General features: G+C 37.1%; 1 protein-coding gene across 2 annotated transcripts; it reads left to right on the top strand.

Moving 5' to 3' along the window:
* The first annotated feature begins 46,775 nt into the window (after positions 1-46,775).
* On the top strand, positions 46,776-130,384 carry LOC137250313 (heat shock protein beta-1). Of its 2 annotated transcripts, XM_067782892.1 has the most exons (5): positions 46,776-47,182; positions 84,727-84,765; positions 100,621-100,696; positions 115,172-115,267; positions 129,641-130,384. In XM_067782892.1, exons 1-5 carry the CDS (start codon positions 47,004-47,006, stop codon positions 129,833-129,835), a joined length of 585 nt encoding a protein of 194 aa, XP_067638993.1. In that variant the 5' UTR covers positions 46,776-47,003; the 3' UTR covers positions 129,836-130,384. The 2 variants fall into 2 exon arrangements, with proteins under 2 accessions (XP_067638993.1, XP_067638994.1); XM_067782893.1 differs by lacking the exon at positions 84,727-84,765 and having other exon boundaries at positions 46,781-47,182.
* The last annotated feature ends 9,556 nt before the right edge of the window (positions 130,385-139,940 follow it).

The following is a 139,940-nucleotide window of genomic DNA, read 5'->3' as shown; positions in this document are numbered from 1 at the left end:
GTTCTTTTTACAAAAAAGGCATTTTGATTGGGAATCTGTAATTTTTACAGATTTTCTTCCGTTGAAATAACTACAGACAAACTGGTTTTATTGGCAAAAACCCCGTTGAATTAATCATAATACATAATACAACGTAAGTTGAAGAACAACAAACCTGATTTGTAGATTTTACTAGCTGCATTTCTTACGGTGTAGGCCGATAAAACAACAAACATAATTTTTATTTTTAAGACAATTATTTATCAAATTTCTTTTGCAGAGAATGGCGTATAGTCGTAATGGCAAGAACTTCTCAAGATTTTGTTGAATGCAAATCACATGCACATTAGGGTGTGTCAAAAATTACGATATTGTTTTAATTATTTTTACGAGGTCAACGAGGATAACATGGCAACTATTGTTCTTTACATTATTTTGTCCTGCAAAGTATGAAACCATTTTTGTTTTGATAAAATGAATACACATATTCAGCACTAAATTCTGAACATAAAAAAAAAACAAAAAATGTATCGAGCCAAATTTTCATCGTAGTGGATATAGAGGTTTATATCTGCAGACAAGAACAAAAAATCATGAAAATAATCCTTTGTGAGCCTGTCACATTGTTGTTTGTGATGGTTCGAAAAATTTGTACCTATAGAACTTTTGTGTCAGCCGTCAGACAATCTACAAAATCGCTATGCCACTTTATTTTCTATATCCAATAGCTTATTTACAAAATGCAAGAAACATGAAATCTAAACATTTTCAGCTTTAAAGATCTGTAAAAATTTCACACTGTTCAGAATTTAGTGCTGAATATGATCCGTGTATTTATTTTTTCAAAAATACTATACAGCACAAAATAATATTTAAAACATTAGTTCGCGTGTTATGTATATGGCAAAAATTCTAGTGCCGTGGGGATCTCTTAAATTAAAATTAAGATCTTCGCCTCTGACGCAAATTTTGCTTGAACATACATATTATCTGATATTTTCGGATGAGAGCGAAAAAAATGAGAGCAAAAAATGAAGAGATTTACAAGGTATAATGAAACAACTGTCGCGTTGTCCATCCTGGTGTCACGTTGTTTAAATTTTTCCCAAATTATATTATAAAATTAATTATAATTTAAAAATTGCTTCAAATAAATGTTTTCATACATTTACAAGCAATGAGAGCAATCCCCGCTTAATTCAACAACAAAAAGCATAACTAACATGCAAAGAATGAAATATGCAAGGAAGTCAATTGGGATAAGTTTACAAGAACTAAGGCACGACGTGGCTGAATTCGTTTGTAACACTTCAACCATCGCAAGAGTGAGGGTTCGCATCCCACTTTCGAGAGAAAAGGCTTTGAAGAGATTTACTAGGTATAATCGAAACAGCTCTCGCCTGATCCGTCCTGATGGCACGTTGTTTAAATTTTTCCCAAATTAGTAGAATGGCCAGAGCGATTCTTTTGCATACGGTTCAAGCAGCTCACTACTTTCGGTCGCTTGCGGCCAAGTATCCTGTGGGTAGCCACTAAACATCCGTTTAGTGATGAGCTAATATTAGAAGGCGACAACCTGGATAGGCCACTCTGACATAATCGGTTTAAGGGCTAGCCAGGGGATCTTTCATCAGCAGCGTCTGTTCACCACGAGGTGCGGCTGCAAGCGGGCGTTTGCTTGGATCAAGCGGCTCGCTATATAAACGTGCAAGTAATATTTTCACCCCGCTGAGCGGGTTGTGCGCTGGGCTTGGAACTCGCCACGTCAAACCACACTCCAATGAAAAGAAACAACAAGTCTTGTTGGACGGCCATAAGCGTTTAAACGGTTAAGCGCCAATTAAGTAAGTGTTAGAAAAAACAAACAATTTCGTAATTTTTTGGCACACCCTAGTTGACATCGAACTATATAGTGCTCATTGTGAAGCCATCGTCAATTAGTTAATTGGATTAGTATAAATGCTTGACTTCAGAACTGGTAAGTCCATTATCGACCCTGCCAAATCTCGGAGACGTCTCGTGAAAGGATAATTGTGACGCATGGTCCTCGTTTTTTCGATTTCAAAGAAGTTGTTGATAGCACAAAATGCGGGTCCGTACATTTAACAATGTCTGGATTCCGTTTCCTTGCAAAACTAACATAAGACTGAGACTACGAATTTGTCAGATAAAACCATACATCGAATTCATTTGTCCAAGGGATGCTCTTGTAAAACTTGTCTTTAACTTTTATCATACTCGTCCTGATATATGACGCAAAATCAACGAAGTTTTCAGAATCAGAAGGATGACCCTTAAGCTAAAGACACTGAGCGGCGCGACACGTAGGGGCAGCGGCGCTTAATTTTTTGCCTATTTGATCGACATTGCCGCACTGTACTACGCGCCAAAATATTCTTTGCAGGTATTCATATGGCACAATTGACACTTAGCGAAAGCAGCACTGCGCGGTGCGGTCATTAGCGGCAATGTTGATCAAATAAACAACAAAGTAAAGCACCGCTGCCGCTCAGTGTGCACTTGGCTTAAAAGTTCTTTGAAAGACTTACCTATATTTCTTCTCGTGATGCCAACGGCAAGCACTAACGGAGCTTTACGAGCTTCTGATCTGAACGGGCAGGTGTCAACATCGTTCAGCTGTATGTGAATGGAAAAAACACTCTGATCAAGACATCCAGTATACAATACAATCCGATGATACCATAGGAATGGAACGCACTGACTTGCGAAAGACGTAAAGTTCATGATGGACTTATCAAGGTTTATATACACATCGGCAGCAAAAGGGGTTGCCCAGTATAGTATGTTGAGGCACCCAGTATGAACTTCATTAAATGCCCCGATAAAATAACAATTAAAAATATAAAACTAGACGCGATATAATTCTGAGGACACAGCTTCTCTTTCAATTTTATTAATATTTTTTAATTTCTCCTGTAATTCGGCGGGACCTTCTTGCTTTAGGCCGATTCCGAACGGAGCCTTACATGGTAGAAATACGCGCGGAGTGTTTGCCAAATCAGAGACGGTGGACGAACCCGTTTAAAAAAAACTTTCCAATGTATTTTTCGGTTACTTTTGCTGGGACTTTAACGTGGTACCTTCGCTATATTTAGCGGCCGCATGGTTTAAGGGGAATCCTAAAGTTCTCACTTTGCCAGTTAGCCGGGATGTACAATTATGCCCCGAAACAAAGAATTATGATGTTTTCTTTTCTACACGAAAGTGTCGCCTTCACTCCAACCCTTCAAAATGTTGTTACTTGCCCTTGACATTGCAGAAAACAGCCCGGTCAATCAGCTGATGAATCACACGAATCTGAAGCGAATGCTATATATGTACGTAAGTGTCGCATCATGCCTCACTCAAACGCAATTTGCGATCACAGTTGACAGCGAAAAACCACACGAACTGAATTTTTTTTTAAATGGTTACAATTTGTGTTCTTTTCAAGTAATGCAGGTTGGCACTGAATATTTTAAGTGGCTACAACTTCACAGGGCGAAGTGAGAATCTTAAAAATGTTTTCCCCTGAAAGTGGCGACATTTTCGTGTAGAAAAGAAATCACCATTAGTCATAAGTAACTCACGGCAATCGACGTTGTGTTCAGGCTATTGCAAATATTCCTCGACCATAGTATTATTTGGTTCAGAACATTAACTGCCAACTGGACGTGAAAAAAAAAATAACATAAGGCCTTTTAAAAGTTTCAACAACGACTTTTGTCAACCATGGTTCATCCGTCCATTGACGAGATGAGTTCCACATTGCGCTTCTTATCTTGTATACATATGTCATTCCTATCAATATTTCGAGGTTGGTATGAACACAGAACACGCTTGACCCAGAGCACTGAGTCACCATATCCTGGTAACAAAAGTGTTAAGTAAAAATTTAGCATGGATTGCGCGTCCGCGAAATTCTATCCCATGTTTACTATCTTCAGAACAATCAATTTTTTCAATTTCGAGGAAATCTTTTATTCACAGTTCTTCAAAACCTTTTATTTTTTAAATAAAACCATGGGTCCTTTTTTTGCTAGTTTTGCAAATTAATATTTGTTGGTATTGGCAATGTTAAGTTCAAGGTATCATGTGTGTACATCGTTTAAAAAATGACCGAGTGTGTATTGCCGTCCCACCGTCTCATCATGCATCGAACTTAATAAACAAAAATCAATCCGTAAAACTTAATGAGTTAAAGACGTATTGCACAATAATTTCTTTTATTAAATTATTGTATTTTTTTATGATAGAAAAACTGAAATGAAATTATATCACTGGCTGATATTAAAGCTATTTCGACCCTGCATTGCTTCAGATATCTTTTTAAATAAGAAATAATATTTTCCTCGAGTGAGATTCGGACTCCAGGCGTTAAATTTCTAATCCCGCAGTGTTCTCGGGAATATAATTTCATATTTAAAAACACAAAGATATCTGAAGAGATCTTTGGCAAGGCCGAAATGGCTAAAATATCAGCCAGTATGTTTAATTCATTTCAGTTTTTTCATCATAATAAAAATACAATAATTTATTAACCCTCATTTGTACTGATGGGCACAGCCAGACCTTTTTGAACTTTAATTCACTATTTCTACGCCAGGAGATGCGGTTTATGTTTTAACGCTTCTTGATATCCTTCGTTATGTATAAATTGAATTTTTCAGTGTCAAAGTCATATTGAGTACTGATGGGTCTGGCCAGACCAGTAAATAGCGTAGTGTTTAAATTCGTTCGTATGCATCGGCCTACTTTATTTTCGGTTTGTGCATGGCTTGCTTTGCTCTTTTGTATTTGAAGTCCCGTTATCCAAAATATTTTTGATTTCACACTTTGCACGTGTCATTAGAATTCGGTGTTATCCGCGAAAACGTGTATTTATTTAGTAAAATATATTTTATTTATGATAATGTGCCACGTAGTGATCCCAAATTTCATGAGTTGGTTGCAAATGCTTTGGCCGAGGAAATTGAAAACGATAATGACAAGGGCGATAATGATTGTGTCTCATAAGTGGAAAATAAGGCGGAATTTGAAGCTTCAGATATTGAAGCTGAACATGAAATTGAAGTCGCAGCAGTTATATATATACTAGTTCAGATGGCGACGATGATTTGAATACTGATGCAAGTAACGATTTTTTTTGGTAAGTATGGGACCGTTTGGAGTAAGACAGTACCGCAAAGTGGTCGTATTCGCTTTCATAATGTACTACGTTCTCCCGTTTGATCGACTATCAAATCGAGTTCTCCTGTTGAAGTTTTTGATGAGTTTTATACACCAAACATATCATACATTATAATAAGTGAAACAAACAAATACGGTATGGAAAACACAAATGAATAGAACTTGAAAAATCCTACTAATTTGAAAGAATGGCAAAATCTCATAAAAGCAGAGCTGAGAGGTTTTCTTGGTATTCTTACTGCAGCAGGAGTCGGTTTTATGGAAACCGAATCAATTGCCGAATTTCAGAACAACAATGTCTTACCATCGTTTTTTGACATAATCCCGTTATATACGCTTCGATGACGGGCGCGATAGATCCTTTCGCTCAGAAAATGCACCTATACGAGATATTTGGAACCCAATTACGCACTCAAATGCGCCCAATAAAACTTTGAAGCCTTCTTTGATGATCAGTTGATCAGATGACAGTTATTGTTGACATCTATGTCCCGTTACGCTATATTTTGCACAGACGTCGCGAAATTTCATCAGTAACGCGTTGTATTTTAGTGTGAAACGTCTGTCTGGTGCCGTTTTTATTCGAAATATACCGCTTGCTATAAAATGTAGGTGTGAATAAATATTATTCCTTCGAAATTCGAAACATATCATAATGAAAAAAGTTAGTTTTTTATATTTGTAACTGCATTGGGACATATAATCCCAATAATGTGTTTGTTTGAGGTAATAATATCCCAATATTTGTTTATACCTTTAGATGTGTCTAAGGAAAAAATTGGGTGAGAAGGAAATTGCTGATTATTTTCTACAAGACGATATGGCCGATGATTTTAGTGCATCTGAGTCTAGCTATGTACCATCGCATGACGATGACTAGGATGCGGAAGTTCCTTTAGCAAACGCTAAATATGTAAACAAATCAGGTGATGAATCTTCTCCTGAATCGGAAATGACGATGACGGTCAAGATATAGGCGATCAACTTAATTCTTTAGAGAACTGTGAAGATCAGTCATTAGGTAATAAATGCAGCTGGACAAAGTTTGACGCCGGCGTCATTTTCGAACCGAAGTATATAATGCCGGTAGAAAAAGGGGCTGAAGTTCTTATTGACATTTCTCATGGTGCTTCAGAGTTTGACGTTTTCCGGAAACTCTTTGCAAAAAGTTTATATATACGTATTGCAGAGTGCACAAACCAATGTATTCAAAAATTATACAGAGAAAAATCTGCACAGCGCTCTCTTACCGATGAGTACGAAATTATGCTTTTTTAGGAGTCACTTTGGTAATGCACTACAACCACTTACCACCAATTGCTGATTATTGGAGTAAAAATGAATCGATGGGGAACCATATGTTAAAAAATAGTATTTCACGCGATCATTTCACTTTACTGATGGCCAAGATTTTTATGCTAGCTGTTGTTAATGCTCGGATAATATTTACAAAACGTCAACACCGTAAAATTCCGCTCATTCAATTTATAGTTCCATTAGCCCAGTCAATGATAGCCGGAGGAATAAAGCAAAAAAACACAACATGTCAATATGGTGGAAGACTGGCAAAGCGATCACAAACTGAACGTCTAAATATTGGCGATCATCTTCCTATTGAACAGCCTTCTCGTCGTCGATGCGTTCATTGCACCTCACAAAATAAGGAAACCAGGACCAAATACCTCTTTTCTGGATGCAACTAACGCTTTATGTTTTAAATGTTTTGCTTCTTTTCGCAAGTGACTTAAATTTGAATAAAGAGTGAAAATAATTATTTTTTTTTTAAAGTTATTTAATTTTTTGGTGATTTTGGTATTATTGGGACTTATGCGTCCCACCTATAAATGTTGTTGGGATTATATATCCCAGGATAACGGAAAGGATATCAGATTTTTCAGGTATGCCAAACATCTTATATTTTAACCATATTACAGCATTTGCCGTCGTAATGATGAAAACCCCGCCTGATTTCGAAAAAAAACTCAGGGGTGAAAGGGTTATGATTGTTAAATACATTTTAAAGTGCGCACCTAAAATTATGCAATGAAAAATATGTTGGTTGTGTTAATTAGATTAGTGCTTGGAACACCGTGTAGGAAAATTAAAACTTATCTGAGCATAACGTCAATTTTGCCTGATTGGTAGTAGAGAACAACAGAAAAGTTCGGGGAAAAACAGCCAAAATAGGTTCTAATATTCCACATTAAATACTGAGGTTCATAAACCCTTTGGTAGTTTCAAAACAAAAGAGGCGACATTTTGATTTTATGGCGCTGTATCTAACTTATAAGTGAAACAACGCGACCTAAGCGGTTCTATAAATTCGTCTTAAGCCTCTGTGCCAAATGGAATAAAAATTACAAATTTTATTTATTTATTTATTTTTTTACCACTGTATTTGCAACACATTAATGTCATTGTTAGAGTATGTATACAGGCTTTCAATGCTTAGCATAACGAGAACCGTAAGAGCCTCCTGCGATTTACAACCAGATTGACTGAATTTTTGTATGTTTGCGTGTCGGGTATTTGACGCTTGCCCCGCGACTATCAAATAAAAAGCCATCAATCAACATTTGCATTGAGAAACCGTAGCGTGAATATGTGTCATCGGACGATTACTTTTTTTTACTTGCAACTACAGCAGTTTTATTAAATAATAAAAAAATTAACAGAAATTTTATTAAATAATAAAAGCTTTACATTCCATAAAGCTGGTAAACATTGATAATTTCAATAAATTTTAATATGAATTGCTGTTCTTCCGCGCACTTGTTCATTTTGAATGTCGACACAAACTAAATACAACACTGCTGTTTCGTCAATCACACCCCGCGACTATCAAATAAGCTAGCGTCAAATGAAAAAATCAAAAATTTTTGATTTTCATCAACGTGTAGCTGACAACAAATACGTGTGTCACGAAGCCACCCGACTGCACTGACACACACAAAATTCAGTCAATCTCGTTGTAAATCGCAGGAGGCTCTAAGAACAACCCCAATGGTTGCACTGTATGCAATTCTGTACAATCCACCTGTAGACTGGTGGCGAAGAACGTTGAGTTAACAAATGCAACGTATTAAATGCCTCATGGTGGCTTAAGTGTAGACCGTACGCCCCTAGTAATGAATCTGCATCTAATACTGAACGAAAAGACTACCTAATCCCGTACGTGAGCTTCGATAGAGGTCTGGGAACTATGATAGAGGTGAAAGATTAACGCAAGGGCGTGGAATGAGCACGAGATACACTTGCACACCTATGGTTTCAAACCAATAGACCGGGTAGGATCTGCGGGGGAGGGTGTTCTGATCCGGAAACAAACAGATTTTAAAACACCTAAATCACTGTACTGTCTTTTAGACGGAAATAGTAGTAATGACCAAAATAGTAGATACTCTGGAGGAAACCAGATTAAACTGCAGCCGCGGTAACTTTTATGTTGACAGCCAAGCAGCAATTAAGGCAATAATCTCGCATAGCACAACATCTAAAAGTGTGTTAAGAGTGTAAGCAATCCCTGGAAAGAATCCGGTTTGGAAGATCCCAGCCAACCAATTTTTATCTAGGCACGTTAGAAACCTAGTGTAATTTCGAATGGAGAAAACTACACTAGTAGTCGATTCGAGAATGATGAAAAAGACGGAGGAATCAACTATCTAGACCTCACGATAAATATTGATAAAGTTGCCAAAATATTTAAAAATGACATATATAAAAAGCCAACGGCCACCGACACAATAATACATAATACCTCAAATCACCCCCAACAGCATAAAAATGCAGCATTGAGGCATTTGGTACATTTATAGTGAAAAATGTTACTTCATATTGAGAATACATAAGGTGATAAAGAGAAATATAAATTGATAATGCGAAAATATTAAATTTTAAATAAGCTGATCTGGAGTCGGTGAGCTAATGTTGCAATATCTCGTGGATACAGTATAAAGACAAGATAAATTATAGTGATGTTTAAGCACTCGCAAGCAGTTTAAAAGCGTGAGAACAATTCTGGAAAACATATGTAAGTCTCTACTTGCATATCAACTAAAACAAAATATCTGTTTGGAATGTAGGTATGTACGGTATTGCTCTCGCACATTCGCCCCTCGTAACTTTTACAAATATTTTGTGGCTCCTTGCAGTTCACGCCCAAGGGCGTCCCGTAGTCTGCGCCTTAGCGCCCCCACTACCCTCTAGCAGCCCTGGTGCTCAGCTAGCCACAACAAGTACCCGCTGCTGCTCGCGCCCTACGTCGCCACCAGCTCATATGGCCGCTCCTACTCACAACTACAATCTCCGTAGTAGAGTAGGTAGCAAGGCCGAGCATCAACCCCTGCCCCGTATTCTTCTCCCTCTCTTTCCGGCATTAGCATTCGAGTAGGTCAGGGATATAGACTCTTAGTCCCTACCACCTTTTGCACCGTTTGCCAGCACAGAATATATATATTTGCGACATCTGTCCAAAGCAGCTCCTGCCTTGGACGGTGCCACTTTCCTGGATGTTTTGGTCTCAGCGACGGCAACCCCCCACGGGTTTCATCGCGACATGCTGCAAGGCCGCAAGCGCAACTACACCGGGTACTCCAATGCTCACCCAGTGACGTCCAGTTCCAAGGCCACAACAGCACTTGCGTCCTGGCCTCCCTCAACTCAGGCATATTCATCCTTCACTTACCTCCAGCCGACATCTCCCCCGTTGCACGTCAGAATACTAGAGTTAAATTGTAATGGGTTAACTGGAAAGATCGCGGAGATCGTTGATCTAATTAAGCGGCATAACATCCGCATTGCTGCGATCCAAGAGACCAAACTCTGCAGACCTGCTCTGTGTATAACGTCCACAGAAAAGATGGCGAGATCGGAAATGGAGGCGGTCTCAGATTTCTTTCAGATCTATCCATCTTGAGCGCATGACTAGTAAACTCCGTCAACTGGCAGCCGATGGTAACATTGGAATCCGACCACCTACCCATACTCCTTTCGCTCGAGCGATCTGTCGACTTCATCACTACTGAAAAACGCACTTTCATCAATTTTAAGATAATCGTTTTGATGTCCTCCCTATCCCGACTGATGCCCGTCAAGGGGAGCGTGCTTTCCGCAAGGTCATTAAATCCGCTTCCACTCGTTTTATTCCCGCCGAAAGAATCGCGGAAATCCGGCCACATTTTCCAGCCGAGGCCGCAACTCTAGCGAGAGAACGTGACCTTATAAAACAGCACGATCCCGGCGGCCCTCAAATAAGGGATATAAACCAACGCATCAGATTGCTAGTGAATGAACACAAGCGGGCGAAGTGGGAGAAGCCTTTAAAGAATTGTAACCTCTCTGCCGGTGTAGGTAAGCTATGATCCACCGTAAAGTCCCTATCGAACCCGACCAAGTACAATGACAAAATCTTCCTCGCCTTTGGTGATAAAGTGCTGTCGGATGCGAAAAAATGCGCGAGCGTTTTGTAATGTAACTTGGTCCGGGCGAGAAGGGTGGCGGGTTGGCATGGTGGTAGCCCGGCTGAGGCTCGTCGCCGTTGAGGCGCGGTTCTTGCCACCTTCCTCGACCCACAGTCACAAAAACAAAATTAGGGGTTCATGCCTAGGTGAGGAAAATACAGAGACTAGAGGCAGTTAGCGACAAAAGAGAGAAAAAAAACGAAAGCGGGAGAAGACTGTCCGTATCAGGTGGAGTCATCCCACCCTTCTTGTTCATGAGGCATAAACAACCTTGAACTCCACTTTGACTCCGATAACCGGGTGGAGTTCCCTTTTCCTGACGTTCGTCCGTCTGTAGTGGTCTAGTCTAAATCATCGTCCGTCAGTAAGTTGCAACACCTAACTCATTCCTAGTGTGCCACAAGGGCAACAGCCACACTAACACAAAAGAAAACTTAGAGGGCCTGCATTTTTGCTGACACTGTTTCAACCAATAAATTCGAAATAACTCATTTTCTCTTCATACAGGTTTATTTTTCGCAAATTCTATGTTTACTTATGTCTAGTTGTTGTTGTTGTAGCAGTGCTTCGCCCCACCTAACAGACGCGACCGATCACAAACTGTCATCAATATCCTCTAACGGGAGTCCAAGGAAACTTGCTGTTTCAACAGGGGTGGACCATAGGGAAAGGGGTGTTAGAGGCGTTGGTTCCACATTACAATTAAAGAGATGGTTGGTGTCATGTGGGGACACATTGCAAGCGGGACATACATTTTGTATGTCGGGGTTGATTCTGGATAGGTAAGAGTTTAACCTGTTACAGTATCCAGAACGAAGTTGAGCCAGAGTGACACGCGTTTCCCTGGGGAGTATGCGTTCCTCTTCCGCAAGTTTTGGATACTTTACTTTGAGTACTGGGTTCACCGTATTTCCTCAAAATGCTTACGGAGATGACTCCTTAAGCCCCTAGGCGGTGCTGGCTCGTCAATCAGATGTCTGTTGGGATGCCCAGGTTTCTGGGTATTCAACAGGAACTGTTTGGTCAGCATCTCGTTTCTTTCCCTGATGGGGAGTATTCTCGCCTCATTATGTAGATGGTGTTCTGGGGACATAAGAAGACAGCCCGTGGCAATTCTGAGAGCAGTATTTTGGCAGGCCTGTAGCTTCTTCCAGTGGGTAATTTTTAGGCTTGGCGACCATATGGGTGACGCGTAGCACGTAATCGGCTGGCTAATTGCTTTGTATGTAGTCATGAGCGTTTCTTTATCTTTTCCCCAGGTACTGCCAGCAAGGGATTTGAGGATTTTGTTACGGCTCTGAATTCTCGGAACAATTGCGGCTGCGTGCTCACCAAAATGTAGATCCTGATCAAACGTCACACCCAAGATTTTGGGGTGTAGGACAGTCGGCAGCGTAGAGCCATCGACGTGGATGTTCAAAATGGTCGACATTTGGGACGTCCATGTTGTAAATAAGGTCGCGGAAGATTTAGTCGGTGATAATGCCAGGTTTCGCGAGGCGAAAAAACTGGAGAGATCAGGGAGGTAGCCGTTTATTTTATTGCATAGCTCATCGATCTGTGGGCCTGGGCCTGTGGCCATTACTGTGCAGTCATCGGCGTAGGAAACGATTGTGACTCCTTCCGGTGGTGAAGGTAGCTTAGATATGTAGAAATTAAACAAAAGTGGGGATAGGACACCACCCTGTGGCACCCCTTGTTTAATTCTCCTTGGCTTTGATGTTTCGTTTCTAAATAGCACCGATGCCTGCCGACCACCCAGATAATTTGCGGTCCACCTTTTAAGACATGGGGGAAGGGTAGACCCTTCCAGGTCTTGCAGTAACGAGCCATGGTTGACCGTATCAAAAGCTTTTGATAGGTCTAGCGCTACGAGTACTGTTCTATGGTGGGGGTTTTGATTTAAACCGCAATTTATCTGGGTGCTGATGGCATTTAGCGCGGAGGTAGTGCTATGGAGTTTTCTGAAGCCATGCTGATGGGAGGCTAGTTGCAAATTTGCTTGGAAATAAGGGAGCAAAATGGCTTCGAGCGTCTTTGCTACTGGCGATAGGAGAGATATCGGACGATACGACTCTCCTATGTTAGCTGGTTTACCAGGCTTTAGTAGCGGGACCACCTTGGCCATTCTCCATTTCTCGGGTATGACAAAGGTGGAAAGAGACAGGTTGAAGACCTGCGCTAAATATTTGAAACCCTCTTTCCCTAGGCTTTTAAGCATCGGCATGGCTATGCCGTCTGGGCCCACTGCTTTGGATGGTTTAGCGCGACCAATGGCGTCCTCAACCTCTTTAGCGGTGATGGTGATTGGTGACGCGCTGAATTTGTGTTTATGTGCGTGTCTGTTGGCCCTCCGTCTAACTTTGTCGACCGTAGAATGCATTATATATTGTCGGCAGAAAGCGCTCGCGCATTTTTTCGCATCCGACAGCACTTTGTCGCCAAAGGCGATGGAAACTTTGTCTTTGTGCTTAGTCGGATTCGATAGGGACTTTACGGTGGACCAAAGTTTACCCACACCGGTAGAGAGGTTACAACCTCTTAGGTGCTCCTCCCATTTCGCCCGCTTGTGTTCATCCACAAGCAATCTGATGCGTTGGTTTATATCCCTTATTTGGGGGTCGCCTGGATCAAGCTGCCTTATAAGGTCACGTTCTCTCGCAAAGTTTGCGGCCTCCGCCGGGAAGTGGGGCCGGATTTCGGGAATTCTCCCGGCGGGAATGAAACGTGCCGAGGCGGATTCAATGACCTTGCGGAAGGCACGCTCCCTTGGCGGGCATCAGTCGGGATAGGGAGGGCAGCAAAGAGGTTGTCTGTAAAGGATTTATATTCTTCCCACTTTCCTTTTTTGAAGTTTATGAAAGTGCGTTTTTCGGTGACGATGAAGTCGGCGGTACGCTCGAGCGAAACAAGTATAGGCAGGTGGTCGGATGCCAATGATACCATCGGCTGCCAGTTGACGCAGTTTACGAGTTCTGCGCTCACGATTGAGATATCTGGCGAACTGTGACAGCTTCCTACCATACGTGTGGGGGCGTCTCCGTTTATTGTGCAGAACGTCGTTTCTTCTATTTGATCCGCCAACATCTCGCCCCTACTGTCCGCCCGCAAATTTGAATGCCATAGATCATGATGGGCATTGAAGTCGCCTAAAATAATGCGATTATTTCCAGTGAGTAAGGCTCTGATATTAGGGCGGTATCCACCGGGGCAACAGGTGGCCGGGGGGATGTAGATGTTGATGATTTCTAGGTTTGCATCGCCTGACCGGACAGATAGGCCTTGACGTTCTAAGACGTTGTCCCTGCGGTCGATGCCAGGATCAAATATGTGATATTGCACAGAGTGGTGTATTATAAACGCGAGGCCACCTCCATTTCCGCTCTCGCGATCTTTTCTGTGGACATTATACCCAGAGCAGGTCTGCAATGCAGATCGTGCTGTGAGTTTAGTCTCTTGAATCGCAGCAATGCGGATGTTGTGCCGCTTCATGAAATTGACTATCTCCGTAATCTTCCCAGTTAGTCCATTACAGTTTAACTGCAGAATTCTGAAGTGCATGAGGGGAGACGTCGCCACTCTGGGGGTAAGTGACGGGTGACTACGCCTGGGTTGAGGAAGGCCAGGACGCAATTGCTGTTGTGGCCCTGGGACTGGGCGTCCTTGGGCAAGCATTGGGGTACCCGGATGATTTGGGTTTGCGACCTGGCAACATGGCGCGATGAAACCCGTCGAGGGGTTGCCGTCGCGGAGACCAGAACATCTAGGAAAGTGGCACCACCCAAGGCAGGAGCTGCATTGGGCGGATGTCGCAAACATATATATTCTGTGCTGGCAAACGGTGCAAACGGAGGTAGGGACTAAGAGTCTGGTTCCCTGACCTACACAATTGCTGCCGGAAAAGAGGGGGGGAGAAGACGGGGGCAGGGGCTGTTGCTCAGCATTGCTTCCGACTCTACTACGAAGATTGTAGTTATGAGTGGTAGCAGCTGTTTGAGTTGTTGGCGCCGTAAGGCGCGAGCAGCAGCGGGTACTTGTTGTGGCTTGCTGAGCAGCGGGGCTGCTGGAAGGTAATGGGGGGCGCTTAGACGTAGACTACGAGGCGCCCTTGGGCATGAACAGCAAGGAGCCACAAAAGATTTATAAAAGTTACGTGGACGTCGGGTTTTGGGATCAAGCCCAGAACAACCTGTCCGATGCAACCATCCCTTACACGAGACACACTGAACAGAGTATGACCGTCCTAAAAAGATTCTTTTCCGGCAGATGCAGCAAAACCATTTCTCAGGACCGGGGTCAGGAGACGGACGGTCTAGTGATTTGTATTAGTAATTCTAAATTCTATTGTTTCTTATCCTGGTCTACACTCAATCAAAATAACAAAAAAAAAAAAAGATACTGTATATAATATAATAAAATAAAAAAATCAAATAGATAACAAGAAAAGAAAATAACCCAGAGGGGAACACCCTTTTACTAAAATCTCTAATTCTTGCTTGCATTAAGCGTGATTGTTAAGGTGATCAATAAAATATGTGCATACGATTATATGGTAGGCAAAGAAATAAAAAAAATAAGAGAGATTACAACAATGTTATATAGAGATTACCATTCATTATATATAACCATTCACTTACTCATCTCCTCACGCTCATCTGCAGTCCAGGTATCAAGGCTGTAGCAGCGGGAGCTGAAAGGAAATAGAAATAAAGAGCAAAAAAACCCTATTCCATGTACTTATGTACTATTATGTACTATTACCTCATGGAATCTTTAGTTCCGGTTTCTAAAATTGAAAATACGCATGTACATTTTTACGCGATCGTGATAATTAATGAAAAACGTTTAAAAAAATAAAAAGTGCAACTAATCGCGGGCTAAGTGCGAAGTACACTTTTGGAAAGTATATTAGTTTATAAAAAAAAAGAGTGGTTTACATATGAAGTGATTTACAAAAAAAAAAAAAGGAATTTATAAAAGAAAAAAAAAGAACAATAAGGCATCACATGTGTCATGTGGTTTGACAAAGTGCGTGGAGGAAGATCCTCCTTTTACAAAAGAAGGAAAAAAGGAAATCCAAAGCAAAAAAAAGCAAAAGGATTCCTATGTTTTTAGTCAAGGAATCGAAGTGAAGAAAATTAAGAAAAAAAATATAAAAATTATCAAGATATAGTGCGACACGAAAAGATTCTGGTGTGGGGTGTGAGAAAAAAAATCTGGAAAAAACCCAGCTCGCAAAAAAGTTCAAAAAAAAAAAAAAAAAAAAATTAGGCAAATACTTAGTAAGTACCAAAAATATTGAAATATATAAGCAAATAAAATTATATGTAGGTATGTGCGAAAAAAAATAAATGTGTGTGAAGTGGTTAATACATAGGTGTGTGTGTTTTTGGGTAAGTTAAATATGTATGAAAGATGTGTATGCATAAAAAACTGAGAGAATCAACAAAATATAGAAAGGTATTTCATATATACGGATTACAGGGAAATTTAAAAAATAAGAAAAGAAACTTATAATCTAAAAAAATATTATTTTTAAACCAAAATGAAAACTATAAAAAATATATTCTCGGTCCCCTTCGTGGTAATGTGATGTTGTCGTTGTTGCGGCGAATTTGGAAAAAGTGCTGAGTGTACTCTCTACCTTTTGGGCTCTTCTCACCACAGCCCTGCTGATGCAGCAATCCACACCAGCGACCGACTAAATATAACTCACCGCTAATTGTTGTTTGTGATATGATGTGATACAACGTGATGTGATGTGATCTGATGTGATGTGATATGTTGCGTGCTCTTGTTCGGAGTGGTGTGATGTGATGTGCAGCCCTCTCTTTGTGTGTGTTTAAGTTGTGTGTTTGGAAAATAATTTTTCACCTGTTAATAGCGTTGGTTGTGTTTGTGCTTACCGTGTATTGATGGTTGGATGTTGCTTTTACTATTTCCGTGTTTGTATGGTTTTGTATCAACAATTGCGTAGAAATATGTGGTCGTGGTGTTTTTAAGTGTTGCGTTGTTATTGTTGGTGTGGTTGTTGGTAGTCGCTGGTGGGGTTGTGATCAGCAGGCGTGGTTGCTTCCGGGTGTATGATATCTTGTGGTGTTGACACTTATTTGTATTTGGGTGTTTGGTTGTGTATGCTGGAGGATGATATTTGGTGCTGCTGAGGTTGGTTGGTCTTTTGATCGCGTGTATAGGTGTTGGTTTCGGTGGATTGGTATGGTATATTTGTGTTGAGGCGGTTATGTGTGCATGTGGTTGATATCTTATGTTGTGGAAGCGTCTGTGTGTTTAGGTTAATGGTTGCAAATGTGTGTGGTTGCGATTTTCTTACTTTTTGGTTTGTGCGAAAGGGTAAAGTGTTTCATGTGGTACTACGTGGCTTTGGTGTTCGGTGTTGTTTGTTTTAGATTTTGGAGATTGCGAATCGGTGTGATTTGATGTTGGTGGTTTGTGTGCCTCGCACCGTTGCTACATGCGAATCTTTTTGTGGTGATTGGGATCCTAAGAAAGGGAAACCAAACAATAAACGATATATAAGCAGGGCATCACAATGTCGTGGAAAGTATTTAAAGCCCGTTTTCTCCAGTAAACTTTAAGGTTTATCTGTCCGAAACCAATTCAATTTTGTTTGAAAAACATTTTTATTTACGGGCGGACAAACTTCAAAGTTCACTTGAGAAAATGGCACTAAGTTCGATATCACTTTTGGGCTAGTCACTAAGGGGTGGATGTATTTAACTTACCGTTGGTGGATTTGTGGTGTCTAGCACCGACGGTGGTGGTTTGTTTCCTTTGCGGACTCCTTCAACAGAAACTATGGGTGAAAAGAGGAGGATTAGCGAAATTAAGCGGGTGTTAAAAGAATATGGGCATGGGACTACAAGAGGGTCTTTAGTTATATGGAAATGTTGGTACTTACCGTTGCTGGTGGTGCTGGATCTGTTGGTGGCAGGAATACTATTTCTGTTTGGATGTTGTTCTCACTTAACCGCACTCACTTTACTGCACTCGCGTTGTGGATTCGACACCGTATTCAATACTTTTTGATAGAAAAGAACGGGATGGTGGGCCTTTTATAGACAACTTTTTCCTGTTGCCACTACCGTTTTCGGTTTTTTTGTCATTCCACTAGCACAAAATCACTCAAAGTTTCTGGAAGGCTTCCAACATGTTAGCTACAACGCTTTGCTTTATATTCACACACATACACACATAATACGCAGTTGGTTTGCAGACAATTGGCATTATTATTTGCAGAGACAGTGGTGCGCGTGCGTGTAGGCGCACAGGGGCGTAGGTTGTTAAAAGGCTGTCGTTACAGTTTTTTGCCGACAATATGTAATGTATTCTACGGTTGATTAAGCCAGACGGCGGGCCAACGGACGCGCACACAAGCTTAAATACAGCGCTTCTCCAAATACCACCATCGTTCACGCTAAACTATGTAAAGTAGTAGACCCAGACGATATAGCCATGCCGATGCTTAAAAAACTAGGCAAAGAGGGACTTCATTATCTAGAGCATGTCTTCAACCAATCCCTGTGCACCATCGTCATCCCCGAAAACTGTAAAACGGCCAGGGTGGTTCTGCTATTAAAGCCTGATACGGTCAACTAAGGCACGTTACTGCAAGACCTGGAAGGGTCCTCCCTTAATTCCCAAAAGGTGGACCGCAAACTGTCTGTGTGATTGGCAATCATCTTTGCAATTCAGGAACATAACATCTAAACGCAGAAGAATTAAATAAGGGATACCACAGGGTGGTGTCCTATCCACACTTCTGTTTAACTTCTACATATCGAAGCTACCGCCACCACCAGAAGGAGACACTACCGTTTCCTACGCCGATAACTGCACAATAATGGCCACAGGCCCAGGCCCCCACATCGATGGGCTTTGTAATAAAATCATCTCTCCAGTTTCTTCGCCTCGCGAAACCTGACATTGTCACCGACCAAATCATCGGCGACCTTATTTACAACATGGAGGCGCCAAATGTCGACCATATTGAACATCGACGTCGATGGCATTACGCTAATGAGCGAAATCGGATGATAACCACGCCAACTTTTTTTATATATATCATTTTGGAAAACACCTGATTATTTAGTAAAGAATACAGTTAGAAAGTTGAAATTTTATACATGGACTGATATTGAGACTCTTGATAAAAATTTTGAGACTCTTGTAAAAATCAATTTTACAAATATTATTAATCATGAATCAAAAACCGTAAAACCTATCATAACAAAATTCGGCAGAGAGGTTCCCTTTACTATAAGGAATGTTTTGAAGAGAAATTAACGAACTGGGTTAAGGACCACGCCCACTTTTATATAAAAGATTAAAGGGTCGTGTATGGTATTTCTTAGCCCAAGTGCAATTATTACAAGAAATAGGAAAAAATTCACTTTTTGAAAATGAGCAATTAATAATAAGCAATTTTCAGGAGCCATAACTCGAAGAAAAATTCATGAATCGTAAAAAGAATGGGGCACATATTTTCCTTATAGCAGGAAATATTTCAAGAAAAATGGACGAGATCGGTTAAGGACTATGCTCACATTTATATATAAGACTTTTAAAGGGTTGTAGACGAATATAATAAACCTTTGCGAAACAGAGCTTAATAACAATGGTATTTCTTTTTCGAAATGGAATTATAACAACTTCTAAACATTTTTAAAATGGGCGTGGCATTGCCCTTTTTTTGACCAAGCAGTTTTCTATGTTCCGGGAGCCATAATTCGAAGAAAAACTAACATATCGTAATAAAATTGGGAATACATACATTCTTTACAGAAGAAAATATATATAGTAAAAATGGACGGGATCGGTTACGGACTGCGTCCAATTTTATATAAAAGATGTTTAAAAGGTCGTAGATAAGAATAATGAGGTATACCTTCGCGAATAAATAGTTACACCCGAACTTAGACTCCCTAATTTTTTTGGGGAATATTTTGTGTTTAAAATGTGCCTCGTAGATAAGAATAATGAGGTATACCTTAGCGAATAAATAGTTACACCCGAACTTAGACTCACTAATTTTTTTTGGGAATATTTTGTGTTTAAAATGTGCCTCAATAGGATTTGAAAAGTAAATTATTGAAACTCACGCTGAGTTATGTTCTGTTACACCCGAACTTAGACGACCTTACTTCTTTAAATTATAACCACTTCCGTCGATTTCGCCATCCACAGCAGTCATTTTTAAGCTGCGAACGCACGCAATACAGGTCTACTTAAGTAAAAACAAGTACAAATAATAACTAAATATTTGTATTTTGTCATAATGAACTTACATTTTCTCATTAACATTTCTTTTTCTCAAAATGAAGTTCCCTTTCCCATTACCAATTTATATTTATATAATATGAAGTTACATTTCCCATTATCAATTTAAATATTATCATTATAAAATTACATTTTTCATTATCAATTTTTATTTTCTCAATATAAACTTGCATTCCCTCATTATAAACTTGAAAAGGTGTAGAAAATGAAAAAAAAAAATTAATTATTTTGGTGCGAAATGAGTTTCTGGAAGCGTAGCTGGGTATGGAATTTCTTTTCTAATTTCGAGAATGCTAAAAAAGCAAAATATGTCATATGAAACACACATTATTTTGAACAATACTGTGCGTATTTTTGAAATTCGTCTTTTATTTGTCAATTTGTTAATAAAGTGTAGTATAAATTCTATTTCGCATAAATACATACTAACATACATTAAGCATGACATAGATCGGAAAGTTTCTGAAAGCCTTTCGTTGATTAAGCAGTAAGTTAAATAAGATTTTGAGTTTATATTTTGTTTTTGTTTTATTTATAAATTGTGTTTTTGCAAAATATGTATATGGGACAACTTTTATAAACAAAACAATACAAATATGCTAAATGAGATGCGGTCATGTGGCCGTTTTTAAAATGTGACGAAGTGACCGACCTCGCCAAGGTCTCTGCTATGTGGGTTTATTCGCTTAGACGTACGTTTAGGTGCTAATTATACTGGAGGTACAAACGCACACAAGTGAATCCTACACCTGTCGTTTGAAAAAACGTTTTCGAAATGTTTTCATTTTACTTTTTAATTTTTTATTTTTCATTTTGTTAAGCTTTTAATGAGTATTTCTGTATATACTAAAATATGCATTCCGAAAAATGTGAGTTCATATGTATATACATGCATATATATTTTTGCACACTGTTACTGTATCAATATGTGACCTGGCATCATGAAACGATCCTATTGTGCGAAAATACCGTTCTTCACTTTTTGAGTGATTCCTATAGGAAATTTAACGCTCTTTCCAATGGAGTAACCCACAGTTTTCTAACTCACAAATCGCATTTAAAGCCAAATCGGACCACAAATACGATTTTTTGAAATATTTCGATCCATGCGCCACCTATCGGAGTTTTTTTTCTTATTATTGCAATGTCATCGGGTTCTGAACTATATTCCAAGTTTCAAGCTTGTAGCTTTTCGGGAAGTTAATTAATCTTTAATTACAAAATTCGTTCACAACGGCCAGCCGCTACACAGAGTCAAGATAAACAATATCTTTAACCGCGTTTTTCTCGAAAACTTGTTTTCGCACAATAGGGTCGTTTCATGATTCCAGGTCACATTGAATTTTTCACAGCATTTGTGCCAAACATATCTAAAAGCCCCGTCACATAAGCAGTTTTTCACATATGTAGATGCACGAATTTTTTTGGGAAACGGTAGATTGAGCGACAGCGGCGCCATCTGACATGAAAAAGTAGCCAACTTGCAAATTTTGTTGCAAGCAAAGCATAAGAAGTATTTGACACTAGCTATGGCTAAGGGTGCTGGCACACTTTGCAAGTAAAATTATTTTTCCCACTCGTTAATTAAAAAATTAATTAAAAACTGCAATATAACAAATGAATACGACACAAAATATTGTAACGAATTTACTTGCAAATCCTCTTATTTGCAATCTTCTTCTAACGTTCGAATCACTAAACTGTTGAATAAATTGAATAATGGAAAAATGGCCTTTATTAAAGTACTTCACAATAACACTTATACTTTGCAACTAGCTTGCTTAACAACCAAACTGATTGATAGCTCAAATGAAACTCTACTTTCAAAATAATACTGCTATGGCTCGCTAGATAGCGCCTTAATCGAAACTGCTTGATAGCTCAACTCAAACTGAATTCCAGCGCCTCTACATTTGCTGCCTTTTATACTCTCTGATATCAACGTTCGCATCTTCTAGGCGCTTCCAGAATCTACTAGTTGCCATCAGCTCTCAAACTACAATTGCACGATTTTATAGCTTCTGTCATTGCATACTTTCAGGAGTATCTCAGATATATGCATGTGTTTGTGCATTGATTCTCCGCTGCTCGTATACGTACATGGTACATATGTGTAGACGCAATTATTGTTTCGTTTATGTAGATACATAATGATTGATCTATGGATGTGCGTGATATCACTGTTTAGCATCGGCTTAGAGATAGTAGCACCCCTTAGTTTTGCTAATATTCGTAACAATATGTTAGCAAGTATTTTTGTTGTTTAATGAGAATGTTTATAATAGTGCTTCGCAAATTTTTGTATGTAAATAGGAAAGGCGAAATAAACTTCAATTGCCAAGTCTGAAGTTCCTTCATATTTATAAACGCAACTGGTTGATTGTGGCGATGTTACTGGAAAGCATAAGCTTGTGTTAAACGCATTAGTGATGGGCGATACAGCGATTTTGAACAATCTGTGAAAATAGTGATGGCGCTTTTTGAATCGCGGCTATTTTTACAGCTATAGCGATTGCTTTAATATATTTTTAACAAGCGAATATATACAGAATATATGAACCAAAATTTTCCAAAAAAGAAAAAAAATATGTACCTTTTATTGCAAAAAACTAAAATTTTGGGTTACGTCTGTTTACAATAAAACGTGTGATATAGATTTCTATAATTTTATTTGTACATCAAAAACATAAATTTTATGAAACTGCTAATGGCTGCCTACAAGTATTAAGTTAGGAATTACACAGGCGACCAATATTAAACCAAGTCTAAAGACCCAGGTTTATTTGGTGTCACATAATGTAATTAAAAACAAAAAAAAAAAAACTCAGTCATTTAATCTCTTTTATACACTGCATGAAATATTCATATGAACGGGGACTTTTACAATTATCACCGGGCTTTGCATGCGTTTCATTTATTGATATAGATATAGACTTCCTTATACATATAAAAAAAATCAGGATCGAAAAAGATTTTCGATTGAGCCATGTTCGTCCGTTAACAGTATAACTTAAGCAAAAATGAAGATAATTGTTTATGATTATAAAAATTTGACCTAAAGCCGGTTAAACAAATACCTTGATAATTGTTTATATTATTATATTGTAACGAATTTACTTGCAAATCCTCTTATTTGCAACCCTCTGCTAAGTTCGAATCACTAAACTGTTGAATAAATAACTCCAATATGTAATAATGCAAAATGGCCTTTATTAAAGTACTTCACAATAACACTCAAACTGTGCAACGAATAGCTTGCTTAATAACCAAACTGATTGATAGCTCAAATGAAACTGACTTTCAAAATAATACTGCTCTTGCTCGCTAGATAGCGTCTTAATCGAAACTGCTTGACAGCTCAAATCAAACTGAATTCCAGCGCCACTACACTTGTTGCCTTTTATACTCTCTGATTTCAACGTTCACATCTTCTAGGCACTTCCAGAATCTACTAGTTGCCATCATCTCTCAAACTTCTCAGCTGTAACTACAATTGCACGATTTTAGCTTCTCTCATTGCATACTTTCAGGAGTATCTCAGATGTATGCATGTGTTTGTGCATTGATTCTCCGCTGCTCGTATACGTACATGGTACATATGTGTAGACGCAATTATTGTTTCGTTTGTGTAGATACATAATGATTGATCTATGGATGTGAATTCACGTCACTGATTAGCATCGGCTTAGAGATGGCAGCACTCCTTAGTGTTGCTAATATTCGTAACAATATTATTTTATCATTATTATTGTTATGATAAATCTTTTCTCAATTGAAAATGAATAGAAGAAAGAATAAGTTTTAGACAGCTGCCAAACTATTTAATGTACTTATAAATTATAAGCCAACATTGCTGTAATTCGGTAATTAGACCAGTGTTGTCAGAACTTTTTCAGAAAAAGGGCTAGTTAGACAAAAATAAAAGCTAAAAAAGGTTAAATAAAATTTTTAAGGCTAAGAAAAGTCTTCATCATCTCATGAATGAGAATATATATTAGAATGGACAATTAGTTCAGACGAAAGAACGTGAATTACGGGAGTCCCTGTCGTGAAGACTTACCTCCGGTGTAAAACACAGATCAATGTCCGTTGATCTTCGGCCCAACAAGTTGGTACCAATGCGGTGAGCTGGGGTGTTCAAGTCAACCAGCCTTGGTTTGGCCGAGGAGGACTATCCATCCTCCTCTTCCATTTTCGGGTAATGGCACCCGGTTGCACGGCAACTCCACCGCGAGTTCCGTGCTTGCCTCAGGGTCCCTCTTTCATTGATTTTGATATCTCAGTATCTGGTTAACAAGTTAACCAGATTGAGATATTTAGCGGCGCTTGGTTTTGCTTAGATGTTGCTTAAGGGCCGCACTACGTTGACAAACGAAGTGAGCTTGGCATACAATTATGCGCCGTCCTCAACACCAACACCATCACAATTTAAATCAAGGGATGTGACCAACCTTTTCCGCACACAGACCTGTGAGTGCCGAGTGCCCGCCTCAACAATGCCCCTCGACATCGCTTGAGGCCACACTACGTTGACAAACATTGTGTGCCATATCGTCTTCTATTGGCTTCCATTTTCGCTACTAATTTCGCTCCAATTTCCACTCAATTACACAACAATTATGCACCAATTTGCCTCCAAATACACTCCACTCCTTCCAAATACACTCCTACCATAATTAAGGGATGTGGCCAACCTTTTCCGCTCACAGACCTGTAAGTACCGAGTACCTGCCCCAGCAACATCTTTGCACTGCAGTCCGCCACACTACAGTGATTTGACATCGTCAAATCTTGCCACATATAGGGTGTGGCATCCACACAGCGAACGCCTTCTATTCGCTTGCGCAGTCTAAAGCAGCCTCAAAACATCTCAAAAGACGAGATGAGCACCGGCCCACTCGTACAATTATCGATTGCTTTTCGGCTGACGATAGACATGCGCTCTTTCACCATCTTTCGTCGACTTTTATACAGCATTTTGTCACAATTTAAGGGATGTGACCAACCTATCATCTGCCCCTCAGGGTCAGCTTCTCAATGAAATTGGGACCGCCGTGGCAAGCATGAGACCGAATTCCCTTGGGTCTTGGGCCCCCAAGGGAAAACAAGTCTACTCAGAGCGTGTGTCATAAGTGAACTCTGTTTGAAACCACAGCCACCGCGATGCTCCCACAAGGGGGCCATCCCAGGACAGGAGGTGAGACCTGAGTACAAAGCATCGTTTGATGCAGTGCACCAGATCACACTGGCTTCTCCTGCTCCCGCGGTAGCACTTTTTATAAAGACCTGGCCTAGGGTCCCACAGGGTGATACACCGCGTCCACCCTGCTGCCTTTCGAGTAAAACACCTTACTCATGGATTGGGTACCCATGGTATTATGGTCGCCTTTTACGACCGGTATACCTACCGTGGGCATATTCTAACCCCTAACCCACAGGGGGAGGACAATTAGTTCAATAGGATCGTTTGTTATAGCAAAGTCATGGCAGCAGTTTTTAACTTCTTTAGTCTGTACCTTACATGCAGAATAAATTTTATTTCGCTGCTTCGTTTTACGTTATTCATATTATTTAAAATTCGCTGTACTCCTGGCAAAACTAAAAATTCGAAAACAAACCTGGAAAGACTGGCAAATGGATTTTCTCAAACGCGTTTGTATGCTCTCCAACCTGTACCCAAAATTCAGCTGTGGAACCCGAAGTTATATGTTCCTGAAATCAAAATTTCAATTTCGCTCGGAAATAGTTCCGAAGTAGATGAAACACCCAATCGTATCGAATGGCAAACACCCGGAACGGAAACGATATTAGGCTGATGTTGCTTAATTAAAGCTTAACGCTTAATGGAAATTTTTCAAGCTAATGCAAAAAAAAAAAAAGCTACATCTAGCGTGAAAAAAGCTAAAATGACAACACTGAATTAAAAATTGACATTAGATATTAGCCAAGGAAAGGTATTGAAAAGATAATTTCTCTCTAGTATTTACTCTTTCTCTGTCTTTGCCTTTCCCTGCATTATTCTCTCTTTTACCCAGCTTATTTCCACCTTTGTCTAGCCTTACCTAGTTACCTCATCTCTCCGATGTCTTCTTCATTTCCATTTTCCTCTCATAATCATCTCCCTCATGTATCGTAGTGTAACGAATATTAGCAATACTAAGCAGCGGAGAAGCAACGCACAAACACATGCAGACATCTTATCTGAGATATGCAATTATAATTGTGGAAGTGTCGCTCACAAGCACACGCGCATATGAGAGCTATACACGTACATCTGTAGTTATAATTATAACAGATAACCAACTAGTAGATTCTAGAACAGAATCGCCTAGAAGATGCAACGAGGAAATCAAAGAGTATAAATGGCAACAACAGTAGATGCGCTATAATCAGTTTCGATTAAGCACGCTATCTGTCGAGCAATAGAAGTGTTATTTTGAAAGTACTTGAATAAAGGCCATTTCGCATTATTAAATATTGGAGTTATTTATTCAACAGTTTAGTGATTCGAACTTAGCAGAAGGTTGCAAATAAGAGGATTTGCAGTAAATTCGTTACAATTGGTTTCAGAAGAGGAATTGTTGAATAAATTCCGAAGATTGGGAATACAACTTGGAGATGGCAAAGTTGAGTAAATTGAGGATCCAGCAACTGAAAAAGGAGTTGGAGAAGAGTGGATTGAATACAATCGGCAATAAGATCGAGCTTCAAGCACGGCTACGAGAGGTAATGGAGTCGCAAGGAATTGATGTGGACGAGTATGTCTTTTATCCTGATGGGGACGAGACAACAACAAAAATTGAAAAGAAAAAGGAAACATCGCAGACAGTTACGAGCACAGACTTGAATATGATTTTGGCTGCAATATCTGCACAAACATCGACAGTAACATCAATGTCGTCGCAAATGTCAGAAATGTCGTCACAAATGTCATCCCAACTGGAATCGCAGGAGACACGCATCACATCGAAGATTGAAGCACAACTGGATGAACAGAAAACATACATGGCATCACAAATTGCAGAACAATTAAAAGAGCAAGAGGCACGCATAACATTACAACTCGAAGCACAGGAAGAGCGTATCTCAACGAAGCTGGAGGCACAGGAAACAAAAGTCTCATCGCAGCTGGAGGCTTTTAGTGAACGACAAGATAAAATGGACGCCGAGATGGATGCTTTGAAAGATTATATACAGGAATTGCAACTAAATCGCCCAGCAGTTTCAGCGAGTAATCCAAAGGTAAAAACACCATCCTTTGACGGTTCTGTTCCTTTCCAGGTCTTTAAGCTACAATTTGAGAAGACCGCAACAGAGAACAACTGGAATGCTGAAGATAAAGTCGCTGCACTCTTCGTAGCATTGAAAAGAGCAGCTGTCGAAATCTTACAGACTATTCCAGAGTACGAACGGAACAGTTATGACGCATTAATGGCTGCTGTAGAACGACGTTACGGAAGCGAACACAGGAAACAAATCTACCAAATAGAATTGCAAAACCGCTACCAAAAATCTAACGAGACTTTGCAGGAGTTTGCTTCAGACATTGAAAGATTGGCTCATCTTGCAAATGCGGACGCACCTGTGGAATACACTGAAAGGGTAAAGATTCAGAGTTTTATAAATGGCATACGGGACGTCGAAACAAAGCGGGATACATACACAAGCCAAAGCAAACATTTACTGAAACGGTATCCTATGCACTGACTCAGGAAACAGCGTCACTTTTGAGTGCTCATCGTGTGGAAGTGGAAAGGCCAGACTGGGTAGACACAATTTTGGAAGCATTAAAAGGAACGCAGCAGAAAAACGATGGTGGTGTCAAATGCTTTAAATGTGGAAAGCCAGGGCACATTCCACGTTATTGCAGTACCAATCCTAACAGTTCCAGCAATGTGGGTGGCCGTAAACGCAGAGCTGAAGGAGATGAGCATATCTCCAAATCCACCCAATCGTTAAACCAAAGCGAGTCAGCCGCAAGGGGCGGCAGCTGGCTCCCTCAATTGAATGCTCCATAATCTCTATCTCGCAGATTGAAAGAAGGTCAAGCAATCTTACTGTCGGAGGACATGTGGATGGAAAGGAACGTTTACTGACTGTAGATACGGGTGCATCTCATTCCATCATTCGAGCGGATTTAGTCAACAAGAAGATAAGACCATTGCATGGAGGAAGATTGCGTACAGCCACTGGAGAAGACACCACGGTTCTAGGTGAAGTAGCATGTGAAGTCACAATTGGGAACGTCACGGTAGTACACAATTTTATAGTGGCAGAGATTGTTGATGAAATCATAATTGGAGTGGACTTCTTAATCGACCAAGGCATCAATATCAATATGCAAAGCAAGACGATGCGATATAAGAACATGGATGTGCCACTTAATTTCGGCTACGAGATAGGCTACAGCAGTAAGCGAGTGCTGGTGGAAGAGAGTCAGTAAATACCACAAAAATCCGAAGCAGTCATCTGGGCAAAGGTTGATGGAGATTGTGGGACAAACAAATTGTGGGTTGTCGAGGCAGCAAACAAATCAACACCGAACATACTTGTAGGAAAAACCTTGGCTATAACAAAACAGGATGGATATATCCCGGTAAGAGTACTCAATGAGTTCAAGTCACCACTCAAACTGATCAGACGAGCTATTTTGGGAAGATGCCAAGAGGCTGAAGTAATAATCAATTGTGAGCAGCTCCAGGAAGAGGTTTCAACTAGCAATATTGATCTTTAAGATGACATCATGGCATGGACAGAGGGACTAGAGGAAGACTATCAGAGTAAGGCAAAGCAACATCTCCTTAAGTACGGGAACATATTTGACCAAGATGGCTCCAAACCAGGCCGCACAAACGTTGTGAAACATCAAACTGACACTGGAGATGCGAGGCCGATCCGTCAAGCTCCACGTGGTGTTCCACTGGCGAAGCGGGAAGTTGTGAGTCAAATCATACAAGCTAGTTAATGGAGCTCACCTGTGGTACTTGTGAAGAAGAAGGAAGAAAGGGAAAATGGGGTTTTGCGTGGACTACCGCAAGTTGAACGACGTCACGAAAAAGGATAGCTACCCATTGCCAAGAATTGACGACACTCTGGACTCGCTCTCTGGTACGAAATGGTTTTCCACACTGGACTTGAAAAGTGGCTACTGGCAAGTGGAAGTGAAGGAGGAATACAAAGAAAAAACAGCCTTTAGCGTCGGAGATGGTCTTTGGCAATTTACAGTAATGCCTTTTGGACTTTGTAATGCACCAGCTACTTTTGAGAGACTCATGGATCAGGTATTGAAAGGACTGCATTGGAAAACATGCTTGATGTACCTGGACGACATCATCGTATTGGGCAAGAACTTCGATGAACATCTTAAAAACTTGGAGGAAGTTTTCCAGAGAATAGCTGGCACTGGTTTGAAACTAAGTCCCAAAAAGTGTGCGCTGTTTAAAAAGGAAGTAAATTATTTGGGTCACAAGGTAACGACAGAAGGTATCCGTACAGCGAATGAAAAGATAGAGGCACGCACACACAGAGACCACAGAACTTGCATGAATTAAGAAATTTCCTTGGGCTGTGCACATATTACCGGCGATTTGTACCAAACTTTTCCAGCGTAGCCCATAGCCTCCATGGGCTTACAAGAAAAAATAAAGCTTTTGCATGGAAGAAGGAGCAAGAAGTGGCTTTCCAAACATTGAAAGAGAGTTTGTGCACTGCCCCAATGTTGTCATATCCGATTCCAGGAGCAACCTTTATTCTAGATACAGATGCGAATGGATATGCATTTTATCACAACTGATCTATGGACAGGAGAAGGTAGTTGCATACTACAGCCGTTCGATTGGAAAACCAGAGAGGAACTATTGCGTTACACGGAGAGAGCTGTTGGCATTGGTAGAGTGCATTAAACATTTTCACAAATACCCCTACGGCCCGCGATTCCGCGTTAGGACAGATCACGCAGCGTTGAAATGGCTTCTGCAGTTCCGTAATCCTGAAGGACAATTGGCACGGTGGATCGAGCGGCTACAAAGCTATGACTTTTCCATTGAGCATCGGAAAGGTAGTACCCATGGGAATGCCGATGCAATGTCACAAAGACACAAAGACCATGTAGTTTGGAATGCAAACACTGTTCAAAGGCCGAGGCTAAAGAAGGCATTATAGATGTCCGGCTATAACGTGTACGGATGAATGGGACAAGGAACAACTAAGAAAGTGTCAGCTAGAAGATACAGATCTGTCACATGTTATGCAAGGGCTCCAACGAAATGAAAGACCAAACAGAGAAGAGATGTCAGCAGAGAGTCCCATTGCGAAGTCATATTGGGCACAGTGGAACAGTTTAGAATTGATATCCGGTTGCTTGCATCGAGTATGGGAGATTGAGGGTGGTCAATGCAAGAAGAAGCTGATAGTTGTTCCCAGAAAGAGGATTCCTGACGTGCTCAGCGAGCTGCATAATGGTCCAAGCGGAGGTCATCTTGGAATCACGAAGACGCTCGAGAAGATTAAACAGAGATTCTATTGGGATGGTTGCCGTCAGTCGGTCACTGAGTGGATTGCGAACTGCGAGGTTTACAGCAGAGCGGAAGGACCCAAAACCCGAAGTCATGGCCAGATGAAGCAATATAAGTCAGGTGCGCCATTTGAAAGGATCGCTATGGATGTCGCAGGTCCATTCCCTACTAGCAACTGCGAAAACAAATATGTACTGGTGGTTATGGAATGGTATACCTAATCTCAAATCAAGAAGCGTAAACAGTAGCAGAAGTGTTTATAAACAATTGGGTTGCAAGGTATGGTGTACCAATGGAGTTACATTCTGACCAAGGCAGGAATTTCGAATCAGCTGTGTTCCGGGAAATGGGTAAATCATTGGGAATTCGAAAAACACGGACAACTGCATTGCATCCTCAGTCCGATGGTATGGTGGAACGATTCAATAGAACATTGGAGGAGTATTTAAGGAAAGTATTAGACACGTACCATAAGGAGTGGCATACACATATATCATTATTCTTGATTGCTTACCGATCGGCAGTGCATGAGACAAGGGGCCAAACTCCCGCAATGGTAATTTTTGGCAATGACCTTCTACTGCCAGCTGATTTGAAGTTTGGGATAGATGCCGATGCAGAAAGAAATGTCAAGAAATCCACTGGCATCTTGGAAGAAGAGCTGAGAGATACATGATCTTGTAAGGCAACGATCAAAGATTATGAGTGACAAGATGAAAGCGAGGTACGATAAAGCAATTAATTCGGAAGGGTTTCAGGAAGGATATTTGGTGCTGTTATACAGCCCACAACGAAAAAAAGGTTTGTCCCCGAAATTGCAGTGTAATTGGGAAGGCCCATACAAAGTTGTAAAACGGATCAACGATGTAGTGTACCGCATACAAACCATTGGCAAACCACGAACAAAAATGAAAGTGGTTCATTTGGAAAGGCTGGCAGCGTTTAGATCGAGAGATTTGTCTGATCGGGACGATCAGACTTAGGTGGAGGGCAGTGTCACGAATATTAACAACACTAAGGGGTACTGTCATCTCTAAGCCGATGCTAAGCAGTGCGTGAATGCACATCAATAATTCAATCATTATGTCTACACATATGTACGTACACGCAGCGGAGAAGCAACGCACAAACACATGCAGATATATTATCTGAGATATGCAATTATAATTGTGGAAGTGTCGCTCACAAACACACGCGCATATGAGAGCTATACACGTACATCTGTAGTTATAATTATAACAGATAACCAACTAGTAGATTCTAGAACAGAAGCGCATAGAAGATGCAACGAGGAAATCAAAGAGTATAAAAGGCAGCAACAGTAGACGCACTATAATCAGTTTCGATTAAGCACGCTATCTGTCGAGCAATAGAAGTGTTATTTTGAAAGTACTTGAATAAAGCCCATTTTGCATTATTAAATATTGGAGTTATTTATTCAATAGTTTAGTGATTCGAACTTAGCAGAAGGTTGCAAATAAGAGGATTTGCAGTAAATTCGTTACAGTGGGATCAATATATCAAGTAGTACCAGGAGCTAACAATTACTCGCGTATGCTGATAAGAGCGTTCTGGATTAGATAAAGGGCAAGAAAAGTGGGTCTAGGGGTAAATGAGAACAAAACGAAGTACTTGCTGTCTTCCAAGAAAGAATCGGCGTATTCCTGCCCTTGCAGCCACGTCATTGATGGATGAAGACGCTGCGGGCAAGAAGGTATTTCAAACGATACCGCAGTTTGGAAGCAGAGGATGGAGGAGACCTACACTGAGTTGAGAGAGGCAGGTGGAAGAAGACTAGAACACCTTTGGTGTTCCCAATTGGCGTCTGTTATCGCGAAACAGTGGTTGTGTGACTTGTTACAATTAATGATGATGATGATACCAAGTAGTGGATATATACTTGAAATCTTATCATAGATATGGATGGCGAATTATACATTTTCTGAAAGAGGCGTGGTCACCATCATTGATTGCTAACCACTTTATCTGTGTGAAAATACCCAATTCTGTCAAAACACTGGCCCTCTATTTCAAGAGTATTCCCCTTTTCTTTCTACTCTCTTCATCCTTTCTTTCTTCCACTCATTTAAAGAATTTATGGATGCACAAGCATTGGGTATCTGCTGGAAATAGTTGCGAAGACGGCTCTTTTCTAGTAAGGCGCGTCCACCCACATTCCTAAGACTACGTACTGTTTAACTTTTAAGACGAGATAAAAAGTATCTAGTAGCATAGGTTGATCCAAAATACATGCGCGCGCTTACTAAATTTGAAAACAATCGGTTGAGTAGTTTCGGAGTTTTCGGAATTTTCTGCCATGAAAAGCTTCTCATCTTTGCAGATGCCGGTTGGAGCATATATAACACATATAGATCTCGCCCCGCCAATTTGTAGGAAAAGTAAAAAAAAGTCGCCCAATGCATATCGGAAGAGAATATAGGAATTAAACTTCTTGGATGCATATAGCGCCAAGTATTCTTTGGAAAATACACTTCAATTAAAATAAATGTACACCTACTTAATTATTATCGTTCTCAAAGCGTAAGTAATCGAATTCTAGAAGGCACGACTGATTTCCATTAGAGGGATCAAAGAAGCGACCGTCGATTTGTAAGCATTTCCTCTTTTTGACTCATTGCATTTCCAATGTAAACAAATAACAATTAGATACCATTTATGTTGCGCTAAATTTAAAAATATGTTGATGACCATTTCCAACTGTCACTAGCGCCCAACCTACTCTATCAATTACCCAACTAACAAAACTATCAAACATTATAGCCTAAAGCCATCGTGGGCCTGTTTCATTCCAAGATGTGAGACCATTGCCCACATTCTTAACTTTCTCACTGTTCCTTGCTTGATCCCACTCCGTTAAGTTGACCAAACCGTGCCATGGGTATTGGGTTCGAAGCAATAGAAACTTGTTGTATTAGTTATTTAGATCTTTAGCGCCTGCCGTGGTATAAAATTAAAAAAAAAAAATCCGTAAATAACTCAGACTTCCTTGCGAATGAACCAAATCTCATGAATATCATACAATCGCTAGAATGACTTAAGCCCGTTTTTGGGACGATTTTTGCAATATCTAGAACAGAAAATTGTGTTAATTGGGTATACACCATACATATTTACATAGTTTAGTAATTCTTTTGCCATATGGAAATGTTGCTAAATTGTATTTGATTGGAAATGTGTGGGCTCACAAATTATTAATTTTACTTTATTTGTTAGGATCGTGAGTTTATGTTTAATAAAATTTGTTTACAAAACAAAAATAGTTACATTAAAAAGGTTAATTAATAAGACTGGATTAGACATTCTATCGCAAATCCACACATCTTATGTATGTGACAATGAAATGTTATGCCAGTTTAATAATAATCATGCTATCATCAATGGAAACCGCTAGTATTTTGAAATTCCACTATGATTCGGAGATATATTTTTAAGTATTTCGATGAGTCTGGTTGAAGATGAATCAGGTAGATATACACATGTGTACATATGTAAGTAAGCACATACGAGTATATTGTAATTGCGACGTCACAGCCCATATAATTCTAAGTACGCCCATCATCTGCCTACTCAACCAAGGAAAATACTTTAATAACAAGTAAAGGTGTATAAGTTCGGATGTAACCGAACATTATATACTCAGCGTGAGCTTCAGTTGTACATTTCATTTCATATAAATTACTTTTCTACATAACACCTGGCACCACCCGTTTAAAAAAAAAATTTCTTCCCATTTCCTCTTACAATAAAACTTGATAATTGAAACATCATTGATGCAAAACTATTTTTTGCTAAGTTATAGCTAATTATTCTAGGCTACGGCCCTTAGAAACTTGTTTTATATCTAAGTTGCCGTGGTCTTTAACCAATCCCGTCCATTTTTACTAGACATATTTTCTGCTATAAGGAACATATATGTACACAATTTTGTTACGATATGTAGATTTTTCTTCGAGTTATGGCTCGCGAAACATACAAAATTGCTTAGTCATAAAAGGGGCGGTGCCACGCCCATTTTTTTAAATTTGAAGTTTTTCCTATTTATTGTTATAAATTAACTTGGGAAATGAAATAACATTGATATAAAGCTCTTTTTTGCAAAGATATAGTTTATTTTATTCGTCCACGACCCTTTTAAAAGTCTTTTATATAAAAGTGGGCGTGGTCATTAACCGATTTCGTAAATTTTTCTTCAAAGCATTCCTTATAGTAAAGGCAGCCTCTCTGCCGAATTTTGTTACGATAGGTTTAACGATTTTTGATTTATGATTAGTAATATTTTTAAAATTGATTTTATCACAAGTGGGCGGTGCCACGCCTATTTTAAATTTTTTTTTTCAAATGTTTATCAATAGTCTCAATATTCGTCCATGCGTCAAATTTCAACCTTGTAGGTGTATTATTTACTAAATAATCAGGTTTTTTGTGTTTTCCAAAATGTTATATATATAAAAAGTGGGCGTGGTTATCATCCGATTTCGCTCATTTTCAATACTATCTATTCTGGGTCCAGATAAGCTCGTGTACCAAATTTGGTGAATATATCTCAATATTTACTCAAGTTATAGTGTTAACGGACAGACGGACGGACGGACGGATGGACATGGTTCAATCAAATTTTTTTTCGATACTTATGATTGTGATATATGGAAGTCTATATCTATCTCGACTCCTTTATACCTGTACAACCAACCGTTATCCAATCAAAGTTAATATACTCTGTGTGCAAAGCACACGAAGTTTTCTCAACCACCAAAAGGGGACCTACATATGTTATAAAACAACTCCGTCCTCTTGACAAAAACTAGAAGCTTTCTAGGACATATGCTTCTTGCTGCTTTTATATCTGATAGCTGTGGCAATCCTAACAGCTGGAGCTGTAGCCTGGTGAGGTACTGTCCAATGATAAGAGTAACTTTGTTAGTTTAATGTTGTAAGACCTGCACAGGATCTTCAGTACTTTGCAGCACCGCGTTTGGCGCACCACCTTTCCTGCTTGGTCCATCATGTGCAACTCTACCTTTCATTTAAGTAATCTCGTCCAATCTGATTGGTACGTCCACGGTGAAAGCTTCGAGGGATGCGCCCTGTATAGATAGCTCATCTGGTTTTTCATTCCCATCTATTCCTATAGGCACAGGGACTTAATACAGATGTATATTTCTCCCTTTTCCGATTCTTTTCAGGGATTGCTTACACTCAAACACACTTTTAGATGTTGCGCTATGAGAGATTATTGCCTTAATTGCTGCTTTAAGGTCAATGTAAAATTTGACCCGGCTGCTGTACAATTTCCACTGCTTTAGTCACGGCTCAGACAAATCTCTCGATCTAAACGTTGCCAACCTTTCCAAATGAACAACTTTCATTTTGTTTCGTGGTTTGCTAACAGTTTGTATGCGGTAAATGACATTGTTGATCCGTTTTACAACTTTGTATGGGGCTTCCCAGTTACACTGAAATTTTGATGGAACATCATTCCGCCGGTGAGGGTTGTATACCAGTACTAAATCTCCCTCCAGGAAACCTTCCGAATTGTTTTTCTTGCCGTACCTGTGTTTCATCTTACTACACATTATCCTGGTTCGTTGCCTCACACTCTGTTGTTTGGCCACTGGACTACTTCGAAGAGCTTGAGCTTGATGGATTGGCTTTGCCTAATCCGTATCATTTTGACGTTTCACAGCACACAGTGCGCCATGGCTTAAAATCACCCTTGTTTTCTTTCCATCAGTCTTTGCCCGGTCTACTGCCTTCGACTTTTGTGGTCTTTGTCGACTCTCCTCCACCAACACTCGCTTACTTCTGTACCCCTTCTTATATCGCTTAATCCTTCTCTGCATATCTAACCTCAAACCATGGTCAACTAAGCAGTCTACTCCCAATATGACTTAATCAGCGATCTCTGCCACAACGAATTTGTGTAGAACCGTGACCTTCCCAAACCAAACTTCACAAAGGGACTTGGTTATACTTGCCAGTGATCGTAGGCAATCTTGCTCCAGATAATGGCTTTACTCTCCTGTTGACCAATTCAGATCGGATTGGGGAATGAGATGCGCCAGTTTCTATAGTCAGTAAACGCTCCCCACCATCCACATATCCTCCAACAGCAAGACTGCTCAACTTTCTTCCGATTTGAGATACAGATATACAAAATGATTTTCGTCCCATACGTATTTTACCTGCCTGTCAATGATTTTTGAAAGCCCACCTTCGGAACAAATCACCCTACATGTCCAAAAGAAGAAACTACTTTCCCCTATCAATCGGGATTTAGAGCTCACCACAGTTTCTCAACTGCGTTGTTGAAAATTTTAGATGGTATACGGTTGTACCTTCGATAAAAATGAGCTAACTTGCTATGCCTCTTTGTCTTCTCAAAAGCTCTTGACTCTGTTAATCAAATTTTAGTACGCAGTAAACTAAGAAAATATTTTGAATTTGGTGAAAATGCAGTAAAAGTTATGAGCAGCTATCTGGCCGGCAGATATCAGCCAGTGGACACGGACTATGATTTATTGCAGCCTAAACCATTGACCATGGGAGTTCCACAGGGCTCTATCTTTGGACCTCTATTATTCAGCTTGTATATTGACGACATTTTTCAACAGCGCAACCATGTTAGCTTGCATGCCTATGCTGACGATGTGCAAATGTACCTACATGGCTGATAATTTTAGTAGGATCAATGACTTATGCTCTAATCTAATGCTGACTTACTGCGTATTTCCCGCTGGGCTACTAAAAATGGCCTTTGCCTCAATGCAAATAAATCTTATGTTTGCCGATCTCTAGAAAGCAGATCGAAATTGGTAACCTCCCAGCCATACATATCGATAACAATTCGATAAAAATAATTAACAAGGTAAAAATCTTTGCTTTATTGTAAATTTTAGTCTTACCAGCACAGATCATATTAATTTTATGGTAGAGAGGTTATATTGTACACTACGCAACTTAAGGCAATCAATCGTCAAAGTTTACCCCAGCCGATATACGTAAAAACTGGCCATTCAGCTAGTGTTATTCAGAGTTAATATACAATAAACCAGACTCTTGTTCTGGCCTTAAAATTTATATAGCCTTCAATCATATAACACGCTACGTAACTTTGACCATGTTTCTGCTTGGAAGTCTTTACTTCTGGGCTGTGATATCCATAATTACTTGAGTACTCAGCTGAGCAGAGCTCACGGAGTATATTCATTTTCTTCGCATAACTGTACACCGTAACGGCATAAACTAATCGAGATAGATATAGACTTCGATATATCAAAATATCTGGGCGAAAAATGAAATTCATGTAGCCATATCCGTCGGTCCGTCCGTTTGTCCGTGAACACGATAACTTGAGTAAATTTTGAGGTATCTTAATGAAATTTGGTATGTAGATTCTTTGGCACTCATCTCAGATCGCTATTTAAAATGAACGGAATTAATTAATTACTTGTTTTCTTGTAAAACTAATTGCCACAAAAACACCATCTTACTTATACGAAAAACTTATATTTCCTAGATCTAGCCGTAATTTCAACTTTGTTCCATCAAATCGGCTGTTTTTTGTCAATACCATACGCACTTGGAACTGCATTCCAGCTATTGTAAGAAACTGTATCATTCCCTTCTGGTCGTTTCGTCTGAGTCAAGGCGAATCTATACCAGGTGGTGGCAAAGCGAATTCAGTCGCAGTCAAAAGAAAATTTTCATAGATTTCGATTAACTGACATTTTGTTGTACAAGGCTTTGTATGGAAAATTATCAAGAAGAAGCAATCAGCTGATGGGATAACACCATTTTTAATGAATTCGCCTTGGTCTGAGTGGAAGTGCAGTGTCATCCTCGTCTCAACTACAATTTTTTTCAGCCTTTTTTGGTTGACCTGAAAATTAAAATAGGCCTAAAGGTTGGCTTCTGTGCTTCCTTCTGGCGTTTTGACGGAGTTGGGAGATGCAATGCTTCCCTGACCTGGAGTTAGGGCGGGTTTTTGCACTTCTAACAGGAATCAGTGATATTGAACGCTGTTGTGGTGCCATTTAAAAACCAATACATACAAAACATAACGGGGTAGTGAAAAAAGATTGCAACAAGCCACATATTGAAACAACATAGGTACATATACATACATATATAAAAAGGAATAAATAATTAAAAGGAATAAATGTTTGTGCTATGGGTTTTTACTTTCCTTCATGTGTTAGCTGCTTAAGCATGACTAAATGTTGCAAGTATATTACCCTTATACGTTTGTTAATGTGGCGCTTTAAGAGGCAAATTAAAAGTCCTCTTGCCAACAATTGGAATTGGAAGATTCAATTCCCAAAACGAAAAAAAAAATTTTAAATAAGAAACTGATAAACGGAAGAAATTTATAATTAATTGTAATATTGTAGTATTTATATATCTTATTGCTTATTTTAATCATGTGGTTTATTTATCTATATTTGTTGATATAATCATGTTATGTGCTTCTTCTTCTTCTTTGAAGGCTGTTAATATTAAGATTTAAATTCTATTGTTCCTGTTTACTCAAATCTTTATAAAAATATTCATGTAATAATATTTTATACTATAACGGCATCTGGCTCGCTCTAGCTCATCTCCTTCAGCTTTGTGCTTAAGACTACCACAAGGTTCGAGGCCGCAATGGCGTGCGATGTGAACTGACCTCGCGCACTTGTAGCATTTGATTACTCTGTCACTCCGCTGCTGCGATCTTTTCAGTGCCTCCAGTATTGTGTACCCACCCAGTCTGTCCTTTTCTACACGGCGCGCTTTGAATGTTGGCTTACACAAAAGCGAGGCTGCTTCCTGAACAAAGCATGTGATACCGTTTCCCCTAATGTAGGTTTTGGGTTTGCGTAAGTCGCCTGCTTCCTTTCTACATCCCGTATGCCATTTATAAAGCTTTGAATCTTTACCCCTCGGTGTATTTTACGGATGCGTCCGCATTTGCCAAATGAGCCAACGTTTTAACATCCGAAGCAAACCCCTGCAAAGTCTCCTTAGGTTTTGGGTAACGGTTTTGCAATTCTATTTGGTGTATCTGCTTCCTGTGTTCGCTACCGTATCGCCTTTCTAGAGCGCCCATCAATGTTTCGTAGTTATTTTGTTCTCCCTCTGGAATGGTGTGTAAGATCTCAGCAGCAGGTCCTTTTAACGCCACAAACAATGCAGCAACTTTATCTTAGGCATTCCAGTTGTTCGCTGCTGACGAACAGAGCCATCAAACGTTGGGGATTTTACCTTCAGAGAAGATGTTGAAGTGATTGGACGGTTCAACTGTAACTCCTGAACACGATCTTTTAAAGCATCAATCCCGGCCTCCATTTTATCTTTTAGACCAATAAACCCTTCCTGAAACTGCGTTAGTTTCTCCTCCATATGCGCTACCAGTTGTGTAGAGATCTGCGATGATATGAAATTTGAGCCAACATATACGTGCCTCTTGTGCTTCAATTTTAAATGTTATTTCTGACATCTCTAATATACGTGTCTTCTGTTATTCCAGTTCAGTTCAGATTTTATACGTGTCTCCTGCGATTCCAGTTGAGAAGTTATATTTGTGGATATTTGTGATGACATTTCTGTTATACGTGTTTCCTGGGTTACCATTTTTGTCGATATCTCTGATAAAAACGCCAATATCGCATTAGTCTCCCCGCTTGCGACTGGATTCGGACTTCCGTTCTTCTCTTCCATTTTTGTTAATATCTCGTCCCCATCAGAATGAAATACATACTTTTCCACATTAATTTCTTCCGACTCCATAACTTGTTGTCGTGTTTGAAGTTCGGATTTATTGCCGGTTGTAGTTAACCCACGGTTCTCCAAATCCTTTTTCAGTTGCTGGATCTTTAATTGATTTAACTTCGCTATGTCCAAATTGTTTTCGAAATCTGCGGGATTTATTCAACAATTCCTCTTCTGACCAATTGTAGTAAATTTTGGGAGGCACTCCACATAAACACCGTGTTGTACAGAAGAGAAGAAATTATACGAAAGGGACTGTGGCACATTTCAAATAAAGAGAAATTCGGAACATACGCATAAAAACCTATATAAAACCTAAAATTTTCTTATCTAAGGAAGAAAACAACTAGTAATAATTAAGGATGACAGCTTGGAGGATCATTCTAGTTTGAAGTCAAACTATGGTTTTGTCGCAAATCTATTCGCGCTCCTCCCACAATGTATTCGCCGGATATGGTAATAGGAACTATAATTTGTTTGCAGGTATATTTGTACTTATAGGGCTAGATAAGCGCTCACAATATGCTGTTACATCTGCCAATGTACTTGTTTCAAAGTTTCCTGTGAGTACTTCGAACGGTAATGTTTCTTGCAACAAAGCGGCAAAATATTCAAAAATAATAAAAAAAAAATCAAAAATAATCACAAAAAAAAAAAAAAAATAATGATAACAAAAAATTAATTACTTTTGATTTTTTTTTTCAATAATCGTAAAAAATCATGATTTATTTTTGATTTTTTTCTAACGGTAATCAATTAGTAATTGTTTTTTGGGAAAACAATTGAAATAATCATTGGCAATTAAAATAGGCATCTAATTAATTGCTTACTAATGCTCATTCAAATTTCACAGGTCTGCTTACTACTAAGTATAGTACACAATACATATAGATATATTCATCATATTTTGTACTGAAACCCTGAGATTTTACGAGAACATAACGATTCATACCGATTTATGACAATTTATAAATATCTGATTAATTAATTTAAATTTGGATACTACAGTTAACAAAAACAGTTTTGAATTTCCTTAACAGGTCAACTACGTTTACCGGTTACTCCCACATATAAGCTGGAGTAGTTACAGTAAACGAGTACTTTAATTTGAATTGAGTCATGCGCAGAATTTACTCCGATATGAGAATATTTTATTTGAGTGAAAAGTGTTTGTTGCAGTTGCTTTTAACGAGGGTTGCATTTGTGTAGCTAAAATTTTTTTTAACTTTCAAATAACTAGTATATTTCAAAATAAAAGGGGGGAGGGCGGGCATATTCTTCATTAGAGCCCTTGATAATCGATTATTCTAATAATCGATTTGCAAAAGCTGTTTAGTAAAAAAACCAACTATCACCAATCGAGCAGTTGTTTGCATTCGATTAGGTATTTTTGAAATTTGTAATGAGTTCTGCGATTCGTTTTTCATTGTAATCCATCTGCAGCTCAGATATTTTGAACATTGCTACTTTGGCAACTTAAGGAACTTGTCCATCGTCACGCTCGATGGAGGTCAAGGTTGCATTGGCGACTGAAAAGTAGCCATAGCAGTAGGTATTCGACTATTCCATTTTCAATACATAGTCTTTTTTGTGCAGTAACAGCGGTCATCGCATTCGCATAAAGTGAGAATAAAGCAGGGTTTGAAAATGCCGAACTAATTTTCAGTATTACAAAATTGCTTGAACTTAAATCTCGAAAATATTTCAGCAACAGAAAAAAGCAAAGAAAACTGTTTTTTTTTTTTTTACTTCAGATATTACTTGAATGGATGCGAGCTGTCGTCGTCAGCAGAAAAAAACTTGAATATTTTACTGTGCTTTGAAGCTATAAGTATTTCATGATAAACTATTTTTAAGTAAACGTTTTTCAGTTTTTTAACAGCCGAAATTCTGGTTTCGAATTACTTGCTGAAAATAAGTAAAAGTAAATTTTTTTTTTACTATTTCAGCAGAACTATTTGATTTTCAAAGAGACATACAAACAATTGTACGATGTATTGATCGTAATAGCCTTCATCTACGAGTAGGTATTTCTTGTTTTTATGTTGTTTTAACCCCCGGCACACATACCTACGCATGCTTCTAAAAAAAGACAAATACGTACGTACAAAATCTGCACCTCCACCGGTAGCTTGGTATATGTACTGGAGTCACTCGGGGTTTTTTCCGGGACCAAAGCATGGAATTTCAATGTAGCATGGCTCAATTTCTCTCGGATCGTTGAAAATTTGTCACACAATGAGTAGCTCCTTGTGGAGAGACTGTCCTTCGTTCGGTCCTAGAAACTAGCACTGCCCCATCTACCGAAGAAATACATATTTATAAAACGGGCACATATATGTCACATGCCAAACGCGATGTTTTAGGATAACCCCTAATACTTGTTGTCGACGCGATTTCTTTAAAACATGTATGACTCCTTTCTGTTCCCAACCAAGAGCGATTTACACCGCGTTTAAGCGCACCTCCGTTCCTTCCTCATCTATTAGCAGCAAAGCTGGTCTGATAGAAAAATTCTCGTTTGTTGCTAATTGTTGTAATGAAATTTTGCATGCCGCTATTTTCGAACACAAGTAAGGTTCCTACAAGAAATGGCCGTAATCGGTATATAGCCACGCAGAGTTTTTACATGTATATCAAATATATCCGTAAATTGATTTTTCGATATTTTAATACCTAATTAAGCAATTGCCTTCAAGTCGGGAGCAATATCTTCAGATATTCCTATTCAAGGAGGAAGCGCTCAAAAAAAAAAAAAAATACAATCGGCAGACAACTACGTCCACTTTCTTTATAAAAATACTAACATATACATATAAGATATAACTGTAAGTTACGAAGAGCTGCAATCTTAAGAATTAAGGGGAACATCTTCGTAATGATGACTTAAATTACGTATTTTACAAATTTGTAAAATTGGCGTGGCAACTGCTTATTGGGCCATGTACACTATTGCGCTTATTCTGACGACCATGACACAATGTCCCTTAAAAAAATTTAAAAAAATCAACATAAGGCTTGGTCAGTGATAGCATATGTAGGAAGTGCGGGTTGGAGTAGGAAACGATCGAGCACGTTCTGTGCTCGTGCCCTGCACTTGCTAGGCTAATACTCCAGCTATTAGGAGTGATACAGCTGTCAGATCTAGAAGCAGCAAGTGGCTTAAGTCCTAGGAAGCTTCTAGTATTTGCCAAGAGGACGGATTTATTTTATAACATAGGTCCTGGTTTTTGATAGGGTTTTTCAGTTTGGTCGTTAAAACAAACTTCTGGTAACACTACGGACTCAGTCAGTCTATGTGAGGCCCTCATGGACCGGCCAGTTCAACCTAACCTAACATAAGGCACGATATACCTTCGAGGAGATTTAGGCCGAGCTTCTCTTTCAATCTTCGTTGTTTAAACCCTTTAAAACCCATTCCGCCCGGCATCTGCGAGGAAGATGCATTTTCGCTGAAAAGATTTTCATAGCGGAAATACACTCTGAGTATTTGCGAGCCCTCTGCTCAGGGGCGATAAAAAAAATGCTATTACTTAAGTTGAAAATTTTTAATTAGCAACTTGTGGTTCTCTAACTGGACTCAAATGTAAGATTTTCACGAAAATAAAATGAAGTATATATAATTTAAAAAATAAATAAATATGACCCGATATCCTCCGAGGAGATTTTAGGCCGAGAAGAAGAGAAGCAATTTGCGTCGTGCTCCTTTTAATTTTTTCTACAAATTGGCGGGACGGGACCTACTTGTTTTATGCTGACCCCGAACGGCATCTGCAAGGCAGATGAGTTTTCGCTAAGAGCTTTTCATGGCAGAAATACAGTCGGAGTGCTTGCCAAACACTGTCGAGGGGCGACCCCGGTAAGAAAAATTTTCTTCTAGTTGAAAAACATTGTTTCTAAAATTTTGATGTTGCTTTGCCCGGGGCGTGAACCCAGGATCTTCGGTGTGGTAGACTGAGCGCGCTACAGTCACACCACGGCAGCCGCCTATATAATTTATTTTAGATTAATTATGCTTCATTACTGCTATCAACCAGGTGTTTATTTCTCACAATAAACAGCTGTTGGTTTTGGTGGTACCACCTTGGAGATTTTTTTCAACTCCACTTCAACTCGATATGCAATGTAGGATATCACTTGGAGAAATGTGTTCAATATTCATTTGAGAACTATACATTACTCAAAATCTCTCGAAATTAGGATAATAATTGGAAAATATTAATGACGTTGGATATCAACTCGAAAACTGTCTGGTTTAAAAATAATTAAATAATGATGCTGGATATCACTTCCGGAACTAGATATATATTTAGCTGAATACCTTGAAATAAAGTTAGTTGTGAAATTGAACTCGACATTTGCGTTTAAATAGTCGTGAGTACACTAGAAATGTGGTCATATTAATCGTTTCCGAGATGGTCGGGCTAGTACCTTAATGGTGCTTTGTTACCGGAACGCACCGGATCTATATCCGGCAAAGGACCATCAACAAGGATAGCACTCCCCAAAGCCTTCGGGGAGTGTCTTTATCGTTGACATACGGTGCAGACGGTGTGAGTAATCTTATGATCTTGTCTCACATGAATGTTGGTGGTTGGGTATTTCGAGCTTGTGAGATTGTATCTCTTAACTTCAGGCGCCTTTTAGCGCTACAACAAACGAGAATTTTGTCTGGCTATCAGACCAGCTTTGGTTTTAATAGATGAGGAAGGAACGGAGGTGCGCTTAAACGTGGCGCGAATCGCTCTTGATTGTGAACAGAAAGGAGCCATACATGTTTTAAAGAAATCGCGTCGACAACAAGTATTAGGGGTTAGCCTAAAACATCGCGTTTTGCATGTAACATATATGTGCCCGTTTTATAAATATGCATTTCTTCGGTAGATGGGGCAGTGTTAGTCTCTAGGATCGAACGAAGGACAGTCTCTCCACAAGGAGCTACTCATTATGTGACAAATTTTGAACGATCCGAGAGAAATTGAGCCATGCTACATTGAAATGCCATGCTTTTGTCCCGGAAAAGCCCCGAGTGACTCCAGTACATATACCAAGCTACCGGTGGAAGTGCAGATTTTGTACGTACGTATTTGTGTTTTTTTTCAGTAGAAGCATGCGTATATATGTGTGTTGGGGGTTAAAACAACATAAAAACAAGAAATACCTACTCGTAGATGAAGGCTATTACGATCAATACATCGTACAATTGTTTGTATGTCCCTTTGAAAATCAAATAGTTCTGCTGAAATAGTAAAAAAAATTAACTTATACTTATTTTCAGCAAGTAATTCGAAACCAGAATTTCGGCTGTTAAAAAACTGAAAAATATTTACTTAAAAATAGTTGATCATGAAATACTTATAGCTTCAAAGCACAGTAAAATATTCAAATTTTTTTTATGCTGACGACGACAGCTCGCATCCATTTAAGTAATATCTGAAGTAAAATGAAAAAAAAATTTTTTTTGTTTGCTTTGCTTTTTTCTGTTGCTGAAATATTTTTCAAATACAAATGTAAGCTGTATACAAAAATTTCAAACCGACAAAAAACTCATGGCTGGTAAAGCCAAAAATTTATAAATTTTACTATTTTTCAGTAAGCAATTCAAACCCTGGAATAAAGTATGCAAACACCTTAATGAAACCAACTGCTAAAGTGACGAATGCGAAAGATGAGTGACCATAGGCCGAAATTTATTCAATAAATGTAGTAGCGACGTTGTTGTTGCATTTGCACGTAAAATTTTTATCTGGATCTAGCTTCATTGGAATTCATCTATTTTCTTACTAACACAAACCCGGCGCAACAATCTTAGCGCTGTACCAGAATTATAAATAACAGTTATAACTTGTTTTTAAAGCCAAACTGACGAATCTGCCAGAAACTGCATTGTGTTTTTGACATTTTGTTTCTTTTTTTGTCGTACTATTGTTTAATCAATTACGTCGATGCATTCTCTTTCTATGAATTTTTGTCCTCGAAGTCGAGGCTTACAGGGAAGGTTAAGCGTAACGCGAATGAGGCCAATGTAAACACCATCAAATGACTCATTTGGATGTATGCATTTGTGGTCCGTGGAAATGTAGTATCAACTCTTTCTAGCTCATTTTCATATTTTTAGCTCGAATAGCCGTTGGCATGTTCCATTTTCATTTTAACCTAACTTAATTTTCATTTTTCTTCGTAGCTTAAGCGATAACCACGGTTATTGCGCAAAAAATGGCCATGCATTGGCATTACTACAACAACAACAACAACATTCGCACCCTTATTTCCCTTACAATAATTATCAAAACCGATTTGTTCCGAAAAATGCTTATTTTTGCATACTACGACGAATGTTCCTGGTAAAGAAACTATTTTTTCCATTAGGCCTAAAATCGTGCTTTGGATTATTTTTTATAATTTGTTTGCCATTTCAATACTTTAAAATACATCCCAACAATTTGAGCACCTTTTAAAACACTCGAACTCTCGCATCCTCTCATTTTTCGAGCATTGTATCTGAGTACATTTCTGCGCAATGCAAAGCATTGCGAACGCCAACAAATAAAAACCAGTGACTCAGTGAGATACAATTTAGTCTCAAAGTAGAAATTCAAGCAATATCTCTCTTATTGTGTGAAGTTAAAAGTCAACTTGTGTGACGGCAAAGCAATAGGAAAAAGTTTTCAAGTGAAAACATAGTAAAAAAGGAGTTTGAATAAAATCGAAAACGTAAACAAGCAAACAAAAAATTGTTTTGGCCAGTTTTAAATTTCTTCAATAAATTTGTGTTAAATAAAATCAATAAAAAATGGCTGATGCTAATAAGAGAAATATCCCCATCAAATTGGGCGATTTCAGCATTATCGATACAGAGTTCTCAAGCATTCGTGAGCGTTTCGATGCGGAAATGCGTAAAATGGAAGAGGAGATGAATAAGTTCCGGCATGAGTTGATGTCGCGCGAGTCCAATTTCTTTGAGTCCAGCAGGTGTGTACCTAAATGTTAACGAATTGATTTTGTGATTGTATAACAATAGCAATTACATTTTGTGAGGGTTGTTCTATTTCATAACTACGCAAAATAAATGTATTAAGTAAGACGAAGTGTACGGAGTTTAGGGGACTCTAAGGAAGCGTAGTAACTTCCTCTGCGTATACGCTTGATGCGTAATTAGTGCGCGAAATTTGACATCTGCACACAAGTTCCACTTATATTAAAGAGAAGACACAGGCACCAACCTATGCACATACAAATATAAAAAGAATACATACCCTGCACAGTCAAACAAACTAGCCGCAATCTATCGTACAACTATTAGTTTCAACTCTAGCTAAAATAGTAATACAACCTCGTAATAGTGTTCGCAGTTCCGACACTGCTTATTTGACGAGGATAGGCAAAAGTAAAAGTAAAGTCTTCGTATAAAAATCACGCGCTTTAAGTTTCTCATCATACTTGTCCTGATGTTTAGTATAGTTGTTCTGGAAGCCTAATATTGACTGTCAGAATTTTGTACAGCTTTAGATTTTTAAATGCTCATCCGGACTAGTTTGATTTGAGTTATAAATGTCCAGTAGCGGTGTTATGGTGTTTCACTAAATGTAGTGTACACACTTATGTATGCATGGATGTATGTGTATACAGATGCTACACTAGAAGTTGTTTAAAATGTATTTACATATTTTTCCTACTTTATGGTTATGTGTTTATTTTGTGTTGTAACTTAACACCTAATTGTTTATTGTGCTTTACCAGAGTTGTACTATTCGCGGTTGCATACCATTAAAAATTAGTGTAGCTCTTTACTTTGCTACTTTGCCATGGTTTCCGTATCGTTGTAGCTTCACGATTGTGATTTCAAAAATGTTTTAAATCTTATCGGGTTCTCAAGTTGCTCAATTCCCACAGTTCAAATGCAGAGCTTAGAAAAAAGTAGGTGGTAGGTAGTTATGGTCAAGATGATTATTGTGGTTTACAGTAGCAACTTCTATCTTGACAACGGTTTTTTTGTTGCAGAGGTAGAAGTACAGTGACACGAAATAAGTATTTGAGCAAACATTTCTTTAACAATGCAACCAAGGCGAATTCCGTACCAGGTGTTGTTATCTGAACAGCTGATTGCTTATTCTTGATTATTTTCTATACAATGCCTTTGTACAACAATATGTCAGTTAATCGAAATTAATGAATTTTTTTTTTACTTGACATTCTTCTGCACAGCGAATTGGTTGAATTCGCTTTACCATCACCTTGTATAGATCCGTCTTGAATGCAACTAAGAGAGAGGCAAAATCTAACTTATTCGAAAGTGCTTACAAAATTTAAAATTCTATGAATGAAGCTTTGGAAGGCTAATTTCTTGTCGTCCATTAACCTGTGTCGATTTGTATGGACGAAAGTTAATCGATGTTGTAAAAACGTTGGCGATAACAGTTTTTTGAAAAAGAAAAAAAAATATTTTTTGGGTTTTGGGGAGTGTTTTGGTCGTAAAATTTACCCTTTCGCTATTTTTTTTTCGCAGGCTCGAAAATAATTTTTTTGGGAATGCGCAGTGGAACTTTTTTTTCCTGAGCCCAAATCTTATCGAAAAATCGATGGCGCGATATCGGTTAATAAATCGACCCAGTCTAGCGTCCATATTTATGATTCGCACGCTTAATATGGATATGCACATGGAATCAATTAGCGGCATAAGATAGTGATCTGATCTAGTAGCTTGTTATCACCCGCTTTTTGTGAGCGCAAATATGCAACGGTCGCATTCTTTTGTAACTGAGTGTCAAAACCAAACCAGTGGCTGATTGTTCCAAATTTCAACGAAAGATACTAAGGTTTCGATACGGCGATCTGCATAATATGCGCAAGGAACCGGATTCCTTAAATATCCTATTTATTCGATCTTACAAGACCCGAAATGTCTTTAATGTATACGTTCTACCGCGGGTTGCGACGGTATGCCTGTCGTAAGAGGCGACTAAAATACCGGATTCAAGGGGTTTGTGTAGCGCAGCCCTTTCAGGTTGCCAGCGCAATACATATGTAGCTTCTCCAAACCCAATTGTCAACCTCACCTATCCGTGGCGAATCCTGTTTCATTAACAGCCGAGGCTCTGGCGACCCCGAACTCCTCATGGATCCAGGGGGTGGGAGGGCGGTATGGCCTAGAAGGTCGCATGTGGTCATAACAGATCGTTCCCGAGATGGTCGGGCTTGGTACCGGAACGTACCGGATCTGCATCCGGCAAAGGACCATCAACTCGATAACACTCCCCAAGGCCATCGGGGAGTGCCCTTATCGCTACAACAACAACAACGGAAATTTTTAATATTTGAACAATGAGATATTTTTATTATACTAGCCGTATCGCAGTACGGAGTACTGCAGAATATGTAAGCGTAGGTGTGGTGAGTATAGTTATACGCCGCCTATTTTTGTCGTTTTTCGCACGACGCCGCCGAATATCATAAATATCGGCGCGGCGGCGGCGTCCGGCGGGTTACTATATTTTCTACTGTACATGCTGTTTATTGTTCATGTCGAAAATTTGTCCGATATGGAAATAATTCTCATCTCATACTGCAGGTTAGGATATACTTATTAGAAGAGTTTGAAAAATGACTTGGACATTTGGATTGTTGATTTCGATTTTCACACTTGATCGTCACCCTTGGAGTGAAATCATCATTGCCTATCCAAACCAAGTTTAAATATCACCTACAGGTGTAGACACATACAGGGGAGGCTCTGACCAGACCAAGAAGACTCAAAGTGGTAAGGACAAATGACCGGCTGTACTACTATCCTTACGTAGTGGACAGCCGGACTAGTCGGAAAACCGAAGTTACCCGGTCAATAATAATGAAAGCATTTTGGACTGAACATATAACCATTAATATCTTTCAACTTAAAATTGGTCGACTTTCATTTTAAAATACCGTTTTGGTTCTACGAAGACTATTGAAATCTATGCCTCGAATACAAACGTCTGTAAATTAAAAAAAATTGTATCCAGGGTCCTATACAGTTTTAGAATAAAGAAATACAGCGCACATTTGTAAAATTGAAATTAATAGAGCCGCCGAGGATTTTTACCCATGAGTTACGCAATGATATCCACTTAAACAGCTTACGATTTTGAGGGCGGCGTCCTGCTCCGAATATTACTCCTTAACGTTTCAAGATGTTTGTCTGTTGATTCGAATAGTCTCTTGTGGGCTATGTAGCTCGGAAGCATGGAGCGACAAAAATATCCGCCAGAAACATTTCCTAAATATTACTTTAAATTAAATATGAAAAAAGGCTAATAAAAATGTGTAAGGCTAAAAAAAGCTAAAACTTTAAGGCAACTTTTCAAGCGTTTTCTTCATTTTGTTCATAAAAAACGTATCAGCATTAACATTAAATACTGCTAAAAAAACTATTATTAATTTGTATTGTAGTTTCATAGAAAATAATTAAAATAATTTTCAGTTGCGATCTGTGTTTTGTAAAAATTTGCAAAGCGACACATTCGACACTCTTCTACTACTTCGATGTACAATGTTACGCCCAAATATTCATAGATTAAGTCGAATGTCAATAAGCTCGCGAGCCTTACGAGTAATTCGAGATTCGAGAATCTCGCTAGCCTTGCGAGTAATTCGAGATTCGAAAATCTCGCGAGAAGGCGAGACTCGCGAGAAATCTCTTCTCGAACATGTTCTAGAAATCGTAAGCTCGAGTTAAAAATGCTTCAAAATATCTTTACGAAAATGTTATACATAGTTAATATGTACCACTTACTGTGGAATAAGCTCCTGTATTACTAATGCGATACCCTTGCATGTTTATTTTCGATTCCACATAGTTTGCGTGCTATCGGCCGCATTAATGTTAAATAAGCCCAAGGCAAATCCGACACATCACCTTGCAACTGTTTAAAATTTAGATAGCTAAATCCTTTTGCTTAAAGAACTCAATTTTCTGTGATGTTTTAAAGAAATGTAAGTATTTTTTTAAAGCTCATGCTAATTTTGCATAGTTTGCACATGCATATACTTGTGTGTGTGTTAACATAAGCAAACATTCTTTTTCTTTTCATAGAATAAACAAAACCGACCTAAATTTCATTGCAAACGCATAAATTAGTTGAAACGTGTTAGACATTCAAAATATGTGGGTATGGCCACCCACGGAAACTGAACGGTTGAATGTACAGATTATTTTTAAGTTGAGGTTATGTAAAACACATATCTGACGTCATGTTGATCATGAATCCTCAATCTACAACTATTGTTTTGTAAATATTATTATTGTTGTCGGTGTCATAGTCAACAAAACCCTCCAAGAAAGGTTTGAGGGGTGTAGCACGTGTGACAGTTCTTGTAAGGATAGCAAACCAGTACATTTTGGTTCTCTCGCATACAGATAAATGCACAGCTGACTTGCGAATGATTTGATATAGGTATCTTGTACATATGTAATAAAAGAACTCTTAACTAAAAAATTGTCGTAGAATTTCTTTAATCCATTTCTAATCCAAGAATATTTTAAACTATGAAAATGATATATTATTAAATCCCGTATTCTCGGAAAAAAGTATGACTCATATACGGTTATAGGTCAATATTAATCCTTATGTGTGCTATTTGTGTTTATTTCAATTTAGAAATAGTTTTGGTGACACATTTAAAATTTTTGTTGAGTAAGCATAGGAACAGTGCAAATCCTGTGTTTATGCAACATGCAAAAAGTTCAGTGGATCTTGGAAAAACTTTGTGTTTAAGTGTTGCTTTTATTCATATACTTTAGGGTGCCCCTTATTAGTTAAATAATCGCCCCTTCATAGATAATACCGACAAAAATATCCCATTATGGTCCCCATTAAAGACGATTATGGGGTATCGCCCACAGGTCAAAGTTAATTCTCATTGCGTATGAAGCCAAACCAATCAACCCTGCTTGGCGTGAACTGACGACGATTGGGAGCACCCAGGCAGACCAAGATTTTACGGCATTATTTGTTGCACCGGTAAATCTCATACAACTCATCCTTTTACCATCTTCGCCACACATCGTTGGCATCGAGGGCAATTAATGTTTCGGAGAATTTTTCTCTTAAATATTCCAAGAGCCATTCTATGCTATCTCGACAAAGTTCCAGTCATATTAGAGGACAGGTATGATGAGAAACTAATGGAGTGTGGTTTTTGTTCGTCAAGATAGGATTTTTACTTGCAAATCGCCTACCTATTCCAGAGAAACACTTGGGGGTGACATAAGGTCAACGGTCAAAAGGTCCAATGACGTAATGACCACTTCAAACGATCTTTTCAACTTTTCCTTTTTTACTTTTTGAACCTTTATAAAATTTCCGTTTGACCTTATGACCATTCTAGGAAAAATACCATGACCATATAGTCAAGATAATTTAAAATCAGCACAAAAGCAAAAGGCTTCTGCAAAATTGGTTAGACGTTTAGTTGAATATGTTCTTTTTATTGCAAAGGAATCGCCCGGTCAGCATTTAAACTGGTTTTGCCCTTTAATGAAATCAGAATTGGGAAAAAGGGCGCTCGACTTTTTATTCCAATTTCCAAATTTCTAGTTGAATTTTTATTTCAGAGAGGACCACATTTGAACAGTTCTTTATACGATTTTTCAATAGATTGGGACTGTAATATATGAATATGAGCGCCGTATCTGAAAATTTGAAATAAAAAAAATTTCTTGATTCGACTGAACAAAAATATGGCGAAAACAATAAGGCTTTATTGTAATTTAATAGTTACATGGAGAGCTGTGAGTCAAAATAATGGGCCTAGTGGAGAGAAAAAAACAAGTTTTCCTTCCTGACCGTCTCGGAAAAGCAGGATGATCATGCCGATCTCGTTGACATCATAGCCCTTTGAAATTTGGCGTAGTGACCATAACTTCAATTGACTTTGTGGCCATGTAGCCCCTCCAGCATTTGTTAACAAGTGTGCTTTTTCGTTTCTAGGCTGACATTGTTTTCGCTTTTAATATTGGTTTCCAATAGACTTGTATGATAAACTCCCCGCAGAGACGTAATGACAGTTTCTCCATCGAAATAAAGTATAATGATACATTCAGGGATAATCGTTTTTATATGCGTTCATATTTCGATATTGGATGTTATGAGTGAACATGTTAATATTTTTGTGGGTGGTGACAATAGTCGCTATCTTTTGCAATCGAGTTGCAAAAAAATACCTGGTAGGACACTGATGGTATGTCGAAATTACATAAGACACATTGTGTTTTTTTGCAACTCGATTACAATGCATTACGACCGTTGTTACTTAAGAAATTTGCTACTTTTCCTTGAATGCAAGTAAAACTTTATTTACAATACTCATACGCCCGCGCGATCCCATTTGACTTACGGTCCCGTTGAAATCCAATAATTCATTGAAAGTTTAATTAAGAAAAATGCAGCAAAGTGAATCAGAAAAACAAACAAAAATGTAACGAGTATGTCTAAAAATAGCTTTCGTCGTCATAATAAGCTAAAATTTATACATATCGCAAACTTGCTTGATTATTTACATATTTGCATAAATCAATATGATCGTGTGTGTGCGTAACATATTTTTTTAAATATTTACATACATACATACGTATTTCTGAGAATGAATATTAAATACGAGTCTTTCTTACATATTTACTTTTACATATCAAAAATGTTGTCTGTATTAAGTTCACTACAAAAGAAGTAAGAAAGCCTAAGTTCGGGTGAAACCGAACATTACATGCCCACTTGAAACGCTGTTGTTGTTTGCTTTGTGTGGTTAATGGTGTTATAAGGCTATTCAATAATACATATATTTTTCTATTCTGAACTCATTTTCGTTCAAGAGAAGCAAAAAGGATACGGGGACTACCACTAATGAATTTGAGCGGCTAAAAATGCAGGTCTCCTTCATATATAGGGATTTCCCTACTGTTTATTTTAAAGTAAAGATATAATAGAACGAAAACTTAAAATCACAAGTGCCATTGTACTAAAAAGCGTTATTGCCCGTTAAGGGTTGTAATAACCAAAAACACATCGCTGCAATGGTACTGTATGGCTTTCAGGCGATTTCGCTCATTTTCACAGAGCAAACAGTTGTAGATATGAAAAAAAAAATTTCTATGCCAAATTTCGTTCGGATTGGGAGATTTTTGTTTGACTCATGGCATTAAAAGTATTTTGGAAATAGTTACAAAAAATGGGCGGGAAGTGACTTAAACTATGAACATTTTTCGTTCGTTTGTTTCATTAGCCAACTGGTTAGTAAAATATTCTAAAGACATGGTTTAAATTTGTTATCCCAAAGCGGGGTTTTTCAAAGCAAAACAAGGTGGCTCAACCCGCAGCCAATACCTTGGAGCCCCCAGTGCTCGCCCCCAATGAATAAATACAAGGTGTAACAGGTGCATAGCGACCCCCCTCTCTAAAAATAATAACATAACATACAGTCCACAAAAATAACAAATAATATAATAATATAATTTGCTTCTTTTAATTTTCTGACCAGTTTTTAATTATTTCAATGTTTATAGGCTTTCCTGATCTTTCGGATTTGAAATGAAAACACTAAAAAACTTTAATTTTCCTCCATTTTTTCCCAACGTTTGGCCAAACTCCTTGGCATCATCAGGGGTTAAATCTTTAACTTGCACCGAAAAATGATAGAAAAAAATTAATTTTGACATGTTTTATCACCATAACAAAATTTTTTTTGACAAAAACTTACATAGAAAGAAATAATTTAATACATATCTATAAAATCACAAAAACAAAGTGATTATAAGCTAAAAAAGATTTATCGGTACCATCATCTTTAGGTACACTTGTCGTACTAAGTGTCATAAGCATGCCAAATAGCTTACTTACTTACTTAATTGGCGCTTAACCGTCTAAACGGTTATGGCCGTCCAACAAGGCGCGCCAGTCGCTCCTTCGCTCCGCTAACCGGCGCCAATTGGTCACACCAAGGGAGTTTAAATCGTTTTCCACCTGGTCCTTCCAACGGAGTGGGGGCCGCCCTCTACCTCTGCTTCCATAGGCGGGTTCCGATAGAAACACTTTCTTGGCCGGAGCATCATCTTTCATTCGCATAACATGGCCTAGCCAGCGCAGCCGCTGCGTTTTAATTCGCTGGACTATGTTGATGCCTGCGTATAGCTCGTACAGCTCATCATTAAATCTTCTTCGGTACTCGCCATCGCCAACGCGTAGAGGTCCGTCCATAAATCTTTCGAAGAACTTTTCTCTCGAACACTCCCAAAGCCGCTTCATCTGCTGTTGTCATGGTCCATGCTTCTGCCCCATATAGCAGGACGGGTACGATAAGTGACTTGTAGAGTATGATTTTCGTTCGCCGAGAGAGGACTTTACTTTTCAATTGCCTACCTAGTCCAAAGTCCAACTATCTTTACACGAACAAAAAGCCCCATAGAACCACTACAACAAAACAACGTAGTATACGAGATTCAATGCACGGGGAGAGACAATGAGAACTGTGACAAAATCTACGTTGGAACAACAAAAAGAGCACTAGGAACCCGATTGGCAGAGCACGACGCTGACATTAAGAAGAACAAGACCAGCACAGCTCTTGCTCAACACGTATTATCACATGGACACACAGCTGATATAAAGTACGCGAAAATAATAGACATAGAAAAGAGGGAAAGAACGAGATTCACGTTGGAAAGTCTACACATATTACAAAAAAGGGAGAGGACAATGAACAAAAAAGAGGACACAAAATTTATTGCTGCTAGCTATTTGGCATGCTTATGACACTCAGTACAAGTGTACCTAAAGATGATGGTACCGATAAATCTTTTTTTAGTTTATAATCACTTTGTTTTTGTGATTTTATAGATATGTATTAAATTATTTCTTTCTATGTAAGTTTTTGTCAAAAAAATGTTTGTTATAGTGATAAAACATGTCAAAATTAATTTTGTTCTATCATTTTTCGGTGCAAATTAAAGATTTGACCCCTGATGATGCCAAGGAGTTTGGCGAAACGTTGGGAAATAATGGAGGAAAACTAAAGTTTTTTAGTGTTTTCGTTTCAAATCGAAAAGATCAGGAAAGCCTATAAACATTCAAATAATAATATAATAATAAGAAAACTATTCGCTCGTCGAATCACCAAAGCTTAGACAACACACATTTTCTAAATTTTTTTAAGTTTTGTTCTTAGCTCAATCATACCACTACTGAGGGAGAATATCAATCAAATATAGTTAAATACCATAGAGTTATTGAAAAATTGCTAAATTAGACCTTTAGAAAAAGTGGGCATGGTCTTAAGCCGCTTTTTTTTTAAGTCTATATCATTTGGCAAGGATAGTGTCTCTGCCGAATTTCAATGTAATATCTTTAACTGCTTTTGATTTACGGCTTGTTGAACTTCCAAATTTTCTTCTTCTAAATGTGGGTGGTGCTACGCCCAAATTCCAAAATTTTTGGAATTTATGTTTTGCGTCATAAACGCAATCAACCTACCAAATTTAGCTTAGCGGTATTTCCCTTTGAATTATCTCATTTTATCCATTTTTTTTTTTAATTTTCGATATCGGAAAAGTGGGCGGGTTATCGTCCGATTTCGCTCGTTTTCAATACCTATATATTCTGGGTCCAGATAAGCCTGTATACCGAATTTGGTGAAGATATCTCAATATTTGCTCATCGCTATCGTGTTAACGGACGGACAGACGGAAGGACGGACATGGCTTAATCAAATTTTTTTTTCGATTCTGATGATTTTGATATATGGAAGTTTATACCTAACTCGATTCTTTTATACCTGTACAACCAACCGTTATCCAATCAAAGTTATAATACACTGTGTACAAGTACTGCTGGATATAACAACAAAGATTTTAAAGAAATTTGCATTAAGCGCGCTAATATCCAATTCAGTTCAAGTTTAAATGATTTTTACAGTGGGGCAGACACCGTCGAACAAATGAAATTTGTTTGCGTTTTAACGGTTGCTTTAGCACATTAATAATATAAAATTATACTTATACACATGCGTACATTTTTATGTATGTATGTACACTAGAGTGGTCTTAAAAACGTGTTTTGCACAAAAAGACCCACATATTATTCCTTTATATGTAAGTAATAAATATCCCAACTCTTAAGCAGATTCCACCAGCTTAAGTCGTGGCACATTCCCATTGAAAATGCCCTAAACCGTTTATTTTTTAATTTTCGAAAATAATGGCCATCAAAATCTTATAAAAATAGAAAAAATAAAATATTTATAACAAGAAAATGAAAAAGGAAAACAATTTTTGGAAATGTGCCTGGCACCTCCCATTTTTTAATGAATCATTTTTCAACGTTTGACGTATCAAGTCAAAACTCGGTACACATATTTCTCCCACAATGTTTTTGTTTTTTTTGAAATAAAGGATCATAGACCAATGTAAAAGGTATTATCTTTGCGAAAAATATCTTTATATAAATCGTATTTTGCTTTTAACAAGATATTTAGGAAACTGAAACATGTGACCATTCTTTATTCTACGTTTCGATAGCCATTACTGGAAGAAGAATAGAGCTATTGCGAAGAAAGTCTATCTCCTTATTTTTTATAAATATGAATATTTCTAATAAATCATCTAATAAACCTGAGAGTCAAAAAACTGAAACTAAATGAACTGTGCGACAACCCTCAGCTAAGAATATAATGTCCGGTTACATCCGAACTTGGACACCTTATTTGTACTTATTTTTTTAATCAAAACTGTATTATGGGCCTCCATTAATTTTACAAACCGGTCTGTCGAATCATTTACAACAGGTAAATTCTCAACAATATGAATTCCTATTTTAAATCCAGACTCGTTATGTCATTTAGATGGGTCAACTTTCAAAAAATTTGTGGAAGTATAAAATATTTCAAAAAACGCAAGTACTTTCTTTGGCTGACGAAATCTTCAGTGCTTTTGGGAAATATAACTTGCACTCAAGTTGACCGACACTACCCATCTTGGCCTAATCTGAAAAAAAAAATGTTAAGTAGTATCAAAATCCTCGTTAAGTGTTGCTGACAAAGCAAGAAAGCCCATTTCTCGCGTAACTATTTCCAACAACGTCCTAATATATATTGGCTAAATTAGTATACATGTTGAAAATCCCTCTATTCTATATTATAAAAATTGATTTTAGACCAATGGTCACCAAAATTAAAACTGTAGCTGTGTTAGTAAGACTAAAATCATATATTTTCGGAAATGCGCAAATAAACAATCCTCATGTTCCAATGGTCCATGAACCAGATACGGATAGAGATTTAACATTCAAATGCAACAACAATGTGAATCATATGGATCACATTGTTGTTGAATTTGCATGTTAAATCTCTATCCGTATCTGGTTCATGTACCATTGGAACACGAGGAATAGCTTCCTCCGATGTTGTGCTTGTTCAGATGTTGTTCAGAGTAGACTAAATTAAAGAGAATAAAAATATCCCGTCGCAAAAATCCTGAGACAAATAAATTATTTTGCACGGTTTGAGCCAGATTAATCCGTATACATTTGTAACCAGATAGTAGCCATCATCCCGTCGTAATGATCCGGAGCCAGATAAACAATTTTGTATATAAACGCAACAACAACGAGTTGAGGCGGATAAATCCAGATAGAAGTCTGGTTCAATTCGTGAGCCAGATAATTTGTTTATTTCTTGTCTTTAGTTTGGCAACGCTACTTTTAAAAAACCATTTTTTTCAAAAGTAGATGGTGCCGCCTGGCCTTTTATCGTATGTGTTAAATGAAACACAACAGCGACATCTACCTATCATAACTCATGTGTACGAAAATATCACAACTCCTGCTTCTCAAGCCTTCCAATGTTCCAGAGTATTCCCGTGAAAATTGAGCGTGATACGGAGTTAGAAAACTCACTGGATGATGGCTTATATGTGTGAAGTGAGCGCAAAAAATTATTTCACTAGCTGATGACCACTGCTTTAGACCGTGGATTAAAGCTTCAATTGACGAAAAATGCACCGTGGAGTGATTTATAGTTTAATATTTGAATAAATAGAAGAAATAAGTTTGGAAGTAACGAACGAGTTTCTAGGGACATGCCACCAGAAGCAGCTCCTTTATTTTTAGATACGGATATAGATCTTGAAGAGGAGAAAAACCAGTTTAAAAAAATGTATTTCATATTTCTAAAACAAAACAAAAAAGCTTTCAGAAAGGTTTTTAATTCCCACTTATTTTTCGAAAGTTGGATCAAAAAGAGAAAAAAAATGCTGTCAAATTTAACTTGATCTATATGAGTGTTTTTTTTTAAGGTAATGGATAACCATAATACAGTCTTAAAAAACATGGAAGAAGAGCAAGAAAGGTTGCCTAAGTACGGGTGTAAACGAACTTCATATACTCATCCAGAGATCTATAGTACAGATCATTTATTTTAGTTTTTGGCCCTAGGTTTCATCGAAATATGTGTGTTTATTTAATGATTTTGGGCATCTTTCAAGAGAAGTATTCCTCTTTGTACAGGAAAAGTGTAAGGGTTTCTTCACAGTGGGTCAATTCTTCTTCTTTATTGGTCGAAAGAGATTGCCACACCCATTCCAAATGTTTAAGTTACGTCGATCGGTCTTCGACTTATGGCTCCGGAAACGGTAGCCAATGCATGATCAAATAAGAGGTGGTGCCACGCTCATTTACAAACAAATTTACATTCATTTAATTGTTATAAATACGCTTTAGAAGGGAAATAACCACGCCTTAACCTGAAGTTATCTGCCCAAGAGCTTGGAACTGAATTACCTACATACAAAGTAATACAGCTTTTTCATAATTTTTTATTGTTTTTTGCATACAAAAGATGTCCAGTCTAATGTACGCATACACATTAGGGTGAGTCGATTTGTATACGAAAGTTAACCGATATCGCGCCATCGCTTTTTCGATAGGATTTGGGCTCAGGAAAAAAGTTCCACTACGCATACCCAAACAAATTATTTTCGAGCCTGCGAAATTTCATTTTTTTTGACTTTTTTTCGACTTTGATTCAAGTTTCATGACCTACTAAAAAGATTTTCATATGTATTTACAATCAAATGAAAATTTTTTTAGTCGGTCATGAAAAAAACTTTAAAAATCAAAGTCGAAAAAAGTAAAAAAAAAAATGAAATTTCGCAGGCTCGAAAATTTTTTTTTTGGGTATGCATAGTGGAACTTTTTTCCTGAGCCCAAATCCTATCGAAAAATCGATGGCGCGATATCGGTTAATAAATCGACCCAGTCTAATACACATGGGTAAATAAATAAAAATTTTAAAAATTTCCATCGTGCATTTTAAATGCAAATTTATTTGTAATTGTGTTTTACGCTTTATTTACCTACACACTTATGTGAAGACATTTATATAGACACTGTTATCCATTTTTTAGTGTTGACAATACCATTAAAGGCAAAGAGTCTTTAATGTTTACATGAAGTGTTTGGCCAAGTAATACACCTGTTCAAAATCCTTAATTCAGTAATATAAATACTTATGTATGGGTGCAATGAAATCATTTCTATTAATTATGAATAAAGAAATATTAGGATGTTCGTTATTTGCATTCTCGTTGTTTTTGGTTCCCCGCCAATAAAGTTTAAAAATATTAGGCCGTGTGCATAAAACTAGGAAACACTTTTTTAAGGCAAACATAGGACCCACCCTTCAAACGGCAACACCTTGGTCTAAGGTAAAAGTATAAATTTTTAATAAGAGTCAAAAAGTTAAAATAAAATGTTTTTTAATCTCATTTCATAGTGTAGTGACATCTTTGACTCGTGTTCGACAAGTCTTAACGATTTCCAGTCGAGGACAAGTATCTATTATGCTTGACCTTTCAGGCTTTTATATATTATATGCAGGCTTTTGATGTATTTAAGTGCCTCTTTACGGTGTTTTCCTGACATCACAAAGAGGGAGGGAGAGATGGGAGAGTGTCTGCTTTGCGATGACTTCGCAGTGAATGTGAACCGGCATTTCATCCTCCAGCTCACAAAAGCAAAGGATTTGTGATTCGGATAGATTTGACTTACTTAGATGATATCGTAGACTACAGTGTTCCGTATGGTACGAAGTGAGAGTTCGTAAGTACTCTCTGCTGAGATGAATGAGTTTGGATGATGCTCTCGTTGTTGGGAGTATAAAAATTTTGGCCTGCCATTGCATTGGGCATTTAATCCAGTGTCGTCTGAACTGCTTTGTTTCCCAGTTACTTTCTGTTTCCCTAGTTTGTGCCTTTGTGAGTTCACCATAGAATACTGCTAAAGCACTCGGCTTGGCTGGGTAGTCTGCGCGTTCCTTATATTCATGTCCTTGATGCATGGGAACCCATCCTAACAAAACCTTGTTTTGGGATCGGAATCTTACCTGTAATCCACTATCTCAGAAGTAATTGTGTAAGACTACAAGGCACGTAAGGCTGCCTAGCTGCCTGACATAATGAGGATATTTCTCGACGATAAGCCTCTTCGTAGACATTATCTACCGTAAACTTCTATTGCATCAATTTCTGCCTTAGAATAGTGAGGTAACATCGATTTCTTGAATTTCGGTCCATAGATGCCCGCTCCCGTTTTTCCGTCATTAAATTTCGATCCATCCGTGAACCAGACCTCTGAGTCAGGGTCAGTATATGTATTCCCTGATTATCAAAGAGTTCTGTCCACAATGGACACCTCAAAAATCCGTGATATTCTGAATGTAGGGGCCATTACATTTTCTTATCACTTTCATATGCCCTGTCATCTTTCTGCTCTTTACTTAGAGATATCTTGAAGTCTTAGTGCATCAAGTGTTGCCTTTTTCTGTATTTGAATAGGGAGGTACAAAGTGCATCAGCACTAGATTTTCTTATCGCACCTGTTAAGCCAATAGAAAATAGTCGTTGCTGTTTGCTCAATTATGTTATTGCAAACTAAGAAAGCACACACCAGTATTAAAAGTCTTGTATACCATCTTGGGAGATAGCCCTCATGTATTTGACCTAACAAATAGCACCACTATTCTCAACGACCTTAAACTGCAGTCTATACGTACAAGTGTCGATCATAGCAAACAAAAATTATTTTCATTAGCACTATTACTTCTTAATCATAACCTTACCATATATTTTCTTTCTTTCTCTTGCCAATAGCAATTTCTGGACATCACTGGTTTAAATTCTTTTTTTTAATGTGCGGCTAAAGTTTTTGGTAATTTTGATCTTATATTAAATAAATAGGGTTTCTCAGCTGCTGTGGTTGAAGATGGCGTTCGGATGGTTTAAAAAGGAAGAAAATCCTGGAACTTAAAGTAGTCTAAGCTAAACTGAGCTTTTTACAATAATACTGTAAGGTTGCCATTCTTAGTCAAAGCCCTGCTGAGGTAATCAAAAAAGGCTTATTATGATCATGCTGAATTATCTTAATAGGGATTTAATTTAGTAAATAACGAACACCCTAATACTTATTTGCATACATAAAACTTTGAACAAAATCATTATAAACGCTCAGACCAAATAATCATTCGAATTGCAATTTGTTCTTAATTAATTGTGTAATTCGAATTTATTTTTGGTGTTTGCATCATTTTCAATTTTCAATACTTAAGGGCGGTTAACTGCCTATACGAATTTAAACTGCAGTCGCCGACAATTATTGATAGGAATATATAGATACGCTTTTGATTTAGTCAGCCAAGCCTCAGTTTTGTCATTACTTAGGTGCACAAATATTTTGAAGACATTTTTTTTTAGATTACTACGCGGGTTATCCCATCGCGATGAGATGTATTGACCCCGCATCTGAATTCAATTAAGCTTCTTTTTTTTGTTGTGTATTGGTCATTTGTCTATTAAGCTCGTTTAGTTAAGTAAAGGAACCAAGATTTATGTTCTTAATTAGTTTTAGTAATATTCTGGAAATAAAACCGATCTCAGGGCCGTTTTCTCATATGGGCCTTAGGCAGATGACAGAGTGGAAGCGAGAAGCGTTGCTATAATATAAAGATAGAAAGGTCTGCTTCTTATGGAAAATTCTAAAAGTTGTCAGAGTATCAGAAACGCCTCAAGCTTGTAAAATATATGGAAATAAAAATCGCTTCTCGCCTAACATAGCTTACAGCGAGCACTCAGCCGTCAGTCAGCCTTATAATTCATCTTCCTAATGAACACAAATTTTGTTCACAAAAAAAAATTGTTTATCGGACTGATGAACCTTAAAAAAAACGGCCCTTAGTTTGCACTCAGCAGCCCACATTTTATTTTGACTGCTGCTGAAGGTCCCGCAAAGTAATCAATATAAAATGGCGATAAACTTAAGAGGGAATAATTTAATTAAGATACATTTAATTTTTCAATATTCAAACGATATTGACAGCTGGTTATGATATCATACTGTGGCGAATGTTGACATCACTAGGCTGTAAGTAAATAATCACGCAACAACAAAAACATGAAGCAAGCCACACTTGTGTAAATGAATACATCAGTCATCATTTACACACAAGGCAACGAAGAAATATTTCACACACACACATGTGGTCATCAGCCGAAGTTGTTACTCACACATATACACGCATATATGTAGCTCAATTACCAAGCAGGGGATACAGCAGTTCTAGAAGGCGAAACGTCTAGACTTTAGTAGAATAATGCGAATTAAGGAACTAAGAGTATAAAAGCAGCGCAAGCTGAGTAATAACTAATCAGTTTGCTTTAAACACGCTATCAGTTGCGAAGTAAAGTATAATTGCGAAGTACTACTCCCAAAGTTATCTAAATAAAGACCAGTTTGCAATACTGAATATTGGAGTGATTTATTCAACAGTTTAGCGATTCGAACGTTAGCAGAAGGTTACAAATGAGCGGAATTTCTCTAAATTCGTTACAATACAAATAAACTCATATGAATAAACCATGACGATAGTAAATAAACAAATGCTTGAATGTAGTAAACAGATAAAATGAACTCCACGGGTACACTGGCTACTTGCTACTGTGGGATCGTCAGTGCGAAATGGTTTCTGATTTGCGAACGAAAGTGTAGAAATAAAAAAGGTTGAGTTCTAAGTACTCGTGAAGTTCAATATGTAAACATACAGTGTACATATAGAAAACTAAAGTTTTTAAGTTAACTAGAGCTCGCCCAGGGGTTGAGGTTGAATCACAACAGAGGTAACTTTTGCTAAATACTTTGGGCTTTTTGAGAAGAGCTTCGAAGGCCCACCAAGGCTGCCGATGATAAGTCGATAACATGCTGATAACAAATTGGTAACACTTCGATAAGGAATCGATACCTGTTCGATAACAAAAAACTTTGAAAACCAATCGATAGATTTAATAACAAATAATAGTTCGGCGATAATGAATTATTGCGTTTTGGACGAAACGTCAGTGGACGAAACTCATTTTTTAAATCACAATAGCTCTGAAATAGTGGATCGGATTTAAGAGATACGAGATCAAAAGTACTCGTCAGACTCATAATTTATTATAACTTTAGAACAAGTTTGACAGTTGCATAAAAAAAATAAATGTAAGGCGCGATAACCTGCGAAGAGATCTAAGGCCGAGCTTCTCTTCCAATTTGCGTCGTGCTCCTCTTGATTTTCCCTACAAATTGGCCGGACGATACCTACATGTTTTATACCGACTCCGAACGGCTTGGGGGTTGTTGGGGTGTTAGTCTAAAAAAATGCTTAATCTCAAAAGCTATGGAAGGATTTCATATGTTGCAGAACTGAATATGAGGCATGCATACTTGCATGTATACATTTTTATACCTTTCATGAAAATGAAATGGTATATTAATTTCGTCACGAAACCGAAAATTGTAAGTCCTTAAAGGAAGATAGATAGACCCACCATTAAGTATACCGGAATAATCAGGTTGAAGAGCTGAGTTGATTTAGCCATGTCCGTCTGTCCGTTTGTCCGTCTGTCTGTTTGTATGCAAACTAGTCCCTCAATTTTTGAGATATCTTGATACAATATGGTGAGCGGGTGTATTTGGGTGTCCGATTAGACATTTGTCGGAACCGACCGGATCGGACCACTATAGCATATATCCTCCATACAACCGATTTTTCAGAAAAAGAAGATTTTTGTAATATCTTACCCAATTTAACAGATTGAAGCTTCAAACTTCACCATATACTTTCGTATATTCCACATATTGTTGCCTGAAAAAATTGATGAGATCGGTCTGATATATAGTATATATCCCCCACAACGGATTGTTCAGATAAGGAACTTTTCGTAATTACTGCCCTATTTTAAGAGCTAGAGGCTTCAAATTTCAACGAATGCTTACGTATATAGCGTATATTGTTGTCTGAAAAAATCATAGAGATCGGTTGTATATATAGTATATATCTCATACAACCGATTGTTCAGATAAGAAACTTTTCGCAATTTCTACCCCATTTTAACAGCTGTAAGCTTCAAATTTCACCGATTGCTTACGTATATACCATATATTGTTGTCTGAAAAAATCATAGAGATCGGTTGTATATATAGTATATATCTCATACAACAGATTGTTCAGATAAGAAACTTTTCGCAATTTCTACCCCATTTTAACAGCTATAAGCTTCAAATTTCACCGATTGCTTACGTATATAGCATATATTGTTGTCTGAAAAAATCATAGAGATCGGTTTTATATATAGTATATATCTCATACAACCGATTGTTCAGATAAGAAACTTTTCGCAATTTCTACCCCATTTTAACAGCTATAAGCTTCAAATTTCACCGATTGCTTACGTATATAGTATGTATTGTTGTGTCAAAAAATCACAGAGATCGGTGATATATATAATATATATATGATGGTATATATAGTATATATATATAGTATATATATATATATTTTGCGATTTCGGCCCCATTTTAACAGCTAGAAGCTTCAAATTTCACCAAATGCTTACGTGTATAGCATATATTGATGTCTGAAAAAATCATTGAGATCGGTGGTATACATAGTATATATCTCATACAACCGATTATTCAGATAAGAAACTTTGCGCAATTTCTGCCCCGTTTTAACAGCTAGAAGCTTCAAATTTCACAAAATGCTTACGTATATAGCATATATTGTTGTCTGAAAAAATCGTAGAGATCGGTGGTATATATATTATATACTTCATATAAACTGTCATTTTTGCCCCTTTTTTACGGCTAGAAGCTTCAAAATTCATCAAATTTCATCAAATAGTTACGTTTACGTCATATATTTTTAAAATACGTGATTCGTAGTCATAGTTTTTACATACAGACCACAAAAAACGTGAAGCTTTGCATCCTCACACAGATTACCTACCTATTTTTTATTTTATATTTATCTTAAAATCGTTTAGATATGTTCAATTTTCACCAAATGCTTACGTGTATAGCATATATTGTTGTCTGAGAAAATCATAGATACCGGTGGTATATATAGTATATATCCCATACAACCGATTGTTCAGATAAGAAACTTTGCGCAATTTCTTCCCCATTTTAACAGCTAGAAGCTTCAAATTTCACCAAATGCTTACGTATATAGCATATATTGTTGTCTGAAAAAATCATAGAGATCGGTGGTATATATATTATATACCCGATATAAACTCTAATTTTTGCCCCCCTTTTACGGCTAGAAGCTTCAAAATTCATCAAATTTCATCAAATAGTTACGTTTACGTCATATATTGTTGAAATACGTGATTCGTAGTCATAGTTTTTACACGCAGACCACAAAAAACCTGAAACTTTGCATCCTCGCACAAAGTACCTACCTGTTTTTTATTTTATATTTATCTTAAAAATCGTTAAGGTATGTAGATCTGTTCACTATATATTTCTTATCTTATACATCCGATTATTCGGAGATTACGAACGGGATAAGATTATTGTTCAGCCCCATTCATGAAAGGTATGAAGTCTTCGGCACAGCCGAAGACAGTCCCGTTCTTACTTGTTTACATTGTTTTTTATTTAAATTTGTACGGTCGAATATGGCGCTTATCAAGGAACGCCAAGGTCATATATTAGATTAAACAGATTTCGTTAACAATGCACTTTCCAGCAAGGCTTACACGAAGATGTGACATACATATGGCATATGGATATAGGCAGATATAGACAGTACATTCATAGTCTCTTTAACAAATATGTTTATAAGCATAAAAGTGCATGTTAGCGTTACTATAATATAAAAAAATAAAACCAAACAAATTCTACACACAAATAAACACCCTAGAATGGCAGACAAGGCAAGAAAGTTTGTTATGCATGTATTTGAGTTTATATTTAAACTAAAATGCGATGATGACATCATCGTCGAAAGAGTAGCAAAGAAAAAATTCAATCTATCTACATATGTACGTACTTAGAGTGGAATCGCTGAGCTGTTATTTAATATTTCAGAGTGTTAATATGAATATATAGTAGATATAAACATACATACATATTTACTTACCCATTAATTTGTACAAGGGATGTTACGGACTAATGGCTCTGGTTCCGCAATGTCGGAACTTAAGACCGAATTAGGCTACCGGTTTCGATTACTTTTAATCGAAGTTATAAGAAGGTAGACATGCAGTGAATGATCGAGAGGAAATTAATTCTACCCTGCAGAGAAACATCAAACTATTGAGAAAAAAACTCGTTAACAACTGGACTTTGCACTGAAATCAAACTGGTCCAAAAAGGCTCAACCTCTGTGAAGTAGAATTCACAGTTTTGGCTACTGCTGGAGAACGCAGAGTTGAAAACATCTGGATATTCTTATTTTGTTGTTGCTGTTTTCGGCACAGGGCTAGAACACAAGACTTCCTCAAAATGCCAGGTTGATTGATTGCTGTGCCGCCCGGACACGAAAGATCCGAGCCCAAGTAGACCCCGCCTGCCTATAGTAAGAAAACTAGTGTGTGATCCTTTGTTAATGAACTTATCAAAAATATCTATGCTTTTTGTCTTACATAAATTTTCATCTCACTTTTTACGCTCTGTTAGTAATATTAAATACATAATAAGTAAGTAAGTAATAAATTTGTACTAGTATTAACATATCAAATATGACGCTTATGAGGGTGGGCGTTTTTGAAAAAATTCTGAAACAGGGCGTTATTCAAAAGATTTCTAAGATAGAGGAGTTTCGAAACGGCAGCCGATTTTTCACTAAACCTTTTTCAGTATGGAACTTTGCGAATGTAAATTGAAAAAGGTGTAGAATCAAACCCAAAAATAGGAAAAGGAAATCCGAAAACTTTCATTAAAAACAACTTCCTTTTTGACGAAAATCGACACTGATGATGGCACAACGCCGAAACCGGGTTGTCTCGAAACCAAATTTGAGAAGCGATGACGGAAAATCGTTCCCATATACATCACTTATCCACCCTGTAGGAAAATCAACAAAACAAAATAAATCAATTTTCTTTCAATTTTTACTGAACATAAATTTTGCAAAAACTAAAATGAAACTGTATTTCAACAGATCTTTTGGTCACTCGAGAAAAAAAGTGGACTTTATGACCATTTCGGAAAAGCAACAATTTCAAATTTGACATTGTTAATATGGTCATAACTTAAATTGACTTTTTGGCCATTTGAAGTCGTCATAAGGTCAATTGACGTTATATCCGTTGAACTTATGTCACCACACCATTAAAAAAACCAGTTTCTCTTATGAAAAAAAAAACGTATCTGAATAGAGGGCCTTGGTTTTATACAAGCTGTTTGGTCCTTTGGTTTGACTGTGGCATAGTTACGTTATAAGTAAATAGTTGGCTCCAAAGCTCATTTACCATTATTTACTTTCTTTTATGGAATAGCCAAGTCAATCTGCTTAAAAAATATTAGTTACTTTGAAAGATGAACAATGAGTATAACCTCACCTTAAAGTTCTTCTCAAATTTCCGTGAGGCCGAAAGCTAGTCTAATATTTAGTTTACACCGTTCAGCCTATTAAGGATTCCACTCTACTAAACTGCTTCTCGCTCCAACATTTTGCCTCTTATTACTGATAGTTGCATTTTAAACCTGTGGACTATCATACTTTAGCTCATACATACATATGTACTTAAGTATGGATATACTGTTCGTTCTGACGCTTTGCATAAAAGCAATGTGGTGCCACTAAGTTGGTTTTGTTACTGAATAGCAAGAGCTCTATGTTTACCGGGTTTACAATAGCTCCGTTGGTTCCGACCCCGTACTATAACCTGCAAAGCAGCACTTTTGCTCTGGTGCAAATTCTATTTTAGATTCCCGTTCCGATCCAGCTCTAAGATTTAAATAATCCGATTCCAACCCTAGTTTCGTTAGCCTACTACCGTAACATCTCTAAACTTTGTAAACATGTGTTAAAAAACGATTATTTAAACATGAGTATGTTGTCTTCTAACAATGTTTAGAAGCGAAAGGGCTAAACACTATTGCCTAATATCCATACATACATATAAGCTAAAAGTTAACAATAGGAAATAACAATGAACTTGTAAATAATGAAAACAATAATATGGGCAATAATAACCAAAATTTACGAATATCAAAAAGCTATAAAAATAATTTAAAAATGTAAAAATTTTTGTTTTTTGCACAATTTTTTATAAACGGTCATTTTTAGTTCAAATGTAATAACTAAAGTTCATAAACTTTTATCAAATCAAAAAACGAATTCATATCCCACGTGTTTTTCACAAGTAGCTTAAGAGACCCGTCATATACATAGATGCGTTTAACATCGATCGAGTAGCACTGGCGCCATCTGATATGAAAAAGTAGCCATCTCCCAACTTTTGTTGCAAGCAAAGCATAAGAAGAAGAATTGGACATTTCATTTGGTTAAGGGTGCTTTCACACTTTTCACAGTTAAAAACTGCACAAAATATATTAGCAAGTACCTATTTCTCTTGTATAGTGAGAATGTTTATAACAGTGCTACGCGAAATTTTGTATGTGAATGGGCAAGGCGAAATAAACTTAAATTGACAAGTCTGAAATTCATTTATATTTAGAAACGCGACATCTTGGTTGGTTTTGGCGATTCTATTGGAATGCATAAGATTGCGTTGAACGCATTTATATGAAAAACTTCAGTGTGGCTCGGCCATGAGATATGTATCAACGTGTACAAAAATGTACATATGTATATATCCTTGCAAACATACTAATGGTATTTATTCGGTAATTATCAGATAATTTACCAGTAGTTCTTAAACAGAATAGGCGTCGGGATAGAATCACCCTACATACTTCATGTACATATGTATTCATTTAAGTACATATCAAAACTGTTGTATACCAGTAGTTTTTTTTGTTGACATTTTTCGGGTATTGTTCCAAAACAATACCTGAAAAATATTCCTGCATTTTCCGAGGTAGTTACTTGTAGCATACCTCAAGGTTTGGCTTCAAATTCCGGTAATTTACATGTATGTTTCAAATAATTAATCTGTAGCTTTTGGTGAAGGAAGATATTATTATTTTCCCTGAAGATTATTAATAAAATACCCTTTATATACCCATACACTATGCCAATAACGTATTTGTCAGGAAGTCTTTTTCCAAGTTAAATGCCTTAATTAGTTAATTATGTAGTTTTTATTTATGTCTATGTTTTCTAAGTTTACAAATGTACATTTAATTTAATTAATATAAAAACTTCTAATAACTTGTGGTCACCGTGGATAGTTTTTGAAGAAACGATAAATTATTATTACTAGTCCCATGAAATTTCAAAAAGGTTCTGTATGAAGTTGATCTAAACGCATCTTGTAAAATATATGTTTACCACTTTCCTGAAATTAAGTTCAGAAACTTTTCGCAATTTCTACCCCATTTTAACAGCTATAAGCTTCAAATTTCACTGATTGCTTACGCATATAGCATATATTGTTGTCTGAAAAAATCATAGAGATCGGTTCTATATATAGTATATATCTCATACAACCGATTGTTCAGATAAGAAACTTTTCGCAATTTCTACCCCATTTTAACAGCTAGAAGCTTCAAATTTCACCAACTGCTTACGTGTATAGCATATATTGATGTCTGAAAAAATCATTGAGATCGGTGATATACATAGTATATATCTCATACAACCGATTGTTCAGATAAGAAACTTTGCGCAATTTCTGCCCCGTTTTAACAGTTAGAAGCTTCAAATTTCACAAAATGCTTTCGTATATAGCATATATTGTTGTCTGAAAAAATCATAGAGATCGGTGGTATATATATTATATACTTCATATAAACTGTCATATTGACCCCTTTTTTACGGCTAGAAGCTTCAAGATTCATCAAATTTCATCAAATAGTTACGTTTACGTCATATATTTTTGAAATACGTGATTCGTAGCCATAGTTTTTACATGCAGACCACAAAAAACGTGAAGCTTTGCATCCTCACACAGATTACCTACCTATTTTTTATTTTATATTTATCTTAAAAATCGTTTAGATATGTTCAAATTTCACCAAATGCTTACGTGTATAGCATATATTGTTGTCTGAGAAAATCATAGAGATCGGTGGTATATATATTATATACTTCATATAAACTGTCATATTGACCCCTTTTTTACGGCTAGAAGCTTCAAGATTCATCAAATTTCATCAAATAGTTACGTTTACGTCATATATTTTTGAAATACGTGATTCGTAGCCATAGTTTTTACATGCAGACCACAAAAAACGTGAAGCTTTGCATCCTCACACAGATTACCTACCTATTTTTATACCTTTCATGAAAATGAAATGGTATATTAATTTCGTCACGAAACCGAAAATTGTAAGTCCTTAAAGGAAAATAGATAGACCCACCATTAAGTATACCGAAATAATCAGGTTGAAGAGCTGAGTTGTTTTAGCCATGTCCGTCTGTCCGTCTGTCCGTCTGTCTGTTTGTATGCAAACTAGTCCCTCAATTTTTGAGATATCTTGATAAAATTTGGTGAGCAGGTGTATTTGGGTGTCCGATTAGACATTTGTCGGAACCGACCGGATCGGACCACTATAGCATATATCCTCCATACAACCGATTTTTCAGAAAAAGAGGATTTTTGTAATATCTTACCCAATTTAACTGATTGAAGCTTCAAACTTCACCATATACTTTCGTATATTGAACATATTGTTGCCTGAAAAAATTTATGAGATCGGTCGTATATATAGTATATATCCCCCACAACCGATTGTTCAGATAAGGAACTTTTCGTAATTACTGCCCTATTTTAAGAGCTAGAGGCTTCAAATTTCAGCGAATGCTTACGTATATAGCATATATTGTTGTCTGTAAAAATCATAAAGATCGGTGGTATATATAGTATATATATGGTGGTATATATAGTATATATATATAGTATATATATATATATTTTAGCAAATTTTAGCCCCATTTTAACAGCTAGAAGCTTCAAATTTCACCGAATATTTACTTATATAGCACATATTGTTGTCTGAAAAAATCATAGAGATCGGTTGTATATATAGTATATATCTCATACCACCGATTGTTCAGATAAGAAACTTTTCGCAATTTCTACCCCATTTTAACAGCTATAAGCTTCAAATTACACCGATTGCTTACGTATATAGCATATATTGTTGTCTGAAAAAATCATAGAGATCGGTTGTATATATAGTATATATCTCATACAACCGATTGTTCAGATAAGAAACTTTTCGCAATTTCTACCCCATTTTAACAGCTATAAGCTTCAAATTTCACTGATTGCTTACGTATATAGCATATATTGTTGTCTGAAAAAATCATAGAGATCGGTTCTATATATAGTATATATCTCATACAACCGATTGTTCAGATAAGAAACTTTTCGCAATTTCTACCCCATTTTAACAGCTAGAAGCTTCAAATTTCACCAACTGCTTACGTGTATAGCATATATTGATGTCTGAAAAAATCATTGAGATCGGTGATATACATAGTATATATCTCATACAACCGATTGTTCAGATAAGAAACTTTGCGCAATTTCTGCCCCGTTTTAACAGTTAGAAGCTTCAAATTTCACAAAATGCTTTCGTATATAGCATATATTGTTGTCTGAAAAAATCATAGAGATCGGTGGTATATATATTATATACTTCATATAAACTGTCATATTGGCCCCTTTTTTACGGCTAGAAGCTTCAAGATTCATCAAATTTCATCAAATAGTTACGTTTACGTCATATATTTTTGAAATACGTGATTCGTAGCCATAGTTTTTACATGCAGACCACAAAAAACGTGAAGCTTTGCATCCTCACACAGATTACCTACCTATTTTTATACCTTTCATGAAAATGAAATGGTATATTAATTTCGTCACGAAACCGAAAATTGTAAGTCCTTAAAGGAAAATAGATAGACCCACCATTAAGTATACCGAAATAATCAGGTTGAAGAGCTGAGTTGTTTTAGCCATGTCCGTCTGTCCGTCTGTCCGTCTGTCTGTTTGTATGCAAACTAGTCCCTCAATTTTTGAGATATCTTGATAAAATTTGGTGAGCAGGTGTATTTGGGTGTCCGATTAGACATTTGTCGGAACCGACCGGATCGGACCACTGTAGCATATATCCTCCATACAACCGATTTTTCAGAAAAAGAGGATTTTTGTAATATCTTACCCAATTTAACTGATTGAAGCTTCAAACTTCACCATATACTTTCGTATATTGAACATATTGTTGCCTGAAAAAATTTATGAGATCGGTCGTATATATAGTATATATCCCCCACAACCGATTGTTCAGATAAGGAACTTTTCGTAATTACTGCCCTATTTTAAGAGCTAGAGGCTTCAAATTTCAGCGAATGCTTACGTATATAGCATATATTGTTGTCTGAAAAAATCATAAAGATCGGTGGTATATATAGTATATATATGGTGGTATATATAGTATATATATATAGTATATATTTATATATTTTAGCAAATTTTAGCCCCATTTTAACAGCTAGAAGCTTCAAATTTCACCGAATATTTACTTATATAGCACATATTGTTGTCTGAAAAAATCATAGAGATCGGTTGTATATATAGTATATATCTCATACAACCGATTGTTCAGATAAGAAACTTTTCGCAATTTCTACCCCATTTTAACAGCTATAAGCTTCAAATTCCACCGATTGCTTACGTATATAGCATATATTGTTGTCTGAAAAAATCATAGAGATCGGTTGTATATATAGTATATATCTCATACAACCGATTGTTCAGATAAGAAACTTTTCGCAATTTCTACCCCATTTTAACAGCTATAAGCTTCAAATTTCACTGATTGCTTACATATATAGCATATATTGTTGTCTGAAAAAATCATAGAGATCGGTTCTATATATAGTATATATCTCATACAACCGATTGTTCAGATAAGAAACTTTTCGCAATTTCTACCCCATTTTAACAGCTATAAGCTTCAAATTCCACCGATTGCTTACGTATATAGCATATATTGTTGTCTGAAAAAATCATAGAGATCGGTTCTATATATAGTATATATCTCATACAACCGATTGTTCAGATAAGAAACTTTTCGCAATTTCTACCCCATTTTAACAGCTATAAGCTTCAAATTTCACTGATTGCTTACGTATATAGCATATATTGTTGTCTGAAAAAATCATAGAGATCGGTTCTATATATAGTATATATCTCATACAACCGATTGTTCAGATAAGAAACTTTTCGCAATTTCTACCCCATTTTAACAGCTATAAGCTTCAAATTTCACTGATTGCTTACGTATATAGCATATATTGTTGTCTGAAAAAATCATAGAGATCGGTTCTATATATAGTATATATCTCATACAACCGATTGTTCAGATAAGAAACTTTTCGCAATTTCTACCCCATTTTAACAGCTATAAGCTTCAAATTTCACTGATTGCTTACGTATATAGCATATATTGTTGTCTGAAAAAATCATAGAGATCGGTTCTATATATAGTATATATCTCATACAACCGATTGTTCAGATAAGAAACTTTTCGCAATTTCTACCCCATTTTAACAGCTAGAAGCTTCAAATTTCACCAACTGCTTACGTGTATAGCATATATTGATGTCTGAAAAAATCATTGAGATCGGTGATATACATAGTATATATCTCATACAACCGATTGTTCAGATAAGAAACTTTGCGCAATTTCTGCCCCGTTTTAACAGTTAGAAGCTTCATATTTCACAAAATGCTTACGTATATAGCATATATTGTTGTCTGAAAAAATCATAGAGATCGGTGGTATATATATTATATACTTCATATAAACTGTCATATTGACCCCTTTTTTACGGCTAGAAGCTTCAAGATTCATCAAATTTCATCAAATAGTTACGTTTACGTCATATATTTTTGAAATACGTGATTCGTAGCCATAGTTTTTACATGCAGACCACAAAAAACGTGAAGCTTTGCATCCTCACACAGATTACCTACCTATCTTTTATTTTATATTTATCTTAAAAATCGTTTAGATATGTTCAAATTTCACCAAATGCTTACGTGTATAGCATATATTGTTGTCTGAGAAAATCATAGATACCGGTGGTATATATAGTATATATCCCATACAACCGATTGTTCAGATAAGAAACTTTGCGCAATTTCTTCCCCATTTTAACAGTTATAAGCTTCAAATTTCACCGATTGCTTACGTATATAGTATGTATTGTTGTGTCAAAAAATCATAGAGATCGGTGATATATATAATATATATATAATGGTATATATAGTATATATATATTTTTTTTACGATTTCGGCCCCATTTTAACAGCTAGAAGCTTCAAATTTCACCAACTGCTTACGTGTATAGCATATATTGATGTCTGAAAAAATCATTGAGATCGGTGGTACACATAGTATATATCTCATACAACCGATTGTTCAGATAAGAAACTTTGCGCAATTTCTGCCCCGTTTTAACAGTTGGAAGCTTCAAATTTCACAAAATGCTTACGTATATAGCATATATTGTTGTCTGAAAAAATCATAGAGATCGGTCGTATATATATCATATACTTCATATAAACTGTCATTTTGACCCCTTTTTTACGGTTAGAATCTTCAAAATTCATCAAATTTCATCAAATAGTTACGTTTTCGTCATATATTTTTGAAATACGTGATTCGTAGTCATAGTTTTTACACGCAGACCACAAAAAAACTGAAACTTTGCATCCTCACACAAAGTACCTACCCGTTTTTTATTTTATATTTATCTTAAAAATCGTTAAGGTATGTAGATCTGTTCACTATATATTTCGTATCTTATACATCCGATTATTCGGAGATTACGAACGGGATAAGATTATTGTTCAGCCCCATTCATGAAAGGTATGAAGTCTTCGGCATAGACAGTCCTGTTCTTACTTGTTAACGTTAACGAAAGCATTTCGTTTCGGTTAAAAACGAGATACAATTTATCTTGTTAATTTCTTTATCGATAATATTTCGAAGTGTTTCAACGGAAACGGTGGACATTTTTTGATAAACGATTAGCTTAACGTTAAGGTGCATCACTGGTAGATAGTAAGTACATATTCAAAATCAGTAACGTCAAATGCATCGCCCCATTTTGCTGTCAATTAGCAGTTGAGACGATGGCAAATTCATGTGTTTCGCAGTTGTTTGAGTATATTTAGGCGCCACGCAAATTGATTAGACAAGCTATCATGTAACTACATATTCGCAGCGCTTGTCCACATGTAGGTTTTAGGCTTCCAGTTCAGCACAGGGCGGTAACTTTAATAGGCAGAAACAAATAACAGTTCAAATTGGACTTTTTCAGTCAACACGTAAAAGCTGAAAACATATGGCTATTTGAAATGGTCATAACATCAATTGACCTTATGTCACCCACCTACTTTAACATCAATTGACCTTATGGCCATTGACCTTAAACCATCCACATATTTAAAGTACCTGCTAAGAATGCGCCCTATTGCTAAAAGTTAATGAAATACACCTCCGAATTATATTAATGCTATTTTCGGTCACTGCTTCAAATCAATACCAACGCAAAGTACGCCCATATAAAATGAGTTGGCTTACAAGAGTTTTTGGAATGTCATACATACATGCAAACATGTTAATAATAATATGGACAAGCATACATACATATTTACAGCTGCGATTAAGCAAATAGGAGCAAATATGATTTGCCTATTTTATCAGATATTATCTTCTCTGATGTATTTCCATTAAATAAAAAAAAAAAATCATTAATGAATTGTATAACAAAAATTTTGTCAACCAATTTCGAAACCGTTTTGAAAAATTTGAAAAAATATTCATGAAAGTTTCCAAATTTGTATATAGAACTCCAGGAAACGTTTTGAGAACACAAGTTTGTAGTCCAATTCATTTGAGGCTGACAAGTACTAGTTAGTAATATCTCAAAATTTACATCGATTATTGACAGTTTTTTTCCGAATGTTTTGTACTTTCGTCAGAAAGGGTAAAACGCTTATGAGGAAAAACACTCCAAAGCACCCGGAAATACATGGTAAAAGTCAATGATAATTTGAAGTGACTCTAAACTTGTATTTGTCAGACTAAACTGAATTGGTCTACAAACTTGTCAGATACGAACTTTTTCGGATGTGTTGGGACCACTGTGGGGAGGAGCAATATATAAGACATATTTTTTTACAAATATATAGTGTCACAGGTTATTTATTATTATTATTATTATTATTATTAGACCTCGATGCACTGCGGCCTTTATTTAGATCTGTTGTGCTTGACCTTTCAGCCAGTTACTGAATGTGGAGGCGTTTAATGTACCTCTTCAGGTATTTTACCTTATATCACAAAGGGAATAAGATAGTACCCAGTGGCAGTTTGAATGTCCTCTCTGCTTAGTTTAATGGTTTTGGCCGATACTCCCGTTGCTGGGAGCATTACCAATTTAGCTTGCCTTTACCCTGAACATTCAATCCTGTGTTGTCCGAACTGCTGTGTTTTGCAGGTACTTATGGCTTCACTATTGTGTACCTTTGTGAGTCCACAGAACAGTGCTGGACTACAGAACCCATCCTAGCAAAACGTTGTTCTTGGCTCCCAGATCATTTAGAACATTCCAATGCATTTATGCTCTAACTGAGAAGTCATTATGCAAGACTGCAAGCCACGTAAGGCTGCCTCGCTGTCGTAGACCGTCCCTACCCCAAACTTCTATTTCATCGATTTCTGTCTAAAAAATAGTAGGGTAGCATCCCATTGGTACCGATTTCTTGAAGTTCGGCTCATAGGTGCCAGATTCCGCTTTTCCGTAATCAAGTCAGCATACGCGTTCTGTGTTTTCCAAAAAATTCTGTGCACAATAGACACCTCAGCGTGAGATTCTCAGCCCCTGCGTGAGATGCTTTGCATACCGTAATTGCAATACGGGATTTTCTATGAATTATCTTGAACCTTTCATATGCCCTGTCATGTTTTCGCTCTTTAGCTCAGAGACATTTTGAACAGGAAAGGGAGGTAACTAAGGTACTTCAGGGGACGTTCTCGTCGCACCCGTTATGCTAATACAAACTAGTCGATGTAATTTGCTAAAATTTGTTATTGCTGTTCTTCGCGTGGTTTTCGGTCACCAAACTAAGGAAGCATAGGTTACTATTGGCCTCACAAAAGTATTAAATGGCCATTATACCATTTTGGAAGATATACTCCATGCTTTACCGTACACTCCAGTGCAGGACAAGGAAACTATTGTTGGTTTGTTTAATATATCAGCTAGATGAGCGTTTCACGTGAGGGTTCTGTCGAGTGTTACCCCTATGTATTTTCCTTGCATTGAAAGACGGATTTTGGTGCCACCCAGGAATGATTTTGGCATGGATAGTTTTCTTGTCCGGCACTAACGCAGTTTTGTTCGGATTGATAGGCAAGCCCTTGGTATCACACCACCCTTCTATGATGCGCGGGGCTTGTTACATTCGATTGGAAGTTCTTTCCTCAGGCAGATTCCTGAGATGCAGCGGAGTTAGCTCCCCATTAACATTATACAGAGAGAATCCTTCACTGTTGCCTTAACGCAGTTTTGACACAATCTTTCTCATTTTTTGACTTACTACGCATTGCGAACCTAAGCATACCCTTGTGTGTCAAACCCATTGAAATTCAGTAGCTGAAGGAGATCATCTATGACTAGGGTCCACAAGAGAGGAGAGAGTACACCCCCTTGAGGGCAATCTCTACTGGCCACAATTGATTCAGTTGTCCCTACCCCCTCAAGTGTTGAAGGTATAGAATCTTCTTAGTCGATTGTAGCAATTTATTATATTTGGTTCATTTCAATGTGATATCCAAATAGTTGGTATCAAAAACACGATCGTGCTACCTTCAAGGCGCATCCAAAATCCTTGCCAAACCCAAATGCTAAGCAACCAAATAATTAAAAAATAATTAAGTGAACGGCTCTTCGCTAATGTAAGAGCAAACAAATTTCTCCCATTCATTTCACTCCACAATTATTCCAGATCTAATAAATGATGACATAGTTACATGCCGGTATACAATAACAAAAAAAAATTGAAATAAAAAAAATCATGGAAGTATGTCACTGACGTTGCCATTGCTCGCTTTCATCAAATACTTACATCTTTATTCAACATTCACCGTTATTGGTACTTTCTTTCGGCTTGAAATTTTGCACAACTTTTGCATCTTTGATTATTTAGAAAGGAACGCTTGTCTACTCCTACACCAATTGTTTACTACCCGAGCAGTATTTATGGCTGGCGACTGTCGTCTGGCGGCTGTTTTAAAGCTTTGCATTTTTTTTTTGTTTTTTTTTTCTGCAAAGTTAGTTAAATGAATCAAGGTGTAGCAATAATAGGTATTTCAATTGCTTTTTCCTCCACATTTTTCTACGAATGCTAGTAATAAGATTCACAACTTCAATTGCTACTTATTTTTGTTGTGACTGTGAAGGAAGTTATTAACCATTGAAAATGGGTTAAGTATATACCACGTATTTACATGAGCAAAAAAAAAAGTTAATATCAGACACCGAAATCTTGTAATATTTTTAAAACGTTTGAAAATAGGGACCAAAAACTCCAAGGTAGAGCAGTGAACAGAAAAATAGCAGTGGGAATTTTTATCAAATTTCTTCAATTACATTTTTATACTCAGTTGAGCAGAGCTCACAAAGTATATCAACTTTGATTGGATAACGGTTGGTTGTACAGGTATAAAGGAATCGAGATAGATATAGACTTCCATATATCAAAATCATCAGTATCGAAAAAAAATTCGATTGAGCCATGTCCGTCCGTTCGTCCGTCCGTCTGTCCGTTAACACGATAACTTGAGTAAATTTTGAGGTATCTTGATGAAATTTGGTATGTAGGTTCCTGGGCACTCATCTCAGATCGCTATTTAAAATGAACGATTTCGGACAATAACCACGCCCACTTTTTCGATATCGAAAATTTCGAAAAATCGAAAAAGTGCGATAATTCATTACCAAATACGGATTAAGCGATGAAACTTGGTAGGTGAGTTGAACTTATGACGCAGAATAGAAAACTAGTAAAAGTTTGGACAACGGGCGTGGCACCGCCCACTTTTAAAAGAAGGTAATTTAGAAGGTTTGCAAGCTGTAATTTGGCAGTCGTTGAAGATATCATGATGAAATTTGGCAGGAACGTTACTCTTACTATATGTCTGCTTAATAAAAATTAGCAAAATCGGAGAACGACCACGCCCACTTTAAAAAAAAATTTTTTTTTAATTCAAATTTTAAAAGAAAAGTTAATATCTTTACAGTACATTAGTAAATTATGTCAAAATTCAACTCCAGTAATGATATGTTGCAACAAAATACAAAAATAAAAGAAAATTTCAAAATGGGAGTGGCTCCGCCCTTTTTCATTTAATTTGTCTAGGATACTTTTAATGCCATAAGTCGAACAAAAATTTACCAATCCTTGTGAAATTTGGTAGAGGCTTAGATTCTAGGACGATAACTGTTTTCTGTGAAAAAGGACGAAATCGGTTGAAGCCACGCCCAGTTTTTATACACCCACTTTTTCGATATCGAAAATTACGAAAAATGAAAAAAATGCCATAATTCTATACCAAATACGAAAAAAGGGATGAAACATGGTAATTGTATTGGTCTATTGTCGCAAAATATAACTTTAGAAAAAAAACTTTTTAAAATGGGTGTGACACCTACCATAGTAAGTAGAAGAAAATTAAAAAGTTTTTCAGGGCGAAATCAAAAGCCCTTGGAATCTTGAAGGGAATATTGTTCGTGGTATTACATATATAAATAAATTAGCGGTATCCGACAGATGATGTTCTGGATCACCCTGGTCCACATTTTGGTCGATATCTCGAAAACGCCTTCACATATACAACTAAGGGCCACTCCCTTTTAAAACCCTCATTAATACCTTTAATTTGCTACCCATGTCGTACAAACACATTCTAGAGTCACCCCTGGTCCACGTTTATGGCGATATCTCGAAAAGGCGTCCACATATAGAACTAAGGCCCACTCCTTTTTAAAATACTCATTAACACCTTTCATTTGATACCCATATCGTACAAAAAAGTTCTAGAGTCACCCCTGGCCCACCTTTATGGCGATATCTCGAAAAGGTATCAACCTATAGAACTAAGGCCCACTTCCTTTTAAAATAATCATTAATACCTTTCATTTGATACCCATATTGTACAAACGCGTTCTAGAGTCAACCCTGGTCCACTTTTATAACGATATTCCGAAAAGGCGTCCACCTATAGAACTAAGGCCCACTCCCTTTTAAAATACTCATTAATACCTTTCATTTGATACCCATATAGTAAAAACAAATTCTAGAGTCACCCCTGGTCCACCTTTATGGCGATATCCCTAAATGGCGTCCATCTATAGAACTATGGCCCACTTCCTCTTAAAATACTCTTTAATACCTTCCATTTGATACACATGTCATACAAACACATTCCAGGGTTACCCTAGGTTCTTTTTACAACATGGTGATTTTCCCTTACTTTGTCTCCACAGCTCCCAACTGAGTATGTAATGATTGGTTACACCCGAACTTAGCCTTCCTTACTTGTTTCTTTTTTATTTTCAATATTTTAAGAAAAAACTGTAATGAATTTTATAACTGAGGCTATACAAACCAATCTCAAAAATAAATTTTTAAACGGAAGAACCCTATTGCTTAATGTATGAAAAAAAGCAACTTTAAAAGATATTTTGAAAAAATTTTAAAATCGACAAAATTGTACAAAAATTTCCAAATTTTTATTTTGAAGTCCTCATCCTTTTTCTGAGTATGTAGATCAATCAATTTTAGTCCAACAAATTATAAAAAATAAAAATAATATTTTCGTATTAAAACAAGTAACTAAGGGACTGTACCGAAGACTTCATAACTTTCATGAATGGAGCTGAAAAATAATCTTATCCCATTCGTTATATCCGAATAATCGGCTGTATAAGATATGTAATATATAGAGAAGAGATGTTCACTTATCGACATTTTCGATAAATAATAAATTAATAAAAAAAATTTTTAAGTTAAACGGTTTTATTGAAAACAATACTTACATGAAGTAATAATAATACTAAAAGCTAGAAAATAATTAGGTAGGTCCTAGGTACTAGTCATCACACTCCTCATCAATCTAGGGCATTGATAAGATAATTAAATAAAAGCGTTGGGCGCGTGAAATTTCTAAAAATGTGAGGCGTAGCATAACCTGATTAAGGTTCAGTTGGTCTTATATATGACTATCAATAGAAATTTGAGACGTCCAACGCTTTTATTTAATTGTCTGATCAACGCCCTAGATTGATGAGGAGTGTGATGACTAGTACCTAGGACCTACCTAATTATTTTCTAGATTTTAATATTATTATTACTTCATCTAAGTATTGTTTTCAATAAAACCGTTTAATTTAAAAAAATTTTTTTTTAATTAACTTTATTTTCAAGTTTTTAGTCTTTATTTAATTGCCTATTATTTCTCTTTCTATTTAGTTCATTTAGTGACTCATTATTACAAGGACTCTTTCCTGACAATTTGTTACAATATAAGTCCTCAATACACAATCCTTCCAAAGACTCTGCGCCACGTATGCTCGTCCCTCCTCTAACTCCAAAATATTTTGATGTCACTTCTACCGGACTGTATGTAATATTTGTTCCAAATATGAGCAAAATCGTACATCATAGGTCGCTTTCTATTCATATATGTGTTATGTGTTCCAAATATGGACCAAATCGGACCACAAATACGATTTTTTTGAATATCTCGATCTTTCCGAAACTTAAGGCGATTTTTTGCATAGGTCGCTTTCTATTCTTGCATGTATTATGTGATCCAAATATGAGCCAAATAGGACCACAAATACGATTTTTGTGAATATCTCAATCCTTGCGCCACCTAGCGGCGATTTCTTTCATAGCTCGCTTTCTATACTTGTATGTATTATGTGTTCCAAATATGAGCCAAATCGGACCACAAATACGATTTTTGTGAATATCTCGATTCTTGCGCCACCTAGCGACGATTTTTTTCTTATTATTGCATTGTCATCAGGTTCTGAATTATATTCCAAGTTTCAACCTTGTAGCTTATCGGGAAGTTATTTAAAAGAAAAGAATTTAATTTACGAAATTTTCAAAAATTGCGCATTGCTATTTTTCTGTTCCCTCCTGTACATGTGTATGTGTATGGATCCTGTATGAAATTTTTTCAAGCCCTCTGGCTTTAAGGATTTTACACTTTCAGGATGGGATGACCAAAACTCTTTTGCAGCAAAAGGAGGAAATTTATAGCTAGGTCTGAATTTAACGTCGGGAACCCCAATAAAAAATCATGCTCTAGGCGCCATCTTATAAAAATACAAGCTTAATAACACGAAAGGATTTGTTCGAAACAACTTTATATGTGTTACAAAACTTGAATTTTTTGTGAAATGAGAGTCTGGTCTTAGCGCCCAAAATAATTGCGCTGCGTTATTTGTTTTCATAGATATAATTCAATTCTCACATAAAAACTATATTCGATGAGGACCAGGAGGACTTAAGAAAAGTTTCGGTGACAACACTAAATTTTAGAGTAATTATATTGTATTTATTAAATATTTTGTATTTATTAAATTTCTTACTATATTTGATTATGATAGGATATCCTATAAATTATGCTTAAACTTGATTTAATGAACTGTCTACATATAACACTTATCTTTATAGCAATTTTTGTAAATCTTAGCATATCTATAGTATATACTACATATATATATATATATATGTTACAAAACATAACTTTAACTTTCTTCTTTTTACTCTTTTTACATGCTTACAAACCAAATAATTATGGAACTACTTACTACGTACCTGACTAAAAATTTATAATCTACCCCAAAAAAAAAAAAAAACCATAACATAAAACTTAAAAATAAATGCAATACTACTACTTATTAACACTTGCTTATTTACAACAAAATATAAAAAATATTTGAAAACAAAGTTCTACTAAAAAGACAACAACCACAAAAAGCAGCAGCAGGTATAAAGAAAAAAATATAAATAATATATATTTTGGATTTAATGTATATAATACTTAATTAACATTTAGCATGATATGTGTATGTCATATTTGCTTTTTAACCTGAAACCAAAATTTGCATGAACAAAATTATAACATTTTTGCACCTCAAAACTATTAGGCATCGCAAAAATATTTGAGTTTAAATAAATGAAAACACATTTTTTTTTTTGGGATCATTTTTATTAAATATATTCTTGAGTTTTACCAATTCCCCTGCTTTAAACATTTTTGTTATTAACATCAATTAGCTGTTTTCAAATTCTTTATCACCCACAAAATTGCTAATGTAAAATAAACTTATAAATCTCAAACTCAAACAAATTGTTTAGCTAACTTTCTAGAAAGCTAGTCATAATTTCGTACGTTCTAGAATTTATTATTTATATAATAAATTTCTATCTGCGAAGAGCAAGTAAATTTTTTTTCTTTTTTTTTCATATACTACAAACAATTGTGCACATTCTGCGTTCTGGTAAGTGAGCTATGAGTAAAAATTTGGCGCAGTTCCCAAATTCCATTTTGCACATTGCTTTTTGCAAGCCGTGCAAATGAAAATAAAAATCGAAAGTTAAGCGAAAGGAAGAAATGAAAAAAACTGTACAAACTTAGAATATCTTACAGACAATTAAAAAATATTTGGAATACAGAATGATGACTAGGACTATATGAAGAGTTCCAAACCAAAACGCAATAAGTGCACTACTAAACTTTTTTGAGATATGGTTGGAACTTAACTTCACTTTCTAAAACTTATGTAATAGTCTTTATGAGAAGTAAAAAACAGAAATCTTAGCCATTCTGGATGTAGATTTATTTACATATAAAAACACGGCTATGCCGGTATGTTGTATTTTTTGGATTTTTTGAAAACTTATTCATTAAAGTTGGCCGGAAAAAACACAATATAAATAAAAAATATTGAATGCAACTACCCAACAAACAATTTAGAAAACGGTTACTAATGAGAATTTTGAAGTGAAGCGCAATTAAGTTCAATCAAATCAGCGAAATTTTCATAGATTCATTATATCAAATATCTAATTTTATTTGGTTATAAGCTTATGTATTAAGAATGAACATATTTCAAAGGCTTTTTCTATTATAATAAATTAAAACCGTACTTAAAACTTAAACATATTCGTTGCACACATATAAAACAGTTAAATTCAGTATTTTGAGATTAACGGCAGAGAGCGTATAAAAATAGAGAACCGTCAACAGAACGAATAGTGGGAAACAGTAAACCATCAAATCGCGGGTAGGTAATTCCCCATTGGGGAAATGTGCACGAAATTCGTCAATTCCAACGCTCGAAAAATTTTATTTTGATATAACCACAATTTAACAATTTTTTTACGTTTTCGAACACTTTTACGAAAACACCGCGTTTTTTTTGCTAATCTTTAAGTAGATAATGTGGTGAATTACCTACCGACAGTTTGACAATTTATCTTGCCGTCCCTCGTTGATTATTCCCTATAGATTTACGTCTGTGATTAAAGGGGCTTTTTGCACATTTCATAATAAATAATAAAATGAAAATAATTCAAAATCCTATCGTATGTTTCACAGTTTTCAGTACTTGTTATTGTGTTAATATTTTCCTAACACTTATTCCTTCAGGATTGAGCTCAGCGTTGGTTTGACGTACATATGAGGAAGCGTTTTCTTCATGCCATTCAAATAGCACTTCAATAATCTGCTCGCTTTCCCTTTTTAACTTTTTTTGATACACTTTCACTTACTAGTATTTATAATTATAAATAAATAAAACTTATTTCGCAGCTTATAATCAGTGTTGCCAGACATTTTTGGAGCTTATAGCTAAATTGACAAAAAAAATAGCTAAAAATAGCTAAAAAAAAAAATTCATAACCAAAAAAAGCTAAAATTTTTTTTCTTTAAAAATAGCTAAATAAGCCTTTATTTCACATTAAATTACACCACATATGTATGTCTGTAGTTACTAGATTATTATAAAGCAAAAAAAAAAAAAAATCATAATTCAGTCATGGAAAATATTCTTTATAAATACATATCGTTACCTTAATTCACAAAGGCCCTGCCTTCAATACAATTCCTATGTAGATAGGACCTTTGTGAATTAAGGTAGCAATATGTACATATGTACATAAATTAAATTATAATAGTAACATAAATTATAATCTCGAATAGTCGATATACGTCACTCAAGTTTTATTCAAATATGAAATTTAATCACAGTTAAAAAACAAAATCATCTTCCTCGTTTAATTCATATGTTGAATCGTATATATTTCCTGAATTCATTGATTTTATGAGATCACTAGGTGTACTAAAGTTGTGACACCATTTTCCAAGTCTTTTAAGACCGTATCTTATAGTTAATAAAGAGTTTAACATCAAAATCTGCATTCTATTCCTTTGCTTAGTTTTTATTAAATTCATTACAGAAAAACTTCGTTCTATTTCCGCATTACTAAGCGGTAGGATTAGCAAATTAAATACGAACTGTTGTAATTCCTCAAACGGATTTTCATTAATGACATTTCTAAACTCTCTTACCTCTATCCTAACTTTACTGTAGAAGTGGTCTCTTGCCATGGATATGAATATAGTTTTTTCCATTGCATTTCTATAACAGTAATTTCATCTTCGTTAAAAGGGCCCTTTTCTGCCTTAAACGTATCAAATATTTTGGGCTTCACAATATTTAAAGCATTTTTTATAGGAAAAAACTCAATATTTCTTAAAGATTGGATGTTCTGTGGTAGGCGTTGACGTAGCTGCTCAATTAACTTGATAATAAAAGTCTGACAAAATTTCCGAATGCATTGTTCTGCATCTTCATCAATGCTACCTTCGTTTTTTTTTTTTTTTTAATTTTATATATTCTTCAAAAGAATAATGAAATTGTGGAGATGGAGTTAAATATGTTGTAAGCGGAGAACACAAAGGGTCAACATTTTTACATGGAGATATTATTTGATTACATAGATCAGTGATCAACAAAACTAGCTCAAAAAAAAGTTTTGTGGGATCTGCATCATTCGATTCGAATAATTTATTAACTTTCTGAACTTCGCTTAGCAGCGGCTTTAAAAACTGAAGATATGCTAAATTAGTGTCATTATAAAGAGATACCAATAACTTTGCTTTGTGGCATGTTTCCTTAAGTCCAGCAATTTTAAAATGTGTTCGCAGCTCCAGCCATTGATCTACTAATCGTTTGATCGCCACTTCAATAGATAACCACCTAGTATCACATGCCCTGACAATTTGTATTAGTTGCAGTCCATCATTAATGGCAGAAAAAATGGCTCTGTATTGATTTTGTCTTGCAGCAGACTTGGCTAGGAATAATTTTGGATGCGGCAGAGACAGCTTTCTGTATCGAATGACAAATACATGGTACAAGTTTCATTTTCGGATTAAGCCCTTTCAATCGAGCGATTACACCTCTATTGACACCGGTCATAACATTAGTATTGTCCGTTCCTAGACCTACCATATTTTCTATGCGTAAATTGCACTCTTCCAGCGACTTAAGAATTGATTCAACAATGCCCTCCGATGAATAGTCTTTTAGCTCAGCTAATTTTAAAAAAGTATTTATAATTTGTTTGGAACTTTCGCTATAGTAACGAATGACAATACCCAGATACTTTTTCACGCTAATGTCAGTTGACTCGTCTATTATCAGACTAAACTTATTTGTTTTAATGTCATCCACTAATAATTTTTTGAAATGAGGAAATAAATTTTTTGTATGACAGCACTACATTTTGTCCTACCAAGCTTTAAACTGGCTGCAGTTTCAATATCTTCAAATATATGTCTTTGTAATTGTATCAGAAGATCAACAGATAAAATTGATGTATGCGCAGCAATATAAACTGCATTTGCTAATTCTGCCTTTACTACGCTGTTATTTACCGTCACTGATCGAAAAGGTAAAGATGGTTGTATACCCCGGGAAAAGGAGACATTGCATTTGCATGCTTTTTAGTTTTCGCATGTAAAATCAAGCCATACAACTTCGGCTTCAATATGCAGCTAATCGTAGCTAATCCACTTCTCAAATCGTTTGTCCTTCAACCAAGATGATCGAAAGCCTTGCTTGTACTTTCTAAGGTGAAAAATTAAACACAAAATAATGCAACAATTCACCAAGGAAATACAACATCTTTTCACTTGTAATAAAATAGTAAAATTATAAAACTAATTGGTTTTAATTTAAAAATTCGTTCATCAAGTTTTACAATTAATTCGAAACTGAAAATTTATATCAAATATTTCAAAGCTTGCTTATTTTTCTTTGCCAAGAGCTCTAGATCAATTTACAGTAGATCAGTTTACAGTTGATTTGTTTACAGTCGGCCTTTCCTGATTAATTGATACGACCTCGTATCAGTTTACATCTTCTCCTTCGGATTCATCTTCTGCACAACATATATCATCGATTTCTATTGGTTCACAGTAACGCTTTAATTTATCTGAAGCATAAACAGATTTATATGGTCGCTGTTTACGTCTACTTCCCGGCAAATCTTGGATTACATATCGGTCCCGATCGAGCACTTTACCAATTTCAAAGGGGCCTTTATAACGTGGTTCAAGCTTTCGTGAAAAACCTGTACATGGCGGTGCGTTCTCTGCTAGAACTAAATCACCTTCTTTATATACATGTGGTATTCGATGATGGCTGTCAAATCGCTGTTTTGCTTTTAAACGTTTTTCATTGATTCGCATAGCAGCCTCTTTTCGAATTTGTTCTATATCACAATTTATTTGATTATCATCATTGAGAGCAAGAATAAGCTTATTTTTCAAAATATCTCGGGGTGTAAAATTGAAAAGTAATTCGTGTGGCGTTTTGTTAGTAGTTCCGTTTCGCATGGTATTGATAGACCATTGAATTTTGCTTAATTCATTATCCCATTTATCGTCTGCAGTCGTAGATGGTAAAAGCATTGACAGAACCGTTCGATTTGTACGCTCTGCATGAGCATTCGCACGAGGAGTTTGCACTGCATTTAAAATATGCTTAATAACATTTTCCTGACAATACTGTTGGAATTGTTTGGATGTGAACGCTGGTCCGCGATCAGTTACAATTCATTCTGGTATTCCAACATAACTGCTGATTTCTTTCAACAGCTCAACAACATGCTTCGTTACGGTACCCTTTACTGCTCTGAGAATCGTGAACTTGGTAAACGAATCAACTACAACGAGAACATAATCATTACGCTTAGATAACTTCGGAAATAGACCTAAATGATCTAAATGAATCGTTTTAAACGGTATTGGTTCCATATCACTGAAATGATATTGACCTTCTTTCATACCACCCATTTTTTTGTTGTACGCGCATTCAATGCAGGTTGCTATATACTTTTTAATATAATTTCGCATTCTTGAAAACCAAAAGTTCCTTCGAAGCTTCTCGTAAATTTTTTCAACGCCCAGATGACCAGATTTCACATGACAGTCATGAACTAACTGCCATTTTAACGATTTTGGCACAACCCAAAGACGTTGATTATTTACCATGCGATACAACCGTCCATTTGCGAGACAATAATCAACTTTAATTTGCTTATTGTTTTCGTGAACTTTTTTAACAATTTCTTTAATGTTGTCATCTTGAAGTTGCATACTAAAAACCCAGTCGTCTTCTTCAATCTCCACCTTATCTATTTTTAGTGAAGCAGTTTCGATGTCATTAGGCGGTTCATCTGGGTTTCGACTGATTGCATCAATATGTAACATACGCTGTCCTGATCGATGTTCTACTTCTATTTCAAAATCTTGTATACGTAACCACCATCGAGCGATTCGAGGAATTAATTCCTTTTTTTGCATGGCAGTTTTTATTGCACTACAATCAGTAACAACTTTGACGTTTTTGCCAGACACATAGTAACGAAATCTTTCAAGACTTTCAACCACAGCTAACGTTTCCAACTCATAACTATGGTATTTACGTTCTTCTGTTGTTGTAGATCGAGAATAATAAGCAACAGCCTTCCAATCGTCTACTTCTCTCTGTAAAAGTACACCCGCCAAACCTATTGAACTTGCATCGGTGTGAATTTGATGTTCTGCATTTGTTCGATATGCAGCTACTACTGGTTTATTAACCAAAGCAGATTTCAATTTATTGAATGAATCTATTTGCGCTTCTTTCCACTCGAAAATTTGATCTTTACGTAATAGCCTGATAAGCCTAAAAACTGTCGAACTTCAGTTAAATTTCGTGGCTCAGCAAAATTTTGAACAGCAGCTGTCTTTACGCTTCCTGGACAGATTCCATTTGGTGTCAACTCATGACCAAGGAACTGTATCGATTCTTTTAAAAATTCACATTTTTTTGGATTAAGTGTTACATTCAAATTACGAAGTATTTGAAAAATTCGCTCAAGTTTCTCAAACATTTCAACAACTGAATTATTTCCGATGAGTATGTCATCCATATAATGCAACATATCACCCTTTTGCGTTTGTTCTTGAATTCGTGCCATTAAACGTTGAAAGACGGTTGGCGCATTCTTTAACCCAAATGGCATTCGCTTGAATTCATACAGACCTTCTGTCGTAATAAAAGCTGTATATTTCCGACTATTGGATTCGATTGGAATTTGATAGTACCCGCTATTTAAATCGAGTACGGAGAAATATTTATACTGCATGGCTTCATGCAGTCGTTCCTCTATATTTGGCATTGGATATACTTCTTTTTTTGTATGTTGATTTAATCGCCTGTAATCCACGCACATACGATCAGTTCCTTCTTTTTTCTTTACCATTATTACATGGCTAGCAAATTCAGACTGAGATTCACAAATAATATCATTATCTAACAAATCTTTTATCATATTCGAAACCAAAATTTTTTTTGGTTCGGGAACTCTATATGGACGTTGACAGATGGGCTCGCCACAATCGACCTCAATTTTCATTTCAATGAGACTAGTTTTACCAATTTCACTTAAATTTTCAGCAAAAACATCTCGATACTCTGCTAAAAGCTTCGTTAGTTGCAATTTTCTGTTATCGTACGTTGTGTTTTTTTCCGATTTTATTTTATAAATTTTAGAATTGTGATTAAAATTCAACTTACCGTTATTAATAGTTACAATAAAGTCATTTATGAAAATTTCGTGCCCTAAAAGCACATCAGTTGACAAAAAATCATCTTGAACAACATACATGTCAAGTTGCAAATTTACTGTATCAACTTGCATACTAACGTTAATTTTATTTTTAGAAATTTTCGTACCACCACATATACCTTTCATTATCATTATACAGGGCATAATTTTACAACTTTTTTTTTTGGGTATCGACTCACGTACCATGTGACAATCACTGCCACTATCAATAAATGCAATTAATCGTTCACCATTAATGTATATTTCTTTTTCAAACATTTTACTAGTTTCGCATGCTCTCACATTCACGTTTTTACCACAATTTACAGGATCATTTCGCGGATGCACTCTTTGACAGTCTTTGCATCGTGGACGATTTTGAGGTTTGGAGCAATTACTAGACAAATGCCCCTTTTCGGAACAATTATAACAAGTTAACTTTTCACTGGATTTTTCAAATTTTTCATTAGGAGCTGTTTTTGTTTCTGTTTTTTTCGATGTATTGTCATATGTATTCCGCGACGTTGTAGGCAAATTTTTTAAATATTCGTCAAGAGTTTCACGCATCTCTTTCATTGTATTAAATTTCAAAACAGCGATTGCAGATTGTAAATCACGATATTTTAAACCTTCACGAGTATATTTTATAATTGCTGATTCACTTAATCCGTACCGTTTACCCGTTGCGCTCATACGAAAACAATATTCAATAACTTTTTCACCTTGTTTTCGTGTCGTACTACTCATAATATAGTTTATATCAGCCTCGTCCATCTTCGTACCGAATTCTTCAATTAATGCATTTGAAAAATCACGCCACGTTGCAAACAAACTTTGTTGACCGTCTAACCATAAACGTGCTACACCCTTCATTCGACTATACACAGCCAACAGTACGCACTTTTCTTCCCAAACATACGCATTCATAGCACTATTTACACGCTCAATAAATTGTTCGGCAGTTAACGCAAGATAATTAGTAGGATCAAAATCAGGAATAGTTTCTGCGATTTCTTTCACTGAATACCTATTATGAACACTTGTCATACTAGACATCTCATTCACATTTCCAACCACTGGAATGCTAATCACCGACCTTGGCTGAGACACAGATGTCGCATTCATTTGCGTCAGAGCATTTACCACACCCGATAACATTTCTTTTAATTCATTAATTTGTTCTTGAAGAGAACTATTTTGACTCTGTGTCGTTTCGAGTTCTTCGTCTACTATATTTTGACTACACATTTCAATCTCATCCGATCTTAACACTTCCGACAATCGCAATATTAATTCGGCTTTCGTACCGGTAGTGTTCAAGTTCTTTTCACTAAGAAAATCTTTCAACTGTTGCACCGTTAACGATGCAATTTTAACCAACATTTTCTCTTTTATTATCATATATTTAACATTGATCAATTTTCGTTAACAACTATACAACCAACGTATGATCATATAAATTGCCCGTTCTCACTCTTTACGTTAGAATGATACCATTTTTGAGTTTCACAAAATCGCAATATTTATAGCTGATGTCCCAGAGATACGAGGTTCGGATGCAAATTAGGTATGCATATTGCACAGAGGCGAATTTCACAAAATTAAATTGCAAATCGATTAAAAACACATTTATTTTCGTTTATGTTTATTTCACGACGCGAATTCGTCTCACTTCTGAACTAATAAAATAGTAAAATTATAAAACTAATTGGTTTTAATTTAAAAATTCGTTCATCAAGTTTTACAATTAATTCGAAACTGAAAATTTATATCAAATATTTCAAAGCTTGTTTATTTTTCTTTGCCAAGAGCTCTAGATCAATTTACAGTAGATCAGTTTACAGTTGATTTGTTTACACTTGTAACACGGCTCTTCGTCAGTGCTGCTATCGCTGTTATCATTCCTAAAATAAAAAGGTGTAATAAGCAAAGAGTTTCAATATAAAAACCGCTAATTTGTAATACCTTTCCATTTCGACGGTCTATTATGAAAAAACGTGCACATGGATAAGCGATTGACTATTAAATTTGGAAGTAGCAATTCCATTACATACCAATAATCGATATAATAAAAATGTATTGGGCATGCCAGACTACCAACTTTTGAACAATTTGATAGCCATAAGGCAGAGTGCACACGGTCGATATTTATATTCTAAAAAAATAGCTAATAGCTAAACCCGAATTTCTATAGCTAAACGCCGAAAAAAATAGCTAAATCTAGCTATAAAATAGCTAAAATGGCATCAATGCTTATAATATTTCCACACAACTTTTCACAATTTTTATTTTGTTTGTATAACACTAAGGATGAGTGATCATGTCGTGCAAATAATCGATAACTGTAACAATAATCATAACATCGCATTTCTGGTGTTATACGAATCGTTTCATGGTCGAATTCTAACCTGGTTCTCTAACCCGGTCGATTCGAAATGCTTAAGAGAACTACATTAGAATTGTAATGTAAAATCACAATATTTCTCTAACGTTAGAAACTGTGTTTGCTGGATACAAACTATTAAGATTAAATTTAAACGTCTTTGACCCCCTTTCTTCGAACATTGGCAAATTTTCATTTACGTATCTAAATTTTTTGTCACATATCATTAATTGCATTCTGAAAAGTATTTCTATACCTACGACAACAAAATGTTTGTTATCCAATTCTGCATTCACACATTTTCTATGCATACATGTGTTAGTACAAAAAAAAATCCATTAATTTATTTTAAAATGCATCTGCATACTCAAAACTCATCCCTGTAGCTGTTGCTTCATAAACACATTTTGCTTAGCGTCAAAGCCGTTGGGGGTCTTACCAAAGCTATTTTTGGCGTCTGATATCGTACACGCCACGCCGCCAATCAATTTATTCTATGTAGATGCAACAAATTTTATGCATCTGTGTTTTAGTTAAAAAAAACTTAAAATTAAAACTGAACATTAACATCAACACTCCTGCATGCTCTTGATAATCTGAGGTAAACAAATTGATATGTCAATAGGGTGGCGATCAATACCTATGTTCATATCAGGAACAATCTCCCGCGAGAGTTGTGCATCACACAAACATGTTCAACACTATTAATACTATGCAGGAAATTTTAGAACTTACGACTGAACACTATTTCAAGTAAAGGCCTATAAATGTGCACGTAAAAAAGTAATATTTCAAAACAATCTCTTAACCATGAAGAAATTAATATTCAGGTGTTCTCATCCCGTTGACGTTTTCCCTTATTCTGACAAGCTCGGCATGCATATTTAAGAGGGTTGTCTATCATACGTAACTGCCTTTGAATTATACTACGATAAGAGTATATTTTACTATACGTTTATAAATATAATAACTATATAAGCCGCTACCAAAATTTTTTAGACAAAGAGATATACTTAATTGTGTATTCCCCAAAATAATATAGAAACAATTTTGCAGAAATATAATTTTTTTGGGGAAATTTGTACGAAAAATGAAGCAATAAAAATTTAATACTTTTGTAATACAAGTAAATACTGGCAATAGATCTGCAGAAAAAGTGAGGTTATGTTATTGACGTTTATTATTGCATTATGCTCTTAAGGTCTCGTTTTCTATTGCGAAACAACTAATTTTGGGAACTATCGAATGAGTTCAACAATGGACAGTAAGTTGCTGAAGGATTTTAACCATCGAATGAATTTTTTCATTCATTCATTTGATCTGCTCTTGATATCGCTCAGACTTGTTACAAGCCCTTGTTTCGGTGTTGTACTATAGTTTAATTTTGTACAAAAAATTAAAAAGAAATAAATGATTTTTGTTGATTAGCTATAATTTACTCCAAAAAATAGGTTGATTAACAACTCCTCACATTTCATAGTTTTATACCCACCCCCTTTGGCAAAAAGCACAATTCAAAACTTTCATTTTCATTCTGTTGTTTAGATACAATTTAAGTAGACTCTCTTTTACGCCTTTGTCAACAAAGTATTTATGTACATAAATATATTTACTAAAATCATTTTAGTACGTAATCTGACAAAAAGAAATTTGGAGTGGTGCATTTTTTACAAAAAGTCTTTCAATTGTTTGCAAAACTGCGCTCTTACTTTATTTTACATAAGTTATAAACCTATTCCTTTCAAACTATTCAGTTTAACAAACAGTAATAACTGAATCATTTGCATTGAAAATCAATAAAAAAATAATAAAAAATTCATTCTCACAAAAACTACATACATAGTTGTTCGAGAAAATAGTAATGAGTGAATCATTCACACCGAAAACTAGTAATTAAAAAAGTAATGAACGAATTACAAATGGCTATCGAATGAACGAAAATGAGTGAACTAAAATTTTAATAAAAAAATGTGTCTAAATTTGCTAAACATTATTTTTAGAAAAAAATATCTGAGATATATATCTGAGATATATTTTTCGTCTTCAAGACCGTGTTCGTTATTTTAAAAACCTGTTCGAATAGTTTTGCATTTTTACACAACCCGAATTGTTCCAGACCACCGTTCATACAACTCAAATGTCAAGTCTGCCAATGTAATATTTTTCAACTTACTATGATATATGATTAACGATTTATGATGAAGCAAAAAACGATACAAAGCTGCGATCTATTAGACAATAAAGGTTTTTTCTTTGCTTTCCAGATCAATTATGAATGGCGCTTACAACGTTTTTCGAACAAACCATTCAATAGAACCCATTTCAATAGATTAGTCCCAAATTATGTTCTTTTTAATACCATATTTTGCATATCCGCTAAGATTTCCACTTAGATCTGAAATTAGCAATTATGTCTTCAATATTGTTCTACAATTTTCTGCAGGGTACCCATTTAAATTTTTGATTACGTTACTTTTGTTTTTTTTTTTCTACCTGCGATATTGTTACGATTTGGCAGCCTGTGTTTTTCATCAATTAACGCTACAACAACAATATCATATTAAACTTCAGATAAATAGTGAACCGTTACTTGGCATAGAAAGAAATGGAAAATGTTACAGATCAAATTGTACGAGTATTTGTGCTACCGGAAACGGAAGTATTTAGCTATGTACATATGTACCATCGACAGTCGTCAACAAGTCAACACGTTTGGGGGTGTCTTCTTTTATTTTATTTTTAGCTTTCTCTGTAAGATAATAACCAAAAGTAAAACAGCAAATTGCGAACTATTAATATTTAGGGAGTCAGAGTCTGTGACGTTAGTATCAAATTATAAATGCCACGCGATAGAGTGTTACAATTTTTTTATACACTTATTATACTACTAAATTCTTAAACATTTATTATTTATGAGTATTTTAAATTGTTAATATTTGTTTTAACTAAATTTAAAAAACTTACGCAATGCATTCTTACACGCGCATCTATGAAACACATACATGTACACATTCCTCGAGGTAAACATAATCAATTGGTGCAAAAATGTTTTGTTTACTACAAATAGTAAATGTATTTCTGTTTTTTACATACCGTTATGTGCACAAAATAATTAAAATTTTTTTTTTAATTACTGATAACTATACTAAAATCAACAGCGTATTTGTTTAAAAGAGCATTTATTTGCATAGGTTGGTTTATTAAGAGTACCCATTTAATCATGGCTCAACTATATGATTGGCTCGTCTCTACAGCAACAACATACCTTTGTTCAGATTGTCAAAATCTGCGTGTTGTGGTGTTAGGCGAATGGAATGGGCTTTTGTTTTTTTTTGTGTTGTAATTTCATGTTGGCAATGTGTTAGTTTCAGTTGAATAGTTTCAGTGAAATGAAAAAAATAAAATCAGCTGCTGAGATGAGCCAACCATATAATTGAGCTATAAACTTGGTAAGAAACCCTTTTATGTAAAATGTCAAATGTTCCGTTTCATTAATTAATAAAAAGAAAATAGAAAAATTGAAAAAAAAACGCGATAGAAAAGTCCATTTTACGTGTTACCATCAGTGACTGAAAACCCTTTTCACTCAGACGATAACTATGCAACTGTTAAACTATTTCTTAAGATTGTAAAAAGTTATGAATCCAACGAGTACTATTTGTCACTAGTTCACATGTTATTAAACCGATCAACCATTTCAGAGCTATTGTAATTTAAAAAATGACTTCCGATCACGAATTGGAAAACGTAATACGGGCCCAGGACGGACAAATGATATATTTCCATATATGTATGTAATACTCCTATATTACTAATAGAAAATGCTCGCAATGTGTTTTGAATTCGAAATGAAAACAAGACGACAGCCTATACAATTTTTGTGATTGTAGCAGCATAAGTGTGACAAGAAAAAATTATATATATCGGCACTCTGATGTTTGGGAATGTACCTAGACTTTTGTAGCAATATAGGAGTGATACATATATTTCAATTTTAAAATTGTTTGAAAAATGTTTATATACATAAGGGAGGTTCCATGAGAAAGTGAACTGGAGATAATGTTTCTTATAAAACTGGAGGCGAGCAGATACAAATATCATAAAAACCTTCTATCAACTTAAAAATATTAAACTAAAATGTTGATTTAAGAATTTCAGTTGGGTAGAAATAGCTTGTGTGATTTACCACTCGAGTGATTTATAAGCAAAATAATATAAATATAGTTTAAAAAAAAAAACTAAAAAACACGTAAATATGGTGCCGTTTTAGTATCTACATATAATGCAATTGGATATTTGATGTTGATAGTACCTAGTACCGTAGCACAGAGGTTCGTGTCACCGCTATTAGGCACAACTCGTTTTGTAGCGAGTATTCAATAATTGTCGCGCCTAGCCTAGAGAGTTACAAACAAGCATACATACAAGTAAAGCCTACTCACTTCTAACAAGCGTGTTAATAAGTACCGTAAGTCAGCTTTATTCAATGAAACTGATTTAAATACCAAAATATAAGCCCTATATACTTATTATCAGGTGTATCAAACAGTACAAGCTTTGCCCCACCCGTGGAAAAAAGCCGCAAGATATTATTCTAAATTTTGCAAGTGTTTTTTTTTTATTTCATATTTGTTATAAAATGTTAGAAACTCATTTTTAATATATCCAGAAATTCACTATTGACTTCTTTGAAGTTGTTAAAGAATTATTCAACAACGAAGTATGTCCCACCCGTGACCAGTACGCAGAAACAGTTGTTATAAGTGAGTAAGCATTCCTAGTACGCCTTATAATCCTAAAAAGGATATCAACTAAAAGTTTTCTGTAACTCAAATTTATTTAACCAATAAAATGATTCCATGACGTGAACCATATTTAAATTTCTGAAATACTTACTTTATTTACTATTAGCAAGCTCATTCAATACCTTTAATTCGAGCATGACCCACCCGTGACAAATGCTGTCCCACACATCACACCTTTATTTTAGATTATTCTAATATAATCATTTAAGAAAAATGTATTAGTTTTAGGACATTTGATATCCCATATGAAAATCTAAAAGTATTTAAACAGAACAAGCTACGTCCATATATTCGCAGTGTTTTTATTGTTTATATGTAACTTCGCTAATGGATAGCGTATTTTTTTGTCCCACCCGTGACAATCATAAAACTTATTAATTATAATGTGCAAATATATTAAGATATTGTGAGTTTTTTATATTAAAGTAATAATTGAAAGCTAAGTGTCGCAACCTTTCTATTAGAACCAGCAATTTCCTGCTGATTTTATCAGACACTTTAACAAAGATGGAATATTCAGTACAATTATCCCACCCGTGACGATGGAACTTCCCATATAAAAAACAAATTAAGCGAATCGAATTATTATCAACAAATCCGTTCCAGCTTTAATTTTTTTAAATATTAAATTACCGGAAACTAAAAGTTATGAACCTTTAAACTAGGAAAAACTAAGAAAAAAATCAGATTTAATTTCAATATGATTTATTTATAAACCTCTTACTAATAAAAAATACAACAAAGGGTTTATAGAGCATTTTAAAATAACGTCAGCTTTAATTTTTTTAAATATTAAATTACCGGAAACTAAAAGTTATGAACCTTTAAACTAGGAAAAACTAAGAAAAAAATCAGATTTAATTTCAATATGATTTATTTATAAACCTCTTACTAATAAAAAATACAACAAAGGGTTTATAGAGCATTTTAAAATAACGTTTTCCATACAAAATTTTTACAATATGAGCTTTATAAATTATTTAATTTTTTATGGATAAGGAGGTTAGAATTTAGTCAAAACGAAACATGTTCTGTTAGTATCTTTTTTATAATTACCGAAATGGAATTTTTATTTTATTTTTTTATATTGGACACATTTTTTTATTATATTATTGTCCACTCTGATAAAAATAAACAAAAAAAATATATGCTTAACTAACTTGACTCGTTTAACTCTTGCTAGAAGCATTAGTGTACATTTTTTTAGTTTTGTGTTAACGGATTCACTCAGTTAGCGGCTGAAATTACTACATTATGTAAAAATTTCCAACAAAATCAAAATTTTAGAAACAAGTTTTTGCAATTAGAAGAAAGTTTTTCTAAGCTAGGTCGACCGTCGGCAGAGACTTGGCAAGCACTCCGAGTGTATTTCTTTCTTTCTTTTTATTAAGTGTAATTTCTTTCTGTTGTTTTTTTATATTTATATGTATGCTTAAGCAATTTAACTAAATTAACTAATAATTTTTTTTCAATTTCTTGTTTTCTTCAGCGCACAAAACTCACTCTCCCGTCCAGCATCATCCAGACAGAACTACATCTCTGACATCAGTTCACCACTCATTCAGGTAAGCTGCCTAGAACTTTTTTTTAGATGTTAAAAAAAAATGCACACACATACTGTAGGAGACAATTAAGCTTTTAACAGGTTTTTATTTTTATTAAAATCCTTGCTTTTTTGTTCTAAACAGAATCAAAATCTCCTTTCTTACTATTATTTATTTTTTTGTTGTTTGAGAATTATAGAGGGCACCACGGGGTGTCCAATTTCATACATGGCCAGACCATAATGGAAAGAGTCTAATGACCACTGTAGAAGTTGTAAAGACGTAACTGAAAAAGAGACTGACGGCTCTGGCTAGAACACGTTTAAATCTTTCGAAAGCCCATTTTTGGAAAAGCTGGGAAGATTATCAGAAATAGGGATTCCAAATATTCTTGATTTCATAAGCAACTCGGGCTGGTTGTAGTACTTATCTGATGTAGCACTCAGTAGGTTCAAGACGGCTTTTCATAAGCTACTTGGGCGACCTGGGTGGCTGAGGTTATACCTACTTACCTTCCTAGAGAATTAAAAAAATAAACGATATCAGGGATCCACGTATAAGTGATGGAGTTTTCAATACAAGTGCTGCTAAGAAATACTTCAATACACAGGCTTCCTTTTCAATCACCGATCACAAATATTTTTAAAAAATGTTTATACTCATTTGAGTAAAACTATTAATTTTATTTGGCACAAACGAATCGAAGTATATCGAAATGCTCAGAATGAAAAGGGCGTCCCCTTGTAAACACAACTAAATTTTGAGATACCCTGGCACTTGCCTTCCATCGCTTCTTAAAATAAGCAAAATCGAAGGATTTTGAAAACGCCAAAAACCTGGTTATTCAGTTAATCATACAGTTACGATAACCGAGTTTCATGTATGAGTTGAAATATACTAAAATGTTTGGAAATTTTTAAAAGGGAGCGTAGCACCGCGCACTCAGATAAACTAAAATTACTTTTGGACGTAAATCAAAATCCGTTTCATGGTTGGTTTTCAAATCGACTGACATTAAAAACTGCCTCAAGCTAACCCGCTAATTAGTTTGGATGAAAAACGTTTCCATTATTTCACATTACTGACTCGAAGTCGATAAAGTGCGGTTTAAGGAGGAAATGATCGAGCACGTTTTCTGCTCGTGCTCGCCAGGCTAAGGCTCCAGCTATAAGGAATGATACAGCTATTAGATCTAGAAGCAGCAAGCGGAATAGGTCCTAGAAAGCTTTTAATATTTGTAAAAGAGGACGGAGTTATACGGACGGAGTACATAGATCCTAGTTTTTGATAGAGTTTTTCTGTTTGTCGTTGAGCAAATTTCTGGTAACACTATGGAATCAATCAGTCTTATAACGTTGTTGTTGTTGTTGCAGAAGTGCTTCGCCCCATCCAATAGGCGCGACCACCCACAAATTGTCATCATCCGAGGAAACTAACTGTTTCAACAGAGGGTGGATCAGAGTTAGACGGACGTCAGAGGCGTTAGTTCCACATTGCAATTAAAGAGATGGTTAGTGTCATGTGGGGACACATTGCAAGCAGTACATACATTATGTTGGTCGGGGTTGATTCTGGATAGGTAAGAGTTTTACCGCTTACAGTATCCAGGTCGAACTTGAGCTAGAGTGAAGCGAGTCTCCCTAGAGAGTGCTTTCCTCTTTTGCGAGTTGTGGGCATATATCTTTAAGAGCTGGGTTCGCCGGGCAGTTCTTGACTTGGAGGTCCGACGCCTTTTTTTGGATATCACTGAGGACCTCTTTGTGTTCTTTTCTTCATACGGCTGTGTTCTCAGGTGCCGTATTTCCTCATAATGCTTGCGGAGATTACTTCTTAAGCCCATGGGAGGTGTGGCCTCTTCAATCATATGTCTGTTGGGATACCTAGGTTTACATGTATTCAACAGAAACTATTTGTTCAGCATTTCATTTCTCTCCCTAATGGGAGAGGTGTTCTGTTTTGACAGGCCTGTAATTTTTTGCAGTGAGTAACCTTTAGGCTTGGCGAACATATCGGGGACGCGTAGCATGCAAGCGGCCGGCCAATTGCTTTGTAAGTGTAAGTGACTCTTTGTTTTTGCCCCAAGTACTGCCGGTAAGAGGTTTTTATTTCGGCTCTGGATTTTGGGTATATTTGCGGTTGCATGCTCGCCAAAATGTAGATCCTGTCGAACATCACACCCAGTATTTTTGGGTGTAAGACAGTCGGTAGCGTAATGCCATCGACGTGGATGTCCAATATGGTCGACATTTTCCATGCCCATGTTGTAAATGAGGCCACCTTTGATTTGGTCGGTGGCAATATCAGGTTTCGCAAAACGAAAAAACTGGAGAGATCAGGGAGGTAGCCCTTTATTTTATTAAAAAGCTCATCGATGTGTAGGCCTGGACCTGTGGCCATTATTGTGCAGTCATCAGCGTAGGAAACGATAGTGACTCCTTCTGGTGGTGAAGGTAGCTTCGATATGTAGAAGTTAAACAAAAGCGGGGATAGGGCACGACACTGTGGTACCCCTTGCTTAATTCTTCTGGATTTAGATGTTACGTTCCTGAATTGCTTCGATACTTGCTGACCAGACAGGTAATTTGCGATCCACATTTTGAGACTTGCAGTAATATGCCGTGGTTGACTGCATCAAAGCATCTGATCGATCGTCACACCCAACTTTTTGGGCGTAAGACAGTTGGTAGCGGTAATGCCACCGACGTGGATGTTCAATATTTTCGACATTTGGCGTGTCGACATTGTAAATAAGGCCACCTTTGATTTGGTCGGTGACAATGTCAGGTTTCGCGACAAGTTAAGTTAATTCTTTACCTTAGTAGTTATTCCAAAAGTTTAATATATCGCACGCGTAGATCAATGATCAATAGAGAGCAGCTTCAAGAATTCGCTGTCTACCGAACTGTTTACTCGATTTAAGAATACCTCCTCTCAAAGGATACAAATCTTTGTAAAGAATACAAATCTGAACGTTGCGACTATTTTAGTTGATCGCTATTTTGATATAAGTGCGCTATTATTAAACAATTTGATTTTATCTATTATGATATATTTCGGCCTTCGTTTCATTCGAATTTTATGAAATTGATTGTGCCAAATGGTTAAAAATTTGATACGGCCAAATGGTAGACAAAAAAATATATGTATATATATAGATAAATACGAGACCCTAGTAACACAGCCGTATAAAAAATACTCTGTACTAAGGCACACATCAACAGCTTCCATAATGTAAAAACAAATCCTAGTGTTACCCTGCTCCACGTTTTGGCCTATATCACGAGAACCTAGTCACCGATAGGTATGAAAATTACCCTCTACTAAAGCACTCATCAGCAGCTTTCATTTGTTATCCATATTGTATAAACACATTCTAGAGGTACCTGGGTTCACGTTTTGGCCTATATCTCGAGACCCTAGTCACCCAGGTGTACGAAATATACACCGTATCAAAGTACTCATAAACAGCTTCTACTTGATACCCATACTGTACAAACGCGTCCCAGGATTACCCAGGTCCATGTTTCGATCTCAAGACCCTAGCCACCTTGCGAAAGAAAAGGTAGACGTTGGCCGATTCTCAGACCTACCCAATATGCTCACAAAACTTCAGGAGAATCGGTTTAGCTGTTTCGCAGGAGTTATGCCTCTAACACCGTGACACAAGAATTTTATATATTAGATATATTTCTATCGAAAATATATTGAATTAGTTGAACCATTGACTGCTTTTTAAATCAAAATCTGGACCGTTAGTTAGTGTCAATGGCCTGATATGAACCGAGCCATAGAAGCTCACAGCTGAATATATAATAAACTTAGACACCGTTACTTGTTTTAATTATAATAAACAGTTTCAAAGTTGCCTATCTTTAGTCGCAGTAAAGAAATTAATTTTACATTGATTATTTGGTATTCTTTGATGCAGGTATTACGAAACCATGTTAATACTTGAAACTAATACTTAAGAAATGTTTAAGTTTTAGTACTTATATAATTTTTTTAAGATAAAGGAATTAAACAATTTATATTTGCACTATAACTAAATAAGAAACTAAAAGTTTTTTTTTTAATTTTTAAAAATGCAAACACTAAAAGGATTTCCTAACTAAACAATATTACGTACTTGGAAGTCGATTAAGTGCGGTAATTAAATTTTAAATATTTATCATTTTCATTTGTTGTCCTCACAAGAGTCGTACAAAAAATAGTGTGAAAATTTTTAATCTTTGTTAATTGTTTTTGATGCTCGCTGAAACATGCGTAGCTATAGATTTTGATAGCACTGAGCAGTACTTTATATATATGTATGTAACAAATCAAACATTTTAAATTACAAATGTGTTTCGATTTTAGTTGTAATAATCGTTTTTACACATTAACAGAAACCATTATACCAACAACTTTTTATAATAATTAAAAATAACTGCCCTTGTCGTATTGACCAATAAGCCTCAGTTCGTTTCTCTCAACGAGCGTGGAGATAATTTTGGATCAGTACATTACTCCCTCTGTGTAGGAACCAATTGGCCTATCAATCAGGAAATTCTACGGATACGTCTATTCATAGCCTCACAGAAGAATTTGCAAAGGCTTTGCAGTCTAAAATTATGGCCCTTTGCGCTTTTATTGACAACTCAAGGGAACAAGCTATGATTGGCAATATCATTCGTACGCAAAGGTATGCAGATAACTTAGTAATCGGCTCACAGGGATGCACGAGGAAACAATATCCAATCGCATCCAACAAGCCCTACGCATCATCGAAAGGTGATGTGATATCAAAGGACTGTTTATCAATCCTAACCAAACTGTCCTAGTGCCTTTTACCCAGAGGAGAAAAGTATCCATGCCAGAATCACTCCTGGATGGCACTAAATTCCGATTTTCAATGGAAGCAAAATACCAAGGGGTTACGATGGACAGAACCCTCACGTGGAATACTCATCTAGCCTAGAACAAAGCAACAAGAGCTTACTTTGCCTGCACTGCCAAAATGGTATAACGGAAATTTTATATTGTTACTAGCTTTACCAGGCGCACGTTGTAACGCCCGGGATCGAATGGATGTTGCGTTATTTTTTCTGTTTTGTTTGTTGATAATTTAATTTATTGTTCTGTAAATTGAATTGAATTTTGTACGCATATTTGGTGAAATTTTCTGTTAAAACATTTTATTCTTGTATCTTATTGTACCTTATTTTATATTATTGTATTGCTTTTACCGCTGATGATTGTTGCTTTGATTACATTCCGAAGAAGCATGACTGGTGAGCCAATTTTCAAAGTTGATATATGCGCAGGCATTCCTTTTGGTTCTAAGGAGTATAGAAATTCATTTGGATAATTCACAATTTTATCTTCATCTGTAACTGTGTCGATCGATTTATATTTCGTCACGTCACCAGGAAATTGATTTTGAAAGCGATCATTGATTTTGTTAACATGATAATTTTTGGGAGCTAAGATAGTTCTTTCACATAGCCAAAGCAAAAACATTTAAATTTAAAATTCTTAATTCTGAACTATGAAAAACTTTCGTCTTGATCGAAGGAACCTCGAGCCAAAATTTGGTGATGATCGAAGTATGGCAAACACGTTTTCATAGGGAACACACACACAGAATTTGATTTTTATAGAAGATGTAGATAGACTGAAGCTAAACAATTTTTTTAACAGCGGCAGATTACTAAACGTCCAAAAGGCATAACAGCTAAACTCAACAATGTAGTCAAACTTTAGGTGTTAAAATAACTTAAGTTTGTACGGTAGCCATAGTTTTTCCCCATTCCACATTTTACTGGAGGTTTTAGGACTTAACGTCACATCCTCAGCACATCCTTACCAATTTTAATTATCCTACCATTACGAAATCCAGATATATGCAGTATAATATATTCCATTTGTATGGAAAGTGCCAAGCCCCGTTTTTCCCAATTCCATATTTCCTTGGTGGTGTTAAGGATTGACCTCAAATAACTCCTTACTGAATTTCAATGTTCTGGCATGTATACCTTCAAAGTTATGCAGTACCAAAGATTCCATTTGAATGGGAGGTTCCACGCCCCCTTTTTCCCAATTCCGCATTTTCTTGGTGGTGTTAGGGATTGACCTCATATAACACCTTACTGAATTTCAATGTTCTGGCATGTATACCTTCAAAGTTATGCAGTACCAAAGATTCCATTTGAATGGGAGGTTCCACGCCCCTTTTCCCAATTCCGCCTTTTCTTGGTGGTGTTAGGGATTGATCTCATATAACTCCTTACTGAATTTCAATGTTCTGGCATATACACCTTCAAAGTTATGCATTACTAAAGATTCCATTTGTATGGGAGGTGCCACGCCCCCTTTCTCCAAATTCCGCATTTTCTTAGTGGTGTTAGGGATTGACCTCATATAACTCCTCATTGAATTTCAATGTTCTGGCATGCATACCTTCAAAGGTATGCAGTACCATAGATTCCATCTGTATGGGAGGTGCCATGCCCCTTTCATATATCGAAATTATTTTTAGCCTAAAACCTTCCCGTTGATCGAAGGAACCCATAACCAAAATTTGGTGATGATTGATGTGTGGGAAATACGTTTCCATAGCGAACACACACACACACAGAATTTGATTTTTATATATATATGGCTAAACCGATTTGGGATTTCAAAATCAACTAACCATCATCTCTCCTTCCTGTATCTTTCCTAAAAATTTCATGGTAATCTGTCGAGCCGTTATCGAGTTATGGAGTGACAATCAAAATGTACACTTCTTTTTATATGTATATAGATTGCGAGGTAAAACAAGTGAGAAACAAATGACGTTAAAAAAATTGTACTTGTACACAGGTTATTAAATCTTTGATTGGATAACGGTTGTTTGTACAGGGAATCGAAACAGATATAGACTTCCATATATCAAAATCATCAGTATCGAAAAAAAAATTGATTAAGCCATGTGCGTCCGTCTATCCGTCTGTTGGTCCGTTAACACGATAACTTGAGCAAATATTGAAATATCTCCACCAAATCCGGTATAAGGCTTATCTGGACCCAGAATAGATTGGTATTAAAAATGAGCGAAATCGGACGATACCGAAAATTTGGAAAAATGAGATAATTCAAAAACGAATGAAATTTGTTAGAACAAGACAATTTTGAAGTTTAAAAAGCCGTAAATCAAAAGCCGTTAAAAATATTACATTGAAAATTGGCAGAGACACTATCCTTGCCAAATTGAGTGAAGATAATCAAAATCGGTTAAGGACCATGCCCACTTTTTCCTAAAGGTCTAACCTTAACAAAGTTTGCAATAACTCTATGGTATTTAACTACATTTGACTAATATTCTACCTCAGTAGTGGTATTGTTGAGTTAAAAACAAAAAATTTAACAAATTTTGAAAATGGGTGGGACCCGCCCCTTTGTTTTGTTACTCGGAAACGAAATTTGGCATAAACATTTTTTTATAGCTACAGCAAACGGTCAATAACGCTGTTTTGTACAATGGAACTTATGTTTTTATGTTTATTGTTCTGTTTTATCTTTATTTTAAAATAAACAGTTTTTGTGGGGAAATCCACATATCTGAAGGAAAACTGTATTTTCACCCGCTCAAGTCCATTAGTGGTAGCTTCTGTATCCTTTTTGCTTCTTTTGAACGAAAATGAGTTCAGAATAAAACCAAATATTTTTTTTTGCGCAGCCTTATAGCACTATTAACCATACAAAGCAAACAAGAACAGCGTTTCAAGTGCACAGCTGGGTATGTAATGTTCGGTTTCACCCGAACTTAGACTTTCTTACTTAAAATTTTTTTTTATAACAAAAACAAAAAGTATGATATTTTTTATTACATAAAAATGTTGCATTTATGTTATACAGAATTTTCAGTCGTTAGAGAGGTTTTTTTGGTGGGCCACATTCCAGACTTTTCAGCTCACATATTATATTATAATTTCCCGCATCATTCCACAATCCTCTTCTGATGGATTTTCTTCAACAAATTCTATGGAAACTTACATACATATATCTCCGAAGAGAGCAAGGTCAAGCTTTCCTTCCAGTTTGTAGTATCCGTTTTTCTACAAATTGGAGGTCCTAAATACATCTTTTATGCCAACCCAAAACTTTATTTGTTAAGGCAGACGAACTTTTGGTGCCAAGGCAATGCGAACGGACAATCGATCTCATTTTTAAAGGATGGGCCAGCACACAACCTCTATACCACGGCGACGGGATTTAGTCGTACAGCTGGTGATCTCAGCGTCCACGAACTAACAACTGGACGATGATATTCAGCTAAGCTGCAAGAAGCTACAGCGTCTTTGCTGACGTGGGCAAGTTATGGGAGATCATCACTGAGTTGAGGTTGACAGGTAGATTGCAATTAATTTTAAAACATTTCGTTGCAAATTTCCACTAATATCATAGATTTTTATTTATTTGGCATGTAAAAAAAGTGAAAAATGACAAAGCAACACGTACATATTTTGATTGTGTTTTCTTTGGTTTGGCATTTCCACAAAGTTTAGAGAGTGATTTTTAAAATTTTTTAAAAATCAAAAATTCATTATGGCTGCCGAGTAGAGAGAATGGTTTTACCTTCTTATAGCTCTATCGTGGTACTTATAATATAAATAATAACAATAATTAATTTATATATATATATATATATATATATACATGATGCAATTACAAGGTGACTGACGTTGGCAGCTTCTCTTTCTAATCCGCCATCTTGAACTCCCACTCTGAAACTCAATTTGCCTCTTTGCGAAACTACTTTTTCATTCAGAGGAAAAATTGTAGTAAAAACCATTCAAATGAATTTTCCTGGAAAACTATGCAAAGACATCACTTTTTTCTCCAATTCTATTTTGAGTTGACTTTTCTATAACTCAAATGCGTAACATTTTTTATATAAAATATTTCATATTAAACGAAATTGTTTAAATGATTTTTAATAATCGGGGATTGCCCATATTGTTTTTTTTTAAATGTATGAAAACATTTATTTGAAGCAATTTTTTTTTTTTTATTTTATAATTTATTTAATAATTTGGGAAAAATTTAAACAACGTGACATCAGGACGGACAAGGCGACAGCTGTTTCGATTATACCTTGTAAATCTCTTCAAAGCCTTTTCTCCCGGGAGTGGGAGTCGAACTCGCACCCCTACGATAGTTGAAATGGTTGTAAACGCATTCAGCTACGTCATGCCTGTTGTGAAGTCTTCCCCAATTGCCTTCTTTATGCATATTTTAATCTTTTACACATTGCATACTTCGTATGCAATTATGTGTTAAAGCTATGCTTGGTACGGCGGTTTTCAAAGAAACTTTGGTTTTTGTTGCTGTTTTCGTTCTATTTATAGAACTACAACGAATTAACCAATTTTGTCTGTTTGTATGATTTTTAATAATCGGGGATTGCCCATATTGCTTTTTTTTAAATGTATGAAAACATTTATTTGAAGCAATTTTTTTTTTTTTTTTAATTTTATAATTTATTTAATAATTTGGGAAAAATTTAAACAACGTGACATCAGGACGGACAAGGCTTTCTCCCGGGAGTGGGAGTCGAACTCGCACCCCTACGATAGTTGAAATGGTTGTAAACGCATTCAGCTACGTCATGCCTGTTGTGAAGTCTTTCCCAATTGCCTTCTTTATGCATATTTTAATCTTTTACACATTGCATACTTCGTATGCAATTATGTGTTAAAGCTATGCTTGGTACGGCGGTTTTCAAAGAAACTTTGGTTTTTGTTGCTGTTTTCGTTCTATTTATAGAACTACAACGAATTAACCAATTTTGTCTGTTTGTATGATTTTTAATAATCGGGGATTGCCCATATTGCTTTTTTTAAATGTATGAAAACATTTATTTGAAGCAATTTTTTTTTTTTAATTTTATAATTTATTTAATAATTTGGGAAAAATTTAAACAACGTGACATCAGGACGGACAAGGCGACAGCTGTTTCGATTATACCTTGTAAATCTCTTCAAAGCCTTTTCTCCCGGGAGTGGGAGTCGAACTCGCACCCCTACGATAGTTGAAATGGTTGTAAACGCATTCAGCTACGTCATGCCTGTTGTGAAGTCTTTCCCAATTGCCTTCTTTATGCATATTTTAATCTTTTACACATTGCATACTTCGTATGCAATTATGTGTTAAAGCTATGCTTGGTACGGCGGTTTTCAAAGAAACTTTGGTTTTTGTTGCTGTTTTCGTTCTATTTATAGAACTACAACGAATTAACCAATTTTGTCTGTTTGTATGATTTTTAATAATCGGGGATTGCCCATATTGCTTTTTTTTAAATGTATGAAAACATTTATTTGAAGCAATTTTTTTTTTTTAATTTTATAATTTATTTAATAATTTGGGAAAAATTTAAACAACGTGACATCAGGACGGACAAGGCGACAGCTGTTTCGATTATACCTTGTAAATCTCTTCAAAGCCTTTTCTCCCGGGAGTGGGAGTCGAACTCGCACCCCTACGATAGTTGAAATGGTTGTAAACGCATTCAGCTACGTCATGCCTGTTGTGAAGTCTTTCCCAATTGCCTTCTTTATGCATATTTTAATCTTTTACACATTGCATACTTCGTATGCAATTATGTGTTAAAGCTATGCTTGGTACGGCGGTTTTCCAAGAAACTTTGGTTTTTGTTGCTGTTTTCGTTCTATTTATAGAACTACAACGAATTAACCAATTTTGTCTGTTTGTATGATTTTTAATAATCGGGGATTGCCCATATTGCTTTTTTTTAAATGTATGAAAACATTTATTTGAAGCAATTTTTTTTTTTTAATTTTATAATTTATTTAATAATTTGGAAAAATTTAAACAACGTGACATCAGGACGGACAAGGCGACAGCTGTTTCGATTATACCTTGTAAATCTCTTCAAAGCCTTTTCTCCCGGGAGTGGGAGTCGAACTCGCACCCCTACGATAGTTGAAATGGTTGTAAACGCATTCAGCTACGTCATGCCTGTTGTGAAGTCTTTCCCAATTGCCTTCTTTATGCATATTTTAATCTTTTACACATTGCATACTTCGTATGCAATTATGTGTTAAAGCTATGCTTGGTACGGCGGTTTTCCAAGAAACTTTGGTTTTTGTTGCTGTTTTCGTTCTATTTATAGAACTACAACGAATTAACCAATTTTGTCTGTTTGTATGATTTTTAATAATCGGGGATTGCCCATATTGCTTTTTTTTAAATGTATGAAAACATTTATTTGAAGCAATTTTTTTTTTTTAATTTTATAATTTATTTAATAATTTGGGAAAAATTTAAACAACGTGACATCAGGACGGACAAGGCGACAGCTGTTTCGATTATACCTTGTAAATCTCTTCAAAGCCTTTTCTCCCGGGAGTGGGAGTCGAACTCGCACCCCTACGATAGTTGAAATGGTTGTAAACGCATTCAGCTACGTCATGCCTGTTGTGAAGTCTTTCCCAATTGCCTTCTTTATGCATATTTTAATCTTTTACACATTGCATACTTCGTATGCAATTATGTGTTAAAGCTATGCTTGGTACGGCGGTTTTCCAAGAAACTTTGGTTTTTGGTTGCTGTTTTCGTTCTATTTATAGAACTACAACGAATTAACCAATTTTGTCTGTTTGTATGATTTTTAATAATCGGGGATTGCCCATATTGCTTTTTTTTAAATGTATGAAAACATTTATTTGAAGCAATTTTTTTTTTTTTTTAATTTTATAATTTATTTAATAATTTGGGAAAAATTTAAACAACGTGACATCAGGACGGACAAGGCGACAGCTGTTTCGATTATACCTTGTAAATCTCTTCAAAGCCTTTTCTCCCGGGAGTGGGAGTCGAACTCGCACCCCTACGATAGTTGAAATGGTTGTAAACGCATTCAGCTACGTCATGCCTGTTGTGAAGTCTTTCCCAATTGCCTTCTTTATGCATATTTTAATCTTTTACACATTGCATACTTCGTATGCAATTATGTGTTAAAGCTATGCTTGGTACGGCGGTTTTCAAAGAAACTTTGGTTTTTGTTGCTGTTTTCGTTCTATTTATAGAACTACAACGAATTAACCAATTTTGTCTGTTTGTATGATTTTTAATAATCGTGGATTGCCCATATTGCTTTTTTTTAAATGTATGAAAACATTTATTTGAAGCAATTTTTTTTTTTTAATTTTATAATTTATTTAATAATTTGGGAAAAATTTTTAAAAGATTAAAATATGCATAAAGAAGGCAATTGGGAAAGACTTCACAACAGGCATGACGTAGCTGAATGCGTTTACAACCATTTCAACTATCGTAGGGGTGCGAGTTCGACTCCCACTCCCGGGAGAAAAGGCTTTGAAGAGATTTACAAGGTATAATCGAAACAGCTGTCGCCTTGTCCGTCCTGATGTCACGTTGTTTAAATTTTTCCCAAATTATTAAAGAAATTGTTTAAATTTTAATATTTCCGTCGAAAATAATGGCAAGATGTTTTCTAATAATAAATCTAATACATGTTTTAACTATTTTATGTTTCTGCTTAACTGCTGTTTCAGGATGCACGTTTTGCAGCTCAATAGCAAGGGCTGACTTTGGCTATGACGAGATAGTGACCCGTTTTGATATTGATTCTCGAACCCTGCGCATATTAAAAAGAATTAAAGCATGTGCCTTCCGCGTGTCGCGACATGGTCGATCTGGCTGCGTTGCTTTATATGTCTGTTGTTTTGCGGCGCAGATGAACACAACATTGAAGAACAATGTACACATTTCACCTCATTATAGCGAAACATTCAAATAGAGCCATGAATAACACTATCTGCATCAGAACAATTTCTTTCATGCACACTGCAATAAACATCGCATGATGCTGCTTCTATCGCATCCTTTAATAATTCTTTAATTCAGTGTTTTTATGTAGCAGTTGCCTATGCAGCTCAAAATTCGCTCTGCATGAAAAAGTGTTAAGCTCATACAAGTCATCACTATTGGGAGTGTTATCGAGTTGATGGTCATTTGCCGGATGCAGATCCGGTACGTTCCGGTACCACCTCGGGAACGATTTGTTATGAGCACATGGGACCTTCTAGGCCATTCCGCCCTCCCATCCCCTAGATCTATGAGGAGTTCGGGGTCGCCAGAGCCTCAGCTGTTAATGAAACAGGATTCGCCACGTATAGGTGAGGTTGACAATTGGGTTTGGAGAAGCTATATATTACGCTGGCAACCCCTTGAAAGGGTTGCGCTACACAACCCCTTGAATCTATTTGGTATTTTAGTCGCCTCATACGACAGGCATACCTACCGCGGGTATTATCTAACCCCCTATCCCGCTGGATTATCCTTCGACACTCGCCGTCGGCATCACGTGCCCGACCATAAATCTTCCGGAAAACTTCTCTCAACACTCCAAGAGCCATCTTCTCTCGACACCGTCAATGATTCCCGAGCCATAGAGCACGACAGGCATGATGAGTGACTTGTACAGAGTGATTTTTCTTCGTCGGGATGGGACTTTACTTTCAGTTGCCTACTCAGTTCAAAGGCATTTTCCGACTGATTTCTAATCTGACATTTTTTTTTCTGTTAATGCTGGTTTCAAAATAGACGAAATCCTTTACAGTGTCGAAATTATACCCGTCAACAGTGACGTGGCAGATTCTTTCTTGGGTGACAGCAAGTACTTCGTATTGTCTTCATTTACCGCGAGAACCAATCCGTTAAGTAAAAACAGAAAAAAAAAATTTCTAAAGTACTTTGAGCTGGCTTCCACAATTTCGTTATGGTAAACAAGCCTATATATGGCGGCAGTCGCAGTGACCTATATTCACTTTTTATTTTTATAAACAAACGACAAGATATTAGTTTCTTTCCTATTTTGGATTAAGTGCTTTGCTATAAAAAAGTACTCGATTTAATACTGCTTCACAAAGCGGCCTCTTCTGTTCTTCCCCTTTCTCTCATCATTCGTATTAATTGAGAGCTTTCAGAATGAACTGTCACTACATAGACCACCTTGTCGTTATTACATCATGTATAATATATAATTGAGTAACTCAAATTTTATGAATTTTTTTAATGTTTTTGATTATTTCTTAGTGCAAAAAAAACACTAAAATGTATTTTTTAACAGCGGAATCTAGAACTTAAGCACATTAAATATGTTAGTCTAGACAATATTTGTAAAGAGGAAGATATCATTTTTGAATTGAATCATTTTTTTATTTTTGCACAATTAGAAATATCGAAATTGCGCCTTGTAAACAAGCTGAAACCCACATGAAACTAAAAAACGAAAACAAAAAATATTTGCATGATTTTTTAAGTTTGATTTGTCAGTAAAATGACGCAATCGATCGACGTTTTTTCTGTCTTACTCCTACTCATGCAGTGTGTGTGCTCATAAGCTTAAATTTTGAACGAAAACTATTCATTTAACAACTAACTACATATTTTTATGTTTACTAAGAAATAATTTTTATTTTTCTGTAGGACGATGGCGATAACAAAATGCTGAAATTACGTTTCGATGTAAGCCAATACGCCCCCGAAGAAATTGTTGTCAAGACTGTGGATCAAAAATTGATGGTAAGTACTTTTAATTGGATATTAAAATATATTTACCTTAAGACGAATCGTATTTAAGACAGAGACTGTGCATAACAAAAGTAGGAAACGACACGATTATTTAACTAATTGTAACTCGCCAAAGTTCATAAAAATAAATATAGTAAAACTAACCTAACAGCGAAATTTAGAACATTTCAACTGCTGAGTGAAATATCCTATCTCGGCTGTTGTTACGAAAATGTCCTTTCTAAGAGAAATATTGTAAAACTTCATATTTCAAAATTTGTTTCAAGAATGCTCAGAGTTTTATTCAAAACATGAGCCGTATTTTTTTACACGTATATACATCTACGTTGGCGCGTAAAAAAACGCTTATCCTCACTTAGATAATGCTTAGGAGACCCATCTGGCGGTAACTAGCTACAGAACATGTTGTAGCGAAGAGCGGAGATACAAACCTCTGTTGTATGTCTATGTATTAGAGGTTTACGCCGATCACTTTATCGGCGGCGGCGGCGTAGGCTCTTTTATATACCGGTGGCGGAGGCGCGCCGGCGTACGCCAGTGTTCTTACTTTTCTTGATTTTTCTATTTAAAAAAATAATATTTAGGAAGGGTTTTGTTTGTATGTATTTAATAAAATCAACGTTTTGGCCATTTCGGAAAGATCCTGGGTTTTTGCCTCAAAATCTCGCAGATCGTTCAAAAATTTTCAGGAGTAGCTCCTTGCGGAGAGATTGTCCGTCGTTCACTTACTCCAGAGAGGCTTCGAAATTAACCCCGGTCTTTGGAATTGATACTGCTGCGTCTGCTGAAAAGAAATAGAGATACATAAAATGGTCACACTTTTGCCTGTATATCTCGCGCAAAGCGTAGTTTCACCTGGGGTTAACTCCTAATAATCGTCGCAAACACAATTTCTTTAAATCATTTGTGGCTCCTTGGAGGTCACGCACAAAGGCGACTTACGGTTGCTATTAATGTTCTATTAATACTCATGACTCTCGTGGCACAGGGTGCCTCCAGTTTTTTCGGCTGTTTCTAAGAGCTACAATTCCCGATGTGCGAACAGTAGCAATACCGACCACCAGGCGCTACCACGCCTCCTGCCCTCACACCATATGCCAGCACAGAAGCTATAGGACTGCGACTTCGGACTCATACCTTCGTTGATGTCACTTTCCTAGACGCTATAGGTATAGCTCCGAAGGCTTTCTAACTGATGTTTTTGTCGCGCAATGCTGCCTAGCTACACCAGAGAAACACCTTGAAACGTTAGGGAGTGACTATTCGGCCAAGGATGTCGCCCTCGAAATCATAAGCAGTCTAAGTTGATGTCATTGCGTAACTCATGGGTGAGAATCGTATAATCGTCGGCGCATCTACATAATTAAAATTTTACAAGGACCCTGGATAAAATTTTTAAAATGTAGATCAAAGTTTGCAGACGTTTGTGTTCACAACATTGATTTCAATAGTCTTCGTTAAATCAAAACGATATTTAAGAATGAAAGTCGACCGATTTTAAGTTGAAAGATGTTAACTGCTGGTTTCCGGCCTTTTGATATAAGAGCTCATTATGGATGACCGCATACCTTCAGTTTTCAGACTAGTTCGACTGTTCACTACGTTAGGGCAGTAGCACACACGGTCATTAGTTCGACTGTTTTGGGAAAGATTTTGCTTCGCCACTTTGAGTGTTCTTCTTGCAAAGGACAAAGCCTCACCTGGTAAATATATGCGCCTACGTATTCACATTTGTAAAAGGAGCCGTAACGTGTAGGTGATATTTAAACTTGGTTGATGAGCTATAATCAATGTGATTCACTCCAAGGAACTAGTTTTGAATAGGGCCGCCAACTTTAGGAAATGTTAAACCGGGAGACTTTGGTGTTGAAGGATTAAGTATGAAAATCAAAATTAACATTTCAGACGCTATTGTATAGTTTCGCAAATAAACAACAGATGTTTGAATGTAAACCTAAGTGATTTGTCAAACCCTTCTCATACGTAAATATGTATATCCTCAACTTAAGTATGAGGTATGAATCAGGATTAAGGATAAAGGATTTTGCATAACTGATTTCGCTTATTCTTTCAGCCAATCGCAATATAAACTTAAAAAAAAAAATCGGCACTTTTTTTGGGTAATTTTCTTTTTTTAACAACTTTTTACAATTTGAAAACATGTTCGCTTCGGGTCATTTTATTTGAATTCATTGTTCATTATTAACTTTAAAAAAAAAATATGCAAAGTGAGCATATAAATTTATTATATAACTTTTCTTTTAGTGTTTTGTTTTAATAACTTGGTGAATTGGGTGATGCAAAGTCCGTCTTAAGCTGACATCGAAAGCACCCGTTTTTTAAAATAACTTTTAAACAGTTAGAAAGAGTTAAATTTCGCAATTAGTTTCTTATAACTGGCAGTGATGCGTATCCGTTGATACCACTTTAGCTCATATTCGACCAATTTTCGACATGAACAATAAATGGCCTAAACAGTCTTAAACGAGTAGAAAATATAGTAACGCCACGGACGCCGCCGCCGCCGCCGCGCCGATATTTTTGACATTCGGCGGCGGCGTGCCAAAAACGACAAAAATCGGCGGCGGCGGCGGCGTTTATCGGCGGCGTATATCTCTGCTATGTATAAGCTATAGCTGCATCGGTTGCGATGAATAATTGTGTATAATGCGTATTGAAATTTAGGAGTACTAATTTTTTGCGCAGCAATTTCAGAAGAGAAGATAAAGTTTAACGCTTAGCAGTCCATATAAAGTTTAAGCGTAAACGTGTATAGACGTAAAAAAACACAGCTATTATGACGTGAGATAGAAATTGTATGAAACAAATGGACAGAATTCCGATAGGAAGTTTTTGTGAAATATTCTGAGATAGAGCGTTTTCGAACTGTCAGTTTTAGCATATATGTATGTATAAGAAAGCGAATACTTATTAAACTCATAATTAATTTCCAGTTATGATGCAATGCAGGGTTAATATAGTCTTCTTATAAATTAGTGCACACAGAGAGCACCAAAGTTGACAAAACCCGAAAAAAAGTGAAAAAAATCTTGTTCGTTGGGAAAATGTTCAGTTGTGTTGTTTTCCTAGTTGATCTCGGTTTTACACGATCTGGAGTGAAACTAAAAATCATGTTATAGCCTATAAAGCTAAAGGCTCGCAAGCGTCCAAAGGTACGAAAACCCGGTTTTTTGCCCGTAACTCACGTTTTTAGGGGTGTCCGGCAAAATCTTGTATGGAGTCATTCTTAGATCTTCGAGATCTACTAGAGAAATGTTACGACTTCTCAGGTATTTTCGCTTCAGTCCTTTTTGTAACACTGTATTATCTTATTTACAGCATAAAGAAGGAAATAGGAAAATGTTGTCTCAAAATCAAATTAATCAGAAACGGTTACAGCTAGAGTAATTTGTGAAAAATCGGATAATTTTAAAACGCGATCAAGATCCAATCTATATGCTTTATAGGTTTTTGAAATGGTGCAAATGAATATTTAAAAAAACATCTATTCAAACAATAATCTTCCAGAAAAGTACCAAGAAAGTGGTAGCGAAGTTTGCCTAGACACCACATGTCTGAATTACATTGTACATCTGGCATTCGCTGTCTCAAGAAAATCAATCACAAGCCAATGTTGAGGAGCGTCGTTCACCAACTGGTTCGTTTCGGACGGTTTGGTGGCGTTCCCCATTAATTGATCTCCAATACCTGGTCGCTGCTTCACTGTCAAACGATAAATTGAGGCGAATGAAGAATTCCAAGCTGCCTGCTGTTATTAGTTAAACCTGAAAGATGTTGCATTGGTACGATAACGTTACTTAAGAATACCAAAACTTCTTGCAAGTACTTTCCACTCGGTTTCACCCTGCGTTTATATTGCGTAGGCGTTAGTCACCTCAGCACTGACATTTCGTCAAAAGTGTTTGTTTTATTTTTTGTTGAACAAGTTATTTAGAACAAATTTCAAGTGTTTTTTTTTTTTTTTGTTCTTCAATTCAAATTTTCAAATATTTAATTTATATTGTAACGAATTTTACTTGCAATTCCTCTTACTTGCAATCCTCTGCTAAGTTCGAATCACTAAACTGTTGAATAAATAACTCCAATATTGAATGATGGAAAAATGGCCTTTATTAAGTACTTCACAATAACACTCAAACTGTGCAACGAATAGCTTAATAACCAAACTGATATCTTAAAGGAAACTGACTTTCAAAATAATAGTGCTATTGCTCGCTAGATATCGTCTTACTCGTAACTGCTTGACAATTCAAATCAAACTGAATTACTTCTTACTCGCTGGCGCCGCTTTTATAGTTTACGCTGCATACTTCTAGGCTCTTCGATTTCCAGAAGTTACTAGTTGTTTCGGCTACAAAATCGCCAGCCACAACTACGTGCACGAATTATTGCTCTCTCTTGTGACAACTCAGATAAGGTATATGCATGTGTTTGTAGTTTACAGTCTCCCGCACACACATAAGCGTATAAGTAAATTCATCGGTGTGTGACATCTCATCTCTTGCTGCCTTGTATGTAAATGTTGCTCGTCGGAATGTGTACATATGTGTAGACGCAATTATTTATTCGTTTATGTAGATACATAATGATTGAATTATTGATGTGCATTCACGTCACTGCTTAGATCGGCTTAGAGCTGGCAGCACTCCTTAGTTTTGCTAATATTCGTAACACTGCCCTCCACCTAAGTCTGATCGTCCCGATCAGACAAATCTCTCGATCTAAACGCTGCTAATCTCTCCAAATGAACCACTTTCATTTTGGTTCGTGGTTTGGTAGTGGTTTGTATGCGGTACACTACATCGTTGATCCGTTTTACAACTTTGTATGGGCCTTCCCAGTTACACTGCAATTTCGGGGACAAACCTTTTTTTCGTTGTGGGTTGTATAGCAGCACCAAATCTCCTTCCTGAAACCCTTCCGAATTAATTGCTTTATCGTACCTCGCTTTCATCTTGTCACTCATAATCTTTGCTCGTTGCCTTACCAGATCGTGTATCTCTCTCAGCTCTTCTTCTAAGACATCAGTGGATTTCTTGACATTCCTCTCCGCATCGGCATCTATCCCATACTTCAAATCAGCTGGCAGTCGAAGGTCATTGCCAAAAATTACCTTTGCGGGAGTTTGGCCCGTTGTGTCATGTACTGCCGATCGGTAGGCCATCAAGAATAATGATATGTGTGTATCCCAGTCCTTATGGTACTTGTCGACTACTTTCCTTAAATGCTCCTCCAATGTTCTATTGAAACGTTCCACCATACCATCGGACTGAGGATGCAATGCAGTTGTCCGTGTTTTTCGAATGCCCAACTTCTTGCACAGTTCTTGGAACACAGCTGATTCAAAATTCCTGCCTTGGTCAGAATGTAACTCCATTGGTACACCATACCTTGCAACCCATTCGTTTTTAACCACTTCTGCTACTGTTTCTGCTTCTTGGTTTGGGATTGGGTATACCTCTGGCCATTTACTGAAATAATCCATAACCACCAGTACGTATTTGTTTCCGCGGTTGCTAGTAGGAAATGGACCTGCGACATCCATGGCGATCCTTTCAAATGGTGCACCTGAAATATACTGCTTCATCTGGCCACGACTTCGGGTTTTGGGCCCTTTCGCTCTGTTGCATACCTCGCAATTGGCAATCCACTCGGTGACCGACTGACGGCAACCAACCCAATAGAATCTCTGCTTAATTTTCTCGAGTGTCTTCGTGATTCCAAGATGGCCTCCACTTGGACCATTGTGCAACTCGCTGAGCACGTCAGGAATCCTCTTTCTGGGAACAACTATAAGTTTCTTCTTGCACTGACCATCCTCACTCTCCCATACTCGATGCAAGCAACCGGATATCAATTCCAAACTGTTCCACTGTGCCCAATATGACTTCGCAATGGGACTCTCTGCTGACATATCCTCTCTGCTTGGTCTTTCGTTTCGTTCGAGCCCTTGCATAACATGTGACAGATCTGTATCTTCTAGCTGACACTTTCTTAGTTGTTCCTTGTCCCATTCATCCGTACACGTTATAGTCATTAGCCGGACATCTATAATGTCTTCTTTAGCCTCGGCCTTTGAACAGTGCTTGCATTCCAAACTACATGGCCTTCGTGACATTGCATCGGCATTTCCATGGGTACTACCTTTTCGATGCTCAATGGAAAAGTCATAGCTTTGAAGTCGCTCGATCCACCGTGCCAATTGTCCTTCCGGATTACGGAACTGCAGAAGCCATTTCAATGCTGCGTGATCTGTCCTGACATGGAATCGCTGGCCGTAGAGGTATTTGTGAAAATGTTTAATGCACTCTACCAATGCCAACAGCTCTCTCCGCGTAACACAGTAGTTCCTCTCTGGTTTCCCAATCGAACGGCTGTAATATGCAACTACCTTCTCCTGTCCATCGACCAGTTGTGATAAAACGCCTCCTATAGCATATCCACTTGCATCTGTATCTAGAATAAATGTTGCTCCTGGAATCGGATATGCTAACATTGGGGCAGTGCACAAACGCTCCTTCAATGTTTGGAAAGCCACTTCTTGCTCCTTCTTCCATTCAAAAGCTTTGTTTTTTCTTGTAAGCTCATGGAGGCTATGGGCTACGCTGGAAAAATTTGGTACAAATCGGCGGTAATATGTGCACAGCCCAAGAAAACTTCTTAATTCATGTAGATTCTGTGGTCTTGGCCAATCCTGTACAGCCTCTATTTTTTCGTTCGCAGTGCAGATGCCCTCTGTCGTTACCTTGTGACCCAAATAATTGACTTCCTTTTTAAACAGCGCACACTTTTTGGGACTTAACTTCAGACCAGCGCCAGCTATTCTCTGGAAAACTTCCTCCAAGTTCTTAAGATGTTCATCAAAGTTCTTGCCCAATACGATGATGTCGTCCAGGTACACCAAGCATGTTTTCCAATGTAGTCCTTTCAGTACCTGGTCCATGAGTCTCTCAAAAGTAGCTGGTGCATTACAAAGTCCAAAAGGCATCACTGTAAATTGCCAAAGACCATCACCGACACTGAAGGCTGTTTTCTCTTTATCTTCCTCCTTCACCTCCACTTGCCAGTAGCCGCTTTTCAAGTCCAGCGTGGAAAACCATTTCGTACCAGATAGCGAGTCCAGAGTGTCGTCAATTCTTGGCAATGGGTAGCTATCCTTTTTCGTTACATCATTCAACTTCCGGTAGTCCACGCAAAACCTCATTTTTCCATCCTTTTTTTTTACAAGTACTACCGGTGAGCTCCATGGACTAGCTGATGGTTCGATGACGCCGCTGTCGTTCATTTCTTGAATGATTTGACTCACAACTTCCCGCTTCGCCAGTGGAACACTACGTGGAGCTTGACGGATCGGTCTCGCATCTCCAGTGTCAATTTGATGTTTCACAACGTTGGTGCGGCCTGGTTTAGAATCATCCTGGTCAAATATGTTCGCGTACTTTAGGAGCAGTTGTTTTGCCTTACTCTGATATGCTTCCTCTAGTCCCTGCATCCATGCCGTGATGTCATTTGAAAGATCAGTATTACTAGCTGAAACGTGTTCCTGGAGCTGTTCACAGTTAATAACCACTTCAGCCTCTTGGCATCTTCCCAAAATAGCTCCTTTAGTCAGTTTGAGTGGTGACTTGAACTCATTGAGTACTCTTACCGGAATACGTCCATCTTGTTTTGTCATAGCCAGGGTTTTTCCTACAAGTATGTTTAGTGCTGATTTGTTTGCTGCTTCGACAACCCACAATTTGTTTGTCCCACAATCTCCATCAACCTTTGCCCAGATGACTGCTTCGGATTTTGGTGGTATTTGCTGACTCTCTTCCACCAGCACTCGTTTACTGCTGTAGCCTCTCTCGTAGCCGAAATTAAGTGGTACATCCATGTTTTTATATCGCATCGTCTTGCTTTGCATGTCGATCTTGATGCCCTGGTCGATTAAGAAGTCCACTCCAATTATGATTTCATCAACAATTTCTGCCACTATAAAATTGTGTACTACCATGACGTTCCCAATTGCGACTTCACATTCTACTTCTCCAATTACCTGGGTGTCCTCTCCCGTGGCTGTACGTAATCTTGCTCCAAGCAATGGTCTTATCTTTTTGTTGACTAAATCCGCTCGAATGATGGAATGAGATGCACCCGTATCTACAGTCAATAACCGTTCCTTTCCGTCCACATGTCCTCCAACAGTAAGGTTGCTCGATCTTCTTCCAATCTGCGAGATAGAGATTATGGGGCATTCAATTGCGGGAGCCAGCTGTCGCCCCTTGCGGCTGACTCGATTTAGTTTAACGATTGAGTGGTCTTGGATATTTGCTCATCACCTTCTGCTCTGCGTTTACGACCACCCACATTGTTGGAGCTATTGGGACCGCTGCTGCATTGTCGTGCAATATGACCTGGGTTGCCGCACTTGAAACATTTAATAACTCCGGCATTTTTCTGTTGTGATCCCTTCAGTGCTTCCAAAATAGTGTCTACCCAATCTGGTCTTTCCACTTCTACACGATGAGCTTTGTATGCTGGTTTACTCAATAGTGAGGCCGTTTCCTGAGTCAATGCATGTGATACCGTTTCAGAAAATGTCAGCTTTGGGTTTGCGTATGTAGCTCGCTTCATTTCCACGTCCCGTATGCCATTTATGAAACTCTGGATTTTTACCCTTTCAGTGTATTCCACGGGTGCGTCCGCATTTGCAAGATGAGCCAATCTTTCAATATCTGAAGCAAACTCCTGCAATGTTTCATTTGCTTTTTGGTAGCGGTTTTGCAACTCAATTTGGAATATCTGTTTCCTATGCTCGCTTCCGTAACGTCTCTCTAAAGCGCTCATCAATGTTTCGTAGTGGTTCCGCTCGTACTCTGGGATGGTCTGTAAGATTTCCGCGGCAGGCCCTTTCAGTGCCACGAACAGAGCTGCAACTTTATCTTCAGCATTCCATTGGTTCACTGCTGCGGTCTTCTCAAACTGTAGCTTAAAGACCTGAAAAGGAACAGAACCGTCAAAGGATGGTGTCTTTACCTTTGGATTACTCGCTGAAACAGCTGGGCGGTTTAGTTGTAACTGCTCCATACGACCTTTTAACGCTTCTATTTCGGCATCAATTTTGTCCTCGAGTTGTAAAATTTTTGCATCCTGCTCTTCCAGTTTCACAAAGAGCTGCGCTGATACCTGTTCCGAAATTTGTGCCGACATTTCAGATATACGTGCCTCTTGCGCTTCCAGTTGAGATGCCAAATATGTCTTCTGTTCTTCCAATTGTGTCTCCATCTTGGATGTAATCTGTGTCGACATTTCTGACATTCGCGTTTCTTGTGCTTCAATCTTCGATGTTATTCGTGTCTCTTGGGATTCCATCTGTGATGACATATACGTTTTCTGTTCTTCCAATTGTGATGACATGTTGGTAGATATTTGTGATGACATTTCGGACATTTGTGCCGATATTGCAACCAATATCATGTTCAGGTCTGTGTTCGCCATTGTCTGCGGTGTTTCATTTTTCTCTTCAATTTTTGTTGTTGTCTCGTCCTCATCAGGATAAAAAACATACTCGTCCACATCAATTCCTTCTGCTTCCATTGCCTCTCGTAGCCGTGCCTGAAGTTCGAGTTTAACGCCGCTTGTATTCATCCCACGGGCTTCCAACTCCTTCTTTAGTTGCTGGATCTTCAATTCACTGAACTTTGCCATGTCCTTGTTGTCCTTTGCAATTTATTCAACAATCCCACTTCTGACACCAATTGTAACGAATTTTACTTGCAATTCCTCTTACTTGCAATCCTCTGCTAAGTTCGAATCACTAAACTGTTGAATAAATAACTCCAATATTGAATGATGGAAAAATGGCCTTTATTAAGTACTTCACAATAACACTCAAACTGTGCAACGAATAGCTTAATAACCAAACTGATATCTTAAAGGAAACTGACTTTCAAAATAATAGTGCTATTGCTCGCTAGATATCGTCTTACTCGTAACTGCTTGACAATTCAAATCAAACTGAATTACTTCTTACTCGCTGGCGCCGCTTTTATAGTTTACGCTGCATACTTCTAGGCTCTTCGATTTCCAGAAGTTACTAGTTGTTTCGGCTACAAAATCGCCAGCCACAACTACGTGCACGAATTATTGCTCTCTCTTGTGACAACTCAGATAAGGTATATGCATGTGTTTGTAGTTTACAGTCTCCCGCACACACATAAGCGTATAAGTAAATTCATCGGTGTGTGACATCTCATCTCTTGCTGCCTTGTATGTAAATGTTGCTCGTCGGAATGTGTACATATGTGTAGACGCAATTATTTATTCGTTTATGTAGATACATAATGATTGAATTATTGATGTGCATTCACGTCACTGCTTAGATCGGCTTAGAGCTGGCAGCACTCCTTAGTTTTGCTAATATTCGTAACAATATATATACAGCACATAAGAGTATAAGCTACGTTAGTACTAATATTTTGAAATCAAGTTGCAAAATACGATGAGTATTGCTTAAGTTTTATTTCACTCTTTACATTAAATGAAAAAAAGAGTGTTCCATTGTCATTATTGGAGATTTTGATTATGAACTAGTCGAGCAGTCGCCTAGAAAATAACTTCGAATTTTAAAAATACCATAATGAAAATATACAAAAATGTTGAAATTTAAGTCACTTTCACAATTCAGTCAATGTACAGTTCTTAGGGACGGGTCAGTTCATCCTAATCCAACATTCACTATTCGATAAGTGACAGCCGTTGCTACGAGATCTTATATTTTCTAATTGATTTTCAAACCATGCAAACGTGCGTAATCGTTTATTCGATTTAACGAATACCCTATAAATTTGTTTTAAAAAAGGGTTCCCTTTTTTCAAATCGTTGCCAAGAGATTATGCTTAATACACTACATACTCGTTATATCCTATAAGTGCTTGAATGAGGCTATTTTTTGAAAAATGATTCATGGTCGGCGCCGTTGTGTCGAAGACAAAATACATACACATAATCTTTTAATCAAAAATATACCAACAAATCTACAGCATCAAACCATACGTTTGCTAGGAATTCTGTATTCTTCGATCTAATTCTTTATATTTCGTATTCGTATGACGGCAGAGGTTTTGACTGTTAAATTTGTTTGGCAATTACTCGAAACAAATATGACTTTAAAAGTATTAGTACTTTTGTATTTTTTGGCACTCCGCCATGTTTGTATATGTACGTATATGTATTTTTAATATTATTATGTATTTCAAAGATTACATTCATTTTACATCTGTAATTTCGTAGATATCCCATCATCGGGTATATTAATTTAAATTTGTTTATAAGATATTGGAACATTGCTTCGGTCGAGAGTTTCTGTTATGTCAACTTTTCGGTAGCTGATGAATCCATCTTCCATCAACTTACTTGTGTGGCTTCCCGGCAGAACAGAAAAAGTCACTCTTTGGGAACATTTTGGGCCAAGTTCGACATTATTCACGTGTTCATTTGGCGCCGTATGCCGACTGCAGGGCCACGATTTTAATTTCGTCGAATTGAAAATGGATAAAATTGTTTCGTCGATTTTTATGTACCTCTAATTATCCTCTCTAATTCACTAAAAATTGTCTGCCATCAAACGTTCGTAGATCTTTGGTGCTCCTTGTTTTCTTTTCTCCATGCTTTCCTACTTCCTGCCTGAAATCTTTTAATCAAATGATAATGTTACTATTAGCTTATTAGTTATCCTCGAAACACATTTTACTTTTGTATTTTTTGGAAAAAATCCAAAGAAATTATTCTTATTTCCCACTTCTACATAGCAATTTTAAAGGCTTTTAAATACAAATATTAAATTTTACTAAGGAAACTAAATTCATACCTCATAAAAAAAAAATCTTTAGCACAATCGTGGCTGATTCCCACTAGAGATATACATACGTTACTATACTTTATACTGTCTAGGTCGTTTGTTCATGTCAGAAATTGGTCCGATATGGTCGAAAAAGGTAAAAACGGACGAGCATCACTGTCAGTTATAAGAATCCTTTTTCTAGCAGCTCAACATACCATCGTATTTTGCATCGATTTCAACTAGTTATTAAAGCAAAGCATTTGAAGAAAAGTTATATATTTAATTTAATACTAATTTTACTCACATAAAAATAATAAAGAGCAATGAATTGAAGAAAAAAACGACCTAAGTCGAACATGTTTTAATTTTGCCCTATTAAAAAACAAGTTATCCAGAAAAGGTGCCGATTTTCTCAAAAATTCTATATCCCGATTGGCTAAAAGAATAAGCGAAATCGGTGATGTAAAATCCCTTAGAAGGTTCAGTTGACATGGAAAGATTAATTGTTTTTTTATTATTAAATACGCATTTGGAAGCATTTTGCATTTGAAATGATTCTTACATACTTATGTAAGTTAAAGATATACGTATGAGAAGGGTTTGAAAAATAACTTGGACTTACTTATATTCAAGCCTCTGTTGTTTATTTGCGAAACTATAAAATAGCGACTGAAATGTTAGTTTCGATTTTCACACTTGATCATTACCAAAACCCAAGTCTCCCGGTTTGGCATTTCGTAAAGTTGGCGGCCTTATCCCCAACTAGTCCCTTGGATATCGTCATGGTTATAGCCTATCCAAACCATGTTTAAATATCACCTACACGTTACGGCTCCTATTACAAATGTGAATATGTAGTCACATATATTTAACATCTTTCAACTTAAAATTGGTCGTCTTTCACTTTAAAATATCGTTTTCGTTTAACGGAGACTATTGAAATCAATGTTTCGAGTACAAACGTCTGGTCGCATATAGTTTTAGCATAAAGAAGTACAGTGCCGACTTGTACAATTGAAATTATGTAGAGTGCCGAGGTTTATACGATTTTTACCCATGAGTTACGCAATTATATATCTACACGTAGACTTATGATTTCGAGGGCGGCATCCTTGGCCGAATAAATACTTCTTAAAGTTTCAAGATGTTTCTCTGGTGATACGAATAGTCTATTGGGGGCTATGTAGCTCGGCAGCATGGAGCGAAAAAAAAAACATCAGCCAGAAAGCCTTCGTAGCTTCACCTAGAGCTTCTAGAAAAGTGACGTCGACGAAATGAATTCGATGTTGCAGTCCTATAGGAACTAATCTGGCATAGGGGATGAAGGCCAGGAGATGCGGTAGCGACTGGTGGTCGGAGTCGCAACAATTCGAACTTCGGAAATCGTAGCTCTTAAAAAGAGTCAAAAAAAACTGTTGACGCCCTTTGGCGCCATCAACAATAGGCCAGCAATAATGCTAATAGTTGGTGCCATGAGAATCATGACTATTAAGACACCATTAGTAGCGGCGGTAATTGGCCTTTGGGCGTAAACAGCAAGAGCCACAAATGATTTAAAGAAATTGCGTCTACAAAGTCTTCAGAGTTAGCCTAAAACATCTCCTTCGGTGAAATTATGCCTTTCACGAGACATACAGACAAAAGTGTGACCGTTTTAAGTATTTGTATTTTTTTCATTCGTTGATTTAATGAATTTGATACATTTCTCTTCTTAAATCATTGTATTTTTATAATAATGGAAAAACTGAAAAGAATTAAACAGACTGGCTGATATTATAACTATTTCGACCCTGCTAAAAATCTCTTCAAATATCTTCTTTTTTTAATTAGAAAATATATTCACCCCGAGTGAGATTCGAACTCAAACACATTAAACTTACGATTAAAATAAGTGAATAGACAATTAAATCAAAGATCATGTATTTTTTCGGCAGACGCAGCAGTACCAGTCTCTAGAACCGGGGTTAGGTACAAAGGCTCCTTGGAGTAAGTGAAAAAAGACAATCATTCCGCAAGGAGCTACTCCTTTGATGCAATTTTTTGAACGATCCGCGAGAAGTTGAGACGCGTTACATTGAAGTATCAGCCGTTAGTCCTGGTAAAAACCCCGGATCACTGCAGTAGAACCGATTTCCGTGGGAGGCGCGAAATGGCCGAAACGTCGATTTCCCTAAATTCATATGTAACAACAAAACCATTCGTAAATATTACTTTTTCAAGTAAGAAAATGAAGTTATTTAGAGTAAGTACGCCGGCGCGCCGCCGGTATACTGTGGATCCTACGCCGCTGCCGCCAATAAAGTGATCGGCTCAAAAATATCAGTACAACGTCTTCAAGAATCTTGATGGAGGAAACATTACAAACTTGCTGATAAACAGACTTATAAAAACAAGAATTACAAACCAATTTTTAACAACTAACTGACTGCATTGCTAAAATTGTTCCAATGTCTAATGCTCCACAATTGTTCGAACTTTCACTTATCATTTATTTTCCCTTTTTTCTCTTCATTACACAGGTGCACGCTAAGCATGAAGAGAAATCTGACACCAAGAGCGTTTACAGGGAATATAACCGTGAGTTCCTCTTGCCGAAGGGCGTCAATCCGGAATCAATCCGCTCATCGCTCAGCAAGGATGGCGTTTTAACTGTTGAAGCACCACTGCCCGCAATTACAGCTGGCGAAACCATGATTCCCATTGCACATAAGTAAATTAATAAAGAAAAAACAAAAACAACGAAATTTTTTGCAACAACTGCCGCAAACAAGCAATCAAGAACAACAATTTTTTAACAACAACAACAAAGAACAAAAGAAGGAGTGAAAGCGGCTGAAACGCAGTTGTTTATGAAGCCCGAATGATATCTTAAAAACAGCAGAGCTATAAATATTTTTGAGTTTGGCTGCAAATATCATTCGGACTTAATTAATTTTTAACTATTAAAAAATCTTTTAACTATATGTAAATTAATTTTTCTCAGAAATTATAATTTTCCCCCTCATTTTTACGTTGTTTTAAATATGCTTTTCTTCTGTACTACAATGTATGATAGAATTCTCACAGAAAAAAGAAAGAACATGATAATAAAGAACTCATACAGTACATGGTATGTATGTATGTAAACTTATATATATATATATATATATGTATGTACCTCTTATGTTTCATCAGCCGATGAAATGGAAAAATTAATGAAGCGAAAAACCAAAACTTTTTTTGTATTTAAATTGCTATTAAACTACACATGAAAACCAAAATAATTTTTGTTTTATTTTATTTTTACTACCAATTTAAATTTCGTTTGTTTAGTTGTCAGAGCTGTGAATGATTGCAATCAAATTTTATCGTAATCACAAAATACAATAAGTATTACAATCATATTAGTTTTAAATAAGATTTGATCGTATTTATGGCTATTGTAAAAAATTCCAATCTACAATCATTAGGATGTCAGTGATTGCAATCACGTTTGCGCTACCTCCTTGATTGGAACCATCTTATTACTGTTTTGATGTTTGGAATCATCGTATTTGATTGCGCATCTGAATTGATTGCAAATGACGGGCATACAATCAATGATTGCTGCTCCCCAGCAAGGCCGCTGTGCACACTTAGGCCAGATGGCCCATTGTGATACCACTGAAAGAGCTAATGACCTTTTATATACGCAAAAAGTTTAATCAATTTGCACGTCTAACGTAGCGCAGGATGCCTTCAATTTCAACTGAACCAAGGTCCGCTAAACAGCCGATTAAGTGCTTCTTCAGACATTAAATGCGTGCTCTGGCTAGAGCCGGACATCTGCATACGAAATGTTCAACACTTTCTATCTCCATCTTATCTCAACAGCTTCAACAGAATTTATTCGTTGGGGTTCCCATGCCTTGGCCTTGTACTCCCATCCAGAGATGCTTAAAAATATATTCAAATTTATTTCGTTTCGTTAAAGCGCAAAAATAACTCAACAAAATCATTTATTTTCGTTAAAGTTGAAAACAAAAGGTTAGGTTAGGTTGAACTGCCCGGTCAATAAAGACCTCACGTAGACCGAATATTTCTCTAGTGTTACCAGCATTTGTTTCACGACCAAACGTAAGAACCCCAATCAGGTGCCAGGATTTATGTTAGAAAATAACTCGGCCCTCTTGGCAAACACTATTAGTTTTATAGGACCTAGCTTAAAAGCTATCTCGAGACTGGTAGGATTTGCACATGATATTAGAAGTTTTGCAGCCTCAGATTTCTGTCCACGCCTTTTCTGCTTGATGGATCATATGCAACTCCTGTCTCCATTTCATTTCCCCCAAACGGATTGCGCCGTTTACCGTCGACTCCGCGAGTGCTGCACCCTTCTTTGCCAACTCATCGGCCTTTTTGTTACCCTCTATCTCTTTATGACCGGGAAGCCAGTACAGATGTACGGTCCGGCCCGAGCGAAGTTTTTCCAATGCTTCTTTGCATTCCAGGACAATTTCAGCTGCTTTCTTCTCAGCTATAATATCCGCCTGAAAGACGCTGCAGTAATCTGGCAGCTTGTAAGATCTACTTATTTCTGGATAGACACAGTAAGCAGCAGACCCGACCCCTTCCGTTAATTTGGAACAAACGGTTCCGCCATTTCTGCACCCTGGCGCCAACCCTCCGGCTCAATTGTGGCCCCCATATCTCTTTCGAAGCTTAGGAACGGTATCATATATTCCGTTTGCCCGAGTTTAGATGGCGCTTTACTGCTGTAGTCATACGGCCTTCACTCGAGCTGCCCGAGGCCCTAAAGCTGCAGACATTGGTGCGTTATCGGTAACCGTATCGGTAACCTTATAACAGCTGATTCGACCAACCTTATCGGAATACATGTAATCGATTATTGGTGCCATATCGTAACGCTAAGGTCGTAACCGTATCGTAGCCAACCAATTGGTTTTTGGCCATATCCATAACCTAAAAATATTTGAGTTGGTGAATTTAATAACTTTGGTTAACGCACCATTAATCGATCACAATGTATCGTATAGGGTTACGTTAGGGATTCGACTACAGCGATACGACAAACGGCACCAATGACTCCGCTTTAAGCCTTGTTGCAGTGGCTATCTCCCTATTTTTGGCCATAAGGGCTGTAGGCGCGATGTGTAGAACGGCAGGTAATGCTGCTGTCGGGGTAGTCTTTAGAGCTCCCGTTGGCAATCATTGATAATCTACATACTCCCTCTAGTTTTTTTATATACGTGGCTGTACACCAAACAAGGACCCCATAGTAAGGTAGGTTGAACTGGCCGATCCATGAGGACCTCACATAGACTGATTGAGTCCGTAGTGTTACCAGAAGTTTGTTTTAACGACCACACTAAAAAACCCTATCAAAAACCAAGACCTATGTTATAAAATAACTCCGTCCTCTTGGCAAATACTAGAAGCTTCCTAGGACTTAAGCCACTTGCTGCTTCTAGATTTGACAGCTGTATCACTCCTAATAGCTGGAGTCTTAGCCTGGCAAGTGCAGGGCACGAGCACAGAACGTGCTCGATCGTTTCCTTCTCCCACCCGCACTTCCTACATCTGCTATCACTAACCAAGCCTAATTTAAAGGCATGTGACGCCAGAAGGCAGTGTCCAGTCAGAATACCCGTCATGAGTCTACAGTCCTCTCTTTTTAATGATAGAAGCAACTGTGTTAGTCTAAGGTTGTAAGACCTACACATAATCTTCGACACTTTACAGCCCCGCGCTTGGACCCACGCCTTTCCCGCTTGGTCGATCATGTGCACCTCTCGCATTCGCTTAATCTCGCCCAATCTAATTGGGACATCTACGGCGCAAGCTTCAAGGGGTGCGCCCTTTTTAGCTAGTTCGTCCGCTTTTTCATTCCCATCTATTCACATATACCCTGGGACCCTGCTTCTCCCTGTCCCGATTCTCTCCAGAGACTGCTTACACTCTAACACGCATTTAGATGCTGTGCTATGCGAGATTATTGCCTTAATTGCTGCTTGACTGTCAATATTAAAGTTAACACGGTTGCAGCTTAAGCTTTTCTCTTCCAAGGTTTCTACTGCTTTGGTTACGGCTAATATTTCCGCTTGGAAAACGCTACAGTAATCCGGCAGCCTGTAGGATCTGCTTATTTCCGGATCAGCGCAGTATACCGCAGACCCTACTCCTTCCACTACTTTGGAACCATCGGTGTACACATGTATCGCCTCGTCCGCGATTTGCGCACCCTTGCGCCAACCATCCACCTCTATTGTGGCCTTAAGATCTCCCTCGAAGCGCAGATAGGGAATCATGTAGTCAGTTCGTCTTGTGATTGATGACGCTATACTACTATGGCCATATGGTCGGCGCTCAAGCTGCCCCGAAGCACCGAGCCTGGTTGCGGTCGTTAACGCTTTGTTCTTTGCTACCAGGGGGTCAATTGCGTAACTGTGAAAAAAAGAAAAATGTACACTCATTGAAAACTCATTTGCACACACAATTTACACTTTAAATTTTCATGCGATTCTGTAAATTATTGTGTACATTGTTTTGCTGAATGAGCGCTGAATGTAAAAGCCATATGTCAGTGAGAAAATATTCATCAAGCGCCATGAAAACAAAAAAGTCATTCTGCAACAGTGCGTATGAGTTTTGAATGTCAGAATAGTGTACACTGGCTGCCAAGAAAACTCACGAAGTTTTTATCACTGAGTTTTTTTGTTCACAGTTTTGCTTTACAGAATCAGAATTTCAAAGTTTACACAATTTCTTGTGTACGCTTTAAAACTCACAGTTAGCGAATAGGGCCCCAGGTTTACAGGTGGGATGTGCAGAATGGCATACAGTGCAGCCATCGGGGTTGTTTTCAGGGCTCCCGTAATGCTAAGCATCGATAGTCTGCATACCCCCCTCTAATTTTTTGAGGTATGTTGTTTTTTGTGTGGCTTTCCACCAAACAAGAACTCCATAGTATAGAATAGGGCTTACAATCGCTGTAAAAACCCAATGAGAAAGAGAGGGCGATAGGCCCCACGTACACCCCAGCATTCTTTTACATGCATAGAGTGCCGTTGAGGCCTTCTTGACCCTCTCCTCCACTTTGAGCTTCAATGAAAGCTTACTGTCTAGGATGATTCCTAGATATTTTGTGCAAGGTTTCTCCTGTAAGGTCACCCCTCCTAACTTAGGCCTGGTCCAATTTGGGACCTTGTACCTCTTTGTAAACAAGACCATATCCGTCTTCTCCGCATTGACTTTCAACCCGACATTAGATGCCCAGGTATGAATATCCCGAAGCGCCCGATCCATCAAAGAACTAAGAAGGCACTTTCCACTTATGACAATTGCAACGTCATCTGCGTAAGCCGTAAGTTTTACGGGTCCCTCATCGGATTGCCTGAGCCGGGAATATACCATCTGGGTCCGGCGATTTAAACTTAGAAAACGTTTTCACTGCCCATTCGATCTTGGTATCGGTCACCAAGCCCGGCACTACTAGCTCCGTGATCGAAGTGTGAGTGATGTCTGCTGGCTCTTCTAAACCGTCTCCCAGTGGGAAATGTGTATCGAGAAGCACCTCAAGGGATTCCTCACTATTACGTTACCATTCCCCGTTCTCTTTCTTTATTATTCCCTGGACTATGTTTCCCTTTGCTAGGACTTTTTTCAACCGTGCTGTTTCGCTGGAGCACTCTATGTCCGTACACAAACTTTTCCATGAGTTTCTCTTCGCCCTGGTAATTTCACGCTTGTAGATCCCTGTACTCGTCCCGACACACTTCGCTTTCCGCGGTATTTGCGAGCTTAAACATTTATTTTACCTGTCTTCTTAGAAGACTCATTTCATTGCTCCACAATGGCGGCTTTGCTTTTCCTCTGAATCTTCTTAGAGGGCAAGCTTTGTTATACGCAGTCATAAGCGTCCTTGTTAGGAATTCATTCGACTCCTCCAGTTCCTCTACATTAGCAACATCTTTGGGTTGTCCCAGTTTTGTTTCTATATGTTTCTGGAATTTAGTCCAGTTCGTTGACCTAGGGTTTCTAAAGGTTCCTTCCTTCTCTACCCTCTTTAGGGGGATGCTGAAGCTGATATACGCATGGTCGGAGAAGGATCACGCTCGGAGCTCAATGTAATATCCAGAACATTGCTGGATGTTGGACCAATGTATGTAGGAACATTTCCCCTGTTGGCTATCTGCAAATTGGTTTGCAGGATGTAACAAAACAGAGATTCGCCTCTCTCGTTCGTATCTGCTCCTCCCCACGCATTGTGGTGCACATTTGCATCTGCGCCTATGACCAACCGCCATTTGCGCCCTTCCTCCTGTACTAGCCTTTTGCACTCCATCGGTGGAACCTCCGCAGCATGGTCCATGTAGCAGGACGCCAGGATAAATGCCTGCTTATTCTTTTGCTCAACGGCCGCCGCTACGAGATCCTCAGTGGTGCAATTAGGCAGCATATATGAATGCAGCTGTTTCCTTACCATTACTACAGCTCGCACCCGTCCTTCCGTTTGCGCGTAGAAACCTTTCCTCCCGATGAGAGCCACGGCTCCTGGATCAGCGCCACGTCAAACGAACCCTCCTCAAGGGTTAGGAGGAGTTCGCTCGACGCCACTTTACTGTGTTGGAGGTTTATCTGTAGGGGCTGTTTGTCCCCCTCCAGCACCTTCGTCTTGACGTCGTCGTCCTCCCCTTGCCCTTTTGGTTTAGAGTATTCGAGGCCCCCTTCAGCCTCTCGTGACTGTTGTGCCGGGTGTTCCTCTGTGCGAGTCACAGCACCATTTAGCGGTTGGTCCTCTTCTAGCACGTTCGTGGTGACGTCGGGGACCTCCACCTGTCTTTTTTCCCTTATGCTTTTGAGGTCCTTTTCGACTTCGGCCACCTCTAGCGTGTTAGGGTTTTTATCCTCGGGACTTCTTTTCCTGAGTCGCATGTAAATTTTCCCAGTGCCAAAGGACATTTTGCCAAGCTGCGTGTACAAAATATCCTCCGCCTGCTTGTTTATTTGGAAGATGTAGAACTGACCATCCTTGGTGGGCCGAGATACAGTAAGTACCTTCCAATCCTGTGTCGGTATGTTCGGATTCTGATTCTTCAGAAGTCGCAGTGTATCCTCCGACTTCATCACGCATGGCATCCATACCTTAACTTTGGTACCGTGGGGATTTGCGCTTTATCCACCACCTCAAACCGCGCGTTCGTGCCTTGCCTTTGGAGGTTTGGAACCACTTCCTCCAGCCACCTCAAGCTCGCGATGTTGTCGCACGCTATCATCTTCACACCATTATACCATCCCCCCGAATCAAAGGTTGGAAGGGGCTTACTTGGTTGTTCCCGCATCATCTTAGGCATTAAGCTAATAAGCTCCCTTTCCACAGATCTCCACCTTTCAGTAGTCATTTGTCCGAAAGGACTGCTACGATCAACCAGCGCCACAGTCAGTGACTGCTTTGCCACATCACTCATCTTCTGGGGAAAAGCAGGAGTCTTAGTGTTATCTCCCTTTGGCACCTCCGAGAAAGCCGGAGTCTTAGCGTTAACTCCCTTTAGCGCCTCCGAGAAAGCCGGAGTCTTAGCGTTATCTCCCTTTGGCTTATCTCCTACTTCCGTAATTGGAACTCCCTCTGACTCGCAGCTTTCGAGGTAGTTGCTACCTCGCTATTGGAGCCCATCTGCCTTACAGCTTTGGGCCTACTTGTCTTGTCTATGCGACTACCCTGCCCCGCGGCTCTAGTACTGAGTCCTTTCTGCCTCTTGAAAGCAGGCTTGTCGCCTTCCGCCGAACGTTGCCTCTTCATTCTGCCATTCGACGCTTCTTCCTCCTCATACCGGTTGCAGAACCGAGGGTTTCTCGCAGCAAACCCTTTGAACTGTCTTCGACCTGCTTCTACCGCTTCATGGGCCCATTTCAAGCGCTCGATCTTCCCTTCTGTTGGGTTGACCACTGCTCCCAAGCGTTGTACAGTTCTTAGTGCTGCACGGTACTGCGAGAGAACTATTTTACTTCCTCTGCTCCGTACCCTTCTCCACTATTCTACTCCGTTTTCATTTGTGTGCTTCTCCAACATGGAGTTTCTTGAATCAGCACTACTCTCGCTCCCCGAGTCCGACGCATCGCTTAATTCGTATTTGTCGTCCTTGGATTGCGACTCAGTCCTCCTCTTTACATCGTCCTTATTACAATCAGGTAATGAGTCGTTCATCTTGGTCGTACGACCACCTGCCCGACAAGGCAGGCTCAGCGGTCCAGTATTATATACGGGGAAAGAATCGTCCGCCACAGCAGCGCCCCTTACTGAGGCCATTAATACTTCCCGAGGTGGCCCGGTATCGGGCGCAACACTGAATAAATATAGTTGGTAAAAAGGAATAGAAGTAGCAAATTTTCCAGTCAAACAAACCACCGCTGTATAGCTAAATGGTTAGCGCAGCATGCCTAAAGCGTACTGATGATGAAGGCTTAGCACCCTTCGAAATGAATCTATCTGCGCAGCTATGGCAGGTTGTCTGAAAAATTTTCTACTTACTATTCCAAAAACAAAATACAATTTTTCAAATTTAGAAAAATTAAAAAATAACAATAATTATCATTAGAAAAAATTATTGTTCTAGCCTTGAGCTCGAATCGAACCCCATAGTAAAGTATGGGTTTGAAAATTGGCGTAAATACCCAATGATAGAGTTTGGGTGATATGCCCCACGTGCATCCTACCATCCTCTCACATGCATACAGTGCCGCGGGGGCTTTCTTCGCTCTCTCTTCCACATGAAGTTTACTTAGGATGGCTCATAGATATTTTTATACTTCTTGTACGGTTACTTCTTCAAGCTTGGGCTAAGTCCAATTAGGGACCTTATATTTCCTAGTAAATAATACTAGATCGTGTTTTCCGCTTTGGCGGTTAACCCAACTCCAGATGCCCACGCATGTACATCCCGAAGTGCCTGATCCATCAGAGAGCTGATTGTTATTAGGCATCTGCCGCTTATAATGACAGACCCGTCATCTGCATATGCCATAAGTTTGGTCCTCTGTCTAATCGCCTAAGCAATTGGTTAATAACCAGCGTCCACAGCATTGGTGATAAAACCCCACCCTGCGGCATTCCTTTGGTTTATAGATTTTGTTGTCTCGCATAGGCCCTGTTGCAACGTGATCATTCTGCAGCTTAACATGGAGCCGATCCAATTTGTTTGGGCCGGGTGAACTTCAATAGAGTTGAGCCTGTCCATGATTGATCGTTTCGAGACATGGTTGAAAATTCCGACAATGTCCAGAAAAACACCTAGCGCATATTTCGGGTGCTCCGGAGCTTTTTCTATATTCATGACCACCCTATACAATGCAATATCGACTGACTTGCCTTTGGTGTAAGCATGTTGTGCTGAAGAAAATAATTCCTCATTCATATCTGATTTTATATGCACTAATAGATCTCTGGGTTTTTGGGCAGAAAAGATGTCAAACTAACACGGCTATGGCGGCTGTCGTGGTGTGGTAGTAGCGTGCTTCACCGGACAAAGCAACATCAAAATTTTATAAAGTAATTTGTTTAATTAGAAAAGAGTTTTCCTAATCGGGGTCGCCCCTCCGAGGGTATTTCTGCTAAGAAAAGCCTCTCAGTGAAAAGTAATATGCCTTGCAGACGCTGTTCGGAGCCAGTTCCCGTCCCGTCAATTTGTAGCAAAAACTAAAAAGGAGCAGGCGCAAATTGGAAGAGAAGCACGGTCTAAAACCTCTGCGAAAGTTATGGCACCTTAAATTTATTTATATTTTTTATTTAATAGACGTATAGTCTTCCGAGTGTATACCGCTTTCGGTAGAAGGCTACTCGAGCCGTTCTCCAAGATTGCGGGACGAGGTTCAGTCTTATGCAACCCTCAAAGATTATTCTTAGCCATTCTGTAATCGTTCCACCTTCCATCTGCTGCATTGCAGGGAATTTCCCATCTGGACCCGACGATGTGAACTTGGCAAAAGTTTTTATTGCCCATTCAATATTTGTATTTGTCGCCAATCCTGGTATCTCGCGCTCCGTATTAGAATTGTAGACGTTTTTACATAACTCCCACATAATATGCTGATGGTAGTACCTCAAGGGACTCTTCACTACTGTGTGACCATTCCTCGTCTTCCTTTATAATTAGTTCCTGGACCGCATCTCCCTTGGATAGCACTTTCCTCAGCCTCACCGTTTCGCATTTATGTCCACGCAGAAATTTTTTCATGAAACCCTCTCCGACCTCTCTCTATATTCGTCTCAGAACTCGTCATTTTCCGCAACTTTGCCAACTTAAACACTATTTTTACCTGCTCTCTGAAAAGACTCAACTCTTTAGTCTACCATAGTGGATTTGATTTCCCCTTGATTCTTCTCAGAGGACAAACTTTGTTGTACGCAGTTGTCAGTGCCTTTGATAATAAGTTGTTGCATTCCTCCAACTCCTCTACGGTGGTAACCTCTTTAGTCTGTCCATTACACATTTCTGAAATGTGTACCAATCCGTTGCCCCAGGGTTTCTAAAGATTTTCCCCTTCTCTACCCTCTTTGGGGGAATGCTGAAGCAGATTATGTATGGTCTGAGAAGGATGGCCTGTCAACGACCCTCCTTCACACCACGATATATCATACTCAGAGCTGAATATGATATCAAGCACATCGCTTGACGTTGACCCAACATATTCTAACGAATTTTGGCAAATCCTGGTTATTGTTCACCTTCTGCAAACGTTCGAATCGCTAAATTTTCGAATAAATAACACCAATATTCAGTAAAGCAAAATGGTCTTTATTAGACCACTTTGAGAATACTTCACAATAGCTCTTACTTCACAACT

This window comes from Eurosta solidaginis, chromosome 4 (assembly GCF_040869045.1).
Source record: "Eurosta solidaginis isolate ZX-2024a chromosome 4, ASM4086904v1, whole genome shotgun sequence".
NCBI classification, from domain to species: domain Eukaryota; kingdom Metazoa; phylum Arthropoda; class Insecta; order Diptera; family Tephritidae; genus Eurosta; species Eurosta solidaginis.
This window is presented reverse-complemented; position numbering and strand designations above follow the sequence as displayed.

Excerpts from the sequence above, each read along its gene's own strand:
- LOC137250313 (XM_067782892.1), top strand. The coding sequence starts at position 47,004 with ATGGCTGATGCTAATAAGAGAAATATCCCCATCAAATTGGGCGATTTC. Across the intron at positions 100,697-115,171 it reads TCAGTTCACCACTCATTCAG|GACGATGGCGATAACAAAAT; the intron begins GTAAGCTGCCTA and ends ATTTTTCTGTAG. Across the intron at positions 115,268-129,640 it reads CTGTGGATCAAAAATTGATG|GTGCACGCTAAGCATGAAGA; the intron begins GTAAGTACTTTT and ends TTCATTACACAG.